A 144,179-nucleotide genomic window follows, 5' to 3' on the forward strand; every position below is an offset into this window, starting at 1 on the left:
TTTGTGGGCTTGCTAGTCACACCATTGATCAATTTGTCTAATCTTTTGCCAATAGCATTATAGTAAGTCTTAAAGTTGGATTGTTTATTTAGAAGTGTGCTTATTCGGGGATTTTTTGCTTACCTTTCTGTTATTAGTTTCTAGTTTAACCCCACTGCAGTCTGAACTCAGACACTGTACGATTTCTATTATTTTAAACATGTTAAGGTATATTTTAGGGTCCAAAATGCAGTATATCTTCATAAATGTTCTATGAACGCATGAGAAGAATGTGTATTCTGCTGTTGTTGAATGAAGTAGGCTACAGATGTTGATTATATCTAGTTTATTGATGGTGTTACTGAGTTCAACTATGTGCTTACTATTTTCTGCCTATTGGATTTACTCACTTCTGACAGAGTTGTGTTGAAATCTCCAACTATAGTAATGGTTTCATCTATTTCTCCTTTCATTTCTATCACTTTTTGCTTTATATAATTTTACGCTGTGTTGTGAGGTACAGTCACATTACGGATAATTGTCTTTCTGGAAAATTGACCCCTTTATCATTAAATAATAGCCTTCACTATCCATGATAATTTAACTTGCTTTGAAGTCTGCTTTGTCTGAAATTAAGATAGACACTCCTGCTTTCTTTTGATTAGAGTTAGCATAGTATATCTGTCTTTATATTTAAAGTGGGCTTCTTAAAGACAGCATATAGTTGGGTCTTGCTTTTTGATCCACTATGACATTGTTAGTCTTTTAATTGGTAAATTTAGATCATTGACATCCAAGGTGATTATTGATATATTTGGACTAATATCTACCATATTTGTTATTGTTTTCCATTTGTTTTCTTGTTATTTGCTCCTATTTTTGTCTTTCACTCTTTCTGCCTTTTATGGTGTTGAGCATGTTAATTTTGATTCCATATTCTCTCCTTTCTTAGCATATGTCATATATATATAATTTTTTTTTTTACTTTTTTAAGTGGTTGCCCTGGAGTTTGCAGTATACATTTGGCAACTTTAAAATAGTTTGCCACTTCACAGGTAATGGGAGTGCTTTATAATAACAAAATAATCCTAATTTCTGTTTCTTATCCCTTGTATCATCATTGTCATCCATTTCACTTATATATAAGCATATATAGTATATGCACATAAGACATGTATATAAGCATACACAACCAAGTACATTGCTGCTATTATTATTTGAACAAACTGTTATCTGTTAGATCAATTAATAAGAAACATACAAGTTTTTGTTTTATCTTCACTTTTTCCTTCTTTGATAATCTTCCTTTCTTTGTGAAGATCTGAGTTTCTGGCCTAAATTATATTATTGTCCTTCTCTCTGAAGAATTTCTTTTAACATTTCTTGCAAGGCAAGTATATTGGCAACGAATTTTCCCAACTTTTGTTTGAGAAAGGTTTTATTCCTCCTTCCCTTTTGAAGGAATATTTCACAGGGTACAGAATTCTAGCTTGTCATTTTTTCCTCCTAGCACCTTCAATATTCCACTCTACTCTCTTCTTGCTTGCATGATTTCTGAGGAGAAATCAGATGTAATTCTTTGTTCCTCTATAGGCAAAGTGTTTTTGAACTCTGGCTTATTTCAGGGTTTTTTCTTTACCTGTGATTTTCTATAGTTTGAAAAAATATGCCAGCGTAGGGTTTTGCTTTTTGTTTTGTTTTGGCATTTATCCTCGTTGGTGTTCTCTGAGTTTCCTGGATCTGTGATCTGGTATCTGATAATAATTTGGGGAAATCCTCAGTCATTATTGTTTCAAATGTTTTTTCTACTTCTTTTTATTTTCTTTTTGGTATCCCCCTTATCCATATTGGCACCATTTGTGGTTGTTCCACAGTTTTTGGATATTGTTTCCTATTTTTTACAATCTTTATTCTCTTTGCTTTTCAGTTTTGGAAATTTCTGTTGATAAATCTGTAAAAATCAAGGCAAGTGACTCTTTCCTCAGCTGTGTCCAGTCTCCTAAAGAGTCTATCAAAGGCATTCTTCATTTCTGTTATGGCATTTTTAATCTCTAGTATCTTTTTAATTCTTTCTTAGGATTTTCATCTCTCTGGATCCATTGCCATCTGTCTTACATGCTGTCTACTTTTCCTGTTAGAGCACTTACCATATTAATTATTGCTGTTTTAAATTCCTGGGCTTATAATTCCTATATCCCTGGCATGCCAGGTTCTGATGAGTGCTCTCTTTCTTCAAATTATTATTTGTTTGCTTTTTAGTATGTCTTGTAATTTTTTATTGATAGACATACATGATGTACTAGGTAAAAAGGAAATGCTGTAAATAGTTATTATTTAGTAATGTGGTGCTAAGGTGTCAAGGGAGGCAAAGTGTCCTATAATCCAAACATTAGGCCTCAGTTTTTCAGTGAGCCAGTGTCCCTGGAATGTAAAGTGTACAAGTGCTCCTCAGTTTCCCCTCACTCCTTAGGTGAGACAAGATAGCTAGAGTGGGCTGAAGTTGAGTATTTCCCTTCTCTAATGTGGAGTTGGGTATTTCCTTTGCTCCAAGTCAATTAGGCTTGTATAAAACACCTGCAGGTTAGGCTCTGGTTAAATAGCTTCTGCTGAGAGCAGACCTTGTTAAGAACAGAGTACTCTGGAGTATTTCAAAATGGTTGCTTTCTCCTTCTCCCTGCCGGAAGCACAAGGTAGTTTGTTTGTTTGTTTGTTTTCTGTGAGGACCTCGTCGAGTTCCTAGAGGTAAAATTCACAGAAGTTTGGGGTTCCCTTGGAGTTTTTAACCCTCAGACTTGTCTACATTGAACCTCCAGCAACTCATCAATCACAGTTCAGGTTTTCCTACGCTGGCACTGGTTTCTGCAGCAGCCTCTGCTCATGAGTCAGCTCTGGTAAGTCATGACGCTCCTTATTTGCCTGTCTGTCTCTCTAATATTGGAGACAACAGTGCAATGGCACTATCTCAGCTCACTGCAACCTCCGCCTCCCGGGTTCAGGCGATTCTCCTGCCTCAGCTTCCCGAGTAGCTGGGATTACAGGTGCCTGCTATCATGCCTGGCTAATTTTTGTATTTTTAGTAGAGACAAGGTTTCGCCATACTGGCCAGGCTGGTCTGGAACACCCAACCTCAGGAGATCCATCCGCCTCGGCCTCCCAAAGTGCTAGGTTTACAGGCATGAGCCACCGCTCCCGGCCCGAGTTGTTAATTTTTCAGTGTGTTCAGCTTTTTGGTGGGATGGAGTTGTGATGTCCAAACTCCCTACATGCAGAATCACAAACCAGAAGTCTTCCAATCAGTATTTTTACTTAGGATTTTTATAATTGGGATCATATTCAATTTATATTTGAGGAAAGAAAAGAACTTTTATCTGAGGAATGCTAGCCGTTTCAAATTATTGGGCCCAGAGAGACATTAAAATGAGACAGCAATCATGTCCTACTTCCCCATTTTGAGCAATTCATCTATTGAAACTACTTGCTATTGCCTATAAATTAAACTAATAATGCCACACTGGACACCATAACCCACACCCCATGGCTTAACAATGTATAGCCAATCACTAATCAATGTTATTTCTGTAAACCAATGAAAATTCCTGACAAATAACTTTGTATTAGCCCACTCCATGGCCCCCTTTTTTTGCCTTTAAAAATCCACTAGCAGCTGCTGCTAATTGGAGTGTGTATTCAGGGCCATTCAATCTATGCTCCCAGGTTGCAGTCCTCAGCCTTGGCTCAAATGCTCTGCTTATATTAATTTTGCCTCAGCTTCTTCCTTTTAGGTTAACATAAGTTAGTGAAAATTGACACTTTTCAATGCAATGTTCTAATTCATGAAATTGGCTCCATATTCATTCAATTTATGGATTATCTCTTTTCTTAATTGCTTTCCTCTGTAAGATACTATTTTTCCTCTGCTGCTCAGCTGCTGCTTTTCTTTCACTATTTTCTTTCTTCCTTGAGACCGCCTTCCACATCCTCTTTACTCTTTTGTCTCTTGTTCATGATACAATCCTGAATTACAAATAAATAATGTACTAATATGTATATATTTGAGTCCAACTTAACGATTTTATAATTGTTAATGTGATTATGTAATGTAATGCTTAATGCTATAAATTAATAGATTATTCAGTGTCAGGGATATCTGCATACATGTTACACTCTACCTTTAATGTTAAATTTATCCTAATTATTAAGGCTATGAAAATCTATTTTCTCAAGCAGATAACATTTATTAAATAATCATTCTTCCTTTAAAAAGTAGATTATAATTACAGCTTTAGTATGACATAATCTATTGAACTGTTTACATAACTTAAGAGAAAGAAGAGTAGTATTTTTATAAATGTAATGATTTAAAACTTTGTCTTGTACTAAAACCTCAATACCTGGATGCAAACTACAAATATTTCTATTGTGATTCGTTTGCAGAGGTATAGTAATGCTTATTTTGTTACCCCCCCAAGATCCCAAAGAAAATATTTCTCTAATCAGATTCTATTATATTGCCGTCCTCTCAAGTTAAGGTACTCAGGAATTACCAGCAAAATCTGGATTCGATGCTGTATTAGTTTCCTAGGGTTACAAACTGAGTGGCTAACATCAGAAATTTATTCTCCCTCACTTCTGGAGGCTAGAAGTCTGAAATCAAGGTGTTGACTGGACCATGCTCCCTCCAAAGCCTCTAAGAGAGGATACTTCCTTGACTCTTCCAGCTTCTTTTAGCCCCAGGAATTACTTGGTTTGTGATAGCATAACTCCAATTTCTGCCTCTATCTTCTCATGATTGTCTCCTTCTGTGTGTCTCTGTGTCTTTTTTTTTTTTTTTTTTTTTTTTTTTGAGATGGAGTCTGGCTCTGTCACCCAGGCTGGAGTGCAGTGGCCGGATCTCAGCTCACTGCAAGCTCCGCCTCCCAGGTTTACACCATTCTCCTGCCTCAGCCTCCGGAGTAGCTGGGATTACAGGCGCCCGCCACCTCGCCCGGCCAGTTTTTTGTACTTTTTAGTAGAGACGGGGTTTCACCGTGTTAGCCAGGATGGTCTTGATCTCCTGACCTCGTGATCCGCCCGTCTCGGCCTCCCAAAGTGCTGGGATTACAGGCTTGAGCCACCGCGCCCGGCCGTCTCTGTGTCTTTACACGGCATTTTTTCCTCTCTGTCTGTATTTCTCTTCTAAGGACACTAGTCATATTGGATTTGGGTCCATCCTAATGACCTCATCTTAACTTGATTACACCTGCAAGGACCCTATTTACAAATATCATTTTGAAGTACAAGGGGTTGGGAATTCAACATATCTTTTGGAATGATACAGCTCAATCTATAATAGGTGCCTTGGGTGGGATGCTGATCTCTCTCTCTGAATAACTTCCCTTAAAGTAACTTAATTTTTTTTGCCTCCCACACAAAGCAGAAACTAGCTATCTCCATTGTATCACCACTCTGATATAGGCACCAGCCCTTCCCTCTATCTTCTTCATGCTTACTGTGTAGAGGTGAAGCCGTAGGCCGAACAGCTATCTTGTGACTATGAGATAAAAAGTATGAGTGCAATGACCTGAGACAGAGAATTATGAAGCAGGAGTATAGAAAAAGCTTGAAATACTGTTGACATTACATTGATACTGAGCCTTCCCTGGGTTGCTCCTGTCTGCTTTTGGACTTCTTTTTATTTTGAGACATTACACCCAATAGTAATTAAGTTATTGTAGATGAGTTTTTGTGCAACTAATATATGTTCTCTCATGTTTGGTTTCTCCCTTGGAAAACAACTTTGAAACAGTGAAACTTGAAACAGCTTGTTTCTTTTCACACTGGTTCTTGTGTCTGCCATTGGGGAAACTGTAGGCAGACCTTCCCATTCTGGCCCCACCCATCTTTCCCCACTTCCAGACACTAAGCAGGGAGCTCAGACCACTGTGTACTCTGCCAATCAGCCTATTGCCTGAGGCAACAGAGTTTCTCCCGGTAAACAATGATCATGTATATACCTAGCTACATTGGCTGCAGCCAGCTCTTACCCATGAATGCTATCTACCGGCTTGTAGCTTAAACCACAAAGCCTAATATAAAACCTGCTGACAAAAGTGCATAGGCTGTAGAAGCAAAGCCATAACACCCTATCCAACATTCTCTACAGTCACACACCCTAGGGTGGAGGGGAAGGAAACGGGGAAAAAAAATTATAGGGAAAGAAACAAAAATAAATCATACTGCTTAAGCAAGCCTATGAAAGTCAATCGTGTTTGTTAGTGATTAAATATTGGCATATCTTAGAAGTGCAACAGAAGCAGATAACATCTTTTTAATAAGCAGTATATATTTTTGTCCTATTTTTCTTTGTTTTGTTTTAAATCAAAGTATGACTACATCTCCACACCTATTAATGAAGTTGTAAATTATGATTTCATCAGTGACAGATGTTTTCCTCACAAAAAGGACGATCAGTAGCAGCTTTCTTTTTCCCATGTGTGATTGTCTTTGCTGACTTTAATTTTAGATTTCAAATGATCTCAGACACTACCTATTGGTAAATTGCATGGTTGGTTTCTGATCTGGCTGAATGTTTCTTAATCCTTTCTCTCTCTCTGGTTCAGCTTTCCTAGCTCTGACCTTTACCTAAATTGTTAAGTCTCCTTGCAACTGGCAGTCCCAAGGGATCCTGTCTGAGTCTACCTATGTTGGGTTAATAAAATTAGTAACCCCTAGTAAGAGTGATCAAGAGAAAAACAGAAAAAAACAAAAATTACCAATATCAGGAATAAAACAAGGGACACCACTAGAAGTCCTAGAGAAATTTAAAGAATAAGAAGGTGAATAACTTTGTTAATAAATTCAACAATTTAGATGAAATGGACAAATTCTTGAATGAATTTCGAAAACAAACATGACAATAAAGAACAATTCTGAATAGCCTCATGTTAAGAATTGTAAAGGGTCTAAGATTTTATCCTAATTGCAAGCTAACAAGTTAGTAACACTTTCAAGGAAAGAAAATACAAGACCTCTGGGTCAGAGATAAACAACTGTATTTTACTCATAGCAATGGTAATGCATTACAACTTTTTAAAACATTATTTTCTTAAAATTTATTTTTATTTGAATATATGTATGTATAATTTTAAAAATTGAATAATTTTCTCAGTATGTTAAAAAAAAAAAAAAAAGCTGTCATTGGAGCCACTGATGACAGGACATTTTTTAAAAAGCTATTTTAGCAAAGAAACTGCAAAAAGAAAACAGGAAAAAAAATTGGCAATCAAAATGTTCAAAGGAAACAGCAAAACTGCTGTTGAAACCACCATTTCCTTTGAGTTGAGCAAGTTCAAAATAATGTTTCTCAGAAGTGTGAAATTAAGCTAAAAATGTATAGCTAGCTGAATAATATAAATATTAATTCAATGTTATCACACTATATGGCCTGCATTATCTCTTGGACTTTTTACATCATGTATTCCCCCCATAATATAAACACTCAGATGACTTACAAATTTAGATGCCTAACAAGTTTAACTCATGAATGACTAAATCTACCCATACATGCTATCTACTGGCTTGAAGTTTGAACCACAAAGTGTAATATAAAACCTACTGACAAAAGTGCGTAGGGTTGTAGAAGCAAAGTCAAAACACCCTATCCAACATTCTCTACAGTCACACCCCCTAGGTTGGAGGGGAAGGAAAAGGGGGGAAAAAAATCATAGGGAAAGAAAGAAAAATAAATCCTACCCACATGAAAAGAATTATGAAAATCAGAAGTGCCAGCATCTTTAGATGTGAAGGACCCAGTGCAAGAATTCTGGCATCAAGAAAAATCTGAATGGAGTGATACCACCAAAGCATCACACTAGCTCTCCTCTAGTGGTCTCTAATTAAAATGGAAACTCAGAAACTACAGATAAAGAATTCAAAGCATAGATTGCAAGGAAGTTCAAGATTGAAGGCAAGGTTAAAAATCACCACAGAAGAACTTTGAAAGCATTCCAGGAAATGAAGGAAGAGATAAGCATCTTTATATAGAAATCAGTCAGAGATTCCAGAATTGAAAAACAAACTAAAGGAATTTCAAAGTGAAATGGAAGCTTTTATCAATAGACAAGACCAAGCTGATAAAAGAATTTTAGAGCTTGAAGACCAGTCTTTCAAACTAATCAGACAAATAAAGAAAAAAGAATTTTTAAAAATGAATAAAGTCTTCAAGAAATATGGGATTATGTAAAGCTGCCAAACCTATGAATTATTAGCATTCCTGAGAAAGGAGAAAAATTAAACTGGAAAACATGCCTAAGAGAATAATTCAACAAAGCTTTCTTAATCTTGCTAGAGAGGCAGACATCCAGATACAAGAAATCCAGAGAACACCTGTGAGATACTATACAAAATGAACTTCACCAAGGTATATGTCACCATATTGTCCAAGGTCAATACTGAAGAAAAAAATCTCAAAGGCAGCTAGAGAAAAAGGTCAGATTATTTACAAAGCAAACCCCATCAAGCTAACATGCTTCTCAGACTTACAAGCCAGAAGAGATTTGGGAGCCTATTTTCAGCATTCTTAAAAGAAATTCCAATCAAGAATTTCATATCCCACCAAACTAAGCTTCATACACGAAGGAGAAATAAAATCTTTTCTCAACAAACAACAAGGGAATTTGTTACTAAACCAACCTTAGAAGAGATCTTTTTTTTTTTTTCTTTTTTTTTTTACTTCAAGTTCTGGGATACATGTGCAGAACATGCAGGCTTGTTACATAGCAATACATGTGCCATGGTGGTTTGCTGTACCTATCAACCTGTCATCTGGGTTTTAAGCCCCACATGCATTAGGTATTTGTCCTAATGCTCTCCCTCCCCTTGCCCTCTACCCCAGGACAGGCCCCAGTGTGTGGTGTTCCCCTCCCTGTGTCCATGTGTTCTCATTGTTCAACTCCCACTTATGAGTGAGAGCATGCGGTGTTTGGTTTTCTGTTCCTGTGTTAGTTTGCTGAGGAAGATGGCTTCCAGCTTCATCCATGTACCCGCCAAGGACATGAACTCATCCTTTTTTATGGCTGCATAGTGTTCCATGGTGTATATGTGCCACATTTTAGTCTATCATTGATGGGCATTTGGGTTGGTTCCAAGTCTTTGCTATTGTAAATAGTGCTGCAATAAACTTGTGTGTGCATGTGTCTTTATAGCAAAATGATTTATAATCATTTGGGTATATACACAGTAATGGGATTGCTGGGTCAAATGGTATTTCTGGTACTAGATCCTTGAGGAATACTACACTGTCTTCCACAATGGTTGAACTAATTTACACTCCCACCAATAGTGTAAAAGTGTTCCTATTTCTCCACACCCTCTCCAGCATCTATTTCCTGACTTTTTAATGATCTCCATTCTAACTGGCATGAAATGGTATCTCACTGTGGTTTTGATTTGCATTTCTCTAATGATCAGTGATGATGAGCTTTTTTTTTCATATGTTTGTTTGCCACATAAATATCTTCTTTTGAGAAGTGTCTGTTCATATCCTTTGCCCACTTTTTGATGAGTTTGCTTTTTTCTTGTAAATTTATTTGAGTTCCTTGTTAGACCTTTGTCAGATGGATAGATTGCAAACATTTTCTCCCATTCTGTAGGTTGCCTGTTCACTCTGATAGTTTCTTTTGCTGTGCAGAAGCTCTTAAATTTAATTAGATCCCATTTGTCAATTTTGGCTTTTGTTGCCATTGTTTTTGGTGTTTTAGTCATGAAGTCTTTGCCCATGTCTATATGCTGAATGGTATTGCCTCGGCCTTTTTCTAGGGCTTTTATAGTTTTGGGTTTTACATTTAAGTTTTTAATCCATATTGGGTTAATTTTTGTATAAAGTGTAAGGAAGGGGTCCAGTTTCTGTTTTCTGCATATGGATAACCAGTTTTCCCAACACCGTTTATTAAATAAGGAATCCTTTCCCCATTGCTTGTTTCTGTCAGGTTTGTTGAAGACTAGATGGTTGTAGATGTGTGATGTTATTTCTGAGGTTTCTTTTCTGTTCCATTGGTTCCATTGGTCTGTTGTGGTACCAGTACCATGCTGTTTTGGTTACTGTGGCCCTGTAGTATAGTTTGAAGTCAGGTAGAATGATTCCTCCAGCTTTGTTCTTTTTGCTTAGGATTGCCTTGGCTATATGGGCACTGTTTTTGTTCCATATGAAATTTAAGGTAGTTTTCTCTAATTCTGCGAAGAAAGTCAATTGTAGCTTGATGAGAATAGCATTGAATCTACAAATTACTCTGGGCAATATGGCCATTTTCAAAATATTGATTCTTCCTATCTGTGAGCATGGAATTGTTTTCCATTTGTTTGTGTCTTTCTTTAATTCCTTGAGCAGCTGTTTGTGGTTCTCCTTGAAGAGGTCCTTCTCATCCCTTGTAAGTTGTATTCCTAGATGTTTTATTCTCTTTGTAGCAATTGTGAATGGGAGATCACTCATGATTTGTCTCTATGCTTGTCTATTATTGGTGTATAGGAATGCTTGTGATTTTTGCATATTGATTTTGTATCCTGAGACAGCTGAAGTGGCTTATAAGCTTAAGGAGTTTTGGGGCTGACACAATGGGGTTTTCTAAATATACAATCATGTCATCTGCAAATGGAGACAAATTGACTTCCTCTCTTCCTATTCGAATATGCTTTATTTCTTTATATTACCTGACTGCCCTGGCCAGAACTTCCAATACTGTGTTGAATAGGAGTGGTGAGAGAGGGCATCCTTGTGTTGTGCCAGTTATCAAAGGGAATGCTTCCAGTTTTTGCTCATTCAGTATGGTATTGGCTTTGGGTTTGTCATAAATAGCCCTTACTGTTTTGAGATATGTTCCATCAATACCTAATTTATTGAGAGATTTTAGCATGAAGGGGTGTTGAATTTTTTCAAAGGCTTTTCTGCATCTATTGAGAAAATCATGTGGTTTTTGTCATTGGTTCTCTTTATGTGATGGATTACATTTATTGATTTGTATATGTTAAACCAGCCTTGCATCCCAGGGATGAAGCTGACTTGATCATGGTGGATAAGCTTATTGATGTGCTGCTGGGTTCAATTTTCCAGTATTTTATTGAGGATTTTCACATCAATGTTCATCAAGGATATTTGTCTGAAAGTTTCTTTTTTTGTTGTGTCCCCGCCAGGTTTTGGAATCAGGATGATGCTGGCCTCATAAAATAAGTTAGGGAGGATTCCCTCTTTTTCTATTGTTTGGAATACTTTCAAAAGGAATGTTACCAGCTAGTCTTTGTACCTCTCATAGAATTCAGCTGTGAATCTGTCTGATCCTGGGCTTCCCTACACCACCCCCCTGCCCCCCCCAACCATCGGTAAGCTATTAATTACTGCCTCAACTTCAGCACTTGAACTTGTTATTAGTCTATTCAGAAATTCGACTTCTTCCTGGTTTAGTCTTGGGAGGGTGTATGTGTCCAGGAGTTTATCAGTTTCTTCTAGATTTTCTAGTTTATTTGTGTTGAGGTCTTTATAGTGCACTCTGATGGTAGTTTGTATCTCTGTGGGATCAGTGGTGATATTTCCTTTATCATTTTTTATTGTGTCTATTTGATTCTTCTCTCTTACCTTCATTAGTCTAGCTAGTGGTCTATTTTGTTAATCTTTTCAAAAAAACAACTCCTGGATTTATTGATTTTTTTATGGGTTTTCATGTCTTTATCTCCTTCAGTTCTGCTCTGATCTTAGTTATTTCTTGTCTTCTGCTAGTTTTTGAATTTGTTTGCTCTTGCTTCTTTAGTTCTTTTGATTGTGATGTGAGGGTGTTGATTTCAGATCTTTTCAGCTTTCTGATGTGGACATTTAGTGCTATAAATTTCCCTCTTAACACTGCTTTAGCTGTGTCCCAGAGATTCTGGTATGTTGTCTCTTTTTTTTCATTGGTTTCAAATAACTTCTTTAGTTCTGCCTTAATTTCATTATTTACCAAGTAGTCATTCAGGAGCAGGTTGTTCAATTTCCATGTAGTTGTGCGATTTTTAGTGAGTTTATTAATCCTGAGTTCTAACTTGATTGCACTGTGGTCTGAGAGACTGTTATGATTTACATTCTTTTGCATTTGCTGAGGAGTGTTTTACCTCCAATTATGTGGTCAATTTCAGAGTAGGTACCATGTGGTGCTGAGAAGAATGTATATTCTGTTGTTTTGGGGTGGAGAGTTCTGCAGATATCTATCAGGTCCACTTGTTCCAGAACTGAGTTCAACTTCTGGGTATCTTTGTTAATTTTCTGTCTTGTTGATCTGTCTAATATTGATAGCAGGGTGTTAAGGTCTCCCACTATTATTGTGTGGGGGTCTAAGTCTTTTTGTAGGTCTCTAAGAACTTGTTTAATGAATCTGGGTGCTCCTGTGTTGGGTGCATATATATTTAGGATAGTTAGCTCTTCTTGTTGCATTGATCCCTTTACCATTATGTAATGCCCTTGTCTTTTTTTTTTTTTTTTTTGTCTTCATTGGTTTAAAGTCTGTTTTATCAGAGACTAGGATTGCAACCCTGCTTTTTTCTGTTTTTCATTTGCTTGGTAAATATTCGTCCATCTCTTTATTTTGAGCCTGTGTGTGTGTTTGCATGTGAGATAGGTCTCCTGAATACAGCACACTGACGGATCTTGACTCTTTATCCAATTTCCCAGTCTGTGTCTTTTAATTGGGGCATTTATCCCATATACATTTAAGGTTAATATTGTTACATGTGAATTTGATCCTGTTATTATGATGCCAGCTGGTTATTTTGCTGATTAGTTGATGCAGTTTCTTCATAGTGTTATCGATCCTTTATATTTTGGTGTGTTTTTGCAGTGTCTGGTACTGGTTTTTCCTTTCCATATTTAGTGCTTTCTTCAGTAGCTCTTGTATGGCAGGCCTGGTGGTGACAAAATCCCACAGCATTTTCCTTTCTGGAAAGGATTTTATTTCTCCTTCACTTATGAAGCTTAGTTTGGCTGGATATGAAAATTCTGGGTTGAAGATTCTTTTCTTTAAGAATGTTGAATATTGGCCCCACTCTCTTCTGGCTTGTAAGGTTTCTGCAGAGAAATCCACTGTTAGTCTGATAGGCTTCTCTTTGTAGGTGACCTGACCTTTCTCTCTGGCTGCCCTTAACATTTTTCTCTTCATTTTAACCTTGGAGAATCTGATGATTATGTGTCTTGGGGTTGCTCTTCTTGAGGAGTGTCTTAGTGGTGTGCTCTGTATTTCCTGAATTTGAGTGTTGGTCTGTCTTGCTAGGCTGAGGAAGTTCTCCTGGATAATATCCTGAAGTGTATTTTCCAACTTGCTTCCATGTTGCCCATCACTTTCCAGTACACCAATCAATTGTAGGTTTGATCTTTTCACATAGTCTCACATTTCTTGCAGGCTTTGTTCATTTCTTTTTATTCTTTTTTGTCTAATCTTGCCTTCATGCCTTATTTCAGTAAGGTGATCTTCAATTTCTAATAGCCTTTCTTCTGCTTGATCAATTCAGCTATTGATACTTGTGTATGCGTCATGAAGTTCTCATGCTGTGTTTTTCAGCTCCATCGGGTCATTTATGTTTCCCTCTAAACTGATAATTCTAGATAGCAGTTCCTGTAACCTTTTATCAAGGTTCTTAGCTTCCTTGCATTGGGTTAGAACATGCTTCTTTAGCTCAGAGGAGTTTGTTATTACCCACCTTCTGAAACCTAATTCTTTCAATTCATCAATCTCATTCTCCATCCAGTTTTGTGCCCTTGCTGGAGAGGAATTGTGATCATTTAGAGAAGAAGAGGCATTCTGGTTTTTGGAATTTTCAGCATTTTTTACTGGTTTTTCCTCATCTTCATGGATTTATCTACCTTTGATCTTTGAGGCTGATGATCTTTGGATGGGGTTTCTGTGTGGGGGTATTTTTTATTGATGTTGATGTTATTGCTTTCTGTTTATTAGCTTTTCTCCTAACAGGCCCCTCTTCTGCAGGTCTGCTGCAGTTTGCTGGAGGTCCACTCCAGACCCTGTTCGTCTGGGTATCACCAGTGGAGGCTGCAGAACAGCAAAGATTGCTGCCTGCTCTTTCATCTGGAAGCTTTGTCCCAGTGGGGTACCAGCCTGATGCCAGCCAGAGCTCTCCTGTAAGAAATGTCTATCAACCCTGTTGGGAGGTCTCTCCCAGTCAGGAGGCACAGGGGTCAGAGACTCGCTTGAGGAGGCAGTCTGTTTCTTAGCAGAACTGGTGCACTATGCTGGAAGAATCCCCCTTGTCAGAATCAGCTGCTCTCTTCAGAGCCAGCAGCAGGAAAGATTGAGTCTACTGAAGCTGCGCCCACAGCCGCCCCTCTGCACTGGTGCTCTGTCCCAGGGAGATGAGAGTTTCATTGGTAAGCCCATGAGTGGGGTTGCTGCCTTTCCTTCAGAGATGCCCTGCCTAGTGAGGAATAATCTAGAGAAGCAGTCTGGTCACAGCCACTTTGCTGCACTGTGGTGAATTCCACCCAGTCCACACCTCCCAGTCTCCTTCGCACTGTCAGGGGAAAACTGCTTACTAAAGCTTTGGTAATGGTGCATGCCCCTCTGCCCACCAAGTTCAATCCTCCCAATTCTACTCCATACTGCTGTGCTGGCAGTGAGAATTTCAAGCCAGTGGTTCTTAGCTTGCTGGACTCTGTGGGAGTGGGACCTGCTGAGCAAGACCACTTGGCTTCCTGACTTCAGCCCCATTTCCAGGGGAGCATATTGTTCTGTCTTGCTGGGGTTCCCAGGCACCATTAGGGTGCAAAAATAACTTCTGCAGCTAGCTCGGTGTCTGCCCAAAACAGCCGCCCAGTTTTGTGCTTGAAACCCAGGACCCTGGTGGTACAGGCATACGAGGGAATCTCCTGATCTGTAGATTGCAAAAAACGTGGGAAAAAGATACTACCAGGCTGGGTAGCACAGTCCCTCATGGCTTCCCTTGGCTGGGGGAGGGAAGGTCCTGGCTCCTTGCACTTCCCAGGTGAAGCAATGCCCCACCCTGCTTCTGCTTGCTCTCAGTAGGTTGCACTCACTGCCTAACTAGTCCCAGTGAGATAAACTGGTTACCTCAGTTGGATATACAGAAATCCACCCACCTTCTGCATTGGTCTCACTGGGAGCTGCAGACTGGAGCTGTTTCTATTCAGTCATCTTTGCCCCTCCCCCACAAGGGATCCTTAAGGGAGTTCTAAACATGAAAACAAAAAGAATGATATCTGCTACCACAAAAACACACTTAAGTCACTTAAGTATACAGCCCTCAGACCCTATAAAGCAACTACACAACAGAGACCACAAAGCAATCAGCTAACAACTTCACAATAGTTTCAAAGCCTTACATATCAATATTAACTTTGAATGTAAACCTTCTAAATGTTCTGCATAAAGGGCAAAGAGTGGCAAGTTGGATGAAAAAAACAAGACTCATCCAACCGGTGTCTTCAAGAGATCCATCTAACATGGAACAACACTCATAGGCTCAAAGCAAAGGGATATAGAGAAAGATTTATTATGCAAACAGAAAACAAAACAGAGGAGGGGTTGCTATTTTTATATGAACTAAAACAGACTTTAAATCAACAACAGTAAAAAAGGAGAAGGGCATTACATAATGATAAAGGGTTCAATTTGACAAGAAGATTTAATTATCCTAAATATATTCACACCCAAAATTAATTGGAGCACCCAGAATCATAAAACAAGTACTTCTGGACCTAAAAATAAGATTTTAATGGCTACACAATAACATCCCACTGACAGCATTAGACAAATCATGAAGGTGGAGAACTGACAAATTCTGGACTTAAATTCAACATTTAACCAATTAGACTGAATAGATACCTACTGAATCTTTCCCCCATCTGCCACAGAACATACATTCTTTTTATCTGCACACAGAACACACTCTGAGATTGACCACATGCTTGGCCATAAAGAAAAGTCTCAATAAATTCCAAAAAATCAAAATTATACCAATCATACTCTCAAATCACAGTAGAATAAAAATAATGATCAATACCAACAGGATCACTCAGTACCAAGAAGATCACTCAAAACTACACAATTACATGAAAATTAACTTGTTCCTAAATGACTTTTGGGTAAACCACAAAATTAAGGCAGAAATAAATTCTTTGAATAAAACAGAGACACAATATACCACAATCTCTGGGATGCAGCAAAAACACATTAAGGGGAAATTTTATAGCACTAAATGCCTACATCAAACAGCTAGAAAGATCTCAAATCAACAATTTGACATTGCACCTAGAGAAACTAAAAAAATAAGCGCTAACCCCAAAACTAGCAGAAGAAAAGAAGTAATGAAATTGAGACCCCAAAATCCATACAAAGAATCAGTGAAACCAAAAGTTGACTCTTTGAAAGAATAAAAAGTTTGATAGACTGCTAGCAAGATTAACAAAGCAAATATACTTTAAATGGGGACAAGAAATTCAAAATACAATGTGGGAGAAATTATTTTAAAAAATTGTTTTTAATAAAAATGGTTAGACACAGTGGCTCATGCCCATAATCCCAACACTTTGGGAGGCTGAGGTGGGAGGATTGCTGAAGCCTAGGAGTTCAAGACTAGCATGAACAACAGTGAGACATCTCTGCAAGAAATAAAATAAAAATTTAGAAACTGAGTTCATTTCTCTCTCGTATTTAACAAATTCTTAACTAACATTTGCAACTACGGATTAATTTTTAGAGAAAAAATGAGTGTTGATTGGGGATGTCAGCATTATTTTTAGCAAAATTATGTGATAACACAGAACAGCATTTTTCACTTCACATTTGATTTTCAAAATATCATTTAACATTTAAATTATTCTTTTTTTTTTTTTTTTTTTTCTGAGATGGAGTCTCGCTCTGTCGCCAGGCTGGAGTGCAAAGGTGCTATCTTGGCTCACTGCGACCTCCGCCTCCTGGGTTCAGCAATTCTCCTGCCTCAGTCTCTCCAGTAGCTGGGATTACAGGCATGCACCACCATGCCTGGCTAATTTTTTGTATTTTTAGTAGAGACAGGGTTTGACTGTGTTAGCCAGGATGGTCTCAATCTCCTGCCCTCGTGATCCACCCACCTCGGCCTCCCAAAGTGGTGGGATTACAGGTATGAGCCACCGTACCTGGCCTAAATTATTCTCTTTTTAAGGACTACTGGAGTTATTATTTTGTTTGCTCTCCTTCAAATGTTAATTGGTTTAATTCTAGTCAGCTGTTTGTCAACAGGTTTCGAATTTCTAAAATCCTGAATCTCTTGCAAGAATTGTGATGTCATTTTGCAATTGATTTATTATATCACATTTGCCTTGTATTATTGGACATTAACAGCACTGTATAATTAATAAGAAACCTACAAAGATGTTGACTCTTCCTACAAGGATTCATTGTAATTATATAGAAAGTAATTGTATAAGTTTGTTAGTAAATTTGTGTGTGTGTTATGACTACTTTTGGTGCCCTATGCTACCTTGTACAGGTGGTGACTTGAATGTGAATACTTGGAAAATGAGGATGCCTATATTTTAATTATTATAAAAGTATATATTAGTACAGAATTTTATAGAGTCTCCTGATAATGAGGCAAAGTGGCATTATCACCTACTTTTTTTCATTTTATATAAGTGTGGGATACATGTGCAGAACATGCAGTTTCGTTACATAGGTAATCATGTGCCATGGTGGTTTGCTGCACCTATCAACCCATCAAATTCTATGTTTTAATCCCCGCATGCATTAGGTATTTGTCCTAATGCTCTCCCTCCCCTTGCCTCCCACCCTCTGACAGGCCCCAGTGTGTGATGTTCCCCTCCCTGTGTCCATGTGTTCTCATTGTTCAACTCCCATTTATGAGTGAGAACATGCCGTGTTTGGTTTTCTGTTCCTGTATCACCTACTTTTTAGTTATAATCTCATATAGACAAGAAACTTAAATTTACCAGATAGTTTGAAGAATTATAAAAACAGAATATTCTTAATATAAATTTATACACCACTTTCCCAGTTAGAAATATTCCTAAGCTCTTTCAGCCTATACTTTTGTGTTAATCACTATAGCTATACTGAGCATTACGTACTTTTTATTTAAAACAGCATTGTATAATAGAAACATAAGCCACACATTTTATTTCACATTTTCTTTTAGCTACATTAAAAAGGTAAAAAGAAGTAAGTAAATTCTATTATTTAATGTATCCAAAATATTTCAATTTGTAATCAACATAAAAACTATTAAGGAGATATTTAACATTCTTTGTTTCATACCAAGTCTTTAAAATCTGAAGTATATTTTGCATCTAGAGCACATCTCAATTTAGACTAGCCACATTTCAAGTGCTCAGCAATCCCATGTGACTAGTAGCTCTAGCATGAGATATCTCAGATGTATTTATTTATTTAGGGACAAGGTCTTGCTGTGTCACCCAGGCTGGAGTGCAGTGATGTGATCTCAGCTCACTGCAATCTCTGCCTCTGGGGCTCAAGTGATCCTCCCGTCTCAGCCTTCCAAGTCGCTGAGACTACAGACACATGCCATCACGCCCAGCTAATTAAAAAAAAAAAATTTTTTTTTCTTTTGTGGAGATGGGTTCTCACTATATTGCCTAGGCTGGTCTTGAACTCCTGGGCTCAAGAGATTCTCTCACCTTGGCCTCCCAAAGTGCTAGGTTTACAAGAATGAGCCACCATACCCAGCCCTGTTAGCACAGATTTAAGGATTGAGCTCTTACAAGTGGCTCATCTCTAGAGCACATCTTATTCAAGTACTTTTCTTAATATGATTTGAGGTAGGGATTCTGTATTAGAGGGTGTTATGAACTCAATGTTTGTGTCTTTCTAAAAATTCCTACATTGAAACCCGAATCCCTAAGGTGAGGCCTTTGAGAGGAAATTAGGTTCAGATGAGGTCATGTGGGTAGAGCCTCTATACAGCATTAGTTTCCTTATAAGAAGAGGAAGAGACTAGAGCTCAGTCTGTCTACCTTGTGAGTACACAGCGAGAAGTTGATCATCTACAGGCCAGGAAGGGGGCCCCCATTAGGAACTGAATCGGCCATCACCCAGATGGTTGTATGGGACTTCCCAGCCTCCAAAATAGTCAGAAATAAATTCTGTTGTTTAAACCACCCAGTCTACTAATACAGAGGGAAAGGCAGTAGAAATGTAATATGATGACTACCACTGCCTCACAATTTGGTGGGAAAGAAAGACATGTGTGAAAAGGAAATAAGGGAACCAAGAGGAAAGGCGATTCTTATGGGAGTCAGAAAATACAACATAGAAAAGGTAACATATGAGTTGGGCCTTGAAGGAGAAGCAGGGGTTTGATAGAGAAATAAGTAATCAAATGGCATTCCAGTCAAAAGGAACAAAAACACTGGGTAACTGAGGAACCTGGCATTTTGTGTCTGATGAGAAGTTTAATAAACCTGAACTACAAGAGACAGGGTCTCCAGAGTGGGTAGGTGGCCTGAGGATTGCAAAGTGTTTGTATAAACCACTGCTCAAAATAAGAGGATCTGATTTAAAATATTACTGAGCAACAACAAACTGATGATGCCCACAGCATAGTTTTCCTATTTTCTGTAGTTTTACTTAAACTAAAACAACTATTTTTTAAATCAAGGATTGGCTAAGTTAACTCATAGGAAGATCCTAAGAGTACTGAAGATTTTTGTGTGAACATACTTGTGGTTTTTGATTATTGGCTTCCAGGCTAGATAAAGATATAAAGACAGCTTGGGACTGGGGATGCTGGGCTGAGAGAATAAGATAATGAGAAGTATGAAAGTCACTATAAATATGGAGAAAAGATTAAGCAGCAGGGACAGCGAAGAGCTTAAGAAGTAGAAGGGAGACTGTTGTGGCCAAAGGACAGGAATTAGGGGATAGAGCAATTCTACTTGGTAAGGCCCAGGGTATGTCTGTATGGACGACTTGTTAAAATTGGTGGAATAGAATTGGTTAAAGAATTTTGTGGGCAGAGTGTTAGACATTCAAATGCACTTAAAGACTATGGGCCAAGGCTCACGTCCTCAGGGGTTATAGAGGAAGTCTAAGGATGAAGATGGTACGAGCAAAATTGGTATAAATGAATGTCAGACATCTCAAATGTTACTGAGGGAAGGCTGTGTAGCAATGTCAGCATTAGAAAACTGGGAAATTTTTGGTCCCAACATCCCAAGATACGGTGAATGAGAGTGAATAAATGCCTTTCGACAAGTGCTTTACCAGGGATAGGATGTCAAAAGGGCAAAGAGAAGCAGCATGGCACAACTTAGTGGTTCTCAAACTTTGACTGTGTCCCAGAAACACTGTGGAGAGCTGACTAAAAGCACCAATTGGTTGTTACAGTGTGGACATTCAAATGCACACCAGGAGAGCCATTGTTATAAAGAAGAGAGACTGCCTGGGTTTAACTCACTTCTTTCACTTACTAACAGTGTAAACTTGAGCAAATTACTTAACTTTGACTCTCAGCTTCCTCATCAAACATGTAGCTATATAATACATACATTTCAGGATCATAACGAAGTAAACTTGAACTGAGAACATGCCAGACTATAGTGTGCCATGAAAAGTATCAGGTCAATGGTCATGGGACACAGTGAACTGGCAGAAGATAGCTACTCTCTGTAAGTGAAATAGTCTAGTATATAACTATTAGGCTTCCCCAATCTTGGGCAGGGTCGAAGCTAAAGGGCAGAAGATGAAGGCTCATTGCTGTATATCTATGCTAAAGAAAGTTTTAAAAAATATTTAAAGACAAGTATAACAGTGTTTAAGAGTTTAGAAATTCATATTACTCAATTCTCATCTTCACATTATCTTTAAATCCATATTTTTAAAAGTGACTTCTCTGTTTAAGTATGAGCAGTATAGGTCCCAGCAGTGCCTATAAATTTGGTGTGGTGGCTTGCTCTCTTTTTAAACCACATCAGTCAAAGAAAAAAGTAGAAGTTCCATGGCAGCTTCCTCTTTGGAGAAACTGCCTTAAGGGCAGCTAAAGTAAGGAAGTGATAAAGTAAAATCTAGCATGCAAAGGGAGAGAAAATAGGGAGTACTTAAATATATGAATTAACAACATGCCTTCTTTGACCAGACTTCAGTCAGGCTCCTCTAAGCCCTCTTGTCAACTGTGGCTTGATCTTGGCCCTCATCATTCCCGGACGTGCATAGCCTGGTTTTAGCAAGAATCCTGTTAAGTCAATTTAGAGGAAATATTTCCCATTCTTTTCTGATCATCCTGGCCTGACCGCAGCAAGAATCCCGTTAGATCAGTTTAACAAGAATCCCCTCATCCTTGATGTCTCTTGTTAGTGATTTTTCCATCCAGACTCTGCTGCTTGGCTATAAATCCCCCATGTCTTTATTGTACTCAGAATTGAGCCCAATTCTATACTAAGGTCTTTTTTTCCTTTTTGCAATTTTTAAAAATAAAATATATCTTTACCACTTTAGTGTCTGGCTCTGGTTCTCTTTAATAATATGTACAACCAGATACAAGTATACATATAGTTCCAATGTTTAATATATGGTCTCAATGCCCATATGCTGATGATGAAAGTATAAATTAGTACAAGTTCCAAGAGAGTAATTGGATATTCTATATTTGAAATCTTTAAAACACTCATATCCTATTCACTAATTCTAATTCTAGGAATCAATCTTACTAAATATAGAATATATAAAGATATCTAGGCCGGGCGCGGTGGCTCATGCCTGTAATCCTAGCACTTTGGGAGGCCGAGACCGGCGGATCACGAGGTCAGGAGATCGAGACCATCCTGGCTAACACGGTGAAACCCCGTCTCTACTAAAACACACAAAAAAATTAGCTGGGCGCGGTGGCGGGCGCCTGTAGTCCCAGCTACTCGGAGGCTAAGGCAGGACAATGACGTGAACCAGGGAGGCGAAGCTTGCAGTGAGCCGAGATTGCGCCACTGCACTCCAGCCTGAGAGACAGAGCGAGACTCTGACTCAAAAAAAAAAAAAAAAAAAAAAAGATATCCACAGCATTATTATAATAAAGAATAATTGCAACAGATCTGAAATTCAACAATGTGTTATGTAAATTATGCATTCATTTGCAAAAACATTGTATAGTCCTTAAAATGTTTATGAAAAATTGTAATAACCAAAAACATGCTTATGAAATAATACAGAAAACAAGATACAAAATTGCATGAAATTATGCCCTTGATTAACAAAATTTCTATATGTATATATATATTTTAAATATATATATGAGAATATGTATAAAAGATTGATAGAGGCCCATGAAATTGTTGACAGGGAGTCTTCTGAAATGTATTGATAATTTTTGTTTCCTTCATCCTCAAAAAGGCAGGATTCTTAGTTGCAAAGAAAAGAAGCCACTAAAGTGGAAATGGTATTTATTAAAAGAAATTAGGTAGCTGACAGAATGATTAAGGGGGCTGAGAACAGTCTCTAGGCTAAGCTTCCTAGGGCAATGCCCAAGTCTGCTGTAAAGAAAACCATCACTGTCACTGCTATTGAGTAATAAATGCCAGCAACAGAACTTTTCTAAAACTTCTGGCTACGCTGCTCTTCTAGAAAACTACCACCTCTTAAACTACAGCCCCCAAAAGCTGTACATGTCTGTTGCCAACTATCTGTCAAAAATAGAAGCTTCATGCAGAGGCTGTTTCTTCATGTTGCTCATCTCCAGATCAAAGTCTTAGAGAGCTCCGAGCAGAGGAGTGACATAGCTGACTTGTATTGTAAGAGGGTAATTCTGACTGCCAGAGGAGCATATATGTAAAGGGCAAGGAAGGAAGCAAGGACAGTACTTAGAAGCCACTGTAATAATCCAGGCAAAAAGTAAAGCCAGGTTGGTAGAAGGTGGAGTGATGAGAAATAGTCAAATTCTAGATACATTTCAAAGACAGACATAGTAGGATTTACTAATTGCCTACGTTTGAGGAGTGAGAGAAAGAAAATGCAGGAATAATCCCAAGATTTAGACTTGAGAATTTGGAAGATATTTGGGTGACAATATACTGAGATGAGGAAGATCTTGGGGCAGATGTGACAGGTAGCTGTTGAGTACATGAGGCGAGTTCAAGGCTGGAGATAGAAATATGGAAAATGCCTTGCATAATAGCTGGCAACTAGTAGGATAGTGGGCAGGGATTTCCTGTTGGGTACAATACTGGGCATATCTGGGCTTGCCTAATCAAAGTCCTATTTTCATGTAAATGAAGCAGCCTCCTAGGAAGAAAGTTGTGCTGAAATTGACCCAATAGAAAATTCTTTAGCCCTTAACAGAGAAGGAAGATTCTGAACAGCAGGGATACCATCACTTGAATTTATCTCCTAATCCAAATTCTGTAGATACGTAATCAGGGAAGATGTAAGTAAAAACTAAAGGGTATCTGAGCATGGAGCACTGATTTGGGGCTGACCCTATGGACTAACTTCTTGAGGCACCCCAATAGAAAACCACGGAACAGTGGCCACACAAGAGAAAAGACAAGTGTCTGGAAAAGTAGCATAAGCTCTTAGTGGAAATGGACTTCTTCACCAGCTAATGTAAAAGAAGCCCTCAGACAACCTTTTGTGGGTGATTTTACAAGGCGCTGAGGTCCTATGTTAGGCAGTTGTAGGCAAAATTAATAAAGTATGTATTACTGTCCTAATCTGACACAGTTGGCTCCATTTGGGGAAGAAAGATCTGGTTATAATATATATTATCACTAACGAAAGGGATTGAGAAAAGGAAAGTAGGAAGAGTACAAAAGAATAGATTATTTCTTAAGTCTGAAAACTTGAAAGGAAATATCACATAGCAGAATCCTTAGCAACCAGAAGAATTCAGTGTAGCTATAGTTATGCTTGAATATACAAATATAATTAACCTAGTCCTGAGAACTGCATATAACCCAAAATCATCCAAGCTAGGCAAAAGACGTCAAAGTAAAAAATTAATTTTACAAAGCCATATATTTTTAAAAGGCAATTATTTTTGAAAATGATCCTTTGTTGAGTAGAGAAAGGGAATACATAATAAAGCTAAAAATGTCCAAAAACACAACATAAAATTGTTGCAGTCTAATAACTAAAAAAGCCAATATTACTGTTTTGTACATTATTGTAGATGAAATTAGCATATTTAGCAGGAGCATTGTTCTGCTCCAGTGCCATTGTATAAGAATTACCTTTGAATAAGAAGTGGCATTTGCCCAACATTTTTCACCTGAATATCTGAAACTGTTTAAAAACATCATTATGAGTCATTCAATACATCTATTTCTAATATTAAAAAAAAAGTTATTTATTTAGACTATTCAAATGAATACCAAATGCAGTGTATAAAAGGTCACAAGGTAAAGAACCCATCAAGAAACAAATTTAACACCAGTGTGAGTAATTTGTATCAAAAATCCATTATTGATCTATAGCAATAATACAGTGTCAAGATATATTTTTTCCTAACTTGATTTTATTCTCTTATCAAAGTGTAATGCTATAAATATGAAAGTGTTCTAGGTTAAACATAGCCTCAACTGTATGTATGTGTATTAGTCCATTTTCATGCTGCTGATAAAGACATACCTGAGACTGGGTAATTTGTAAAGAAAAGGGCTGGGCACGGTGGCTCACGCCTGTAATCCCAGCACTTTCGGAGGCAGGTGGATCATGTGCTCAAGAGATGGAGACCATCCTGACCAACAGGGTGAAACCTCATCTCTACTAAAAATACAAAAAAAATTAGCTGGGCATGGTGGTGGGGGTGCCTATAGTCCCAGCTACTCAGGAGGCTGCGGCAGGAGAATCACTTGAACCCAAGATGTGGAGGTTGCAGTGAGCTGAGATCATGCCACTGCACTCGAACCTGGTGACACAGTGTGACTCCATCTCAAAAAAAAAAAAAAAAAAAAGGTTTAATGGACTCACAGTCCCACGTGGCTGGGGAGGCCTCACAATCATGGCAGAAAGTGAAAGGCACATCTTATGCAGTGGCAGGCAAGAGAATGAGAGCCAAGCGAAAGGGAAACCCCTAATAAAACCATCAGATCTCATGAGACTTATTTACTACCATGACTAAAGTATGGTAGTAAATAAGTTTAAATAAGTAGTAAATAAGTATGAAACTGCCCCCATGATTGAATTCTCTCCCACAGGGTCCCTCCCACAACATGTGGAAATTATGGGAACTAAAATTCAAGATGAGATTTGGGTGGGGACACAGCCAAACCATATCCATATGGAATGCACTTGTGCATACCTAGAGAAATAAAGGGAAAGGAAATAATAATAATAATAATAATAGCTGTTATATATAGTACTTACCCTGTGTCAGCTACTACCTAATCTGCTTTTACAAATAACTTCTTATTTAAATTTGTTTATCAATCCAATGAAGGAGATGATATTATTCCTATTTTACAGATAAGGAAACTAAAGGACAGAAAGACAAAATGCCCATTCATACACCTAGTACAGGGTATTTGATTTGAACCCAGACACTCTAATGAACTTGTGCTCTTAACTACAGACAAGATTTGCAGTGAGACCTTATGTTAACGTCTTACTAGTGTCATTCCCCTGGTCCAGTTATTCTCTTTATGTCTCAATATTTACATCTGTAAATAGGAATAATTATGTGTATATGCATGCATATACACTCACACATACATATGTCACAAGATTATTAAGAGAGCATAGTGAGATAATGAATTTTGAAAAGGCTTGGTGCTTGTCATCACTGCTGCCAACTGACCTAAGCTAACATGGCCTCAAATGTCAGGTTCTTTTGATAAATATTGAAGCCTCTTGCAGTTAGAGCTGAATTATGCAAAGACTATGTTCCCCTCCCTTACAAACACAATACCTGATAGTATGCTATTATGAAAGTAAGTCTTGGAAAAATTTTGCTAAATGTCTTAACATTCATTAGCAAACAATTACAAAAACATTCCTGCTCTCTACTCTTAGACACTCCAATGGTAAGCTCACTAAACAGACATTCTAAAGTTAAGACTAGCAGCCTTGGAGTCAGGGCAGAAAACAGGAACCTCTTGTGAGGTGGCAGTTCCCTTGAACACTACAACTGCAGTAATAGAGATCTGAGGACGTCTGCTTCTTTATACTTCATTCATGCAATAGCAGGAGGATGTGTTCAATCTCCCTACAAGCCACTCTGAAAATTACTTATTTTGCCAGTGAAAATGATTCTCTAACATGCCCTGTTCTAATGAACAAACTCTCAGGTATCAATTTTCATAAACATATCTGAAGTGTTAGCATCACCTTTGGAGTGTGGATTCCTGATGAGAGTACTTCAGCACTAATTAACTGCTTCTAGAATATGGACTATAGTTAACTTGTACCTTGTCACATATTTAAAACTAGTTTATACCAAATTAAAGTATCATCACACAACAATATAACAGTGATATGTTTGCTTAATAAATATCATAGTCCCTCCCTCTTTCTGAATCCTTTATCTTGGTCCATCCCCACACCCAACATATAGCCCCAATAGAATAGGTGGCTAGAGGTTTTGGAGCCTAAATGTTTATGAAATCTAATCAGAAAGTGTGAGATTATAGAAAATTCTGTATCATTTCTCCCCAAGAAATAAAAAAGCACATCATGTGTATAAATGGATATATTTAGAACGGTATAGCAAGGTTGGGATTTTTCTACATAATATAAATGATTATCTCTAGCTACACAAACTGTTGCTTTTTATAAGACACTTGAGTAAAACTTGCTGGGATAGAGAGAGACAGTCCATTATGCAGTATTACCCACAATACTGAAATTATGGATATTCCTTTAGTCTTTCATCTATGCATGGGTTTATCAAGATATGTATATGTATGAATTTGTGCATGATTTTAAAGATCCCATGACTCTCCAAAATAATTGCAGTTTATTTTATTACTATGAAAGATAGCATATTCTCACTGTAAAAAAATTAAACGATACAGAGAAGAATTAAAAAGAAAGTTAAAAATATTTTAAAATGCTACCATGCAGTGATGAGCACTAAAAACCAATCTTTCTCTCTCTTAACACACATGCATAATTATCAAAGAGATCACGGTGAAGACTTGGGTTAAGAAGTGGAAAAAGTCAGAGCAAAGTTCAAAGCCTTCTAAGAAGTGAAGGCTTACATTTGCTGCCAGGTGAAAGTTCCTGTTCTGTGGCAAACCACTTCTATGGGCTTTTGGAGCAAACATGTAGTATGAATGGAAACGTTTTAGAGTTGTAGCTCTAAGGAGCTAACCTGGTCTGCACAATAACACGAAAATCATCTCTGTGATGGCAGACTTTCCCTTTTGCTGATTGTTTTCAGGAAATTCCAGCAAAAAATATTAAATCATTTCAATACCAAGATCACATTGCTTATTCTTGGGAGTTGTATGTGTATAACAGGGATTATGCAAGCAACCACAAAACACCACTGATTTTGCTTGCTCATGGGGTCTCATTTTCCTTGTTGTTTTCAACACTCAGTCTAGCTCACAGAGACCCGGAAGATGAGAAGCAGGCCTTGGACATGGTTACCACTTCAAACTGGAGAAAGGTCTCTTTGTTTATTGTCACTACAATGATCAAAAAGTTGCCTATGAGACCTGGACAAGACACTGCTTATCTCAGATTTCTATAACATAAAGACATGGTAGTGGAAATCAGGCAGCCTGGACAAAATTTGAATGTATATATGAGTATTTTTAAGGTTATTTGTGTGTCTGTGGCAACAGTAATTCTGCCTTATGGTTCTGTAATGGTTTTTGTTTGTTTGGTTGGTTGGGCTTTTTTGAGATGGAGTTTCACTCTTGTTGCCTAGGCTAGAGTGCAGTGACACAATCTCAGCTTACTGCACCCTCCGCCTCCCGGGTTCAAGCAATTCTCCTGCCTCAGCCTCGCAAGTAGCTGGGATTACAGGCATGCGCCACCATGCCCAGCTAATTTTGGTATTCCTAGTAGAGACCATGTTGGTCAGGCTGGTCTTGCACTCCTGACCTCAGGTGATCCGCCCTCCTTGGCCTCCCAAAGTGCTGGGATTACAGGCGTGAGCCACCGCACCTGGACTGTATGTTTGTTTTTAATGATGGGGTTCTTGCTCTGTCACCCACACTGGATTGCAGTGACATGACTACAGCTCTTCACAGCCTCAAATTGTGGGGATCAAGCTATCCTCCCACCTCAGCTTTCTGAGTAGCTGGGGCTACAGGTGTGCCGGAAATGTTTCTTTACTTTTTGTTTGCATTAGAAATATTTCCCCCTTCATTTCATTTTCCATATCTCTTAATTGTCTAAAATACAGGTTTTTTTCTAAAACCAGGTCTAAACCCCACCTACAGCTAAAATCCTCCAATAACTTCCCATTACTTTGGTGATAAAATCAAAAATCATTAGCAGAATTGAGAAATCCTTCCTAATCTGACTCTTCTCTCCCTCAAGTGGCATGAAAGCATCATTTGGATTCTGAATTCCATGACACCAGGTATCAAGTTTCCTACCAGTCAGACTCAGTACTTATTTACAGACTATATTTACAGAGGGAAATAACATGGAGAGGTTCTTGCTCCATTCTTGCCATAACACCATGTCTTCAACTTCACAACTAGATATATAGTTCCTATCCCTCTAATTCCCTTCTCCTCTCCAGCCCTTTTTCACTTGATCAACACCTAGCTGATTCTAGCCTCAGCAAAGGCCTCACCTGTTGTATGTAGGAGGCCAGCTCTGCCCTTTCCAGAATGGGTTAAGTATGCTCTCTTGTGTGTCCATATCTTCTTGTGCTTTCCTATATCCAGATCTCCAATAGCCACTGTTGTAACCATCCTGGTCGTCACCATCTCACAGCTCTTACCACTGTGAGCTCCTTGGGGCCAGTGACTGTATTTTTCTTTCTGTATTACTAAGGTGAATATACAAGGCATGAATTTAATATTAGCTAGTTCATTTGATCCTGCTGAACCTCTATAATTAAGGAAGCAGAAAATGTCCCATAGCCTCATTCAGTAGGTGACTGAGGTTTTGAGAGTTTGGTATCCTGTCCAAGATCTTACAGCTAGTTAGAAACAGAAACTAAATTCTCAACTTGTGTCCTGTATTCTTTCTAGTATTATCTCTCTCAATCCCTCCCTGCCTCCCTCTCTCTCTCTCACGCACATACACACACACACACACACACGCTTATGTGTTTCTACCATCGTGAATGAATTCTAGGTCACGTTTATGATATTAACCAGATATTCCAACCACTATGTGTTGATATGACTCTAAAAAGAAAAAGATTTCTGAAAGCATTTTGCAAGGCATTTATAGAAGTGAGAGATATGTTTTCATTTTATCACCACAACCTCCATGAAAAATTAGAGACTATTATTCCTGGAGACTTCAGAATTTTCTTTGGAAATATCCCCCAATTCAAAAGGAAGTCTGACACAGCCTCATAAAAATCTATGTCGTAATAGGTGCTGTGTCACTGAAAACCACTGAAAAGACAGGGTAGGGTTAAGAACACAAAGTGAGCTGCACACCATATATGGAGAAACCCGTTTCTTAAAACTAGTGATGAACTCATGCTCTGTTCTGTTTTCTCAAAGCTGAAGTCGGCTAGCTTTGCAAAGCTGCGGGCTGAGCACTCAGGGAGGCAATCACTCTCTCAGAAACTGCAGCGGCACTGCACTGCAGCCTCCCAAGGCTCCATGCCAGACAAAGCATGCGTGTCACACTTGCTACAATAGCCTGGATGGTTTCTTTTGTCTCCAGTTATTCACACACAGAAAATATTTTGCCAGATATTGAAAATGAAGATTTCATCAAAGACTGCGTTCGAATCCATAACAAGTTCCGATCAGAGGTGAAACCAACAGCCGGTGATATGCTATACATGGTAAGGAAAATATCATTAATTGTGGCGTCAGTTCAGTCAGAAACAGCTAATGTGTATTGACTTTGGTGTTAATGCCTTCGTAATCCTGAATGATTTTTTTTCAGTGTGATTAATGTATGCAGTAAATTCACAATTTGTGATCAAAACACATCCAGTTTAGCTCTGTCTGCTCAACTGTTGTCGTAAGCAAGTGCCACAGCCCATTTTACTTCTCTTTTTGAACATTTCCTGTTTTCTGATTTTCAGTGGATTTTACTTCTCTTTTTGTTATTTTCTTCCATGTTAATTTTTGTGATTTTCTTTGTTTTTGTTTTTTTGCCTCTAAATTTACTTTTTTCGTTGCTGACAAAGTACTGAGTTGCTCAGGAAGGCAGAATGGCATCTGGGGAAAGGATGGGATTTTGGTTCAGTAAGGTTTGGGATTGAATTTCAGATCTGTGGCTTTAAGCTGGTTTTTAACCTTTCTGAACTTCTTAGGATATGGGCTATTGTGGTTATGGAATAATGTTGTGAAACACGGCACACACTATTTTGCCTATAATTAGCCTTCAGTGAAATGTCAGTTTTCCTCACCTAGATTCTAAATTCCATGAAACTAAATCATCACGTTTCCTACCAACCCTACTCCGTGCTTGAAGACCATATTTATAGAGGACTCATATGCAGTGGTATTTTCTCTCCTTATCTCACCTTGTTTTCCATTAAAATTCCCACTGTACTCACCCCAGTTACATTGTAGATGAGCCCCCTATTATTTAAAATTTGACCCCCCTATTGTTTAATGTTTATGTTTGCAGACTTGGGACCCAGCACTAGCCCAAATTGCAAAAGCATGGGCCAGAAATTGCCAGTTTTCACATAATACACGGCTGAAGCCACCCTACAAGCTGCACCCAAACTTCACTTCGCTGGGAGAAAACATCTGGACTGGGTCTGTGTCCCTCTTTTCTGTGTCTTCCGCCATCACAAACTGGTATGATGAAATCCAGGACTACGACTTCAAGAATCGGATATGCAAAAAAGTCTGTGGCCACTACACTCAGGTAAGTATCTGCCCTATATTTTCTTGAAACTGTCTTTTCAAGTGTGAGGAGAAAACTGTACTATGAGGTTGAGAAAATATATAGTATGCTAGTATACCTGTAAATATAAGGGAGTTACAGACTTACTTTAAAAATAATAAATAGAACAGACTCCAATAACAGAGAAAATAGTGCTTGAAAAGTTTAGTTGTGGGAACTAAACACATAATAAGTAATATATGAGGCCCACCCACCTGGACGGGCTTTGAACAATTCCTGTAACAGCGATTCTCCCATAGGACTTTATTCCATTTGTGAGAAATCAAAGAACCTTATGAGTGAAAGCATATTCAGGTTCCAGCTGGCATAAGTTTTAAGTGAAATTTGAGGCCGTTGTTTTGGGACTAAAAAATTGGAAGAAACAAGCCTCTCAGACAGAAACATCAATAAGAACTGATGCTTCCACAACCTCTCATTCTCTCAAACATCGACTGAAATACTGTGTGCCATGCACTATGCACCACACACGGTGCTACACAAGGAGGGAGAAAAAGTCAGTCCCAGGCCAACAGAGAGGCCAACGTGTAAACTTATATGAACCATTCTGTGGGTATTCTGCCCCCAGAATCCACATTGTTAGTCCCAATAGCTACATTCAGAGCCACCCATTGAGGTTTTTTGTTTTTTTATTTTTGTTTTTTTATTTTTACTCGAGCTGATTCTGGCTCCCTAACCCTACTTCACATTTGCAGCGTGATGGAAACAACTCCCTAGGGAGCATCTGTCGTAATCATCTTCAGACACTGCCTTCCTCTCCTGGCCACATTTTGTTTATTTACTGTCACTTCCTGGCCATCCTTGTCAAACCAATAACTTACGGTACTTAACCTATAATTGACTGTTTTGGGGCACAAAAAATCAGTTGAAATGAGGTATGAAGGCAAAAACGTTTCTATCAAGGCAGTTACATTGAAATATTAGGTAGTTTTAAGGAGCAACATGCTGTTAGAAAATCTCTCTCGCTCCAGCTCAGCCCTACAAAGCCTGTGATCTCATTCGTGCTGTTACAGAGGAACCAAGTTTGGTGCAGTTACAAAAATTTAGTATTATAAGAGTAAAATGAATTTCTTCTAAATTTCTCTCATAAACCAATTTTGGTTTACGTTTACAAACAAATTTAACCAGGAAATAAGTTTCCTTGGATTACAAGACCTAAGGGAGAAGAAAGCTAAATCTAGATTGCCTACAAGTGGTACTTGGTACTGTTATGCATTGCGGTATTTAAATACTCAGAAATAATTGTCAGTTTGAGGGTGCCTACTTTCATTTATTTATTAGTCAGTGTTTAAGCTTCTATCCTATAACAGGCACTAGTGATATGTCTTAGTGCAGATTCTTGGAAAACAGACCCTGAGACAATAGTTTATGAGCTAACATTTTATTGGGGTACACTCTTGGAGAAGTGGAAGTCAGGAGAAATAGGGAATGAGCCAGGGAAGGAGGACAAATACAGCTGGAAATGGTCCCTGACCCTCAGGAATTGACCTTTTGGGGGAGACTGATGTGTAAATGGATTATGACAGTGTTTGGCTAGTACAATCTAGAGAAGCTGACAAAGTGCCATGTGAGCAAGGAGGACAGCAACTTACCCAGCCAAAAGGAAGTGTAAAGCTTCACACAGCAGGAGACATGTGAGTTGGTACTTGAAAACTGAGTGGGAGTTTTTCAGATGAAAAGGAAAGGGAAGAGAATTCTCAGCAAGGTGTGGAAAGTATACATATGTGTATGAATGGGCCTGGTACTTTAGATCAATGGCAAGAAGCTCAGCATGCCAAATACATAGAGGTCAAAAGACTGTAAAATTGACAACAGACTCCTAAACCACACTCAATACACAAGTTAAGACACTCCGTGTTCACCATTCCAGGAAATTGAAAGAAGAGAAAACTTGAGTTTATGTCATAAATGCCCGAGATTTCACAGATGACCCTCCCGAAATTAACTGAGCTTACTTGTGAAATTTCCCCTTACATCTAAGGGAAAAAAGGAGGGCTAATATTTTGGTCATGAGAAGATTCATTTTCTAAAACCCAGTCCCATACTTACAGATATTAAAAGCCAAGCTCAGTGATCCTAACATAAGTGATCCTCTTTAAGAGACCACTACATTCTACCCCCACTTCAGAAGAGGGACACTTATCATGGGGAGAATGTCCAAGAACCCCCTGGACTGGGAAGATAGAGCAGCAGCAACCGCTTTTTAAATGGGCATAGTGTTTAGCTCTCTACATTGAAGATCTCAATCAATTATTACCACAGATCTATTAAGGAGATGTTAATGGTATTACCCACAGGTGAATAAACAGACTTAGAGAGGTTAATAAGTTGTTCCCCTGATGTCATTTAGCTAGTAAGAGGAAGAGTTGAGGTTCAGATATTAGATAAGTTGGAAGGCTTAAATAATAAAATATGTGCAAGTCATCTAATAAAATACTAGTATTTAGTAGGCATTGAACAAAGGGTAGATCCCTTACATGAACTGGTTTTCCAGCAATTATAATGGAAGAAGGATCCGATAGCTAGGTGAAAGACTATCTGTTTTCATCATGGCAAGAAATCTTCCTGGGGGACTCAAAACGACTCAATTGCTGTGTTAAATTCACGCTGGACAGTTACTTTAAGTGGCTATTACAACCTCCTACTTATCCTCATCTTCTCTTCAAAAATCAAGCTATTTGCAGATTTTGGCTGATGATGGGAGGTTGTACAGAATAAAGAACATAGATTCAGACCCATTATCTCCTCACAAAATGTATGATATTTCTTGATGTGTTCATTCAACACTTCAGCTTTATCTTCACTGGAGATAGACTGACATTGAGGAAAAATGTTGGTGTATAAAATGGAAGATGATTCAAATTCGACATTCTGTTGCTGACAGTTCAACTTTAAAAAGTTTAGAAATAGTTTAAGTATCTGGGCAGGGTAGCAGATTGCTTGGGTTTGATAGTGCCAGGATTGCCCACTAGATGGCACTACTGATCTTATTTTAGTTTTTCTCTTCTTGCCTCCTCCTACCCTCTTGATATCTATTTTTATATTCTCATAGAACCATGGAAATGTGACATGTTTCATAATTTCTGTAGTAGGTGTCATATATGTTACAGTGTTACCATACTCCTGATAATGAACCAGAAGAGCTCATATCAAGAACTGAAAGGGAAAGATGCTGGAAAGGGATTGTGGGCCTATAAGGGAGAAGACATCTTCCTCCCCTCTGGGTTCCCCAGGTGTAGTGCTTTTGTAAGAAAGGTTTAAAGAGTGGTTCCTGGTTCTGAAGAGCTTGCTAAAAGAGAAACCACTCTAAAAGCATCTTGCTGAGGGCATAGACTGTCCTCACATTATTTCATGGCCAGGCAGAATTAGGTTCCAATCTTTTACCTACAAAAGTAAGAGCAATAACACTTATTTATTGAGTTGTTATAAGGATTAAACATGATGTCACATGTAAAATGCTTAATGGTACACCTAAGTTCTCAAAAATGAGTAGCTCTTATAATTACGGGTTGTTTTTTTTTGCTTACTATAGTAAGAAAACATACAACAGAAACCTGCCTGATTAAAAAAAAAATTAAAGTGTTAAGAATTTTTAAGCATAAGAAACTTAGTGGTAAGGGAATAACACAAAAACATTTGCTGAGTGCTTGCTATGTTCCGGAAGCTCATTAAAAACTTCAAAATAGGCCTATGGAGTTGGTATTGTTATTATCCTCATTTAATAGATAAGGAACCTAAGACCAAGGTCACACTGTAAGTGGCAAAGCTTGAATATGAACTCAAGCCTTGTGGCTCCAAAGCCCACAAGTTTAACCAAAAACCAGAGTGCCCATGAAGCTTTTAAAAAGAGACCAACTTGGAAAGATAGATAGATAGATAGACTGTGCTACATCCATGTAATAAATATTACTCAGCAATAAAAAGCAGTGACTACAAATGAATACAGCAAATGCTTATACTAAGTGAAAGAAGCCAGATTCAAAAAGCTGTATTTAGACTGATTTCATTCGTATAACATTCTGGAAAAGGCAAAACTACAGAAACAGATTAATGATTACTGGGGTCTGGGAGTGGGGGTTGATCACAAAGGGGCTCAAGGGAATTTTCTGGGGCAATAAAAATATTCTATGTCTTGTCAAAATTCATAGAAATGTACACCTAAAAATCATAAATGTTATTGTATGTTTATTATACCCTAATAAACCTCACTTAAAAAAAAGAGGCCAACTAAAACACACAAAATGAATGGTAACTAACATTTGCACACTTCTGAGGAAAAAGTATTCAAATGGGGAAGGGATCCAAAGATTAAGAATACTTTTGATATAACAATGCTACAAAAGAAAGTGCTCAAAGACCAAAGGATAAAAATATAAAATGAGCCAAGGTGATAGTAAAGGAATAAAGACAACACTGAACACAGCATGCGTAGGAATCACCTCAGGAACTTGTTAAAATGCAGACTCCAAAAGCAACTCCAGTGACTGGCATTCAGTAGGTCTCAGAGGGGCCCAAGATCATTTTAAACAAGCACCCTAGGTAAAATCACTTTGAGATATATGAATAAAATTAAGAAATTTGAAAAATAAAACAAAACTGATTAGAAAGTAGAAGTTTAAGGATCAAACCTGAGGATTAACAGTCCTCATAAAGCTGGGCTTTCTCAGTGAGACAGAGGCCTTAAGCTGATTCATTGCCTGTTCAGGCTGGAGTTTCCTGCAGGGGGTTCCTGGGGATAAAGAAATGTTTCTAGGGAACACCCCTTTTAGATCATGGAGTAGGGAAGTACACTTTCCCTTGCCAAAGGAGGGTACCCTCTCCAGTTGCCAAACCAAGGAGAAGGCAGCCCACACTCTGCCCACTATGTCCCTAGTCATGTCCCTACCTCTACCACACCTTTAATCTTGGAGAAGTTGAGACTCCAACCTCAGCTCCCCTCTTGCCCTACTTCCTACTCTCCCTCCAGGCGTTAAGGGAAAAGGGGTCGGGATCCAAACCGCAAGAGAGGGTTCTTGAATCTCAGGCAAGAAAATTCAGCGTGAGTCCGTAAAGTGAAGGCAAGTTTATTAAAAAAGTAAAGGAATAAAAGAATGGCTACTCCATAGACAGAGCAGCCCTGAGGGCTGCTGGTTGCCCATTTTTATGGTTATTTCTTGATCCTATGCTAAACAAGGGGCAGATTATTCATGCCCTCCCTTTTTAGACCACAGGGTAACTTCCCAATGTTGCCACGGCATTTGTAAACTGTCATGGTGGGAGTGTAGCAGCGAGGACACCAGAGGTCACTCATCGCCCTCTTGGTTTTGGTAGGTTTTAGCTGGCTTCCTTACTGCAACCTGTTTTATCAGCAAGGTCTTTGATCTGTATCTTGTGCTGACTTCTTATCTCCTCTGTGACTTAGAAAGCCTAACCATCTGGGAACGCAGCCCTGTAGGTCTCAGCCTCATTTTACCCAGCCCCTATTCAAGACAGAGTTGTTAGGGCCGGGCGTGGTGGCTCACGCCTGTAATCCCAGCATTTTGGGAGGCCGAGACGGGCAGATCACCTGAGGTCAGGAGTTTGAGACCAGCCTGACCAACATGGTGAAACCCCATCTCTACTAAAAACAAAATTATCCAGGCATGGTGGCACATGCCTGTAATCCCAGCTACTTGGGAGCCTGAGGCAGGAGAATCGCTTGGACCTGGGAGGCGGAGGTTGTGGTGAGCCGAGATCGCACCATCGCACTCCAGTGTGGGCAACAAGAGCAAAACTCCGTCTCAAAAAAAACAAAAAACAAAACAAAACAAAAAAACCCCACCACTACCAAGATGGAGTTGCTCTAATTCCAACACCTGACACAGGGAGCGAATTTCATTTATTTTTAAAGTAAAATCTTCGTTTTCTGTAGCCACGCTGGCTTTGCTTTCAGTTTTGTCAATGGGTCAGCCCCACCCTAGGTTCACACAGGATGCTGCCCTCTGCTGGAGGACTCCAGACCAGCTCATCCCAGCTCTAGCTCCACCTCATTTCTTCAGAGACAGGCACCATGCCATATATGCCCTCAGCATCTTTCACTTCCTATTCACAGTGGTCAAACCCTCCCCTGATGAATTTCATGACTGCTTTTTTTCTAAGTTTTGTGAATGTACCCACTGGTTCTAGCTCATTCATTTCTGTGTCTGCTGTATTTAGCACAGTTCTTATGACAAAATTGCTCAAAAACTTGAGTATAAAATAGTTTAAAATGTAATTTGGTACTGCTGTAAAAAGGAGTGCATTTAATTGCTGGCTGTATCCACCTTTAAATACTTTCTTCTTTAGGCTTTTGTGACACCAACCACTCTTGGTCAAGATGGGCTTTATAATTTAATTTGTGGAGCCCATTGCAAAATGAAAATGTGGAATCTTTTGTTCAGAAAGCAAGGGGAAAGCACCACTAAAGGTGCTAAAATATGTGACAGCACTGACCTAAACCAAGCATGGAGCTCTTTTGAGTACTGGATCCCAGGTAACAGCACAGGTCTCTCTGTTCTTGGTTTCCCTCCTACATCACTGACCACTTCTTTTCAGTCTGTTTTGCAGGCTGGTTTTGTGTTTGCTTTCATTATCCCAGACTCTCATTTACTTGATCTATTATATTTGCCTGTGTGATCTAATCTTGCCCCATGTTTTCCAGATTTACATCTCTAGCCTTACCCTGTCCTCTGGACTGCAGCCACCAAGTCAATCTTCACTTGATGTCTATTAGGCATCTCAAAATCAGCAAGTTCTGAACAAAACCCCTGCTCATGCTCCCACCTACCCTCCTCCTTCCCTAGTTTTCTCCATCTCAGTAAATGTTTCTCAGGCCTCAAACCAAAACTTTCTCTTCCCCTTTTACCCTACACTCAAAACAAAAGCAAATCCTTTTAGCTTTACCTCTAAGCTGAGCCATGAACCTGATTCATTCTCAGGAACTCCACTGGCATCACCCATGTGTGAGTCACTATCTTTTCATTCTTGTACCGTTGAAACAGCTTCCAAAATTACCTCCTTCCTGTTTCCCTTGCTCTTCTCAGTCTGTTCACTTCGTAACCACCAAAGTGATCTAAAACATGAAAAAGAACATAGCACTCACAAGAATCTCTGCGATCGGTTTCTCTGCCTTTGACCTCACTGCTTACAACTCTCCCCAACTCATCAGATCTTGGCTTCACTTGCTTTCTTCGTGCCATTCTATAATGCCAAGCAAATTCCATCTCAGGGCCTTTCTCCCTGGTGTTCCATCTGCTTGGAATGCTCCTCCTCCATTGTTTAAGTTTCCCAAATGTGTGTCCTGAGTGCTGCATCCTCATCATCCAAGTCTCAGTTCAAATGCATCCTCTTCGGAGATGTCTTCCCTGAACAACCAAGTTAAATCAGCACCACCTCACCAGCAGTCACTCTCTATTGCATTACCTTGTTTTATTTCTTCATTGTACAGTCAAAAATTATCTTATCGTTTATTTCATACACTCCCTCCCCCGAATAATAGTAACTACAGGTCTATCCAGCTGATTTCTGAGCATCTAGACCTTCCTGGGTTTTAAGCACTCTAACTAGAGTGGATATACCTCACCATCACCATGTTTATGAAGACCTAGTCATACTCAGTGTTTATCTTATGGTTTCTCTCTGTTAAAAATCCCTATTTCCTTTCAGGTTGTTTGGGCAGATAGTTACAAAGTTGGCTGCGCAGTTCAATTTTGCTCTAAAGTTTCTGGCTTTGATGCTCTTTCCAATGGAGCACATTTTATATGCAACTACGGACCAGGGTAAGTGCCTGAATCAATCGGTTTATAGTAGACGCCCCCCAAAAAAACAAGAAAAAAATTATTTTAGCAGTATTCCTCTTCATTATAGAAAATCTGGATAATAAAGTATAAAGAAAAAATTAACATAACCCTTAATTCCTCTGCCCAGAGATATACTTCATTAACATTCTGGTACATTTTTCCTGGAGAGAGAGAGAGAGAGAGAGAGAGTGAGTGTGTGTGTGTGTACATCCTTTATATATACTATCTAAATACATACGCACATATTTTTAAGAGTGGTAAGACTAAAATGTTTGTCAGGGACATAAATTGCATATGGTAATAAAATACCACAAAGTGGAAGAACTGATGTTATATTTATTGGTTTATTAAAAACTTGGCAATTTTATACAATTTTCAAAACAAATTCCTCAACCTATTTCATTTACTTTTGACAGTTTTTTTTATTTTTAACTTTTTTTAATTTTTTATTATTTATTTTATTATTATACTTTAAGTTCTAGGGTACATGTGCATAACGTGCAGGTTTGTTACATATGTATACTTGTGCCATGTTGGTGTGCTGCACCCATCAACTCGTCATTTACATCAGGTATAACTCCCAGTGCAATCCCTCCCCACTCCCCTCTCCCCATAATAGGCCCCGGTGTGTGATGTTCCCCTTCCCGAGTCCAGGTGATCTCATTGTTCAGTTCCCACCTATGAGTGAGAACATGCGGTGTTTGGTTTTCTGTTCTTGCGATAGTTTGCTGAGAATGATGGTTTCCAGCTGCATCCATGTCCCTACAAAGGACACAAACTCATCCTTTTTTATGGCTGCATAGTATTCCATGGTGTATATGTGCCACATTTTCTTAATCCAGTCTGTCACTGATGGACATTTGGGTTGATTCCAAGTCTTTGCTATTGTGAATAGTGCCGCAATGAACATACGTGTGCATGTGTCTTTATAGCAGCATAATTTATAATCCTTTGGGTATATACCCAGTAAGGGATGGCTGGGTCATACGGTACTTCTAGTTCTAGATCCTTGAGGTATCGCCATACTGTTTTCCATAATGGTTGAACTAGTTTACAGTCCTTGACAGTTGTTTTTAAAACAGATACTTAGTTCCCACTTTGGGAAACAGGGAAAACACCTTCCTCCTGCTTTCTTTAAACTTGCATATGTGTGCTTGTGCCATACACATATTTAGAAAACTGATCATACTGAAAATATACATTTTCTATTTTTCACTTAAAATTATGCTGTGAAAATTTTCCCCTTATCAAAATTTTAAGTGATTTTAATCATAAAAATGTTAGATTGTTTATATAATGCTTACAATGCTCTCAGCACTGTTAAAGTGCTTCACATATATTCATCTTCACTAAAAGTTTATGAGATGGGTCCTATTATTACCCATTTGGCAAATGAGAACAGCAAGGCACACACGTGATAAGCAACCTGCCCAAAGTCCTACAGTTAGTGACTATCACTGATGGACATTGATCTGGCTGTCTGGCTCCAGAGTCCATGCTCTTGATGGTACCACAACAGTTTATCCTGTTGAAGAATTTAGATTGTTCACTATATTTTCTTTTAATATATGAACAACCTTGTACATTTATCTTCAGTCACTTCTATTTCCCTATAATTCCTTAAGATACTAGCATGTAAAGACTGTGACCATTTTTGTTTTAAGTACATATTGCCGAATTACATTCCACCATTCTATCAATTTGTATTCCATCATCAGTACTAGGTATTATAATTTTTTAATATTTTCTAATTTGATGGAAATGGCATTTCATTTGTTTTCTTTTGCATCTCTGTGATTACTAGTAATTATAAATTTCTTCACATAATTGTCTATTTATATTCCTTTTACTGTGAACCATGTGGGCTGACCATTTTTCTACTAGTTTTCCTTATTTATAAAAGTTGTTTATATTTTAAAGTTTTTTTAACCATTTGCAATATATATAAAATGATCTTTAATTTGTTGCCCTTGAATTTTTTTGATTCCTGGAGATTGGCTGAAAGAAAGCCATTTCCCTGAAGTAATGTGCAGAAGACATACTCAATATTCTGACTGAGTGCTGTAGGTATGAAGGAGACAAACCAAGCGTCATTCAGAAGATGACAGCTTTGACTGAATATCTCAGAGTTGGAAAATAAAGAAACCCCAGAAAAAAATAGACAATGCCAGTTAGACAAATTCAATTAGTGGTAACTTTTCATATGACTTTTTTTTTTTTTTTTTTTTTTGAGACCAGGGTCTCTCGCTCTGTCACCCAGGCTGTGGTACAGTGGCTCGCTAATGATTCACTGCAGCCTTAACCTCCCAGGCTCAAGCAATCCTCCCAACTCAGCCTTGCTAGTACCTGAGACTACAGGTACACGCCACCATGCCCAGCTAATTTTTTGTAGAGACAGAGTTTTGCCATATTGCCCAGGCTGGTCTCCAACTCCTGGGCTCAAGTGATTCACCTGCCTCAGCTTCCCAGAGTGCTGGGATTATATGCATGAGCCACCACACCTGGCCTCATATGACATTTTTAATGGTTAAGATACAGTTAATTTACTGTGTGACCCTGAACAAATTAACTCTGAATCTCATTTTAATCTCCAGTAGATCAGAATAACAGCACCTACCACTTAGAGTAGCTGTGAAAGTGACAAGAGAAGGCTTTGTAAAATACCAGCTATATATAATGCTTGGCAATGGTGAATGTTTTATAAGTATTCATGATTTTTATTCATTATGTCAAAGCGCAAATGTAAATTTTCCTGGTTTACACTCACTTATCTTCAAAGTTATAAACAATATTAAATTGTAAAACTTATAACCAAAGTTATAATGCTTCCACAAAGACTAACTTCAAATATTCATTTATTCAACAAATATTTGTTTACTGATTTCCAAAGGAGAATAAGGCAGTCTCTGCCTTTACAAGAGTAATATTTATGGGGCAAACAGATAATAAAAATACAAATAAAATAACTGCATCATTTTACAGGCAATTATAAATAATACTGTAATAGAAACTTTTAATAGGCAAGGCCCCTATTTAAAATAATCAGGGAAGGGCTTCCTGTGATATATTTAAGCTTAGGCATGAAGAATGAGAAGGAATCAGACATAAGAACTTCTGGAACAGCTGTCTAGTGGAGAAAAGAACAGCAAAACTCCCGTGAAGAAAAGTTTGGCAAGCTTAAATCACAGAAACCGGTGCCCTCGGTCTGCTAAACAGATGAAACGTGGGGGAGGAAGGCAGTGCAAATCTAGCGGGAACTTTTAGATCACGGCAAAGTTTACATAAGAAGCCATTCAAGTATATTAAGCAGGGGAGGGATGAGACTTTTAAATTTGGAGATCAGTCTGGATGGAAAATAGATTAGAGGAGCATAAAAGGTAAAACAGAGACCAGTTAGGAATGTCCTCATTTCCCTTCGCCCTCTGAGGTATTATTTTCCTATATACAAAGAAAAAGTTGTAGGCCCCCATTCCACATAATCTTAGGAAGTCCAGTATCCTCCTCAGTATTTCTGAGGATACCTCAGAATGGGGGCTGGGATGCTTAATCTTCCAGTTGCCTGTAACACTCTCCTCTTCATTTCCCCTGGGCACCATGAACAAGGGTATGGTGTATAACGGTTCTTTACTCAGAGTGGATTAGTGGAGGAGAGGATTATAGCACAGAAGAAGACATAACTTTGACCACAAGATAGTGAAGACAGTACCAGTGTGCTTATTAGGCCATCACTGCCTTAGGGACCCTTACCCATATTTATCTTTTTCTTTAAAGATCTGTCTTCTGTCTTCCCCTGGGTCCCAGAACCCCAACCCTCTTCTCTCTCAGGCTGCCAGGGAAAACACTGAAATATCCTGTTGCTTTATTGTGCTGAATACTTTAGGTCCCACAGTCTTAATGACTCCCATCTAGACAAATCCAGGCCTTTCCAGTAGCATGTTTCTCCCGAGGTGAATACTACCATTTCCATAGACCGCACCAACTGTCTTGGTTTTTAGCTTATTTTTAAGTAGGATTTTTTACCTTTTCCTTTACAGTTTGGAATGCACAACTAAGTATCATAAATGATTTTATTAAAACCATTCTAGAGCTTAAACCACTTAATAAATACTGTGCTTATTAACAATGAAAGACATTCCAATGATTAATGTCTATTCTGGACATCTTTTGAAATTGCTATCAGAATTGCTACTATATTACCTTTTTTCCATGGTGGAGAGTAAGCACAAGGCAAATTTAATTTCTGAAGCAACTTAAAATTTGGAGCAAAATGAGATAAGAACATATATTTGGGGTTGGAAATGAGGTGTCGTTATAAAGTTATGTGTCTAAGGTGGGAGTTCTCAACTTTGGAGGTAATTGTAGAGTATTGGGGAGAGGAGGGTCATAAACTTCAATTAGAAAAAAAATGTTTTATTTTTATTTTCACTAGCCTCTATTAAAAATAACATTTCCTTTCATTATGAATGAAGACAACACTCCACCGTCATATTAGCAATCAATGTGATTTGACTTAGCAGTATCATCTTTGTGAATATCATATTTTCATACCATATTTCAGTTGCTGCAGAGATCTCAAAATACAGTTTATGTTCATCACTACTTTGAAACTAATAGCCCCCTGGTAGATCTTAATAGAGAAGCACATATTACTTTATCACAAATCTTGTTTTAAATATTTTGATAACTATTTCAATTTAATTGGTTTCCATTATAATCCTATGTATTTTATGCATTTAACAACAAACTATGTTGAGAAAGAGCACATAGGCTTCACCAGACTGCCAAAGGGTACGATTACACAAAAAAGTTTAGAACTTTTTCCAAAAGCAGAGTTCCAAAAAAATTTATTGCATTGGCAGGTTCATTGAGATAAATGTGTAGCCTCTCACCATTACTACTATGAGGATATTTATAGGGATATAAAATGCTTGGATATTATTTCCCTTTCTAGTCTGTGACCTTGGTCAATTACTTAAACTCTGTAACTCAGCCTCTAGCTATATAATGGGGATAAATAGATAACAGTAACTTCCTCATAGGGTTTTTGTGAAGATTATTTCATTCAAGGTTGTTTAGAACAAAGACAAACACGTGATGAGTGCTCACTAATTAGTAGCTATTATTCATATCACATCTTGTATGTGAAAACAATTTGCACTTTAGAAATTCCCCGATACCATTATTTATTATTATTTTTTTTGGAAGGCACCAGCCAAATAGCTCCTATCCAGTGAAAATTATGGAGGGTTGACCAACTGAGAAGATTGAATGTGGGTCACCATAGCTTTTCTAAGATGGACAGTTTTTTGAATGGCAGTAATCATATAGGCCAGAGGGTAGGTAAAGAGAGGGAGCACAGCCCTGGAGTTAAATCTAGGTTTCCTCTGACTCTGAAATGTATAAATTGTGATTAAAGGCATCTTACATCTTTTGTCTCGTCTATAAAACAAACAATAACTTCCTCCCAGAGCTGTCACAATTAAATGGGGTACAGATTAAAACAGGTTCATAGACATAGGTACATAGAATGAACTCTGCAAATATTAGCAGCCTTCCATTTCTGCCTTCCTGTCTTCACTTCTATGACCAACTCTGAACCTTTGTACTTTACTATTCTTCTGGATTTATTTAAAGATTCATAGTAAATTCCAATTTTAAAAAACTGAAAAACTCCTAATGGACATCCTTCTTCTACTTTACAGAGGCAATTACCCAACTTGGCCATATAAGAGAGGAGCCACCTGCGGTGCCTGCCCCAATAACGACAAGTGTTTGGACAATCTCTGTGGTGAGTAAAAGGAACAGTCTACCAATAGAATAATGTAACAGTAACATGTAACTTTCTACAGAATTAACAGTGAAACCATGTTTTATCCTAACGGTTATCTTCAAGGAAACTGGCATCAAGTAGCAATTCAACCGATGGCTTACTGTTCTAGGAATACGTTTAAGATAAATTTAAATGTGAAAATCACATTCTTTTTATTTAGTTCTCATTGGTCAAAAAAAAAAAAAAAAAAAAAAAAAAAAAAAACTATCAGAAACTGTAGACCAAGATTCCTAAGATTTGTTAATTTCAATGAGATCAGAAATAAGTATAACAGGTCATCCAAACAAATAGAATTTTCTTTTTTTTTTTGAGACGGAGTCTTGCTCTGTCACCCAGGCTGGAGTGCAATGGTGCAATCTCAGCTCACTGCAACCTCCATCTCACGGGTTCAGGCGATCCTCCTGCCTCAGCCTCCCAAGTAGCGGGGATTACCATGCCACCATGCCCAGCCTGGCCAACATGGTAAAACCCCCCTCTACTAAAAATACAAAAACTAGCTGGGTGTGGTGGTGGGCCCCTGTAATCCCAGCTACTGAGGCAGGAGAATCACTTGAGCCCAGGAAGTGGAGGTTGCAGCGAGCAGAAATCGTGCCACTGCACTCCAGCCTGGGTGACACAGTGAGGGTCTATCTCCAAAAAATGAAAATAAAGCTGCAACATGGCACTTTTTATTAGCCAGACAGCATTTAATGAAGAAGTGTAGAACCTGCATGCAGGTAAATTTTCAAGGATGTTTTACTAAACATCCAAGCAAAATTTTGCTTTGTGATTTTGAAATATTAGTAATTGGCCAAGAGTTTATTTCTGGTTCTTGTTCTAGATACAAGTCCTTCCATCCCAGTATGTTTTTATTTTTACCATGGTGTGAAGGGGAAACTTCTATTAAGCTGTGCAAATCCTGTGGTACTTTTGTGTCCATATTTGTAACAAACTGAACTCAGAGCAGCCGGGCTAGAGTAGGTGCTTAGAATAGAGGAAGGACAGAGTGGGCCAAGTTTCACTGCATGACATTTAGTTTGGAAAAAAGTGTTCCATTGCTCACATGTTTTCTAAGGTCCCTTCCAGGCCTAAAATTATAAAATTTTACATATTAAACTGCTTGTTCTCCTCCTTCCCATTTAATGTTGAATACTTATCTTTACACACAACAGTACTTTTGCAAAGTTTTCTGAGCCATTTTTCTCCCAGTCCATTCTTTATTTCACTCATATCACTCTTGTGAAGAAAACTCAGTTAACATGTAGCCACAATGCAGCTAATATCAAGGTATCAACATATATTCACTGAATTCTTCCTTTCACATTGCTGTAGCCCTTCAAAACATATATATATTTCTTCCTTCCAAGTTAACCAGTATACATAAGGGCTAAAACTTTGGATTTTAGAACCAGTATGCCAAGTTTCGGTGCAATTTCCAGTTCGACCACTGTGACTTTGGGCAAGTTTCTGCTTCTATTTTTTCAATGAAACAATCCAATGAAAAAAATAAGTTTCCCTTTAAAAATCTAGGCAATTAGTAATACTACCACCACCACAATGACAAAAACACTTCTGGTTTTAGCTTTTGATCTTTGGTGATCTAACTTGAGATGATCTTTAATCTTGAGGAATAACATTTAGAAGATTAAAGCTGTAGTCCAATAATGAAAACCCTTGGACTCTTGAGAAAACACATGCTAACTTGTGTTTATAAGATGTGAAACTTGTTACTCATTTATTTCAGATAAGTGCTCTTACAGATTGATCTTGTCACTAATTTCCTATTCTCAAAGTTAGATTTATGTAATTTGTTTTCATGTAACTTGAAGCTTACTTGAAAGTATTCTACTCTTCGCACTAATACTGAATAAGTAAGATGTGACTGAAAAACTTAAGGATCACCCATTTAGAGGATAAAAGCTCTTATTTAACAGATGCCATCTCAGACAAATTATGGCTGGCACTGGAGCATAAATTTCTTCGTGGTCTCCTAGATACTGCTGGTAATTCAATAAATACCCTTGGAGGCCAAATCAGGACTGTTTTAAAAATGTGCTGGGCATACTAGTGGTACATAAGATGATTTTAGCTAGTTCACAGATGTACATTTGTTTCAATAGTTGAATACTGAACATTTAAAATATATATATAAGAAAAAATAACTAGAACATCACACTCTTGATTTCATGGACATAATTGCCAAGAAAAGTGAGGATAGCATCTTTACAGTAATTCACCACAGACAAAGCCCACTCACAGGTATGAAGACCAGGGATGCTCACAAGTGCCCAGAGGACCAGATGATTGATGGGTTCTACCACGAGCATCTATTAGCGACTGCTGCAGAACTGCTGTGGAAAAGGTTTCTATTTCATAAAAGAAAGTATCCAGAAGGCTAAAGGCAGTTGTGGAATTTATTTCTTCCCAGTGCTCTGAATGTCAAAATTTGAATAAAGCTCAGTGAAAGGAGGGGTTTAATTAATGACTTGATAGCCAAACATCGTAATGATGAGTTAGTGACATATTAGACTGGATGAAAGAGAGGTCACTGTCTTTTTATTATGGACTCATCATAAACAGTATCACTCTTCTCAGGAACTTATTTTTAGAAATATATTTTAATAAATTTCTCACATTATTTCTAATATTTTTTATTTTTTAAATTTTATTACCTGCTAGTTATATGTAAAGTGATTTTCCATTTACGGTAATGGTATAGTTTCCTTTCTATAAAAGGTTTATAAAGTTTATATAGAAAGTCAACTTAAAAATACCAAGTTAGTTCAGTCAGTTCAAAAAATTTTGAATAAACTTGGATAGTCACTGCAATAAAGCCAAAGCCAAAGCCAGTTAATGGTTACAATTAAAGATTTAGCTTTTTAAAACCCTCACCTGTATGTACCCTTTTAATTTTTTTTCTTTCTTCTCCCTAACTTTACAGTTAACCAACAGCGAGACCAAGTCAAACGTATGTACACCAATCTTAAATTGTTTCATTAAGAGCTATGTGAATTCTGTCAGTGCATTATGACGAACAATGTCTAAGAGGATATTCTATGTTTGTTTCACAGGTTACTACTCTGTTGTGTATCCAGGCTGGCCCATATATCCACGTAACAGATACACTTCTCTCTTTCTCATTGTTAATTCAGTAATTATGATACTGTCTGTTATAATTACCATTTTGGTACAGCACAAGTACCCTAATTTAGTTCTTTTGGACTAATACAATCCAGGAAAGAAAAAACCCAAAAATCAACCTTATTCAAATATGGCTTTTTTTTTTAACCAATAATAGTGAATAACAATTAGGTGTATTTCTATTTTAAAACATTTCAGAAAAGAAAATATGTTGCAGCCATACTCTTACTCAAAAGAAGAAACTTCCTAACTCTATCATATAAACTCATCTTTACTTCCCACTTTTCTATAAATAAGCATTGTTTGCAGGTTGCCACAGGTGGACTTTCAGTAAGTAACTTAACCCATGTTTCAGCTTCTAAATCTGCAAAATGAGCAAGGTACAGTAGCACTTTTTAAGATGATTCTTAGTAACTCCAGTTTTGCATGCTGCTTCGACTCTAAATATCTGGTTTTCCCTGTTCTCTTGCAACGTGATGTCTTTCTGGTTTACCACTTCCCCAGATTCAGAACAGAGGAATAACTAGGGGATCTGATTTTAGAGGCCTTAATTTTCTGTTCATGTGGACTGTTAAAAGTAAAACCAAATTTTCAAAAGGGATAAACCTAAATATTTGTTATCATTAAAGGCAGCATCAAATGCTGGGACATCATTATATCTGAAGACTAACCAATGGCATCAGACACTGGATTTAATGGATAATCACAATGGTCGTAATGTATACAAAGACATAGATACCACTTTCTAGTACAAAATTTTCAAAACACACAAAAATATAATAATTTATAAAGAACACTCTTCTATGAACAACCACCACCAAAACAAAACCCTCAGAAAATTTCTCACAAATAAGGCAACTAACGCCTGGTATCTCAAAATCCTTTACAAAAGGAGATAGTTCTAGTCAAGGAGTTTGGGGTATATTTTACTTTTTTTTCTTCTTTTTCTTTTCATCTGCCTCCATCTTCAGCGCAATTTCTTCAGCTGTAAGAGCTCCCAGTTTCTTATTCTTTGCTTTCTTAACCTTTTCCTTGATGCTGGCCACATCAATTTTAGTTTCAGTAGAAGCTAGACAAATTAAAAGCACAATACATGTAACACTTTAGATGTTACCAAGTAAAACAAAGAATATATTTTAAAGCAATAACTTCAGAGTCCTCTTATAATTGAAAAATCACAGTATAAAATATAAGAACACCTGCCTAAAGGAGTCAGAAATTTATTCAGACTAATAAAACAAATCATAAAATACTTTAATACATAAAAATGGCATGATTGATTGAACCAATTACTGGATTCAACTATATTAAGACTATTTCCTTAAATCCTACTTCAGACAATTATTTTACCTACATTCTTTTCCATATTTTGGAACTTTTGAGTCCTCATTATTTTCCATCTTGCACATTAAAATAATTTAAAATTACATGTATCCCTTCTCAGTAAGTTTAATCAGCTAACCATAAGCTAGAGGTCAAAATCTACTTCCTCTAATACCAAAACAAAAACTTACAAGTTTTCCAAATATTAATTCAATGAATGACTAATAGTATTCTATTTAACAAGAGTTTGCTGTATTTAACAACATTCTGGTAATAAAGACAATTTGGGCATATTTGGAAGTTCCCCTAACAGGACCCAACTAACTAATCAATGCCAAAAGTCGGAGCAAAACAGAGAAAGGAAGCAGTGAAAAAGAATGCAACTTTTTCTTACTATTCAAAGTACAGTATCACAGCATAAAAAGAATCATAAGATAAAACATCATAATGTACAAACTACCCAGCAACCTGAGAAGCACAGAGCGTTAAAGCCTCCACCGTGTGGAGAAACTACATTAGGTTAACTAGCTATTGAGTACCTTCAAAGCACTCAACTGACAGGTTGTACAAACTGGAAATTAAAATACTTACGACATTTTTACCTTTTATATAACCAATAATCTACCACAGAACATAGTATTTTTAAAACTATTAACAAGCAATATGTTAAATAATGTATTATATCTGTTTCTGACCAAGTCTGTACAATATTGCTGGGGGGCCCTCTCCCCTCAATGTCACTATTCACTTTGGAGGGTTACTTTAGGAAGAGGACAAGTGCTACCACAGGGGGGAAAAATGCAGAAGAGGAGAGGATGCATCAGAATGAGACTAGAAATGTTATGAGAATGTTTTCTCTTAGTGTCTTTTAAATATTAGGTTAGTGGGAAAGTGATTGTGGTTTTTGCCATTTAAAAACCACAATCACTTTCACACTAATAGCTCATGAATAAGACCTGTCAGTGTCCTTTAGTCCAAAGTGATGAGAAATCCATGTTACCAATATAGAAGCCAAAATCACATAAAGAGAAGAAAAAGTACAACTTCTGATAATTCCTCTTTGAGAGGCATGACAGCAGAGCTCAGGGATCGTCTTGCTTGCATTTCTACAGAAGACGTACTGGCTGCCCTGGGTTTGTATCTTTCACAACAAAGAGTCTTTCCTGAGCACAGACCAGAGGTCAGGAGAGGACTGTCAATCCAGTTTGCACTGAAATAGGCATTAGCTGCCTCTAAAGTCCTTAGGATCAGTAATTACTGAAATGCTAAGAGAACTGATGAAAATATACGATTATTTCTTAAAGAGATTCAGACAAATTCACTATGGGTTTACTTTTCATAATTAATAAAGACTTTTACATCACAGAAAGCATTACCTTGCTTAGGTTTCACAATTGGTTTTTCTTTAGGTGGAATAAATGCTTTGTTTCTTTCCTCTTGTTTCTTACTGATGGCTTCTGCTTGTTTAGCCTACGTTAATAAATAAATACATTAGTTAAATGTATTTATAATTAAATAATTCAAGTATCTATGAACTTTGCTATTAATCTTGTGAGCTAGACATAAAGTACCTTTATTGCTTCCATTTTCTGCCGCTTCTTCTGATTTGCTTTCAAGAAGTATTCACCACTAGCCAATTCTTTATCAATCTGTTGAAAACAGTATTTACAATTACATCAGAAATAATGTAGAGGAGAAGTCAGGTCCTAAGCAAGTCACAATATCCTTAGGGTAAAAACAATGGGGTCAAACTGATTTATTAATAAAAATGGTAGTGACATAAAGGAAGCAGAGTCTAAGCTGAGGGGAATACACACACAAAAGTGTGGAGGTAGGAAAGCACCTCCATGGAATACAACCCAGAGGAGTTCAGGGATACAGTATGGAAAGTGTGAGAAGAAACTGGAGAGTGAGTTTTGGGAAAATTTGAAGAAGCTTCAATGGCAGACAAACTAGGAGGGATAAGATTTAGAAATGACTGTGGGTTTCCGAGAAGACTGAAAAGACCAAAGCACAATGTTAATGGAGAGGAATGAGGAATAGATGAGAACCTGGAATAAACGTAGTGGCATGCAGAATAAAAGCCAGAACGATCAGGAATTGGTGACTAATTAGCAAAAGCAACAGCTTGTTCATTCAATATACAGCCAACATGTAAAATGTGTATAACCGACTTGTCTGCCACTTATACAGCATTATTATATCTAAGGCACTGTTCTAAGCTCTTTACAATTATTCATCTAATCCTCATTAACGATTCTTTAAGACAGGTATTATCATTACTCCCATTTTAGGTATGGGTAAACTTAAGTACGGATGGGATAAATAACTTGCCCAGTCACATAATGAATAAGTAAGAACAAGACAATCGAGACATCACTGTTTCAAGAAGCTTACACAGCTAAGGAAGAAAGATAAGTCAATTAACTCCAAGAAAGGGTCATAAGAAGTAAGGCTGCTGTTACGGAAGCATGGTTTAATGACTGCCTCACTCCCCTTTCCCTGCAACTACTATCAATTTCCTCCATGATCCAACACTTCCATTGTTTTTTCACTATGATCATCATTTTTCCCATCAATCATCAAATCTTTCCTGAAAGACTCCAAACATGGTTGTGGAAAAAAGAGACATAGAAATCAGTGAGTTCACACGCTGAGCAGAAGTAGAAAGGGAAGGCTTTAGGATATAGCCAAGGAAGGGAATAATGAAGCAAGAACCCCCAGGAGTAGGTGAAGATGGAATTCAAAGAACACACAGAAAAGGCTGATGCAGGTGGAAGAAAACACAGACATGAGAGAAGAGGAAACAGAAAGGGGTTCTTATCTGGTGGTCTCAAATATTTCAATAAAATGCAAAGTCATCTGCTAAACGTGGAAGGGCACTGAGAGAATGAAGAGGAAACATGAATTCTGAATGAATTTAATCCAAAGATAAAACTTTCTCTAACCTAATTTGGTAGCCACGTTATAGGGAAGACAAGTTTTTAGACTGATCCAAGTTTCAGAGTTTTGCTGAGGTGTGACAGAACTAAAAAGGGGCACGAATCAAAACAATGATGTGCAAGAACAAAATGGCAACTGGTCATGGTGGGAAAGGAAATGAAGCAGAAGATAGTTGACAAAATGGAAAGGAATCATAACTTAGAAAAACGGTGGGTGTTACAATTTAAGATTTCAGAACTAGATCACAGAGCATACAGTCACAAGAATGTTGCCAAAGCAGAGGAAAGAGTACTGCAGACTAAATTGTTCAACTTTTATCCATGGAACATTTACAGTGGCTACAGGGACACAAACCGCCTGAATGCAGTTTATAATCAATGTGAAGGCCCCACTGCACACCCCCATGCACGCAGCTCAAAATATACCTATTTATATTTACCCTCAGTTTCTTATAGTTCTGCACACACACATGCAATATATATATATACATATCCCACCTGAAATAACCTTCAATAAAGTTTCCGACCAAATATACTAAAATAGATTCCCCTTCATATAAAGTTCAACATTTAGTACTAACCTGACTTTCTGGCTGTGGTGGTGGGAATGGCGTATATTCTTTCTTAACAGTTTTTTTCTTTGGTTCCTTGCGTTTATTCACATTTTTATGTTTGAACTGCGGCAAAAATCTCTCCCAACTTTGTGATCGTAATTCAGAATCTTTTGCCAGCTCTCTCTTAATCATTAAGCTCTTCAGTCATGCAACAAAGTAAAAATTTTTACTTTCCAAAGTCACACATTTATCAAACTCAGACAAAAATACTGCTTCTATAAATAATAAAAGAAACAGTTTCTAGTTCTTTGGTGAAATTAAACCAACCACATAAGGAAAAAGATAAGTTATCACAAACATGTATAATTATTAGAAAACCATTAGTAATTTAATTACAAAATGCAGAATTGTTAAAATGAGATGAAAATAAAACTGACTTTTCAACTATTATTTCATTAAAACATTTAAAAGTCAACTTATAAAAGCCGGGAGGGTTCTTAATTAGCTGATATTCCCTGCAAACAGAAGTTTTCAGTAGCAATTGAAATATCATAGAAAAAGACAAAAGTAAACTTTCTCATGATTACAGAAAACCAATACTTTCACATTTCCCTATTCCATTTAAATTTTAGACCTTGGAACATCAGAGGATACAAACCAGGGATCAGACATATAGCTTTGTTTTTATCTGCAATATCCCAATGTAACTCAAAATCACTTTCCCCCTAATCTAACAGTGACTTCATAACTTAAGTTCATCAAATTTAAGTGGATTGCTCAACAAACCCATCATAAAATAGTTCTATATACCATGGTTACATTTCCAAGAATAATCAAACTTTGTGCACACTGGGATATAATGGATCTCTCTCAAAGGGGCTACAATTTGAGTGTTAAATTCAAAAAAAGGTTTTAATGCAACATGAGATATTCCAGATTTTAATAGAAAAAGGCAGAATTCTGAAAGATCGTATCTTTAAATATATGGGTGCATAATCTAAGAAAACTGCACTGATATGATCTACAACAAATTCTGTGAAGCTTATTTTCATTGATTAGAACTATATAACACATTACACACTATCCCCTTCAGTAGTTTCCACACTGTGCTCCATAGAGAGCTTCCAAGAAGTACCTACAAAACTGGGGTAGAGTTAAGTAGGCTGAATTCTACCCCTAATTTACCCAAAATAGCTCTGCTTTATCTGTTTGTGCATTAGAATTTCATAAAATATTTAATTTCAAGAAAGGATTCTGTAGCTAAAAGAAGTATGATAATCACTGGTACAGTTACATAGAATTACCACTCACTTTAATGTTATAAATTGGATGAATATTCTTCATAGTATCTAGGACTACTTTTCTAACCTGAAATTTGCAAAGAAAAATGAATTAGTCACAAGGATTTTAATGAGCTATGGAGGAGAGGATAAATACTGCAAAATATCTAATCAGGTAATGGGTATCAAATTAAATAATTTAATTAAATAATTAATCTAGATCTTTCATAGAGGCAGTCAAACCTCCCTTGAATACAATACAGTTTCTCAATTACTGCTAAAATGTAGCACAGAGAACTAGTACAACACTGTATAGCAACGTGATTTAGGAAGAAGAGGGCTGGAATACAAGGACTGCCACTGCATACAGGAAGGTCACTTTCCTGTTCCAGCTTTCTCATTTGTAATATAAAGATAAAATCATATACCTCAAGACTCTATTGTAAGAATTAAATATTTTAAAGACTTTATAAAACTAAAGTATTCAATATACTTAATTATTGCTCCATGAGAAAAGAGCAGACAATTTATGACAAAAACGGCCAACAGGATTACTATTAAAGGCCCTGGAAAGGAAGCACAACCTCACAAGCCAGATCCAGACAGTAATAGTACCAAAAGGAGTTAAAAGAAATAGCATTTGCTCCACAGATTTTCTCACATTTAATTTAAAAAGTTAAAGAAAATGTTCATGAAAAGTTATTAAACATTATACTAAAATTCAAACAAAAGAAAATACATCTTGAAGAAAAGTTTTCAGAGTGTGACCTCTACTGGCTGTATACACTACTGCAAATAACTGGATTTTTGCTCAATTTTCCCATCATTTGGGCATATGTGACTATTCCATGTTTTTCGTATATGCTACAGACTGAAGATCTTAAATGCTCATTTAAATGTTATAGTGGGAGGAGTAATAGTGTGCGGACCTTCTAATTCAGAAATGGATGTCTCCATAGTTGCCAAGGTTGGCCAAAACATGTTAGGGTCCAGAAATGATGATTCCCTTGAATTATATGACATAAAAAGTATTTACTAATGGGAAATCAAAGCACATTCTAAAAAAATAAAATTATAAAGCATTATCCAATAAACTATATTATAACCAACTTATTTGTTCTCTGCTGAAAATGAATTGAAGATAATACATAGTTCTCACCTCTTTTAAGCCACTAAAAGGTCCAATGGCTGAAACTGTGTTTCCCTGAACCATAATGTAACAGTTAGTTAAGAGTTCCAATGCCTGTATCAAGAGATCAGGTTAAAATTCATTACTCTGAAAAATTATTAAGGGAGACACTCAAGTTTTCCACTAATAAAAAAATACCTTCAATGTAGATCCTTTGGGACCAATAAGCCGTTGTCTTCGTTTTACAAATCTCTCTTTATTCCTTACTAAAGAACCTATTTTAATGATGTCACATGCAACATCATCCTGAAGAATTCGTACTGCCTTTTGCAAAAACAAAAAACAAAAAACAAAAAAAACCAGACATTATCAACATTTTTTACAATTACATTTATTTTCCAAGCTCATGCTATTGTTATCTAAGCACAAATGCGAAAACTTGATGGTGGAAGGAGGAAAAGATGGGATGTTATAGGTTAACACTGATGCAAACAAAGCAAAGTCTCTGTAATTTTAGATATACCTGTTCAAATGAAACACTCCTTGCTAACAGTTTTATCAGATCTCTTGCCCTAATGATGATATATGGATCAAAAGTCTTCTTTGTAGTACAGACAGTCATGCTGCCTTCGATCAGGTCCAGGGTTGCATTAACATGCTACAAAAGGAAAGAGCAAACAAGCAGTTGTCTAAAAATGAGTTTATTTTTAGATAAATGTAAAGCCTATCCTAACCAACCTATTAATTTCTGTCACCTCTCAATTCCTATCAATTACTTCCCTGAAGAAGCTAGGTAGTTAAGTATAAATAATGAATACTCAATTACTTTCACACTTTACAGACTATAAGAAACTGGAGCAATTGAAACCATTTACACTTGGTTTTAGAATACTTTGTACCCACTGGAATATAGATTGCCTCTAATTTTAAAATTATAAATGAAACAAATGGGGTCACACTTAAAATTTGACTAAGATAAAAATGTAAAGCTGTACAGCTTCTATTCTGGACCCAGCTCCAGTCTACCATCTGCTCCATTGGGTAAGAATTGACTTTCCCTTTCAAACATTTTTTCTAGCTAATTAGGGGACTAAATACTAAGTAAAAGCAAATTAACATAGTTTCAGAAAAAAGCAATGATTAGAAAACTTAAGCATTAACTTTCAACAGGAAAAAACAGATTTCAACAAAGCAAATTAAAATGCTATTTTCTCACTTGTGAGCATAATCTCAAGAATATTTCAACATAGTTAAGTGTTGAACAATTCAATATATGGTTGGGTCTCTATGAGTTTACAAAAAAAAAAAAAGCTCAATCCCAGACGCAGCTATAAAACACAACCTGCAGCTTGCTGAGCCACCTTCACCCACAATGGCACAACCAACTCCGGAGCAGTCCCACAGTGAGAAACACATTTTATATCACAACCTAATAAATGTACACACACACACACACACACACAAGCCAATATGAAAAAAACATACTTTTACCATGTGATATGTCATTTTCTAAAGGCTCCTTATAGCCATTAAATTGACTTCTCAATACACTAATGGGTTTCAATACCCAGTTTGGGGGAAAAAAAATGCAGTTATCTAGGGGCATAGCATCAGCAATAAACAAGGAAAAGTTGGATACATCCACATCTTCCGTTTAAGATGAAAAGTAATCCAATTAGAAACATGACTCAGCTCAGACTGGGACAGATACATGACAACTATCATGTCCTGGAGCAGGCATTCTGAAATTGAGACTTCACAGGTGAAAGACAGTTGTGAAGCTCCTAAAATATTAAAGGTAGGCAAATTTTTCAAAGTAATTTATTACTCATAAAATTAAAAACAAATGAACATTAGGTAAGAAGAAAATGTACCTAAATAGTTTAAAATACCAAAGGAACCAAAGTAACCAGCTATGTTAGCACCATTAAAAAAAAAAAATGCATCAGCATACATACACTTAAAGGCATAAGCAAGAGCAAAGTCTCAAATAAATGTATTATTATAAGATACACATACATGTTCATTCAAGGCTTTCTGCACCAATGGCCAACACTCTTTCAAGTAAGCTTCTCTGTATTTTGGGAACAAAGTTGAGAAACTGCTCTTCTCCAAAAGTCCTCTGGGATTGTCCTCTTTGGAAAAAGCTGGTTCCTTCCAGCCATCGGGAACAGTAAGGAGTTCTGATTCATCTACAGAAAGGAAAAAATTGACATATCACATTTTAACTGTCTTTTGGACACTTTATGAACATCCTATGCACATATTCATAAGTCTTCCAGTACTTCTTGCATTTCCTTTTCCCTGCTTTTTATATTATTCAAGAGTCGAAGAACATTCCTCTGTCATTATCAATTCACTGTATTAAAATTATCTGTACACACTTCAGTTGCCTCATAAGACAAAGTTCCTTAAGAGCAGAATCCCTCTTCATGCCAATTGGCATATGCCAGACAGACAGTGAGCACTCCAGAAACATGTGCTGCATTACACTACCATAAAACTGAAGATCTCAATGCCATTTTGTTTAGTATTTTAAATACAATTAACCTTTCTGACTTTCCTGGAGTGTATGGAACCTGGGTGTGTGTGTTTGTATACAACTTCTGAAAGAGGATTCTAGTTTATCTTTCAGTTAATAATCTCGGGTAATTCTAGATTTTCCTAAGCGTTTTGAGTGCCTTATTTCCACGTGCGTTTCATAACTATAAAAGGTAGAATCTGTATTATTCTCATTTTATAGAAGATAGTCTGAAAAGGCTAAGTGACTTGCCTAAGGGAACACAAAGCTGACTCAGTCTGGGACTCCTTTCACTACAAGAAAATGCCTAAGGGCCATAAATTATCTTCTGAATCATGTATTTAAAAAACTTGGTACTGAATTTTAAGAACTCCTTAAATTCAACAGCTATACTCTAATTCAGTTATACTAAAAGGTATGCTCCATAGACTTTCAGTATCAGTATAAACTGTTAAGTCTGTCAGAAATGCAATTATTGGGCCCCACTCCAGACCTACTGAATCAGAATCTCTTCGACAAGGGACAGAAGTCTGTGTTTTACCATGCTCAACAGGAGACTCTTAAGCACAGTAAAATTTGAAAAGCAGGGCATTACCCTATGTTATCAATCTCAGACAGGTAAACTTTCTGCTTATACTCACATCCACTTTTCTATTTCTATTTCTGGTTCAAATCACAGACAATTGGCTAGTCTTCATATAAAGGATTCTCCAATGTCCTTTAAAGAACACAAATTCCACAAAAGTGATTACTTATATATTATATACATTTTTTTTTTTTTTTTTTTTTTTTGAGACGGAGTCTCACTCTGTCGCCCAGACTGGAGTGCAGTGGCCAGATCTCAGCTCACTGCAAGCTCCGCCTCCCGGGTTCACGCCATTCTCCTGCCTCAGCCTCCCGAGTAGCTGGGACTACAGGCGTCCACCACCTCGCCCGGCTAGTTTTTTTTTGTATTTTTTAGTAGAGACGGGGTTTCACCGTGTTAGCCAGGATGGTCTCGATCTCCTGACCTCGTGATCCGCCCGTCTCGGCCTCCCAAAGTGCTGGGATTACAGGCTTGAGCCACCGCGCCCGGCCTATATACATTTTTTTTTTTTAAGACAGGGCCTCGCTCTGTCACCCAGGCTGGAGTGCAGTGGCTCCATCCCAGCTCACTGCAGCCTGGACCTCCTGGACTCAAGCGATCTATTCTCTTGCCTCAGCCTCGCAAGTAGCTGGTACTACAGGCGTGTGCCATAATGTCTGGCTAATTTTTATATTTTTTTTTGGGGGGGGGGTAGGGAAAGGGTTTTGCCATGTTGCCCAGGCTCATCTCCTGGGCTCAAGCAATCCCCCCTCCTCAGCTTGCCAAAGTGCTGGGATTACAGGCGTGAGTTACTGCAACTGGTTACTTACAATGCTTCCCTGACCAAGTCCCTATCCAATTTAAACACTTCAAAGGCCACGGATCAATTTTTTCAAAGTCCCCACTACAATCTTAGAAAAAAAAATTGACAAAAGAAATACACAGGAGTTTCACAATTAAGGAAGGCCCAAAACATGTGAAAATATACGCAACCTCATAGGTGATCAGAAAATGCAAATTAAAACTGCAACCAGATCCCATTTCATACCTACCAAAATGACAGAAATTCAAAATTCAGGTAACACCATGTATTCATATGAATGTAAGGCAATGAGAGCTTTCGTCCACTGCTAGTGGGAACAAAATTGACACCAGCACTTTGTAAAAAAAGTTAGCATTACTTACACACACCCTACACTTCAGTGATTCCAATCCTATGTTCACAACCTAAAGAAACCCTTGAACATGTTAACCAGAAGACATGTACAAAGATGTTTTAGCAGTACTGTTTATAATTGCAAGCAATAGGAACAATCCAAATGTCCACCGATTGTAAAATGAAAAAAAAAATTGGGGTATAGTCATACAAGGAAACACCACATAACAGTGAAAAGACTAAAACTACACCTACAAGTATCACCCTGTTTGAAAAACAAAGCTAAATCTAAGACACAGAAAAATGCATAAGGTCCACTTTCATGTATATAAAATTTAAAAAGAGGCAAAATTAAGCCACTTCGTGACTACAAGAAGAGGAACAGAATGCAACGCAATTCAGAGTGGTTACTTGTGACACAGGAAAAGAGAATATGATCTCAGAAGTGCACGTAAGGGTTTGAGGGGTATGGTAATGCTCTATTTAACAGTCTGAATGCTAGTTTCTTGCATGGTTTTATTAAACTATATATAAGTTGTATCCTCTGCTATGTACGTTACATAATCATTTAATGAGCAACAACGAAGAAACCTTGAAAACTTTCCCAATGCATCTAAATTGAGAGTTCAATGTTTTTAACACTTCCTATGAGCCTGGTTGAACAGATCCCCAGGCTATTTCTGACTTCTCTGTCATTCATACTGAAGAAAACGGGTAAAACCAGACTACAACGCAGGAGTTAACAATTAAAAGGTAGCACAACCTAAAGAGTAAGGGCTGTGTCGTCTAGTATTTTAGCAATTTGACAAACAGGAATTGATAAATCTTTCAAAATGTCTTTACTGACAAACTAGAGCTAAGGACATGTCAGATAGCTCCTTTCCCCATATCTCACGCCATTATCAGGGTTCACTCCTGTATATCAGAACTACCTGCTCCCACCTCACCCTGTTCCTCATTCCGTCAATGACTTTCAGTCCCCGCAAGCTACAGGGTTCCGCGGCGCCCTCGGCATTTTCTTAATACTCAATCTTTTACAGAAGACGTATTCAGCAACGGCTTCGCTTTGGGGACCCTTTAGCAAAAGCAATGAATTAGGAACACGTGGGTGGCACCATATCGGCCAGTCGTTCCTGTGGGCCCAGCCAACAATCTTATCAGCGATTATTGTGGTACTTAAATACACAGTACAGGCTCCAGGTGGTTTTATAAGTACACAAGCAATGAGGAAAAAAAAACATCGCAACTCAACGTCCACAAACCCCAGCCTTCGGTTCCCACATAACATCACCTTGGTTCTCCAGCTTTGGCTTCTGGTTACGAAATTCACTTTTTCCAGCCCCTTTTTCTCGCCGCTCTAACGAGGGAGACGCCATTTTCAAGCTGCTTCCGGTGACGCCGGAAATGAAACTGTTCTAAATCCTACCGGCTAAAACGCCTACACTCAAAATGAGTTCCGCGGAACTCAGACGAGGAGATCAGCGCAGTTTTCCGTGCGTACGTGCGTTAAAGCCCGCGCTTTTACACACACCGGAGCTTCTCCTACGTGGCCAATGAAGAGCTGGAGACTTTCTCCCAGTATGCATTGCAACCATGGAGTTTGCGTGCTGGGACTTGTAGTTTAGCAGGCGGTATAGACAAATTGGACACTGTCTTATCCGCAGTTTCCTCGTGGCCTCACGGGGTAAACTGGACCACCGGAGTGCGGCCAGCCTGTCACTGATGTCATTCATTCTTTCGATAAAAATTTAGATGTTGGCCAAATATGCGGTAGATGTTGGGAGGAAGTACAAATATGAGAATACAATGTATATTGGGCCTCCACTGTAAGAAGTGACAGGAATAGCTGCTATTTATTGTGAGAATGCTTTGTTGCAGTACTTTATTTACATTATTTATAATTTTAAAAACAATGACCAAATTAAACTTTCCAAAGTTGTTTCTGATGGTAATCTTCCCGAGTGCTGGTATTTCTCTTTCTAAGTCAGAGGGATGGTAATTGAACATTCTGACGTTTCTGAAGTATTTCAACTAGCCTAAGATTTCTCAAAATCTCTACTTGTTTTCTACCCCCAACATTGCATAGGGCTAAGGTGTGTAGAGAGGTTCATCACTGACTACAAATAACTACACTTTTAGAAGTATAAAAGTTCTTTGACATGCCAAAGACAAGATTTTTTAAAATTATTGATTTTATTGCTTGCATTTCTAAAATTTTCTGCAGCAAATAGGGAAAGTCTTTGATAGGTTAAATTCCTTGCATTAGTGAAATACACGTTTGTCTGATAAATCCACTCTCGTGTATCTTATACAAAAATTTAGGTTTTCATATATGAGATCCATGTATGAAACAGATTGTTGCATATGGACAGAAGAACCCAAACGACAGAGCAAAGGTTTTTTGCTTTTATCCTGTGCATTTTATAAATGACAGGGATTTTATCTTTGTTCTTTTAATTTCCTCAAAAAATAATGATAAATCCCTAAAATAGAACAAATAGCAACAGGTTAAAGTTGTAAAGTGAAGAGTACACCTCATGAAGCAGGTTTTTATCATCCTTATTTTAAGTAATTCAATCACTAATAAGTGGAAGGCCCGTCTTCAAGTCCAGGCAGTTTGACCTAGTAGCTTCAGGGGGCTACTATTCATTAGGAGCTTCAAAAGTGTTAGAAAGAGGACTGATAGGGTTGAAGGGGAGGGAATAGTCTAGAAGTAATATTTGTGTTAAAAGCCCTTTATTTTCTAGCAAAATTTTCTACATAGGCTTTTATTCCCATTTACATATATATTTTTAATCTTAGTATTGCTCTTATTTGAGAAATACTGAGGATATGATGGAGATGGGAAAATGAAAACCCGCCCATCCTTTTCTTGTCAATATTGAGTCTGTTTGTAAAACCCAACCTTTTAATTACCATACTATGCAGAGCTCAGGGTTCATCTTTCCCTTTTTGAAATTTTTACATTTTTTTTCCAAATCATTACTGAAAGGGGTGTAAAAACATAGATAATAATTGAGTTCTAAGATTCTCTAAGGTCTTCTAGACCTCCTATTATAGATGACACCACACTAAAACTGTCCTGTCTGCTTTCCAAAGGAAAAGATTCATCAGGCTCCTGCAATAAGTTATTTCAATATTAAATGATTCTTTCCCTTGCCTAATTCAAAAGCCCTCACATTGTCAACCAACTGAAAATACAATATAAAAACAATATATGATTGGAAGTTAAGTGAATTTTTTAAAAAAGTCTGTTATTTGCCTTCCAGAAGCCAATAATCTAATACAAGTTATATCACAGGAACAGGGAGTTATCTTACATATAGGATATAAAAACTTTTACTAAAAAATAAATCCAGCAACAAAAATCACTAATTTAAAAATATTGTAATTACTAATAATCATATACTGAAGAGTATATATAATTATACAGTACTTTTTCCTCTGTGATAATATGAGATAAAAATATAGCAAGATACTAATTTGATGCTAGTAGTTATAAGAAGTAATATATAAAAATTAAATGAATAGAAAAATAATTGCGTAAGACTGAGAGGCTGAAGCTTTTCCTTAATACACATACATTTATTTTCAGTTTTAAAACAGACTCTGATGCTTAAATACTGTTACTCATTAACTGAATTTTCATATTTTGGCTTGACAAGCAGGAATGGCACATATGTATACTTACTAAAAATTAAAATTGACAGTCAAATTGAATGAGGACAATGTTTCAACAATTTTGTTAGAATATGTTTTAAGCAGTTTTGAAGAAAAATTTTAAAATAAACATGGTATGGAATAAATCAATTCGGAAATTAATTCTACTAGTTATAAGAATTAAACATTATAACCACAATATTACATATGAATGGTTTAAACTTTTAAAACCTCTAAACAATAGTTTCCACATGTGGGAACTATTTGCTCTAGATTCCTTACTTTGGAAAAGAGCAGATCTAACTTCAACATCTTCCAAAAATTCATTAGAATTGAAAGAACAATTTAATTTTAAATAAATATTGAATAATAACTAAATACTGTAAATATTTATTGAATACATATTGAAACTAAATATTGAAAAATCTCCTAAAATCACCTTAAAAGACTATAAACTCAAAAGTGATTATCAAAATGATAGTGTCCAAATTTTCATCTCATTTTCAGTGATTCACTGATTATAAAGTATTCAAAATAATAATTTAAAATTTAAAATGATGAGAAATAGGATACGAAAAATAAAGGATATAAGAGAGATGGGGCAAAATATTCACAAAACATTTAATGGTTGATTACAATAATATTCAAGGTGATAAAAAGATGTAAGCAATTCCATTGAAAAATAAGGAAAGGCCGAGAGCGGTGGCTCATGCCTGTAATCCCAGCACTTTGGGAGGCCAAGGCAGGCGGATCACGAGGTCAGGAGATTGAGGCCATTCTGGCTAACGTGGTGAAACCCCATCTCCACTAAAAATACAAAAAATTAGCCGGGCATGGTGGCACATACCTGTAGTCCCAGCTACTAAGGAGGCAGAGGCAGGAGAATCGCTTGAATCCAAGAGGTAGAGGTTGCAGTGAGCCTCTACATTCCAGCCTGGGCGACAGAGCAAGACTCCATCTCAAAAAAAAGGGAAAAAAAAGAAAAACGGAAAATATATTAGTAGATATTTATGATGGTTAATTGTAAGTGTAAACTTGACTGGGTAATGTTGTCCCAATATTTGGTCCTACAATATTATGGATGTTTCTGTGAGAGTACTTTTAGATGGGATTAACATTTAAATCAGTGAACTTTGAATAAGGCAGATTGTCCTCTATACTGTGGGTGGTCCTCATCCAATCAGTTGAAGACCTGAATAGAGAAAACACGTTGACCTCTCCCGAGAAAGAAGAATTCTGCAGCAGAAGTCCCTTGGACTTGGATTGTAGTATTGTCTCGTCTTTGAGTCTCCAACCTGACAGCCTACCCTGCAGATTTTGGACTTGCCAGTCTCCATAAACATAAACATGCGAGCCAATTTTTTTAAATAAATAAAAATAAATTACATACACACACAGGTTTTGTTTCTCTGGGGAGCCCTAATACATTTTGTTTCTCTGGAGAGCCCTAATTAATACAACAGTTTATAGTAGAGCATATCCAAATGATTGACAAACATATGATGTTCAACCTCACTACTGTCAACAAGTATACAGACTTAACAATGAAATATCACTTCTCACCCACCAGATTGAAAAAAAAGAAAAGAAATAATAAACATACATTTTTAAAAATAATACTGCTGGAGGAAAAAATACTCTCATACACGGCTAGTGCAAATGTAAACTGTTACTGCCTTTTTGCAGAGCAATTTAGCAATATAAAATATACACATATGGTTCTGCAGTAATTCCACACCAGATAAACTATTGAATAGAAATAAAAGACCATTCATTAGAATGTTTGAACAATAGTGTTGCTTATTACCTTCTATAAAAGTAGTTTAGTGAAATATACTTTGGAGCCATACTGACTAGTTTGCCACGTATTGGCTATATAGCTTGCGGCAAGTTTCTTACATACTCCTGCTCAGTTTTTCAAAATGGGAAGAATAACCTAACCCCTCAAGAACTTAATACATGTAAAGTGCAAAAACAAAACAAAACAAAACAAAAAAATTAGCACATGGTAAACACTCAATAGGTGTTAGCTATTATTGTTTATACTGGCAAAAAGTAAAAGCATTTGAACTATCAATTAGGGATCTAGTTAAATAAATTGATGTTACTTTCATAACCATGGGCTATTATACAACCATTTATAAGAATTAATTAAATCTATATAAAAATACATAGAATATTGAGCAATAAAAGCCAGATACATAATATAAACATACATATACACAAACACACACATATATATAATATGATCTCAGTTTTCTAAGACAAACCATTCATTTATTCAACAAATATTTATTGAGCACCTATAACGTTCAAGACACTGTTCTAAATACTTGGTTATATTCTATGTGCTGAACATAATATATGAATATATGAGTTTGTATGTGATTGTACAATAAAAAAATTGGGATGGATACACATTAAGCTTTTAAGACTGGCTAACTTAGAGATTAAGGTGATTAGAAAAGAAGATGAAACTAGGCAAAAAGACAAAAGAAGATGTCCATGATAAAATGGCATGTATAATATAAACCTATTTACATACGACTGTCTGTGTGTGTGTTTCTGCATGAAAAGACGGTCATCTGTATGTTGACTATGTTACCTCTCAATATAGAGACATTTCAAAGTATGGCAATTAAATAGCAATACAGTTGTAAATCAATCACAATATACATCATTTTTCTTTAACATTCTTGGAAATCTGAACATAAATATGTAAATAAATAAATATAATATATACTTAAATGATACTAAAAGGAAAAAGAAAAATGGACGTCTCTAAAGGGTTTCTTGGCACTAATCTAGAATCTAGATTGGAAAGTCCTTGGGTCACAGCCACAGGCAGGCCCTTTTTTTTCCTTTTGGAGACAAAGTCTCACTCTGTTGCCAACACTGGAGGGCAGTGGTGCGATCTCAGCTCACTGCAAGCTCTGCCTCCCGGGTTCAGGCAATTCTCCTGCCTCACCCTCCCGAGAAGCTGGACTACAGGCGCCCGCCACCACACCTGGCTAATTTTTGCATTTTTAGTAGAGATGGGGTTTTGCCATGTTGGCCAGGCTGGTCTTGAACTCCTGAACCCAGATGATGCACCCACCTCAGCTTCCCAGAGTCCTGGGATTACAGGCAGGCCCTTTTTGATTGTGACTTCTCTCCCTTTTGGCTTCTTAGGCAATCTAGACCCACATGCAGCCACCATCATCTTCCTGTGGGAAATGTGGTCCACCTGTTCTTACCCAGCTTATTCATTTTCCCAGGGAAAGCACAAATTGGCCTCACAAGAACTCTCCTTTGGAATTAAAGACCTTAATTCTCACAGTAACCAGAGGATAGAGGGGAAAGAAAGAGTAAGGATGAGATTTAACAATGTCTTTGGAGAGTGCATTATCTCTTATTAAAGCAAACAGGAAAGTGGCAAATAAATGTGGTTTATTTTTATTTAACATTTCTACACTCATTTATCAGAGATAAAAATTAATTTTGCAGAGCAATCTACTTTCTTGCTAACTTTATTTTCTTTTTTAAATAATCTAGATAGGATTTCTCAAATACATAAGGTTGACACATTTTTCTTTTCTTTTTTTAAATCTTATTTTAGGTTTAGGGGTACATATGTCGGCTTGTTATATAGCTAAACTCGTGTCACAGGGGTTTTTTGTACAGATTATTTCATCACCCAGATACTAAACCTAGTACCCAATATAATTATTTTTTCTGCTTCTCTCCTCCAACTCTCCACCCTCAAGTAGGCCCCAGTGTCTGTTGTTCCCCTCTTTATATCTATGAGTTCTCATTATTTAGCTCCCACTTATAAGGGAGAAATGCGGTATTTGGTTTTCTGTTGCTTTGTTAGTTTGCTAATGCAGGAACAGAAAAATGGATGGAGCTGGAGGATGGAGCCTCCAGCTCCATCCATGTTCCCTCAAAAGTCATGATCTCATTCTTTTTTATGGCTGCATAGTCACATTTTTATTTTCTAGCATATATTAGCTGCTTTTCATTCCAGTCAACTTTATGGAAAAGTTTAAAAGTCTAAATCAATATATCTAGCAACGTCAATAACGGTAATAATACCTGTGGCTGTAAAAGTAAGCCTATTTCATGATGAAATAGGTATCTAATCAAGCACACACAAAAAAGTACTCTAGCTGTAAACTAATTATACATAATCAGTCATAAAATTTTTATATTATTAACCTATCTTTAGAAAAATAAAGTGTTGATAAAAGTGAATTGTTCTGCATGTAACCCAAGAACCCTGGGAATCTAGGAGAGAGACCAGATTTATGAAACATATTCAGTAAGTCTTGAAATGCTTTCTGCTTTGCAGCAGGATGTTTCATGTAGTTGGTGGTGCCTGGATGAAATATCTTTGCAGGATACCCACCCCTTTCTCCAAGGCCACACTTAGCAAATTCTGTGGAGAATAAGATATAATGTACTGTTTTGACTCTAACAGACATTTAATCTGAGATAAGGCTTAACCAACTGGTTTCTTTTATTGTAAAATGAGTGAGTTGGGTTAGATTACTGTTCCTCAAACTTTAACCAGCCTCAGAATCACTTGGAGGGGTGGTGCCACTCTCACTTTATAGTAGTGTAATAGGCCCTGAGAATTTGCAGCCCCCCAAAAGCAAAGAATTATTGAACCCAAAATATCAATAGTGCCAAGGATAAGACACTCTAGCCTAAAGGTGTTCTGAGTTGCTGTTATTCTACTTTAAAGGGCCAGTAAGTACCTAACCAAGCATGCCATGAAAGCAAAGTTATTTTCCACTTTTTTTTTTTTAATTTAACCTACCTAGGGCAGCATTAGCTTGGTACCACAGCCAAAGATTCCAGATAATTGTTCATTATTATGCTGGGCTCCTCAGTGGACAGTTCTCCATTTTCCTCAACCATATCATTGTGGAATTCTGTTGCCTCATGACCTGAAAAAACATTGGGATTTGTACATACAGTGGACCCTTTGAGTTGAAAGACACTCATTACTACTTGAATATTAGTCTCTTCAGGCCCCAAGCCAATAAAAGGTTCATATCTTCATTGGGAATCTAGCCTCTCCTATAATTTACGGGCAATCTTCCCTCTTTCTCTTTGTGATTGTTTTCATTGATAAGGACCAACTTTGATATAATTTTCAGTTAGAACATTCTTCCCCCTAAAGGAAAGCTGGAATACATTCCATGATATTAGGTTCCACCATAGCAACAGAAGGCTTTTTAATGCATGCATGAATATTCAGGATTTAATCAGTGGCATGTGAAATGGATTGATACTACTGAGAATTATTATTTAATGCTAATATAAAAAGCAAATGACAGTCTTGTATTTGTAAACATAACACTGAAAGAACATTTGAACTTTTCTGGAAAGCAAATCTTTAGTCATTTGTTGAAGCTACATGCCTTTCCCATCCTTTAGATGGCAGTAACTGCAGATGGCCCATAATAAAATGAACACTTTAAGTGAAATATTTTAAACATTTAATAGATTTATATTTTTAAAAGTGATTTCATGATGTTAATAAGATGGTGGCCTTGCTTCTTCTTTGTTTCAAATTCTCTAATTAAAAAGTCTAGCTACCTGACACTGGGAGGTGTAAATGCAAGCTTTAACATAAGACTTTTTATCATCCAACAGTGATTTTAACCTCTTTTTGTTTACCGTTCCCTTTACTATGTGATGAAATACAGACTCTTTTCCCAGAAGAGCACACGTTTGCATAGACATAATAGCACTCTTCCATAGAGTCCCTAGAGGATCAGGCTACCAGTTTAGGGGGCTTGTCGTAACGCAACATGAGAGGAGTGTCTCAGAAGCCTCAATCTGATCTTATAAGCACTAGAGTGTCCTGCTCTTAGAGTTGCCCAGGGGAGGCAGAGGGGATGGAAGAACTCTTCACTTTTAATAAATAAGCATATGCCTTCTTCTACAATTATGATTTCAGTATGATTAAATAGTTGCATAAAACTATACTTCTCAAGACTCCTTTGACAGCAAGTCATAGAAACTCAAAGTAACCTAAGTAAAAAAGAGGACGTATAGTCCTATCACCTGGAGGAACGCACCAGTGTCATCAAGACAGTCATGTCCTCTCTCAATCACTGGTGTGTTCTGTCTCTTTCTCTCTGTCCCCCTTCTGTGTCTATCAGCAGTTCTAGGAGGTACATTCTTAACAGAAGAAGAGCTTCTTTTTCTGAAGAGTTATATCAAAAGTCCCAGGTGACCACTTACATTTAGTTTGGTATTTATCATTTCCATGCATATTTTTGTTTTTATGGCTACTATACACACACATACACGCACACAATTTTTAAACAAGATAAAGTAGGCTTTACATATTCTATATAACATTGTACATAATACTTAATAAATATGTATATAATTATTATACAACTTTTATATTAGTTACATTCATATAATGTATATGTATATAATATATATAAAATTATATATATATTATGTGCATGTACTTATGAAACTTGCTTTTTATGTAGAATATATTGTTTTTAGATATATTCATCTTGAATCCTTGTAAGGCTAGTTCATTCATCCACAGTAAATAACTTTTGAAATTAGTTTATAAAAGACATTGTACTTCCATCTTTGTTGCATTCTCTCTCTAGCTCTTTCTCTCTCTCTGTCTCTCTGGGATCACTCATTCTGGGGAAAGCCAGCTGTCGTGTTGTGAGCAGCCCTGTGGAGAGGTCCCTGTGGTAAGGAACGGAAACCTGTCAACAGCCGCGTGAGAGAGCTTGGAGGCAGCTCATGAAGTTTAGTCAAGCTGTCTGATGACTGCAGCCCTACCTAATTGCAGCCTCCTGGGAGACCTTGAGCTGCAAGTTCCCAGCTGAGCTGCTTACAAATTCCTGACCCTCAGAAACTGTATAAATGTTTAAGTTGCTAATTTGGGGAATAATTTTTACACAGACAAACATAACTAACACAATATTGAAGCAAATCTAAGCGTTTATCAATGTATCAGGCTTTGGTGGGGATACAGACATGAAACTTTCTCGGTAGGAATAATTTTCCCTGGTTCTTGCCACTAGAGGGCAAATGGTCACAAATGATGGCTTTCTCTATTTCCATACAACTCAGATGTCGGATGCAAAAATTCTTAAGAGACTATCTGCTCTGTTGCCTTACAGATGAGTATATGAATGCCCACAGACATTAACTTACTTATTCACACAGGCTAGATCTTAATGTAAGAACTCAGCTGCAGTTAATAACAGTTTAAAAAATTTTTTGTGATATACACCTATACATCTATTTTTAATTTTTGTGGTATATACCTATACATCTATACATAGGTATATATATTTATGGGGTACATGAGATGTTTTGATACAGGAATGCAATATGAAATAAGCACATCATGGAGAATGGGCTATCCATTCCCTTGGGCATTTATCCTTTCAGTTCCAAACAATCCAATTAAACTATTTAAGTTGCTTTAAAGTGTACAATTCAATTATTATTGACTACAGTCACCCTATTGTGCCAATCAGTTAACTATTAATTAATGCTGCTATTTCTGAGTCACAAGGTACAAATAAAGAAGGCTTTATCTTTTTCATTTCAACTAGCATGTTAAAATTCCTAAGATCACAAAATTTATGATAACAACTATTGCTATTTATTGGGTACCTATTATGAACAACTTATTATACACATGTGCTACATGTCTTTTCACTTAACCTATATAATGAAGCTTTGAAACTTATGCCTATGAATGCATGAGGGTCAGGGTCTTGTCAAAGGACACATAGCTAGAAGAAGAAAAACAAATTCGATTCTGATAGAGGTTAAATCTCTTTGCAATATTTGTCTTAGGGGACAGCTCATAGCCTCTGATTATACCAGAAGTTTGTTGCTTCTGGAAACTTTTAGTTTGTTGAGACATTTAAATGATTGCCATGTAACGCTGAAGTGGAAAAGAAAAAAAAATTGATGACCTTCCTTCCTTTTTTCCCAGAAAAATTCTCTCTCTCTCTCTCTCTCTCTCTCTCTCACACACACACACACACACACACACACACACGACTCTCTCTCTCTCATACACACACTTATTGCCTCTTTTCTTCATTCCAGCGAACCAGCTTTGTGATATTGGTTAACCTTCCTAGAGCTTCATTTTGTTGCACCTTCTTCATTTCTAAAATAAGAACACACCTACCTCTTTCAAGCTCTCAGCAGGGATGCTGTGATGATTAATGAAAAAGTCTTCATAAATCTCATTTGATTTTGCAGAAGACAGAAGTTTAATAAAGCTAAAGAATCATTATAATGATAATTAGTCATATTTTAGGACAGATGGGCAAGTATCTGGCAGTGGTGGCTTAGCTGGAGCTGTTGCCACACCAAAGCAATAAAGTAATGTCAATATGTCAGCCACATCAAGTTAGGCGCCAGGAGGGTGCAATAGCAGCCTACTTCACACACTGCTTTGTTCATCGTCTCTGCTTGGCACACACTGGGACAGAGTTACAGCATTTCTAAGACAGACAGGCAGGCAGTTCGAGAAGAACCACCTCATTATTGTGGCATATAATCTCCAAAGATAGCCACCATTGATAGCTTCCTTCCTTGTTGATATGCATGTTACTCCTCACACCAAGAGAGTGAGTCTACCCCCTTGACTCTGGCCTGGCCCTGTGACTTGTTTAGATCAATAGAATACTGGACTATGACTCTGCTAATTCTAGGTCAAGCCTTTAGAAAGACTGGCAGCTTCTGCTTTCTCTATCTTGGAAGAATGATGCAGGATAAGAAGTTCAAATACCCTGAGCCCATCTCACTATGAGAAAGCCCAAGCTAGCCATATGGAAAGAGGGACAGAAACAGGCCTGACCAGCTCTTGGATATTCCAGTCATCCCAGCTGAGGTTCTGGACGTGAGTGAGTGAAGAAGCAATCTTAGACATTTCAGCTTCAGTAGATACCATGTGGAGCAAAAGAACTGTTCAGTCCGGATTGTTTTTAAGCCATTGTGTTCTGGCATGTTTCTTATACAGCAATAGATATTTGAAACAACTATCAACATTTAACATATGGATTATACACAGACAGTCTCCAACTTATGATGGTTAGACTCATAATTTTTTGACTTTCTGATGGTACTCGGAAAGTCAAAAAATTGCCAGTCTAACCTTTATAAATTGGAGAGCCATCCTGTTTTTCACTTTCAGTATAATATTCAATAAATTGCATGAGATATCAAACACTTTATTATAACATAGGCTTTGTGTTAGATTATTTTTCCCAGTTGCAGGCTTGTATAAGTGTCTGAGCACATTTGAGATAGGCTAGGCTAAGTTCTGATGTTCTATAGGTTAGGTATTTTAAGTACATTTCCAATTTAGATTATATTTTCTAACTTACGATGGGTTTATCAGGACACTATCCCATCATAAGTTAAGGAACGTCTGTAGGGCTAAATGAGATCGATAAGCTCCCTGATCTCATAGTGTTTATATCCTAATTGGGGAAGACAAATAACAACAACCAAAGCAAAAAGATAATTTCAGTTGGTGATAATGCAATTAATCTGGGAAGGATAATGTGATGGCATGATTATCAGAGTCTTTCTAAGGGTTCCCCACAATGCATCAGCAATAAACTAACAAACAGAAAAAAAGAAATTGTTCACTCTGAGATTGTAATACAGTTTAATTATCTGTAACCTAATTACCAGTTTCTGTTTATGAGTAAATACCACAATTCATGGTGTGGGCAGAGCTTTCCCATTTTGTACTTTGAGTCTTAGCTTTGTTAACACTGAAACTGATCTGGTGGGTTAGATGTTTTTCTCCTACCTTATTAGCTTTTGAGGGAAGTAAAAATGGAATGTGCTAGCACTGGTGGTACAGGTACTTTGCTGGTCCACATGCTGTCTATTAACACAGTCCCTAAGACAGAGCCATTGATGTACTCAAAGAAAATGAATTTGATGGGCACCTTGACTGATTCCATGCCTTCGCTATTGTGAATAGCGCTGTGATGAACATATGAGTGCACACGTCTTTTTGGTAGAACAATTTATTTTCCTTTGAGTAATGGAATTGCTGGGTCAAATGGCAGTTCTGTTTTAAGTTCTTTGAGAAATCTCCAAACTGCTTTCCAAAGTGACTGAACTAATTCACATTCACCAGCAGTGTATAAGTGTCCCCTTTTTTCCATAGCCTCACCAGCATCAGTTGTTTTTTTGACTTTTTAATAATAGCCAGTCTGAGGCCAGGCGTGATGGCTCATGCTTGTAACTCCAGGATTTTGGGAGGCTGAGGCAGGCGGATCACTTGAGGCCAGGGGCTAAGACCAGCCTGGCAAACATGGTGAAACCCCGTTTCTACTGAAAAAATACAAAAAAAAAAAAAAAATTAGCCAGGTGTGGTGGTGGGCACCTGTAATCCCAACTACTCGGGAGGCCGCGGCAGGAGAATCACTTGGACCTAGGAGAGAGAGGTTGCAGTGAGCGGAGATCACACCATTGCACTGCAGCCTGGGTGACAAGAGTGAAACTCCGTCTCAAAAAATAATAGTAATAATAATAATAGCCAGTCTGACTGGTGTGAGATAGTATCTCATTGTAGCCTTGATTTGTATTTCTCTGATGATTAGTAATGTTGAGCATTTTTTCATATGTTTGTTGGCCACTTGTATATCTGCTTTCGAGAAGTGTCTGTTCATATCTTTTGCCCACTTTTGAATGGGGTTACTTGTTTTTGTTTGTTGGATTGTTTAAGTTCCTCATAGATTCTGGATATTAGACCTTTGTGAATATTTTATCCCATTCTGTAGGTTGTGTGTTTGCTCTCTTGATAGTTTCTTTTGCTGTACAGAAGCTCTTTAGTTTAATTAGGTCTCACTTGTCAATTTTTGTTTTAGTTGCAAAGATAGATTGGATAATAAAATGTGGTACATACATGCCATGGAATACTATGCAGTCATAAAATAGAACAAAATTATGTCCTTGGCAACAACACAGATACAGCTGGAAGTCATTACCCCAAGCAAATTAATGAAGGAAAAGAAAACCCAATACCACATGTTCTCACTTACCAGTAGGATCTAAACACTGGGTACTAATGGACATAAAGATGGCAACAATGGACACTCCAGACTACTAGAAGGGAGAGGGCAAAAACGTTGAAAAACTAACTACTGGGTACTATTTTTAGTACCTAGGTGATGCGATTAATTATATCCCAAACCTCTGCATCACAAAATATACCCAGCTAACAAGCCTGTAGATGTAGCTCCTAAATCTAAAATAGAAGTTGAAACTATTTCTTCAGATGAAAATAAGTTTGAATCAAGAGAATCAAGGAACTAGATATTTTCCAGTCCTACATTTCTGGAAGGTTTCAGTCACATGTTTTCTTCTGAAGAAAGGACATTTTTCATAAAACAATTAGAAAAACCACTCTTCTTTCACATACATAGCATGGCTCTCTGTGATATCCCATGAATGTTCTGTTGAGACCCTTCCACATTATTTTGAAATTAGCAATGACTTCCTTGAAAGAGGAAATTCTGTCTTAATTTATTTGTTTATTTATCCTGTCACACCATATCCTGCCCATAGTACATGCTTAATAAATATTTGTTAAATGAGTGAATGTCGGATTAAGAGACCAGTTCTGGCCGGGCGCGGTGGCTCAAGCCTGTCATCCCAGCACTTTGGGAGGCCGAGACAGGCGGATCACGAGGTCAGGAGATCGAGACCATCCTGGCTAACACGGTGAAACCCCGTCTCTACTAAAATACAAAAAAAAATTAGCCGGGCGAGGTGGCGGGCGCCTGTAGTCCCAGCTACTCGGGAGGCTGAGGCAGGAGAATGGCGTGAACTCGGGAGGCGGGGCTTGCAGGGAGCTGAGATCCGGCCACTGCACTCCAGCCTGGGCGACAGAGCCAGACTCCGTCTCAAAAAAAAAAAAAAAAAAAAAAAAAAAGAGACCAGTTCTACATTTGAAACCCAGCTCTGCAACCTACTAGCAGTGTGATCTTGGTCAAGTTACTCTTAATTACTCTCAACCACTACATTGTTACTTTAAAATTAATATTAAGTTTCCAAAATGGTGACTCTTGATAAATTAGAATAGACACTTAGCCATTGACAGCTAATGCTGGCAATGCTGTGTGTGTGTATAATGTATACATGTATACATGTATATGTATATATTTGTATATGTGTTATATTTGTATTATATATTTTAATTATTTTCAATCATTTGTAGGCATACATATATGTGTGTACATATGTACATATATACACATATGTATATATGTATATGTACACATGTATGCATACATACACATGTATATATGTCTACAGATGTGTGTATATGTGTGTATATATATACACGTATATATACACACGTATATATATACACACATCTATATACACACACACACATATATGTGTATGTGTGCCTGTAAATGTAATCCTTCCCTCACAGAGGTTATTTGCCTTTAGATAAAATCTGGGAAAAGTGAAGATCGTTACTGTTAGAATTCGATTTGAATGTATTTTTACTTAAATACTGACTTTTTAAACTTTGCTTTCTTCTAAGACAAATTTCTTAGTTGGCCAACAATAACTGGCAATATCTAAGCATCTATGATATTTTATCAAGAGTCACCACTTTGAAAACTTAATAATATTAGTTTTAAAATAATTATGTGGTAGTTGAAGTCTATTGTGGGAAATGAGGCAGGAGGACAGAGGAAAGAAACAGCAAACTTGATGTATTTTACAACCTAAAGGTCTAATGCCAGAAGAGTTAATCTTAGAGTGCCTGTTCATGAAAACCTCATTGAAAAGTCCCATGATATTAATGAGATAAGTCAAATGTCCTTGCCTACAATGAATCCCAGTAGAAATTTTACAATAAATTGGTCTTCAATGAAAGGTAATAGGGTACAGAAAGAAAAAAAAAAATCACATAAATTAAGAGGTTTTGCCATTTTTTATGTTTGTCACATATTTGTGGACTAAGTAGATGAGGAATTACTGATACAGAATTCAACAAAATTCAATGAGATATTATTATAATTATAATTTTAGAGCATAGGATTATTTGGCAAAATGGGAACACATAGTGGTTGAGATGCACCAGTGTTTAAAAATGAATGATAGTGAGATAATATTTTGGTTAGGACAATCAGCTTAACATCCAGAGCCATTTGTTTATACTGTAATTTAACAGAGAATACAATGCTAATATTCAGTTTATATAATAATCCCTTTAAGTGGTAGAAATTATAACCTTTAAGATTCGAACTTCTTCTTTTTTAACTTCTAGGGAGAGCCTTATCTGCTCTCAAAAGGTCTTAAAATTACCATCTGATCTTTCAAAATCTGTATCAGTCCTAATTCTAGGGTGACTCATCCTTCAGCAAACATAAGAATTTATAAATAGACTTAGAAATAGCAACAAGTGATATCTCCTTCTAAACTGCATTCTTACCTTGGATAACAAATAACTGAAAGATTTCCAACTATTTGCACTCCTTTCTGACCAGGCAATCTGAGGGCATTCTGTAGCCTCCAGCCATCCAAATAGCAACTCTATTTGGAATAAAATTAGCTAGAAAATTATCACTGTAACCTTACAAACACTGAGACTATCTCACAGAAGTAAGCTGGTAAAAACATAAGATAAACAGCAGATCCTAAAGATATGCCAAAAATTTTAAACAGTGTTTTTATATCATTGAACTCCAGCCGGATATAGGGTACAGGGTGGAGAATATGAAAACTGGTTACACATTCCATACCACTCTAAACAGCTCAATGAAGATTCCTTGGGATTTATTATGACAGATACTGTTACACTTCCTTTAGTGCTCACTTAAAAGCATATGTTTGGTTCAATCCCCACCAAGAATTACTGGGTTTATATCACTCTCAGGTAACCAATGTCTTCCCAGATAGTGGAACATGTTACTGAAAATATCTTTATTTGCCTTCACTCACAGATTCACACACAGTGGGGGCTTAAATGATCCTTAGTCCTGGGAAAGTGGGTGATGAGGGGTTCAGGAATGGCACAGGTAGAAATATGTTCTCTTAGTGGAATGTAGTATTGGCTGTTCACCCAATTTCTGCAGATGACCTAAATAACAATCGCCTTAGAGATGCTGGTAATTTGAAATAAAAATTATAACTTCTATCTGATGTTGGCTCGCATTTCTTGAACCATCTAGTCTTTTGTTTATTCTACAAAAATATATCAAGTGCCTTCTCTGTTCCCCAAAGTGTACTGGGCCCTACAAATACTGCATTTAATGAGACAGACATTGTTCCTAACCTGCCTATGAACTTGCAGGGTAGAGGTGAAGGGAGACACTAAACTACAGTAAACTAAAAAGCAGAGCTAAACACATATTTGCAGTCAAGTGTTACATATGGCAAGCACATAGTGCTATGGAAACCTGTTATAGGAATGTCCTTCCTTCTTCCAACTGGTAGAAAAGGACACCAAAGTGATCCTCATCTGGGTATCCAAGTGCAAATGACTTAATTTCCTGGGTTATGGTTTCCTTGGATAAAAGTAAGAGGAATTGGAATAAATGATTTCTAAAGTCCCTTTCAGTGATAAGGTGCTGGAATCCTTTTCAAATCTTCTCAGTCCCAAAACCATATTCCCATGGCATATTCTCTGCAAGAATAACTTGAGGACTTATTAATGACTAAGTACAGACAATAGTTATGTCTCTGACCATCCCTAGAGTGCCAGCAGTGAAGCTCGATTTCGGAATCCTGGGATGCTCACTCACCTCTACTGGAAATGCCCTAGGAAGAGAGTCCTTATGGAATCCCGTAGGGTCTTACTGTCTGTTTCCCAAATGCCCCTCTTCTGTGTGTGTACCAAGCTGGGTAGGGGTACTACTCTCTTCTGATTCATAGTGAGCTGTCGCGTGCCCTAAAGGTGCTGTCTCAGAGGGTTGCAGCCTCTCATTTTTCTCCCTTAAGTAATCAAGTAGATAAAGAAGAACCCCAAATTATTCTTGTTAGCCTTTCATTACCAAAATAAGGGGAAGAGTCACATAAACAGAGGAATAGAAACCTGCCTATGTTTTCTATGGTTTCTGAAGTAAAGATGCAAATGACTTCTGTAGTAGATGCTGTAGTATGGCTCTTTCAATACGTTTTCCAACCCTTCTCTTGTTTTCCTCTACTACTGAGGCCAGAAAATGGAAATGCTTAACTCTCAGCCTCTTACATGTCACGGTAGCTCAATTCTGGCCTATTAGATGTAGTGGAAGTCCCTAGAAACCAAAAGGGCTTCCTATTGCTTTGTTTTTCTCATTCTTCCTGTTTGGAACAGGTATGTGATGGCTGGAAATACAGCAGCCATCATGAAACTGTGAGGATGAAAGTAATTGGTGAAGTTGATGGAACAGAAAGAAAATGAACTTGGTTTTTTTGATGACATATTACAGAAGCTGCCTCAGCCTTGAACAATCTTCATTAAACTTGATATTTAAGTGTTTACTGGGTTTTTGTTTGTCACAATGAATATAATTCTAACTGATCAACTTCTAAAAATAATACTGATTGTATACATAAAGCTCATATATAGAAACTTCAGGGTGGCCTTGGTGTACTTGGAAGTAGCCTAAAATTGATCAGAAAATCTTCATACTTGTTTAGGTTGTATAAAATCATCCTTGTTATTTCACAGTATTTATCTTCTAGATATAAGATTTTGATCAATAAATATTAGAATATTCAAACTAAATGGAAACAAAGCTGCCAGTCCCTACCTTTACTGACAAGAAGATTAAAATACTTTTACTTTTGAGAAGCTCAGCATTGTGACCACTCTGAATTCAACAGTGAGGTGCTGTTCCCCATTCAGAGGGAGAGAGTCTAAGACTAAAATATTTGTTTTAAAAAATGCAAGATTGTCTCAAGCTACATACCATGGGGCATATTAAATAAAAGTTCCCGTAAACATCCCTCAGGTATTTAAATGTTTTGGGAATGGGAGAGTTTCTTCATGTCTTTTTAAACAAAAAGTTTTGAAAATATCACCACTCTAGGCTCTAGAGTCATACTACATGGCTAAAATCCTTTTTAAACCCTTACTGGCAGTACAATTTTGACAAGTTATGGAACTTCAGTAATGTTCAGTTTCTTCAGTTGTCAAAAGGAGTTATAACAATTACCTCCTAAAACTGCATCTACTGGATAACAGTTACATTTCCAGTAAATGTTATCAATTACAATTATTGTGACAGAATCTTTACCTTAAAGGTTTGTTTATGTTTCATTTTTGGTTGATATTACATTTCTTTACCTGTGTTTAAGTTATGTAGGTCTTTATGGATAAAAAGTCATCAGTAGTGTTTTTAAGTAGATGCTATATAAGCCCACTAGACTCCTTGGAGTCCTTGAAGCACCTTGAAGGCAAGAAACATTTTTGCCCAGTGTGGAGCACAGTATTTGGCACATAGTAGGTGCTTAACAAACATTTGTTAAATAAACAAGTGAGTGAGTGCTAGGAAAGGAGATAAAGAAAATCCCTTGGGCAACTCTTTGTTACTTTACATTTATGAGGGGCCAATATGAGAGCTATATTTAGAGCACAAAGTACTCAATGTCTCTGTATACTAACTTCTGAACTCCTAGAACTTGTTTTTATCTACAGTGTTACTAGCATTTTGAAAAGACCTCAATTGCCTGGGTTCTCTTTGTTATTTATTAGTTTTGTTTGTTCTGTTCAAGTCGTATAGCAATGGTATGGGAATTAAATTGAAACCGTATGAACTATGTATTAAAATCTAACATGTTCAAGCAGGGGAAAGCAGAACCAGACAAGAAACAAATTTCAAGTCTCAAGAAGCCAATTTTGTATTTCTGCAGACCCCACACATAGAATCTAGGCACTATATTAATAATAGATTAATGTTTTTGTCTTCTAAAGAGTGATTTGCCCAACAATAGGCCTTCCTCAGCAGTTTTATGCTGTAGTTGACTGGCATGTATTGTCCTGAAACACAAAAATATTACTATAAATAAAAATGTAAACTGATCAGAGAAGGGAACTCAACATATGTCCCTGATTTCCCTTAGGCGTGCTTGGGGATACCCAAACTCTTGCAAAGAGAGACAATAAAACAATGATTTCAGGTTCTGTCACTACAGAACAGGTAGAATCAAGAAATTCCTGAAGACACTGAACTGCAATTTTCTAAACTTCAGGTTAGATAAAAAGTTGATGTCTGCTACCTTGTTAATATTTGACACATTCTTAGGTACTATATCTGTTATGAATTCCATTAGTTTGTTAGGTTACAAATAACAAAACAAACTTAAAAAGCTGCAGCTTAAACTACCTAGAAGATTATTTTCTTTCATGTAAAGTATCCAGAGATAAGCAGTCCTAGATTGGTATAAACATATCAAATATTCTTAAATGTTTTTTCCAACCAACTCATGCATTTTAACTAGAAATTTGGCAGACTTAAGCGATTCCATGGGATGGTGTTGCTGTTTTGATTAAAATGAACTCTTACCTAATTCCAAAATTTATATTTCCACTTAATAACAAAGCACTGTCACAATTTATAATTTTTTTTTTCTTTTGAGATAGAGTTTCGCTCTTGTTCCCAGGCTAGAGTGCAATGGCACAATCTCAGTTCACCACAACCTCCGCTTCCTGGGTTCAAGTGATTCTCCTGTCTCAGTATCCTGAGTAGCTGGGATTACAGGCATGTGCCACCATTCCTGGCTAATTCTGTATTTTTAGTAAAGACGAGGTTTCCCCATGTTGGTCAGGATGGTCTCAAACTCCTGACCTCAGGTGATCCGCCCCCCTCGGCCTCCCCAAGTGCTGGGCTTATGGGCGTGAGCCACCATGCCTGGCCTAGAATATTTTTTAAAAGCAATATAGAATTCTACATTGATTTACGGACAAATATAACAGAAACATCAATATATTTAAAAAACAGTTTAAAAATGTGTTCACACGTGTATGTGTGCGTGTGTGTGTGCACATACGCACATCCCAGGCTCACTAAATTGGAATTGACGAAGACATTTTAGTATGTAATCCTGTTAGAGTAAGTAGTTAGACAGACATGAGCAGGGCAGAAGAGGGTCCCCCTACCACCCAGGAATGTCAGGTGACCATCAGGTGATGGTCAGGTGGTTGTTAAACTGTCTCTCCCTGATGCCAGGGAAAGGCAGTCTCCCAATAGATAAAAAACACCCGAAGCTGGTGGTGAGCAGCTTCCTAATAAGATCTCAGGAGTTGGGCAAGTGGGTCCAAGCATGCACACTAAGAGGCAAAATGGTGGAATTTAACTCATATATAACCTTTCTCTAGGAACACTCGACTGGCAAGGAAAGAAATGCCTCAAGAGAGCATGCGTACAACTTCAGTAAACACACTGTGCATGAGGCCCCTCAAAAATGCTGGCAGGCCACTGCACATGTGGAATGCCAACGTATAAAAGCCCAAGTCAAAGGTAAAACTGGGCACTTGAATCCCTCCAGTTGCCCGCTTGACCCTCCTCCAAGTGTACTTTACTTCCTTTCATTCCTGCCCTAAAACTTTTTAACAAACTTTCACTCCTGCTTTAAAACTTGCCTCGGTCTCTCCCTCTGCCTCATGCCCCTTGGTTGAATTATTTCTTCTGATGGGGCAAGAAGTGAGGTTGCTGCAGACCTGTATGGATTCACTGCTGCCAACAATCCCATAATTTCTTTGTTAGAGTATCCAAATAGTATCCATGCAGCAGATATATTTTCCCACAAACATTTGTGAAAGGAAAATAAAAACTCAGGACCCCAATTCACTATGCCAAAAGGAAAAAATTAAACTGAAAGCAGAGTCATACAAGAAGCTGCCTTTCCTTTTGTTCCTAAGCAAATAGCTACAAATAAAAGGTTGTATTCACCTTATCTTATGTAAAGTGCTGGCAGATGAATACATAATTGAGTATTCCCCTACCTGATCCTATTTTCTTGCAACATGTGGGTTACCGTAACCACCCTTCTTTCCCTCCGGCCCACTTTTTCCCCTTTAAATATTGAAGCCCTCAAATTCATCCTTGGAGAAAGGCATAGACCACAGATTATTTCTGTGATTCCATGTTTTCTTCTTCCAGGTGTGTCCTTAACTTTGGCAAAGTAGACTTCTAAATTGATTGAGACCTGTCTCAGATACCATTGTAGGTCTACAATGTGCAAATTACCTGCATATTGTCTGAGACATAGTTCTTGCCCTAAAGGAGCCCCAAATCCATAAATACAGAACTCCAAAGACACATGCTATGTTACAGGTGGTAGGTACTATCACAGAAGTAAACCTGAGAAGAGAGGAAGGAGTGAGGAAAAGCAGGGTGGCTTGAAACTTTCTTTGCCAGGTGGTGTGAGAGAGACAAGGGCCACACAGAAGGGGATCTGCAGGGCCTGAGAATCTGTACTACACGTCAGAGAACAATGTCAGCCCCGTCAGCACCCCTGCGGCAGTTCTGCCACCCCCATAAACAGAAGCTCCTAAACCTGGCTTAGGCCAGTAACTAGGAAAAGCCATCAGTGCTTAGTAGGCGGGCTCTTTAACATGCATTCACATTGCTGGTCTGAATGTCAAACAAGGGACAGCAAGGTGTGACCCTGAGAGACAAAAATCACTGCACTGACCCTGTTTAGGTCCTCTTCTGCATTCTCATTAAAATGAAAAATGTAAACTGAAATCTATCCAAGCATAAATTTCACTCAGTCATCCACAATCCTAGGCTTTACGCCGAATTTGCTGATATCAATCAATTATATCTGTATCCTTCAACATTTTCAGTAATTCAATTTATTAGGAGACCAGATTTACCCACCGCCGATTTTCCGTTCTATCCAGTTCATCTTTGGTACCCAAATCATTTCAGAGAGAGCACTACCTGAAGATGCAGGTGGGCGCAAGGGCTGAAAACACAATTTGTTTCATCCTGCTAGGGATCGAAGTTATTTGCCAAGTATAGCCTTAACATTTGGGTGTCCAGATTAAGGTATATAAGACTTTTCTTAGAAATAATTTTTCCATTGCTTCTCTAAAAAAAAAAATCCAATATGATTTTGACTAGAAGGTATCGTGCAATTTTTTACATATCCTCCAATTAATCAAATATATACACACGTGTATATGTATTTATTTTGAATTGAATGCCTATTTAGATTTTGTTTAGTTATGAAATATTTTAAGCATATGAAAACTACAGAAACAAAAGTCACTTAGTACCCGGTATCTACAAAAACACTTTGTCATTTTTTTTTTTTCAGAATTCCTAACCTTTCAGGCCCAATTACTATCACTATCTTGAAGGTGGAGAGTCTTTCCCATGCATACTTTTATACTTTTATTACATGTGCATGCCCCGTAAAATCATACAGTATTGTTTTATGTTCATTTTAATTGATAAACATGGTATACTGAACATATTTTGCAACATGCTTTGTACACTATATTATTGAGATTTATACATCATAGTACACACAGCTCTCATTCATTTCCTTTAACTTCTAACATGATATATACTCTTATTTTTGTATTGTTTATAGATACTTTTAATTATTGTTTTTGCTACTATAATGAAAGCAATGAACCTTTCTGTACATGTATTCTGCAATGTGTAAGAATTTCTCTAGAAAATACACTTAGAAATTAAGCAACTGGGTCATAGTTGAATATTCATCTTTCATAAATAGTGCCAATTTTTGCTGTAAATAAGTATTCTCTTTTCTCCATATCCTCACCAACATTCAGTTTTTAGCCTTCAAATTGTATCAGTCTGATAATCATAGAATGGTATCACATTGTCTTGCAAACAACTTCATCTAGTATGTAGTTTTTCTTTTTATTTTTTATGGCTTTCTTTGATGAATAGACATTAAAAATTTTCATAACTCTAATTTGTAAATATCTTTTTTATGATTTGAGGTTTATGTATCTTGTTCAAATTTTTTTCTCTTCACAAACTACTATCATAAAATATTCTCATTCTTTCCTAAGGCTATCAAGATTTTATTTTTTCATTTTTGTCTTAATTCACTTGAAATTGATTTTTGTGCATAGTGTAAAGTGGGAATCAAACTGTATTATTTCCAAATAAAAAAACCAATCGTCTCAGGACTATTGATTAAGTAGTCCTTCCCTAGGGTTTTGCAATGCGTCCTCAGTCATAGATTAAGCTTCCATATATGGGCTTTCTAGTCTGTTTCACTGGTTTACTTACTTATTCCCATACTAACACTATCCTTTTTAAAAATCATACATACTGAAATCTAGTAGTGAGATTTTCTACATCTCGTCTTTTTAAAAAATTGCATAAGAAATTCTTGCCCTTTGCTTTTTAATTAAATATTTAAAATCAGTTCTGAAGTTACACACATACATACACGTCTTTGGGATGTTGGGATTGAGATATGGTGTTGGGATTTGACTATGTGATCACAGTGAATTTAACATTAATTTGGCAAGAATTGACATGATACTGAGTTTTTCTATCCATAAACATGGTGTCGTCTTTCCACTTATTTAGCCTTCTTAAATATCTTTCCATTAAGTTTCATATACTTCTGCCCAATTTTATTAATAGATGTATTCCTAGGCACCTAACAACTTTGTTCTTATATTAAATGATGTCTCATACAATTCCATTTTCTGTTATCGTGGACAATTAGGAATGTAATTGTTTGACTTTTATATATCAATATTATATGTAGCAAGCATTCAGGACACTCATTAATTCTATTAATTTGTCTATAGATTTTCATGAGATTTTTACATAATTACAGAGTCTCTGTATCACGATAGTTTTTTCTTTCAAGTCCTTAACCTTTTATTACTTTTTCTTGTCATACTGCCCCAAACACTCAATATAATGTTGAATAGAAATATCAAACATTGTTTTTAAATATCCACAAATTAAAAAAAAACACACATACATACATATTTGTTTATTTTTATGTCAGAGCCTATTTAGTCCTAATTACATGTTTATATATTTCTTTGCTCACTACTGCCATTCTTCCTCTATGGATCCAATTCCTTTCCTCCTGAAATATATCTGTTTCTATTTTATTCTCACTCAAAGAAATTTCTTTGTGTACAGAATTCTAGGTTCACATTCTTTTTCAGAATGTTCTGGATACTATTCACTTGTCTTCCTGCCTTTATTGTTGCTGATTACAGCATGGTTATAGATCTAATAATTCTTTCTCTGTAGGTAATCTTTGATTTTTCCTCTTGCCGCTTTTAAAATGTTCTCTTTGTCTTTAACATTTTGTAGTTTTACCACAATGTGTCTATATGTGGATTCTATTTGCCTTATTCTACTTAGCACCCATGTGTTTTCAGTCTGTAACCTCATGTATTTTCATTACTACTAAAAATCTTCATCTGTTGTCACCTTACATATTATCTCTTCCCCACTCTTTCTTTTCTCTCTTTGAAATTCTCATTAGAGTCTTGTTTATCTTAGTCTGTACTCCACTTCTCTTAACCACGTTTCGATATTGTATTTATGCTTCATTCTAAGCCATTTCCTTAGAGGTTTCTTTTAATTCACTATTTCCCTTTTTAGCTGTATCATTTCTGTAAGTTTTATTTGATTCTTTTTCATATTTGTCTGCTCTATTTTCAGTATCCTATTCTTGGTTTCTAGTTCTTTTACCTCTTAAATACATTGAACATATTTATTTTATAGTCTTTTTCAGATTGTTATATTAGCCAAGCTCTTATAGAGTATTTATCCTCCAAATGGTTATCTCCACTAACTTTACCTAATAAATGTTCTTTGTGTAGTTAGTAACTTTTTTTAAATTGTGAGCTAACTTTTAGTTGAAGATTATTTTTCTAGTGTGGGATTCCCAAGCATCCTACTTTTTGAACTATTGGTACAAAGCATTTTTATATTTGCTTCTGCTGGTTACCTAAAGGTACTTATTGTTTAACAATGTCCAGAACCATGCTGTTGATCATTTTTCAATTCAGGAATTCTACACAAAACTAGTGATGTAAATTTGGATTCCATATCTGTATATAGATTTTCCAGTGGAATTTTTTTTCACTCAGCTTTAGGCCAAGATAAGCTTTCTTGTGACTCATCTCGTAGCCTTAACAATGCTCCATATGTCTGTATGGGCATCTCAGTTACAGTATTTCAGTTCACAACCAAAAACCAAATTTGCTGTCCTAACATGGGTATTACCCAATCCTAACTGCCAGTGAAGGAGCCAATGAGATATCAGATTACAAGACAGTTACACTGAATGTAAAGTTTTCTTTTCTGATGATGATTTAAGATTTCCTTTCTAAATCTTTATTTAATCAGCTATCTATATGTGAGGGGTAGGTGTGGGGAGGGGTGTGCACACACACAGACATGTCTGTTTATTAGGTTATATTGTATATAGCGTTTCCATCTATTTGTGATAAGAGGGGTTCCACAGTAGGTTAGTCCACATGATTGACAGAACGAAGAGGTTTCATTAATTCATGAATACAGAAAAGCTTAGATTACACGGGACCTTCCTTTCTGTGAAGCTTTTTGTATTTTTCCTATAGTGGTCAGTCAACTTATATAATCAAACAGATTTTCAGCCATGTGTTTTTTACTGGCTGCATCCAGATCCTTGGATTCATCTCTAGTTTCTGGTTTCTCATCTAAGAAAGGCTCAAATAAAACTTCTTCGTAAAGAAATGTGTTTTGAAGGTTATTTAATTGTAACAATAAATATATTGATGACACATCATAATAGCTATGCATCTTATGAAGATATCTAAAGCATAAGTCTTAGGTCATTGGAGGGAAATTAAATCAATAAGGAGTAATTCCAACATGTCATTATTTTACAGAAGAATAAATGATTTTGGCTGAATATCATTTTTAAATAAAAGATAAAATCTTCTCCCACATTCATTAACAAAGTGTCCATCTTATTAAAATAAAACTAATGGGTGCTTTTTAAAATTCTCATTTCCACAATTAATACAGTTAAGACCCCCAAGAATACTGATCTGATTTTATCATTCAAAATTCTTTGTTTTTTGTATTGTGATTCATCTGTCCACATGCCAGTTACCACAAGAATAGTCCTTGATCAAAGAATTGTGCAGTCATACAAGATATAAACATGTAAACAGAGTATTATATTTTGACATGTTTGAGCTACATTTCCAAAGGATGATGTGTGACAAACTACCACAATGCAGTACCATTCAGCCTTAACTACAAAGTAGGGAGTGGCAGAAGAAGTAGTGTGAGGCCAGGGCCTTATATTCCATGCTAACAATTTCAAACTTTATTTGGAAGACGATTGAAAGCCATTGAACAGTTTTAAGCAAGGAAGTGACTATATAGTCATATTTCATTTTAGGTGGATGATAAATTTGAAGGGCTAAATCGAGGGATAGGGATACCAGTTAGGAGGCTATTTCAATATTCTAAGGAAGAATCAGTACAGATAATGGGTTGTCACAATAGAAATGGAGGTGTAGGAAATAGAACTGAGAAATAATTTGGAAGTAAATCATTAGGGCTTAGAGACTATGAGATTTATCAAAGAATATGAGGGGAAAAAAGAAGTTTCAGGTGACTCCAAGACTTCTGGCTTCAGTGATGTAGTGCATAGTGGTGCCATTAAATGAGATGAGGAAGACAGAAAAAGAAGCAGACATGAGGAAATTTATAAGTTTTTAAGTGCCTTCAGGAACAAGATATGCAAGCACAGTGCTTAGGTGAGCAGGCAGGGCTACAGAATGAGATTTTTTTTTTCATCATTAATATATAGATCATGGTTAACTAAACTCTAGATAGCATCCATGTTTGAGGAGCAAATGGATGATGAGATTAAAGTGAACTGTCAAGAGTGGGAGGAGAGTCCTATAAGCCAAAAGGGCAGAATTTCAGTATGAAAAAGTATGGAGTTGTGTTTGTGTGTATGTGTTTTATTGCTAATGGTGGTTCCATTTAGATGCTTCTAAGGTAATTCTATTCACTCTCTTCACTCTTTATAAGAATTCACCATCCATAGCAGAAACTTTTATATGAAAATGCAAGTATTAAAAGTAAACAAAACTGAAATTCCAAAATGTAACAGTTAAGGGAGTAGGGGGGAGCTAAAGAGTGTATCAAGGATGACTTTGATACAATATTTCTGGTGTTTCTTAAGAGACAGCATATTTTTCAAGATACTAGCCATCTTGCCCATGAATGCAAAACACCACTGAGTAAATATAATTCTAGACAAGAATGAGAGTTTCACAGTTCATTTTTCTATCGGCCAGCAGGGTGCTACCACTGTTGTTAACAGTCATTGTTAATGGAAGAACTAAAAAGCTCTTTTTGAAGAGAGAGACATCCCTTTATGCCAAAGTAACTAACTAAAAATCCCTGCTATTACGCAAATTAAAAACCAGGGGACAAATTTTAATTAAAAATATTTATAGCAAGTGGAATAACAGCTGCCAGTTTCTCTCACCACTCGTGAATGTGTTTTGCAGCTGGCTATAATTCTCTCTTGTTTCAATCAGCTTAACCAATAATAACAGCTGTTCACTAGACAGGGGACATTTTATTAGTACCCATTTGATATGTAGTAACTGCTTAAGAAATCTTTAATATGAACGATTTTTAAGAGAATCACACCGTGACTTGATGAATCACTGTCTAAAGAACTTTTTTGTTTCTCTAAATGAGTAAAATATTCCTTTGACCTCTAAAGCATCCCCATCTTCCATAAAGCTCAAACAAGTCTATGAATTTCTTAGTCTAGTCATATAAAAGTCTAAGAACATTTTAGATCACATTAAGCAAAACTAGGGAAAAAAATGTAACAGGAAAGGGAATTGGGAGGAGCTAAGGAGTGTATACAAGGATGACTGATGCAGAATTTTTAAGAGAGCATATTCCTCAAGATACTAGCAATCTTGTTCATGAATGCAAAACACCACTCAGTCAGGGCCTAATCACAGCTTTTGTTTGTTTATTTGGTTTGCTGTTTGCTAAGTTCTCGATGTTTGTCTAGGAAGACATTCTGTTCTAGTTCATGAAAAACAGAAACATCAGACAAGAAGTCAATGAAATGAACTGAAGTTGCTTAAACCAATGACACACATGATGACAAAACATTTAGAAAATCTATGACGTATGTTAAGAGAGCAAACTGATGACTCATTTGAAGGGGATTCACAGTAGACTCTGAGACTCAGAACTTATTGAATGAAGGAAACATTGCCATTACATACTCAGGTGGAGTAAAACAGATCTGATTAGCATAGCTTAATAATGGAAGGAAAAAAATGTTTTCTTAAGAAAAAATATAAGATAGGTTATTAGAGCAAATCTTAACAGAATTCATAATCTTGCTACTAGAGGAGACAGCAAGAAAAAGTGCAATTGAAATGTCATCCTTATACACAGATCCAAGGTACCATATATGGGACATGCTCATGATTTTCACTGTTTTCAGGATTCCTTTGGAATATGCCTTTCTAAAGATATTCCCAGCTTCCACATATTAGAGAGTTATATGGAATTAAACTAGATACCAAAGGTCGACTGGATCCCTAGTTTTATTACCTAAATGTTGTATGCATTAAATTTTTTACTGGAAGCATTTATTGAGTCATTTAAAAAAAGATGACATTAAAAAGAAGTAATTTTTGGCTGGGCACAGTGGTTCATAGCTGTAATCCCAGTACTTTGGGAGGCCAAAGTGGGTGGATCGCCTGAGCTCAGGAGTTCAAGACCAGTCTGGACAACATGGTGAAACTCCGTCTCTACTAAAAATACAACAAAAAATTAGTCAGGAGAGGTGGCACATGCTTGTTGTCCCAGCTACTCGGAAGGCTGAGGTGGGAGGATCATTTGAGCCTGGGCAGTAGAGGTTGCAGTGAGCCAAGATCACACCACTGCACTCCAACTCTTCGTATTTAAGTATGATGCTGCTGAGCAATCCTTTTTAAAACAACATGAAACAGACTGAAATTGTACATGAAGATTAGAGAGAGCCAACCAGAAGCAGGAGCAGGAGACTGGATACTGGACCTGGAAACCTGAGTTTCATAGCACACATTTCTTCTGACTGCCCATAGCAGCCCAAGTTTTGAAATACTTAATTGCAAAAAATCAGATTAAATTTATAATTAAAGGTCCTTCTCTTTACCAGACTGTTTTGAGTCAAGAAGGAAAGAAATGGCTTTTTTGTTTGTTTGTTTCTTTTGAGACGGAGTTTTGCTCTTGTTGCCCAGGCTGGAGTACAATGGCAGCATCTCAGCTCACTGCAACCTCCGCCTCCAGTGTTCAAGCGATTTTCCTGCCTCAGCCTCCCGAGTAGCTGGGATTACAGGCATGCACCACCACGTCTGGCTAATTTTGTATTTTTAGTAGAGACGGAGTTTCTCCATGTTGGTCAGGCTGGTCTCGAACTCCCGACCTCAGGTATCCGCCCACCTCAGCCTCCCAAGTGCTGGGATTACAGGCATAAGCCACTGTGCCCAGTCCATTTTTATATTTACATTAAAGTGAAGAAGCTCTACACAACTTTAAGGGCTTTTCCTGATCTGATTTTGTTCTAAAACTTTGAGTGCCTCCATCTGAGTTGCTGCACTGCATTTATATGGAAGGCATAAAAATAGACAGGAAGCCAAATTTACATTTTCTATAGGCCAGAGAACTTCATTTTAAAATAGAAGAGAATTGTCAGGACATAGGAATGAAGTCAGAGAAATCATAAAGGAGAGAAGCATCTGATGTGTGTGTGTATGGGAGGTGAAGGTAGAAAGACAAAATTAAAGGGAATTAGACAGAGTGAGAATTTGTAACAATGGGATGCTTTTGTTACAATCTTTCTCTTTTATGCTTCAAACAACTGACTTATTTGAAGCAATTTGAGTTTATCTATTTTAGTGCAAAGCAAAAAAATACAAATATGGGGACTTTGAAATGGCAACTTAAGCAGAAATGATAGCAAAATCTTTCATTCTTTCTACTCCTTTTCACTGGACATCCCCATTGAGACTACTTACTGGCTGCTGTGTAATCCTCATGTTTATAAAAGGACACACTTATGAGTTTCTAATCAGTTCAGAATAGAATAATGTCTGCAAAGCACAAGTGGTTATCCCTGCTCTAATTCCATAAGCACCAGGTATTATCAATTAAAGGTGTTCCTCTCAATCTGCTGTGAAAAAAATTTACATGTTGGAAGCTGGCTCAATTTTGATTTATACCGGATTTACAGTTTTTTACATTTTCTTTCACAACCTGCTTTTCATGCTTGGATAAATTTTTATGAACATGATTTGCATCTTGATTCTTGAAGTTATGAACAAATCCTAGGACATGAATAAAAAGGGATATGGTAAGGCTATACATCTTCTGTTATCACACTAAAGTTGTATGACATGTTACCGTTGCATGTCTCTTTACCAGTTTATTTTCTTTTAAACCACTTTGGACCTGCATGACTTTGTGTTTTCTTTTAATTCTACTGCATTTATCCTTTAAATGCATTTAGAAAATGCAGCCATACTTTTATTAAAAGAGTACTTGTAGCCGTTCTGTAAAAATTAATGGCTCAGAGAGAAAGAAATAAGAAAAAAGTGATCAGTTAGAGAGAAAGTTGCAAAGCATTCCTTTGTTTTCCTTACTTACTTCTAACTCATCCTTGTGGTACTTTCTGGATTGGTGGGGAGGGGTGGGTTGTAAGGATAAAGGATCTCAAGGAGCCTAAACAGAAAAGAACCTGTGGAACCGGAAAGGTAAGTCAGCTAGAAAGGAAGAGAATAGATGTAACCAAATATAACTTGATGAATGTTAATTAGCTCTCTTACTTACACCCCAGTACTCTAATTTATTATAAAGCATTGAGTAGAAAAAACCCTGAAATTTCTATTTTTCCCCTGTTTAGTAGAGATACATTCTTTTACTTATTCAAACTAAAATTGAGACAAGCCTCAACTTCAAAAGTTTCTGAGTAAATTAGATATATTCAGTTGTTTATAAAGAAAGCCTATTGAATAGATATAAAATCACAAACTGGCTTATCAATCTTGGTCTTAGATTTGTTCTTTATGAATCTTTGTATAAGCAAAAAGAATCTTTTACTCTCTGGTAGGAAGCATATCTTGCTTCACATACTTTTATGACACATTTGGAACCTTATATTATTTTTATTTGGTGATTGGCCAGAGGTTCAATTATCAATTTTGTTTCAAATATAGCTTATTTAATTGTATGTTTCTTTTATCTTTTTAAATATTGGCAGTATTTAACAACCAGATCTCCAATTGAAAATAAATGTAACAATTGCCTTCACAAGGCAGCACGAAGTGACTTCAGCATAACCCAGGGAGACCAGGAAAAAGAAAACAGGCATAAAAAGCCATGAGAATATTTAGACAAGGCAAACACAAAAACTCCTATGCTATGTGAGTCATGTATATAGTGGACCAATTTTATGTTCATTAATATTTATTGAGAACTTATTAATGCCAGGAAGCTCTTTGTGTAATTTCTTATTTCTTCTTCATAATAATCTTATGAAGTTGAATCACTAGTAACCCTTTTTAATAGACAAAGAACCAGGCATAGAGAAGGAAAACAATTTTTCCAGTGAGGGGGCAAGGATTAATTCCAGTTTTATTTGACTCAAGAGCCCATGCTCTTAACAAAGGTATATATCAATTCCCCTCATGCCCTGATGAGAGACTTCACAGACCCTCAAAGTCACTCACAGCCCTGACTTAAAAGAGCAGTGGATTTGCTCCTCCAACAGGAAGGTCTAAATTAGCAAACATCATGTGGAATAAGGAAATTACAAAGATTGAAACAAATGTCTTCATTTTGACCCTCTTCCATCTAAAGTTTAAGAAAGTGTGTACATACTCCTCGGATGACTACATCGTTTACTTTCATGTACTTATTTTCATCTGCACTTTCCAATTTTTGAATAAATAAATACAATTTAGTAAGATTAAATGCTTTTTTTTTTTCCATTTCCTAGGTTTCCAACAATTGTTCTGGGAAGAGTGGGCTCAGTTCTCCCTCTGCTTGTCAGAATGATTAATTAGATTTAATTTCATGCTGTCTCCTCTGCTGTCTTTTCCCTCTCCCCAGTGACTAATAACTCTTTCACAAAGTCCAAACAAATGGCCTCTGTATCTAGTTTTTATTTTTGGAAGTTTTCCCCAGCCAAAATGCATAGAACCTCTTCACAGACAGCAGCTTAGAAATTCCTGGCTAGGATTCCTGCCCTTAACAGCCGCACTTGATACGGCTAGATGGCCCGTTGACTGATATCTTGGGTGGCATCATGCCAGCTCAAAAGTTGTCAAGCCATTTGAATCAAGAATCAGCACTAGGCAGTGATAAATATGGATGGGCAGCCTGCGGAGCAACTCTGCGAGGGGCCATATCTTCTCCAGGAAGTACACTTGTGCCAGCACTAAAGCATTAACACCACGTGGCTTTTTCTACACTTGACATCTGTGGACACTTAGAGTGTGTGACAAAAGAAGGAAGAGAAAGAGGATGGAAAAGACAAGAGAGTTGGTAGGTGTGGCTAGCAAACCATAGAGAGGGAATCTGGTGGGGCCCCAGGAGTCCATTAGGAACCCCGCCTTACTGACTATCACGTGATGTGAGCACTAACAGGTGCCTCATTTCAAGGCCAGGGCTTAAGCACAATTGAAGGAAGAGGTGGGAAATGAGCAAGTCAAATCTCTGTTTCTAGCCATGCTACATACCTTCAAAAAGGGGAAACGAATCCATTACTCATTATGCCACGTGACTACCAGATGAAACCTTAGGGTGGGAAACAGCCCCTTTCCAAGACATAGACACAAAGAAATGAGTTTAAACATATCATAAAGCCAGATCACTGGCATCCTGAGTAGGTGAGAAGACACAGCTGTTTGGACAGTCCCAGGCATCCAGACGAATTTGACATAGCTTTAATAAATTCATCAGTAAAATGAAGATATCTGGTAGTCTAAATATGTGTATAAGCATGGAAGGACTTCAGATTCAGGCTTTGTGGGACTGAAACACTGCCTTGTGGCTAATTTAAGGCTCACAAAGTTTAACAACTGGCCCAGTATCATTTTTCAGCTAATCCTCAATTTCCTCAACTGTAAACTGAGAATAAAACTAAAACATACCTCACAGTGTTGTGATTAGGCTCAAATGAGATGATTTGTACAAAGCACTTATTAAATGGTAAAGTCCATACAAATGTATCATTGAGCATTTTGGAGTAGCTCACTCCTTTGTAAACATGACTTATGATATTAATCTCTATCACTGATAATTTTTCAAAATCATATACAAAACACACCTTATAAATTATGACTCTAGTATTGGTACTACAATTGTTTTTAAATTGGTAATGTTTCAAAAGCAGTCATCTTGGGATACCATGTTTTCCATTTTTTTTTTTTTTCTAAACAAGATTTCACTCTGTTGCCCAGGCTGGAGTGCAGTGGTGCAATTACGGCTCCCTGTAGCCTTGACATCCTGGACTCAGGTGATCTTCCCACCTCAGTCTCACAAGTAGCTAAAACTACAGTCTTACACCACCGTGCCTGGCTAATTTTTATTTTGGGTAGAAACAGGGTCTCCCTATGTTGTCCAGCCTGGTCTCAAACTCCTGGGCTCAAGTAATCCTCTTGCCTCGGTCTCCCAAAGTGTTGGGATTACAGGCATGAGCCACCATGCCCAGCTGGGATACCATGTCTTCGGACTAACAAGAAAGTCCTTTCACTTCTTAAAAGTCATCCTGTTGAGTTACCTTTGGAATCTATTTACAAATTGACGACAAAAATCAATGCTCATTTATGACCCCAAATAGCATCCACCCTATTTACCTGACAATACTTTGTATGCCTTTTGGCTCAGATCCAAAATCAAGTTTATACTCAAAGGAAGATATTTATATTATGCTTCATGGTTACAATTTCACATAACCTTACCATTTGTATCTACTTGCAATTCTTTAGACTAGGCTGGGTAGGTACAACAAAGCCTGGCTTATAAAGAACCTGAGGGAGACAGAGAAAAAGAGAGAGAGAGAGAGAGAGAGAGAGAGAATGAGCTTATACGCTCTGATGCAAACTCTGATTTTTCTGTCTCCAAGGGGATTTCTTATCCCACAGAAGAATTTTCCCCATTCCTTGGGTTGTTCTCCTATTCTATCAAATCCTCAAATCATTAAGTCAGTTCTAAAGTATGGTTGCAAAAAAATGCTTTGAACAATGGTAACACCATTAGCATGTGAATAGAGTCTCCCAGAAGAGCCATATTCAAATTTCTGACATTTTCACAAGTGGAAGTTCTGATGTATTCATTTAAAAGTCTGTTCGAATTTGTATCTTAAAACAACCTTGTGTGTTATTTCTAAATATCTTATTTTCAAAAGAAACAGGCTCAGAAGGTTTAGGGACTAGAAATATTCATTGACATTGGTTCAATTGCCAAATCAGTATTACAGTAAGTCAGTATCAAATCATGAAGAATACATGACGAACTCAGAAGCATGGTGAAAAAAAAAAAAATCCTATGTATATGGCATTATCAATGTAAGGTTATTTTCACATTTTGGACATATTTTTCAATCTTGAAAATTCATTCCATATTGATTATGTTTTTTCTTAACATGCTAGAATGAAATCCTAAAAACTCAATGTTACTTCTTCAGAGAAGCCTTTATTCTCTCTGTCCCTCGAGACTATAAATGGTTTCTTTCCACTAACACTTGGCTTATAACTTTTTTTTTTTTAACATTGGCACATTACTTTCTAGTTTTTTATTTGTATCAATCTCCAATTTATATACTACGAGTTCCTTGAGGGCAGGGGCCCCTACTGGTTCCTCTTTTCTAGCCCACAGCATGGTGCCCAGTACATAACAATATGTTCAATAAATGTTTGATGATTGAATACAGCAGAAAATTTAAATTATGAGACAGTGTAAAAAAATAAAAAGGAAAAGGAGTTTATAACATATAAACACATAGCCAGCCCAATCCAATGATTATCTATCTATTGTCTTCTCTTTATCTCTCAGAAAAGGGTCAGGCATTTTGATTCAGAAATTCTAAACAGCATGCAGCCATAGCCACCTCAGAAGGACCTGAGCTGAGGACACTGCCTGAGGATTATGGTTGTTAATAGAATTATTTTTAGTCCCTCTATTTAGTTGAATGCATTCCTTTGTGGGGAATTTAAAGTGCTTCATTCACATATCCGCTTAATTGTCACAATCCTGTGGCTGTGTAGGGACACGATTAGCACTGCATTTCATGAATGAGGAAGCTGGAGAAGGTTGATTCACTCAAGGCCACTCAGGTAGCTCTTAGGAAAGAGAAGATTGGAAATGCTTTTCTTGATGTTTCTGTTGTGTGGAACTGCCACTGATTTTAGCCTCAGAGTAATCAAAGCTTGACTGCCACTGAGAGATCCAAACATGCACAAACCTGAGAGTCTTGGTGGCTATACAATTCAAAACTGCCACAACCAAGAACATACTGAGTCAGATTCTTTTTACCTCCTAATATGTCAGGCCTGAAACTCAGTTTCTGTGAATTCCTTCCTTGGAACCAGCTACATAATTTTCGGGGCTCTGTGCAAAGTAAAACTGCATGCTCTTTGTTCAAAAAGTGTTAAGAATTTTAGGAAGGATTCTGCAGAGCATTCAATGAAGAGTGCAGGGCATTTCTGAGGTTCCTCATTCAGGCAAGTAGCTTTTTTCTTGCTATTCTACCATCGCCCAGATCTTCATCAAGTTTTACTTAACTATTACTCCTAATACCTTCTATCTTCTGTACTTGTTTTCAGTAACATTATTCAATGAACCCTCTATGCTGGCATTTGGGTGAAATTCCTAAAATAAAAATCTGTTGAGGTCATTGCCTTGTTAAAAATTTTTCGAAGATTGTTTCTTATCTCCTAGGTAAAGTAGAACTTGTTATGCTTCTCTTTCGGTTATTTATTGCCATATAAAAAAACACCCAAAACTCAGTAGCTTAAAACAGTCACTACGTATTTGCTCACAATTCTGGGTTTGGCAGTTGAAGAAGAGATCAGTTGAGATACCTTGTCCCTGCTGCCTGGGGTATTGCTGGGCTCACTTATGTATTTTGTGGTCAGGTGGCAGTTCACCTAGTTACTAGCTGGTCCCAGATGGCAGTTGACTAGGGCTTTCAGCTAGTGTGCCTCAGTTCCCCTCCACATGGGCTTTCCAGCAAGCTGGCTGGGATCTTCTCGTAAGGCAGCTGGATTTTAAGATGGTAAAACTGAAAGCTCTTGTGCATGTATCATGGCATTTTATGTTCCAATTTCCCTATGATGCAAGTAAATGGATATTTTATCCCCATTTTAGAGATGAGAAAACTGAGACATTCAGGAGCTTACTAGGTCTCACAACAAAAAAGAACCTAAACTGGGATTCAAACTCAGGTATGCATGATTCTGACATTCATTAACATTGTACCATGCCACAGAGCTATACCAAAGTGTTACCCTTACTTAATGTGTACTCACATGCCTTTGTGACATTGACATACTATTCCTTTCACCTGAAAAAGCCTATATCTGTCTCTTTCCTCGTCTTCCTTTTCTGTTTCATCTCCTTCTCCACACACAACAGAAAAGCACATACACAACTCTTTTTGAAAACGTTTCTGACTCCCCCAGGCAGAGTTAGTTGTTCCACTATGTGCAGATCTGCTTATCTGTTTCTTCTTGAGCATTTACCTTTTGACATAGAAATATTATCTTATTTTTATTTATTTTTTTTTGAGGCTGGAGTGCAGTGCTGTGATCTCAGCTCACTGCAACCTCCACCTCCCGGGTTCAAGTGATTATCCTGCCTCAGCCTCCTGAGTAACTGGGATTACAGTTGCGTGCCACTACACCCAGCTAATTTTTGTATTTTTAGTAGACACAGGGTTTCACCATGTTTCACCAGTCAGGCTGGTCTCGAACTCCTGACCTTGTGATCCACCCACCTCGGTCTCCCAAAGTGTTCGGATTATAGGCGTGAGCCACTGCGCACAGCCTAAATATTATCTTATTTTTCTATACAACTCTCAGGATTAGTACAGTATTTACCTTATAGTCATTGTTTAATAAATGACTATTGAATGGAACTTTTTAAAGCATGCTAACTTTGATAATAATTACGATTATATTCAAGCTTGTTGATAATTTTTACTGAAATCAGCAATTGAAGTATTAGAAATAGCCAAAACAATTGTCCATCAAGAGTTAAAGACAATCTTTTGCCTGTGCCAGTTGTATTAGGCCATTCCTTCATTTATTTAATTATTCAGGCTTTTACAGGACATTGTGTACTTTGACAAAGCATTCATGCATTCAGTCACTCATTAAGAAAATTAACAGATGTAAAAATGAATCAGCTTTTGTTTAAATGACATTGGATTTTCTATTTTGCTTTGTTTTGTTTTTATAATCAATATAAACTACACTCCAGATTAGCTAACTTAACACCCATTCCCAACCCTGTTCTTTTCTTGATTACCTTCACTATGGAGGCTATAAATACCATATACTCACTTTCTCAGCCTTGCTTGCAGATGTGGGTAGTCATGTGCTACAGTCTTGTCAATGACGCATAATTTGAAATATGTTAGAAATTTTTTTGTGAAAATTTTATTTCCCTCTTTAAATAAAGACTAGACACTCATTTCCCTTTCTCCTTGCTGTGAGTACAGACATAGTGCCAGGAGTTATAGCAACTATCCTATAACTATGACAAACAACCAGCATGCTATGCATGGCAAAGTATTAAGACAGAAAAAAACTAAATCCCCCATGACACAGTTGAGCTGCTGTATAAGCCTCCTGACGCTCTGCATACAGACTTTATGCCAAGTGAAAAGGGAGAGCCCTGTTTGTTTAAACCACGATTGGTCAAATTTTTTTCTTACTTGTAGCCAAATGGATCCCCACCTAAGGCACATACAGTTTGGCAATACAGTGTGGAAATTACCTAAAAGTTTGTGTGTGTTTGAGGGGAGGGGATTATTTTATTTAAACAACGACAGTGTAACATGAGTCTATAAGGGCGAAGATACTTTTTTTTTTCTTTAAATTCACTGTAATATCTCCACAACTTAGAGTAGTAACTGCCACATAGTAAGCATTCAATAAATACTTGCTGGCTGAGTGAATAGTGTAAATGTATGAGGAGTTGCCTCTTGAATTGTGTATCCTAGCTTCACTTCTGCAAGATGCATTTTTAGCTGTACACCTTAAATGGCTCTCTGAAACCTAATGGCAACAAAAGTTTCAAGCAGCCTCAGAAGTCAACCACCACAAGAAGAAGCTTCAGGCATCCTCAGAAGAAGTCAACAACTATAAGAGCTTCTAAATTTGGTGAAATTCTATTCCCATTTTATTATAATATCACAAAGGTCAATTTAAGAGGATATCGGCGAAGGGATCTGAAATCACAACTATAAATAGTGATGCTACATTTGACCTGGATTCACCTGCCGCATGACTCGGTGTGCACAAATCCCTCATGCTGTCTCTCAGACAGGATGTGATCTGGTAAGGAGGCTTCGGAAATGTAGTCATAACATTTGCAGTTTATTGCCTTCTCTCTATATTTTTCATCAGAGAGATGACAGAGGTTCATGAGGCAGAGAAGTGTTACTTGTTGAACTTCGGGCTTTATGTATGTACACGCAGGTATCTTACTACCTTTCGCATCCAACAACCCTCAGTAGATCAGAAGCACCAGGTGACATTTGAGTGAGTTCTATACTTAAATAATTCATCATCATTTTCAGCACGTAATACGTCTTTGAGAAAATACTTGTCACGTGCACAATTAAATTATAAGCTGTCAGTGTAAAGAAAACTATACCAATGTTAATTTAAATAACTAGGATGAAGTTCACTATCCTGTCAACAACTCATTTGTCACCTTCTGAAAAAAATATTGTCAGAATCAATATTATTCCTCCTTATTAGAGATTTCTAATAAAAGGTTCATGATGATTCTTTAAATCTAGTCCTTTGCCCATCTTCATAACTACTTTTGCTCTATGGAAAACAATACTAGTTATGTGATTCAAAGCAGATTTTTCCTCTAGAATAGTCCTGCCTATAATGTCCAAGGAAGAGCAGTTACTCTCTCGAAAACCATCTGAACTAGTCCAACAATTTGCTTGAGGAAAGCTTGAAGTGTTAACCTGTTCTCACTTTGTTTTTTAAAAATAAAAACACATGTGGTAGTAAGAGTTTAGTTTCCACGAATGTACTGCATGCTGGTCAGAAGACATGAAGTCCTTAGTTTTTTTAATAAGAATTAATACAACATCAGGAAGGCCTTTTAGTTCTCCATTTACCTTGGGAGCTCACTAGCTCTAATAAGTGCAATAGTAAACTTTGACATTTCCCTAAATTGCGCCAGGATATTAGTTATGAGAAACATGTTCGGAGGTTATTTGCCTCATTTTCTCTTTCCTTTTGCTTTCCACTCAGTTATCCCCACCTTGCACATAGGTCTGTTTACCTAACTTTGGAGAATTTGTGCTTGGTTTGCTTCAGCAAAGAAGTAATTGGATTCCTCTGTTGATTTTTGACCCCCATTCTAACCTCAACCATCACCCTTCTCTAGCCGAAGGGAGACCTGAGCTTTGTTTTTAAGGGAAAGGACAATGAAAAGTCAACTCACAGGTCAGGGACAGGCAGTAATGAAACACCGGGACCAGGTGGCAGCAGCTTCAGCTCCTTTCACAGGACACCGAGCAAGAACGAAGACTCAAGGACACCATTCAGAGAAAAGCAGATGGTTTGTATCAAGGGCTTGGCTATGCTGAATCTCCCGTCAGCCACTGTAGTCTTGCAGAAACATTTCCAGCTACACAACTGGCCTCTTTCATGGAAGGACAGAACAGTTTATGGTAGAGATGCTCTGTAAACTATTTTTATAACCTTGAAGGACATTAGATATAATCTGTGAAGCAATGAAAGGTATGAGTGTTTTGCAGATTATCCCCCAACCTTAGCTTCCCAGGAGTACCCCTTTTACAAGTCTGTGGTTTATGCTCCTTTGGGCACGGAGGTCGGGTCACTATTTTGGGAACTGACAACAATAACAGTCAACTTGACTGTGTTCATACTCTTGAGTGTATATAAGCAGCCACAAAATTTGGCTTCTTAATGTGAAATGACACCTGATATGAAACTGTCCCCTAAGGAGGTGTCAAACACAAAAATTCAGTGGAAGCTAGGAAGCACGGGTCCAGCTGAACATGCACACTGAGCAAAGGCTTTTTCAAGTGCAGTAAAAGGAACTCATACAAGTGAACTCTGTAATGAATGGAAATAGTCTACTGTATGTTTTATTAGAAGAATGTCATTTGGGGCTTGAATGGTGGATAGAAAGTTTTCTAGAGGCCATGTCAAAAAAAATGCAAAAATATATAAAATAATTTCTAATGTTTATTTGGTGTTTGTGAAGATCCAGACACTATGTTAAATATTTTTCAAGCCTCATGAGTTCATAAAATAAATTATTTAAGGAAAGAAAGCACTATTATGATCTCCATTTTACCGTAAAGGAAACTGAAGCTTAGAAAGGCCAACTAACCAATGAATGCTTAACCCAGGTCTATCTGAATCTAGTTGCCTAAAATCTTACCCAACAGACATTGTTGAATATTTACCTATGATTTCAAAGCCAGGTATCATACTAAATGAAATTAAGAGATAATAACCTGGAAAATGTGGATAGCCAGAACCATTCCATTAAACAGCCAGTCAGAGTTGAGTTATACAAGGATTCAAAGAAATGTGTATGTGTGCTTCACACAGAAATTAATTTCAGAATAGCCAGTTTGTCAAAAATGATAGCACTTTTTTTTTTTTTTTTTATGCTAGAGTCTTACTCTGTGGCCCAGTCTGGAGTGCAGTGGCATGATCTCCGCTCACTGCAACCTCTGCCTCCTGGGTTCAAGCAATTCTCCTGCCTCAGCCTCTCAAGTAGTTGGGATTACAGGTGCCCGACACCATGCCAGGCTAATTTTTGTGTATTTTTAGTACAGATGGGGTTTCACCATGTTGGCCGGGCTGGTTCTCAAACTCCTGGCCTCAGATGATCCACCCACCTTAGCCTCCCACAGTGCTGGGATTATAGGCATGAGCCACCATGCCTGACCAGTACTCTTTTTGAAATACTAATTTTTAAAAATAGATGAACTGTGCCCTCACCTCCCCCTTTTTTTTCTGCATTTTATCACAAGCTGATGGATCTATGCTGCACTACAAGCCCATTTCTTTCATCTATTCAGTGGTTTCTGATGACCTAACACTGTTAGGTAAAGGTGCATGTGTTGCCAGTAATTTTCCCACTAAGAATTACTTTAACTCATGTGGTTAGGAGTCAATACCTTCCCAGGAAAAGCACTGAGTGTGCTGGTGGAAGGCACGCACTTATCAAGCAGCAGTTCTTGAGCAGCAATGCTTGCTGTAAAAGTGCTAATATTTATTTTCCACACTAGAGGACAGTGCTTGAAAGAGTAACAGTCCTTACCTCCAAGGTTAGGCAGCACCAAGACTGGAACAATCAGCCCATTGTTAGCTCCCCTAACCCACGTGCAGAGCACATAAAGATTTTATTTCTTTGGCAGAAAAAAAGAGAAATAAGTATGTTTGCTGTAACATGTGGCAGAAATCAATGATGATGCTGTATTAACTTGCTGAGCACAGCAAAAGAGAAATGCCAGTAAAATTTACTAATCAGAATTGCCAAAAAATAAATGAAAGAAGACATCTTTATAAATGCAGGTGAAATCCTTTTACAATAAGCTCTTAAAGAAAGAATTTTTGTTGAAGCTGTGACCAAATGCTCAGAAAAATAATCTGTTGTTTTGGTTTGATTATCATTAGAATTCAGTGATTAAAAACTTATTTACATAAACATTTTGTTTTCTTTCATCAGTATAATAGTCATACATGTTGTAGGGTACAAAACACAAGGCCCAAAACATATACGTGATGTTATTTGATGGTTAAGTTTTGCCCTTGGAAGCAGGAGATGAGTATTGGAGAGGGAGTGGTTAGTGGTGTTTGAAGATGGATTTAAATACTATAGAAACCCCTTTTGCTTTTACCTGCATGAATCTTCAAGCAAGAGTATCACTAACCACATAGAGTGTCAAAGGGAGGCATTGTTTCCTTAAGCCATAATTAAAGACAGTCCCTGGCCTTGACCTTTACTTGAACAAGAACTATCGGGACCCTGAAGGATTAACTCAGCATTCATGCTTTTCAAAAGGCGCTGGTGCCAGTAAGGAAGAGGAGGAATACGATTTCACCGAAGGGCACCAAATCCAAGACTTCTCATTGTTTCTGGAGCTAGCCCAGGTGATTCACCAATCAGCCAGTGGAAGGGGCTCTGTTTTACTGAACTGAGGTGGGTGTAGTACCCTCTACTTCCCTATTCTCATATCTGACCCCTTTCTACTTCCACTGTTACCCTCATCTCCTGTTTATATTGATTGCCTACAGTGTCACAGAATTGAAAAATACTGGGGAGCCCAGTACAGTCCTGGGTACTACAGCAGATTACACCAATTTTAAATCTTTTCCCTGCCCTGAAGGATATATGGATACACTCGGTAATATAAAAGCTTACAGTCTAGTGGAGAAGATGCCCCATACCCAATCAACCATCCCTGTGCGAGAACAGCCGTGTTTGAGCAGTGTTAGGTATTCACTCCTATTCACTTCCTACTCCTGAGCTGAGGACACAGTCCTGGGAACCGTGACCCCAAGGTTTCTTTTTTTTTCTTTTCTTTTCTTTTTTTTGAGACGGAGTCTCGCTCTGTCGCCCAGGCTGGAGTGCAGTGGCGCGATCTCGGCTCACTGCAAGCTCCGCCTTCCGGGTTCACGTCATTCTCCTGCCTCAGCCTCCGGAGTAGCTGGGACTACAGGCGCCCACCACCCCACTATTTTTTTTTATTTGTATTTTTAGTGGAGACGTGGTTTCACTATGTTGGCCAGACTGGTCTCAAACTCCTGACCTCGTGATTCACCCACCTCGGCCTCCCAAAGTGACCCCAAGATTTCTAATAAAAATCACCACAGTCTGGAATATTGAGAATTGTGTTCAGCCCTCTGTGGCTGCGTGACCCTCTCCGGCCCTGCCCGAGACAACTAACCACTCTGTATAACACAGTTTTCCTCTCTGCAGAATGAAATTACAGATGTAACCACATCACGGGATTAGCGTGTGGGTGGACAGGAAACAAGGGTGGGAACAACCCTGATGCCCATCACAGAGCTCTTTCTGTTATGGATCCTTCATGAGCTCATAAACGTCACTAATTTCAAAGGAATAGGCTTTATTCAGCCTTCATTTGGGATGTACAAAATTTCGGCCCCAGAGAGAGACCTGATTATTCACATTCCAAAGGATCTTCAACTTTAAAAGCCTAACGCAGGATTTTTTTTTTTTTTTTTTTTTTTTTTTTTTTTTGTTTGTTTGTTTGTTTAAATGAATTAGCTGGAGTCGTAGAATACTAGCTCTGGTTTAGATATTAGAGCTCTTTTAGGTAGTCTCCTGGTGCTCCACCTCCACATATAAATAAGGAAATAGCAATTGGGATGTTTTCCTTGGGCTAAGATCAATTTTTTGGAAGAGCTGGTCTTAAAACCAAATCTTCTGATTCTCAGCCCAGTTGGTTGGTCAGCTGATAACTGCAAACACAAGATTAGAATCAGATATACATAATGATAAAGTGGCCTAAAACCATCACATTATTCAGTGAGATTTGTTTATTAAAGAAATCTACATTACACACCCATTCACAAATATATTTATAAGAAATACTGAAGTACAAACAGCAAGAGTAACCAAAAATGTGTGCACAAATGCAACCAACATCAATATGCCATCACCAGCCAACCAGGTTATTTCTAGTCTTATCAAAATCAACACAGCAATAAAATGTCTCCTTGTTCTTTCAACCTCCTTATTAAAATGCATTAAATTTGTTTTTTTCATATATAGAAAGATAAGGTTATTAATTACAGGAACTGCTTATCAGCAAAATGTAAAATAGCAGGAAAGTCATTTGATGGTTTAGCTGAGAAGAAAAAGGGATAATGGGAAGAAAGAAATTCAGATGAAAGAAGTTGAAGGAAATGAATATTAAATTTATATTCATAAAGGATTTAATTTTTTAAATTGAAACATTTCCTACAAAGAATTCACATTTTAAAAGAAAGTTGATTATGAAGTACACAAGTATGTATGTACATAAATTGCCATTAAAATTAAAAGAATAAACTGTTGTATACTTTACTAGATCTTTTACAAATAAAAAGGATCACCTGACCTCCAGAATGGTCCTGGCAAGATTGCAGGTAGCTGGGGTCAGCAAAGGTGTGAGGGAGAGGAGATCTCAGCATCTACTCCAAATGCCTGGCTTGGATTCCTATATAACCTTGTTGATAACTGGAGTTTTGGGGAATCTCAGGTTTTAAGAACTTCATTTCACAGGTACTTAAAATTAATATCCTGTAAATAGAAGGTAGAGGATTATCTTCTCACCAGAAAGCAGAAAAATGCAGCAGTCAATTCTATCAACATAGCCTGTATTTGGAGCACAGCTTTTAAACAGGCAGCCAGCTCTCTGCTGTTGTGTTGTCTTGCCTGTCAATCAAAGTGCTTGGGAAATGGATTCTCAACGTTATGTGTCAGTCAATAACCTCAGTCTTGAAACAGAAGAACATAACAAGACTGGATTTATTTGCATTTAATTTCAATGAATTTACATGTCATGGTCACAGGTTTTAATTTCCTTCACAAAATAAATTAATGGAAGTCACTTGTACAGTACTGATATGAACAAAGGTTTTCAGCCTAATTTATCTGAAATAAACATATAAATTTAGTAAATTTAAGCACAACCCCTAATTTAGAGGAACAGATAGACACTAGGTATTTGGGAGTCATTATTCTTTTTTATTTTAGTAGGAAGTAATTTTTTTTTTTTTTTTTTTTTGAAATGGAGTCTTGGCTGTTGCCTAGGTTGGAGTGGTGGAGTGGTGTGATCTCTGCTCACTGCAACTTCCCAGATTCAAGCAATTCTCATGCCTCATGGGTAGCTGTGATTACAAGCATCTGCCACCACGCCCAGCTCATTTGTATATTTTTAGTAGAGACAGGGTTTCAACATGTTGGCCAGGCTGGTCTCAAACTCCTGACCTCAAGTGATCCGCCCACCCCGGCCTCCCAAAGCGCTGGGATTACAGGTGTGAGCCACTGCACCAGGCCAGTACGAAGTAGTATCTTTAATATTTGGTGTTGATGAAGGAGGAGTTTAAATTCAAAAAGCCTTATGGGGAAGCAACAGCTTTTGTAGAATATAATATTCTGTTTATACAATCTATCAATCCACCTATCTATCTTCTATTGATTGAGTAGTTTTCCAAAACCTTTTCAGCTATAGAACACTTAAAAAAAAAAAAAAAAAAAAAAAAAAAACTCGTCTGAAAAGGTCAGATTAAAAACAAAGTGTTCTGGCTGTGTTTGGGGTGAAGCCTGTGCCCAGGCCCACTCTACTGCATCCTCACTTGTGGGTTGAAAGGAGAGACGTGTGTCTGGGAAAGGGACAGTACTGGCTGAAGGAATTGCTGTGACCCCCCTAGCAGCTGCCCTTGGCAATCTCAGGAGGAAATGCCTGCAAACCAGGCTGTGTAACAATAGCCAAACAGACTGCTTCAGCCTTTGCCAACACCAGAAATAAAGAATTCATTATGACTAATTAATTAATAAAATATGCAATGCTTCCTTTAAGGCTGTCCTGACTGGAAACACTGTAACAAAATTGGAAAACACACTAAACCATGAGTCCCATGTGTTAAACATCCCCCAAATCATATCTGATAAATAAAAAAGAATACCTTCTAAGCCAGTGAAGGGTTGAATATTTCAGGAAGGATCCATTGTTAACCAGTTGAAAAGAAGATACCTCAATTATATTCCATACTGCAGTGGGAAGCATTTTAATTTGAAATTATTAAAAAAAAAAAACCTATTTTGGCTGTGGTTCAATACTTGTATAGTTGGCCAAGTGCTGTTTAATCATGCATTTGAGTCAGTTGGTTGGGGACTGTAAGCTCTCAGAGGACGGGACTCAGCTGCTTAACTTCAGTCTTCTGCCAACTGCTCTATGTTGTCAGGTGCCTAGGGATGGCCTTGCAGCCAGAACTTTTTCTGTGACTTCCTTTTCCTCTTCATTCTCTCTCTGGTCCCCATTCAGACTTTTTAATAAGAGCAAACCACTTCCCTCTGTAGAAAGATTCCATCTGCAGAACTTTCCCATTGAGCATCTGTCACGCATAACCAAAAATTTTATAAACTGCAGAGGATGTTTGACTTTGGCCAAAACCATTCTAAGAGACTTTGAAGTTATGGAGGCTCCACTAGTTGTACTCCACTAGAAAAGTCTGGTTTCTTTTTTAATGACACATTGAACCCTAAAACTAGCTCATCAGATCATTCAAATAGCCTGGCCAATTAGATGTTACAGTCCCAGTGACAACATTTTATAGTAAATGTCAGAAAAGATAGGTGGATAGATAAGTTATGATTCTCTATGACAAATGGAACGAGGTTGAGTATCTTCTTAAACATGGGCTCAACTTTCCTCTGAAACCTTTGCAAATGACATTTGGTTGCCATCTAAATTAGAAACAATGATGTTACCAAATATCCATTCTTTAATTGCTGCTTCATGCTAGGGAGTCCTTGTGCTTTCAAAAATCCCTTCCAGTTTCCAGGGAAAAGGATCATTCTTTGAACTTTACATGTCTCTTAGTAAATTTGAATCACTGCTTTGGTCCTAGACATTATCGCAGTTTTCAATTCTTTGTCAATCAAATCAACCCTAAATAAATTTCTCTTCTTACATGTATGTATTGGGAAGGATGGAGTAACAGATGGGGGAAGGCTACTGAAATAGAATGTCGCTTAATCTCAGATATCAGCGTCCTTAAAGCTTCAAATGAGCACTTACTTGGAATAATTGGTAATCCATTGACTCATTCACTAATTCATTCCATAGACGTTCATTGTGTGCTTGAGATCTACCAGGCACTGGACCAGGTTTTGCTAATAATGAACACAACGCACCTCCTTTCCTCAAGGTTAGTGCTACAGACACAGAAATAAACAATAAGGACTGATCATGTGCAGACGACAAGGCACAGGATCCTGAGGGGAAACACAGAAGGGAGATCCTGAGGGGAAGCACAGAAGGGAGGCAGTCTTAGAGAGGAGGGCGGCATTGAGATGAGCCAGCTTGGGGAAGGTGGGTGTGAGAGAATAGCAAAAGGTGAGAAGGGAGAGAGAATCACGTACCGGGTTTTGAAGGGCTTTATGCATCAAAGTAATTTATCTGATCTTAATCTGTTTTTGCCTTTCTCAGACTTTGATATCCTGGTGTCCATATTGCAAAACCACAGGATAAACAAGAAATATCTTCCTGGAGCATTGTTTTTGCTAAGTGGTGAGTAATTTAAAATATTTATTACTAAAGAAGTAGAGTGCAAAATCCGCATACATTTGTAAGATAAATTATAAAACTCCTAAGATACTTTGTACTTGTGACAGGTAACTTCAGATCCCAGGCCTGCTCTCTCCTTTGCCGTTGGGGAAATGTTTGTGGAAAAGTTTGCAAAGTGGATTGTAATGGGGAGCTACTTAAGAGTTTTAAGGAGACCAATGACAGGAGCCACTTTGCAGTTTAGAAAGACTTCAGACTGCCAGGCAGATAACAATCTAGAGAAGGTGAGAGTGGAAGCAAGAAGAGCTGCTCAGAGGCTATTGCAGTCACAGATACGAGAAATATACTGGCTTTAACTAGGATGGCAGCAACAGGGATTTTAAAAAGTGATTTGCAAGACATTAAAGCAATAGCATCAATGTGACAGTTTTTGATTCATTCATGCAGTTAATAAACTTTTGCAGGGTTTATAGGTAACAATGCCTATGTTCTAGGCATTGTTCTAGGTTCACAGTAGGGAATAACACAGAAAAGAACCCTACCTTCTTGAGGCTTATATTCTAGAGAAAAGAGACAGATGACACAAAGTAAACCAGCAATTAACCCAATAGTATAAATCAGTGATAAATGTCCCAGTGGAAATGAATTGAGCAATGTGATGATTCCATGGGAAGCAGATAAGGTGGTCAGAAATGGGATTTGGAGAGTGAAAAGCGAAGAAAGCAAACATGATGAGTGAATGACAGTGTGCTATACGGAGACATGGAACATAAGAAGAAAGGAATATTTGAGAGGGAATAAATGATACTGAGTTCAGTTTGGGAGATCCAGGAGAATATGTCCATAAGAGAATTGCCTTGGAATCTGTGCTTAAAATATAAAGAGATAGATACATAGATAGATATATATATAGATAGATATAAAATACATGCTCACATACAAACACACAAGTACTACATGGAGTCATTTCAGAGATGGGGAAGTACTGAATCTAAAGATATGAAAACAGCAGCAATAGGAAATGAGGGCACAGCCCCAGAGACCTCTTGAGCAGGTGTGGGGTTGAGATGAACGATAATGTGCTTTCATTAGCTAATGAGCATCATCTTAGCTAATACATGCTATGTATGCAATAAATAGCACGTTCTCTGACATTCAGTAGATATAATCAATGGTTTGATGGTTTGATTTGGTACATGTTCTATTCTGCTTTTATTAGTGGAAATAACTCCAAGAGTGTGCATGGGGAAGTCAGTGGAGCAGTTTGGGCTCTTTTTTGGAGTGTGCTCTACGCATGACTTCCACCCTGCCCACCTGAACTGAAAAAAAGGCACCTGCACAGTCCCTAAAGAGACTCCAAGTTATAATGAGGCCCATGCCCAGCAGCAGAGGGAAGCCATTAAGATAATGAGAGACTCTGGTGTTCTTCCTTGCAAGAGCCACAGTTAGAGAATTTAAAACCCCAAATTTCAAGGATGTGTTACCACTGAAAAATTCCATTATTTTTCTTTCTAGACAATGTGAGACAATAAAACCCCAGTGTGAAAAAGGAGGAAGTTCAAGAAACCTTTTCTGGGAAGAAGTGGAGGAACAGTACATAAACAACCTTTTTTCTTTTTCACCCTGCAAGAGTCCTTCCACCACAGCTGAATGTCTTTCTTCAACTGCTATTGCTTAATAATCTTAGTATTTACATTGACCTTTCAGTTGGTCGTTTGGCTGGAGACAGTTTTCTGTGGGGCAGATTTAGCTAAGATCTGCCTACTCGTTTATACTAAAATCCTGCATAATTATAAAAGCCACAGACCTCACTTTTGGAGTCTTCCAACATCAACATTGAAGAACACTCCATCTTCCAAAAAAAAAACCAAACATGTTTCTGCATGAAAGGCCACTTTGAGCAAACGAAAGTATCTGACATGCAGCTCTAAATAGGTCTTTTCACGGGTTATCCCATTACAGTAAATGGAAATGAGTTATTCTTTCCTAGGCATGGGGTGATATGTTAAGAGTGGGTTTAAAAACCATAGTGTGCTGGCCAAAGCCTGAAAGACAGGTGTCTTAGGAGGATGTTGATCTGTTAATTGGCTACTCAGAGAACAGAGCTAGAAAACAGGGTCTATTAAAAGACCATATTTAAAATAGATGACAGGCTTACTCAAAAGCCATATACCCGAATTGAATGTGGGAATGTGATTATCTTTGTGTTTTTGTATTTTTGTTATATGTTCACAGTGTTGCAGTGTCAGGAGATTCCTGGCACATGCCCCAACTCTGAGGCTGTTTCTATACTTGTCTAGGCTGCAGTGCCACAGACAGCAAAAACCTCCTAATTTTCTAAGTCTAGACAGGAGCGAATATCCAGTGACCAATATGTGTGATTATTTGTAGTTTCTTTCTAGGAACAAAAAAAACCGAGTTTATAAATACAATTTTATAATCGTACCTTTCCAAAACAGAGAACTGGATATAACTGTCAACTTTTTTCAGCAGCTCACACCTGTAATCCCAGCACTTTGGGAGGCCAAGGTGGGTGGATCACTGGAGGCCAGGAGTTTGAGACCAGCCTGTCCAACATGGTGAAACCCTGTCTCTACTAAAAACACACAAATTAGCCAGGTGTGATGATGTGTGCCTGTAATCCCAGCTGCTCACAAGGCTGAGACAGGCAAATCACTTGAACCTGGGAGGCCAAGTTTGCAGTAAGCCGAGATTGCGTCACTGCGCTCCAGCCTGGGCCACAGAGATGCCATCTCCAAAAAAGAAAGGAAGAATGAATGAAATGAAAGCCAAGCAGATGAATAATTGAGGGTTACTCCATGTCAGTCTCACATTAGGCTGACATTTTAAAAACAGTTTTAATTTGATATTCAAAACAAGCAAAAAGATAGGTAGCATTTCAAGTTTAAAGAGATGAGGAAATTGAAAAAAAAGGTCATTTGTCTAATGTCATTTGACAGAGGCAGGAAGAATATTCCAACTTGGGATCCTTGAATTCTAAAGACTTTATGTTGTGTTTAGTTTTTGTATGTGTGTATGTATGACTCCTATTATGCCTCTCTATGCCCTTACAGAAGCCAGTGAAAGAATAAAATAAATAAATTCAAAGAAGACCTACAGTAAGAGAGACAGTGCTGTGTGCGTGGAGACAGCTGACCCTTCTCAGGGCAGAGAGATGCCTACTGGTTGACTTTTTCTTGGTGAATTCATCAGTGTTTAGTTCCTTGTTCTCAATCTTGCAAGCTTAAAAATTTAAACTGGTCTATATTCCAAAGTTGGTCCGGTTAGATTATATTCTTCTCTTTCTCTCAAACATCACAAAGATGTATATAAAAGCAGAAAAATCTTTAAATTTATACAATGAGAATTACAACACCCAAGATGAATGGGCCATCACATTAACCTGACTAGCACATTCTCTTACCATCCATGTAAAGATAAGATTCACGGGATGCCAAGTTGTGATCAGAACATATGAGATTTTGTGTGTTATTTAAAAAAAACACATACCTTATGAGACTCCAGTAGCCACCTACACAATTGGGAATTGATTACTAAGCTGACTATACCAAGATCTGAGTCAGTCTTGAATACCAAGATCTAAATTACCAATGTTTGCCTCTGGCGCTCCATTTCCGACGATGCTTCTCTAGCTAAATAATCTCTCTTTAATTTACTATGTTAGTAGAATTAATCAGGCTATTGACAATCCTTGAGGCCAGAAACCACTTTTGATATTTTTTAGGTTTCTTGAAATATATTTATGTTTAGCCATTACATGTTCACAGCTCAACCTTCAGAGAATAGCCTAAAGTTAGAATTAACTTTATTCATATCTAGCCCCTCTGACCCCACCTGGGGAGAAAAAAAAAAAAACATTAGAGGACTTCAGCTATACCTGGAACAAAAATATCCGATTTTCTTTGGGTTGACATAATCAATTGGATAATAAACAAAAACTGAAATAATAGTAATTCTACATGCAAATGATACAATTTACTTGGCACAACTGTCCTTTAATCTGATGCCTAATTGAGAAAAATATCAGGCAGCTCATTTAGAGCATAAAACTATCATTCTGGAGAAAATTTTTCTCATGAGTAATTAAACAAAATTTAAATAAAAATGCTGCCACCAAGTAAATTTGTTAAATTGTGCTTTTACTGTATCAGGGCCTCAATTTAATTGTCATCTGTCTGTAAATACTAGAGAAGAATTTGCCATCAGTTTAAGAACATAATGACTGGCTGTTTTCCAGATGTAATTACTCCAAAACAGGACAGCATTGTGTAGACTGCAAACACTTGCACAAAGGATATGGTTTATGTATGAGGTAACGTAAGGGCATGAAAGAGGAAAGACTACTTTTAAACCCATTACGAATATCAGGAAAAGATTGGGAAAAGACAGCGCCATTGAGTTAACGAAGGGTACATTCCAACATACAATTACAATCCCATTTACAAATAAAAGCATCCTTCAGTTGCAGACATCAAAGAAACCCATCAAATTCCAATCAGGCTTACATTATAAATATTGGAGAGGAAAGATGGATGAGGGATAATTACTCACAGCAGGTCACTACTTTTCTAGTGATGAAATAAGAATGTTAATAGAACCAAATATGCCTGTTTTTCAGTTCAGATAAAATGGAAGCAGTACATATTTACAGTGAATGAAATGGTGACTCAAGAACTGATCTTTCAGGTGGCATAGGCATCGGGCGGTGCAATTCAGGAGCAGGAAGAAGTTTCTCCCCCAAAACAATCCAGCCTTTATTCTCTGCCAGGGAAATTCCACCATGAAATTTCTCTATGACAGCTCTATTTCTATTCAAACTCAAAATACCATTGGGAATGAAGGAACATTAAGCTGCTGCCAATTATTTACTTCTTACTAGGAAATAATTTCAACAACATTTATTTGACAAAAGTTTATTTATGTACCAGGCCCTCTAAAAGCTATTGGGAATATAATATGGAACTAACATAGACATGATTTCTTACCTCATGGATCTTAGATTCCAGTTGGGGAGACAGCCATTAGTCAAATAACCCCTAAATGGGTGTTTAATTACAGACTGAGAGAAGAGCTATGTAGAAGAGAAAGCTGGGCCTTAAAAAGTCTATGACTTCATATAGGCCGGGGTCTCAGAAAGTACAATGAGGAAGTAATCTTTGAGCTGACTGTTGAAGGATGAACAAGAGACAGCTAGGTGAGGAGAAGGATGGAAACTCATTCTGAGCGAATTAACAGTATGCTCAATATCCGTAAAATGGAATGCTATTTAGTCATAAAAAGAAATGAAGTACCGATAAATGCTACAACATGAACATCACAAACACTGTGTTAAGTGAAAGAGAAGCCAGGCACAAAAAGCCATGTATTGTATAAATCCATTTATACGAAATGTCCATAGAGATAGAGATAGAAAATCCATAGAGACAGAAGTCAGATGAATGGTTGCCAGGCCTGGGAGTAGGAGGGAATGACTAGTGACTGTTTAGTAGGTATGGATTTCCTTTGGGGATGATGAAATGCTCTGGAGCTTGATTGTGGTGATAGTTATACAACATTGTGAATGTACTTAAGTGCCATTGAGTTGTCCACATTAAAATGGTTAAAAAGGTGAATTGTAGGTAATGTGTATTGTAACACAAATTATTTTTTAAAGCAGTATATTAAAAGACCCTTCTCTTGGTAGGAGAGAGCATGGCTTATTCTAGAAACTGAAAGATGCAGTGTGGATGGATGGCAGAGACAATGAGGAGAGAGACAGTAGGCTGGGACAAGAGCACGCAGAGGCATGGAGGCCTTGCTAGGATTCAGTCTTTATCTTAAGAGGAATGGAAGCCACTGAAAGTTAAATGTGCATCTGTGCATATGTGTCTGTGTGTGTGCATGCATGTGTATATGTGTATGTGTATAGAGGGGAAGCATTACCATCCACACAGACACACACACATTTGAAAAAGCTAACTATATATTCTGTGCATGTGTGTGCATCTCTGTGTGTGTATAGAGGAGCATTACCATAAACACACACACGTACACACACACACATATTTGAAAAGTATAACCATATAGTCAAGAAAGAGTGTGTTTTTATAGCTTGAAAGGAGAGTGTGGTGGAAGATAAGATGGGAAGAGGTAAATGTGCACAAGGCAAAGGATACCTCCTTCCTAGTTTTTGTAGGGCTAATTCTGTCTCAGTCCTCCCAGGTATACTTGTATAGAAGTCTTGAGATTAGCAAAACACAAGAAGATGTTTCAGAGTGAGGTAAATCAGAAACTGATGCTTGAGTGTGTAGTAAGTTATTTTAATATGGGAAAGCCAAAGAATGCATTAGATATTTAATGGGATTTTAAGATGGGGGGTGCAGGTTGGTGCTCAATATAGGGTTTAAACTCGAGAGTAAGATAGTGAAGAGCAGTCCTCAGGTGCAGTTGGAACCGTCAGCGATGGCAATAACATGATTTTGGTTTTCTTTGGTTAGAGAATTCTTCTGAGAACGGACCAGAACTTCTGGACTCCTGGTAATTTGTGGGATCCTACAGACTTGCCACAGGGAGCTAGTTGCATTGCATCTCTCAGTATCAACAGTGTGTGCCACATTGGGTTAGAAATGAGGTTATGCCTCAGTTTAGGGGAGGTACTTTAGGAATAAATACATGAATTGATGTTAGAAATTAGAGAGCATCATAAATTTGTTTATTCATTTGTTCCATCCTTTCTCATGCAGCAAGTGTTTATTGAGTATTGTCTATTTTAGGGCACTACGCTATGCCTAAGTCCAGAAGACCAATAATTAAAATGAGGTCATTTTCCACGAAAATTAAGACATTTCAAATGCAATTTTACAGATAAGATACATGAATGAAACATTCTGTTTAGATTATAAGGCCAGAACCTAAGAAGTCTTGTTTACTTTCTAACTAAATATCTATAGGAATTATTTTTTTAATGGACATAATTTTTGAATGAATATAGTTTTAAAAATCTAAAATCAGTCTTTGCCCTGATACCATATTTCCATCAACTGCTATTTTTTGCTTCCATGATATAATACCAGAAAGTATCTCAGGTACATATTGGACAATGAGTAAAAAGAAAAAGACTTTTCTTTTTATCGATGCTTATGTAAACTTGTATAATCACATTCATTACAAGATGTAAGATTTTGAGAACTACCTGAAAATGGGAAGATGTTTATTGAAACCCTTTGAAGCAATTTTTTTGTGAAAACAGTTTTCAGAAAAGAGAGTTGTCAAAGTTCCCAAAGCAATAAAGTAGCACTGCATAAAACTCCCAATATCTCAGCTGTTATTATCTAGCACTAGATAGCATTTAGTAATAGAAAGGCTTTTCGTTGTGTCAGTAAGCAGATGGGCAGGGGCTACCTACTTTCTATGAAGTTGAAGATTGGTCAAAAGATCAAGAGCCAATCTAACTGAAAGGTTTTCTATTAACTCAAAAGATTCATAAGGGCAAAACTGAAAAGCTAGAGTAAGAATAAAGGAGGATCCAGTACTCAATAAGTTTAAAAATTCAAAATAAATGGCAATAACTTTAACACAATTCCATGGCTTAAAATCACCTGATACATTTGATTTCAAAGAAAAAACCACTCATTTATTTTATTTAATTATGACTAAAGTCAGTGACATATACATTTTTAATAATACATGCATTTGCTCGAAAAATTAGGAAATAAAACTTACATTTAAAAAAGGCATTGTAAAGAATGTGACTCCTTAGTACTGACAGACTGACTCCTTAGTACTGAGAAGACTGACAGGCTCTCAAGTAAAGAGAAAATTAGAAAGGTAACTAAAATAGAAATTTTTCCAGCTATTAAAACTCATTGACACAGATAAGCCTAAATTCAGAAGGTGGCGTTTTCTTAATTGAGTCATTGATGCCATTCCTATTATCATGAACACTAGAAGAGAGATTTTTAATAACCCCAAGGCTCATAAACCCCTAGGCTATCTCTCAGTGGGTTTTAGAGCATCTGTGAACCCCCCATCCCTCACCAAATCTTATGATAAATAGTGTGTGATAGATGTCTATTGTATCAACTTGGCTTAGAACTATGTCTTCCGTATGTCTCTTCTGCAGATTTCTTGGACAGTGTGGTCCTCAAGAGACATTTTGCATAAGATGTAGAAAGTGGAAGTAAAGCAGTAGCCATCTAGTTTTTTAAGGCTTGGAAGACAGATGCAGGGCTCCAGGCACTGTTGGACCTCATGCATGTTGTCACTTATCGGTAAGCTCACCTTGTTGGTGAGGGGCAGCAGCTGGACTCCTGCCAGATCCTCCTGCTGGATCAACTTCCCTGAATCCTCGACCAGATGCATATTTAGCTCCATGACGGAAGGCACCAGTTTGTCCTTCATTCAACTTGTCTTTGCTTCCTCTGCTTCCCATCCATCTTCTTTGCCCAACTGTCTGTGGACTTCAGGTGCCAGCACCAGGCCAGAAACTACAGCTTTATATCCAAACTCAGACCTCCTCACCAGTTTTCACAGCACTGTAAGAAGAAATCACTACAATTAAGAAATATATATTTCTTAACTATAAATTAATAAATTGAAAATTGAAAAATATATTTCTTAATTATATAAATATATATAGGTAATTATATAAATTAATTATATAAATATATATAGGTAAATATATATTTATATATAATATGTAAGTAAATATATAAATATATATTTACATACATTATATATAAATATATGCATATTATGTGTGATATATACACTTATATTTATGTATATATTAAATATACTAAAAATATACTATAAATATATATTTTAATAACTGTATAAACTAATAAGTGTATATGGTTTTGCTTAAACCCTGATACATTGTATGTTAAAGTATAAAGTTATAAGTGTATGACCAGGTGCTGTGGCTCATACCTGTAATCCTTGCACTTTGGCAGGCTGAGGCGGGTGGATTACTTGAGGTCAGGAGTTCAAGACCAGCCTGCCCAACATGGTAAAACTCTGTCTCTACTAAAAATACAAAAAATTAACTGGGCATGGTGGTGTGCTCCTGTAATCGCAGTTACCCGGGAGACTGAGGCAGGAGAATAGCTTGAACCCAGGAGGCGGAGGTTACAGTGAGCTGAGATCACGCCACTGCACTCCAGCTTGGGCAACATAGCAAGACTCCCTCTCAAACAACAATAAAGGTGGGCAGATTATGAGGCCAGAAGATCAAGACCATCCTGGCCAATATGGTGAAACCCTGTCTCTACTAAAAATACCAAAATTAGTTGGGCATGGTGGCATGCACCTGTAATCCCAGTTACTCAGGAGACTGAGGCAAGAGAATCACTTGAACCAGGGAGCCGGAGATTGCAGTGAGCCAAGATTGCGCCACTGCACTCCAGCTTGGCAACAGAACGAGACTCCATCTCAAAAAAAAAAAAAAAAAAAAAAAAAAAAAGTTACAACTGTAACTCTCATAGAAATTCATAGTAAGCATAGTATGGCAAAGATTTACTTAAGTTATTAATGAGGATCCAGCGGGATGTCAAAAATAGTTCAAAGAAGGATAAAAGAGACTAATGAAAGTGTAAGAATGAATGCGGGAATATGATTGCTAAATTAGATTCAAAACTGGTTAATGTACTACATGACAATCAAAACATAAATTTTAGTATTATCTCCCTTTTAGAGAGAAATCATTGGCATCTCATTTGGACAAAAATCATTGTCATCTGATGAAATGTCTACAAGTTAAGTTGGAATTTTATAATTTGAACTCTAATCAATAGTAAACAGTAATCAGGCAAAGCTATATTTCAAGAATCAGATGAACCTTCATCAGGCTTACTGGACACTGCTCAAGCAAAACTTGGGAATGCCATAGTTGTCATTTTGCTTTATTTCCAAATTTTGGAAATTTTTTTTTAGTATATTTATATGTATTTTTCTGCAGAGAACAGCCAAAATCTAAAGGGATTTTCAATTTTTAAAGAGAGAGAGAGTAAAACCAACCAAATTTAAAAAATAAAATAGAACTGATCCCATTTGAATTTTTTAATAATTGCAAAAAGTAAGAAACACTAGTTTAATTCTGGAAGTTCTTGTTTAACTGAATTTTTTCTTCATTGCTAGTATAAAAATAAAAATGCTCAAATATCTCATGGCTTTAAAATAACATAGCCATAAAAATCAGTTCATTTGTTATTGTAAGCTACCATATTATCGTTTTATTTTACTTTAAATGAATGGCCAGCATTTACTAGGTCTTACTATGTAGCAGGAGATTTGACATACATTGTCTCACAACAACCCAGTGATGCAGTTACTGTCACTGGCCTTGTGGTCTAGAGGAAGAAGTCAGCTCAGAGAAGTCAGTCAGTTGCCTAAAGCTCCACTATGAATATTTGGACCTAGGTCTTTCTCACTTTAATTTATTATTACTATTTTTTTAGAGACAGGGTCTTGCTTTGTCACCTGGGCTAGAGTGTAGTGGCATCATCATAGCTCACTGCAGCCTCAAACACCTGAGCTTAAGTGATTCTCCCACCTAAGCTTCCCAAGGCCTGCAGGTGAATGCCACCATGCCAGGCTAACTTTTTTTAATTCTTATTATTATTTGTAGAGACGGGGGAATCCTTATGTTGCCCAGGCTGGCAAATTCCTCGGCTCAAGCGACCCTCCTGCCTCAGCCTCCTAAAATGCTAGATTACGGATGTGAGCCATTACATCCAGCTTCTCTTACTTTAGAGACCACAGATTTGCCCCCTACTATCTTCTCTCACCTCTCCTGGAAAGCTCCTTGAAAAATAAACATGTTTATTACATATTCATTGCCTACCTCTTGTGCAATCAATGCATAGTGTATGCAAACTGCTTTGCTAGCTTGGGGCCTGGCACATAATACAAGTTAGTTTCTTCCATCTCTGTCCCCCCCCCTCCCATCCCTTACAGAAGTAACAGGTTGCTAAGGTTCTGTTTTACCTCTTTTTCTTGGCACTATAACAGCTTTAAATACAAAAGCTATAAAAATGACTCCAAAATCTACTTCAAATTCCAAATATTGCCTCCATATATCCACTGGCTTGTTGGGTTTCCCCATAAGGTGTCCCTCTAGCATTTCAAATTGTGTCTCAAATTGGAATATACCTGGCATAGTGATGTCACTATGAATTTAAGCTTTGTTCTAATATGTTTCTCCCCTAATAACGATGGGCATATGTGAGCCCAGGATGTAGGAACATCAGTTTTACTCAGTGGTAAGTAAAGTGTAAAATACTCACCTAAAATACTCACATGGCTCATTCCCTTCTGTCTTTGAAATTTTTGATAAAATGGTTCCTCCCTAAAGAGACTACTTGGCCATCTCATCTATCACATACCTCTTGGCCCTCCCAGTCCTCCTGTCTTGTTCTATTTTTTTCTAGCACTGATCACCTACTAAGACCCTATGTAATTTACTTATTTGTCATGTCTATTGTTATTGTCAATCTCACTTTACAAGAATGTCGGTTCCGCAGGGCAAAGATTTTGTTTGTTTTGTTTACCAGATTGTCAATGCTGCCTAGAGCAGGACACACAGTTGGTACTCTATAAGTATTTGTTCAGTGAATGAATCAATCAATGATAGCAAAACAAGCACAGCTATGTTATAGTATGCACAGAAAACATGTATGAATTGAAAATATCACACATCAATGGAAATAGTTAAATTTTTTCTATAACTTGATACATATTTTTCACTTAAAAAATTTAAAGAAAACTTCCAACACTACAAAAATGAAAATCACCATCACTTGTTTTAAATAGAAGCCAACCTTACTAAAAATTATGTAATTACTGACACAAATATTACATGTGTACTCTTTAAAATAACCATTTCACTGGGATCACGCACCTCATACTTTGGGAAATATTAGTCTAAGAAATTTAAGGAGATTCTATATTAGAGATTACTAACTCCTAAGCCTGGAAGAAGTTAAAGGAACTATCTCATTTTAGAAATAAAGAAATGGAAGGTGAGAGGGTTTAAGTGTCTTGTTCCAAGTTAGACAGTGATGTTTAGGGGTCTGTACCACCTAATTATTCTGCTCTTCCATGACACATGTTTGCTTGTCTCTAGCAGTGTTGTGCCATTCACAATTAAGCAGATCCTCTCCGGCATTTACCTGCTTCTGAGCCTTTCTTTAACAGGAACATTTTCTTTTGCTTTCTGAGTCCTTTACCCTTGCAGACCAGATTCATCCTACACTTTGTGTTTCTTTTGTAGCATTTGTTTGCGCTCTTTTGTATTACATTGTTTTTTTTTTTTTGTACTTGTGTTATATTTCCTACTTTTCTTGAGCCTCAGTATAGTGACAGTTTTATTTTTAAACTGTCCCTCTGTGATATCTAACATTATAGCTAATAGTGAGTTTGTGTTTCGTAAGATTTTTACAAGAACTGAATTGAATCTTACTACTATTTGGGAACAAAGCACTAGAAAATGAGATGCCGGTGGTCTTTATATACTATGGGGCCCATCTGTTTGCTATTACCTGTTTCCCACCTGCTGTCATTACTAGCATAAAACTCCATCTGCTACTTCCTCTTCTCTTCCAAGCCTGACTTGGCAGTAAATCTGTCAGACTCTCCATTAGAGTTGACTAGTCAGCATTACTTTTCCTTAATGATTTTAATAATTACTACATCTTATTTTATTTTATTTGGTTCTCAAGAGTATCCTTAAGATGTGAGTCAGGTAACTAGTACTAAAATCAGGACAAATCTGTCAAAACTGTTCTTAAAAAGCATTAATCAAGCATTCGGGTTTGAAATTGAAGTAGAGGTTACAGATGGGAGAGTGTGACCTTGGGAAATCACTCAACGCTTCTGGTTCTCAGCATTCTCTCCTTTATGATGAGAGAATTAAGTGCGGTGTCTCTGAGATCCCTTCCAAATGTAACATCCCTGATAGCAAAGATTCATCCCTGAGGACATCCTCGATGGCATCCCCTTCATAAGTCTTTCCTGACCCCTATCCTGATCCAAATGAATCCCATCTTTCAACTTCTAAATGCTTAATTCTCACCTATGTTCCTGTCTCACTTTATCTTGTACTGCCATCAAGCTAGCTGTGCCTTACTCCATCACACTGCCTTCTCCCTCAAGTCGTGGGTTGCCGAAAGCAGTAATAATCTTTGTAACTCCCTCAAAGGTCTAGTAGAGTGTGTTACAGCTAGCACAGGCAGTACACACTGGATAAATTAATCAATGACTGAAAAAGTATAATATCATAACAATTCTGTCCTGGAAGAAATAAAAACCGAAAATGCTGCTGAACAAATCAGATAATTATAGAAATTTGAACTGAGCATGGTGGCTCACACCTGTAATCTCAACACTTTGGGAGGCTGAGGCAGGCAGATCACTTGAGGTTTGGAATTAGAGACCAGCCTGGCCAATATGGGAAAATCCCGTGTCTACTAAAAATACAAAAATTAGCCAGGCCTGGTGGCTCATGCCTATAATCCCAGCTATTTAGGTTGCTGAGGCATGAGGATCACTTGAACCTGTGAGGCGGAGGTTGCAGTAAGCTGAGATGGTACCACTGTACTCCAGCCTGGGCAACAGAGTGAGACTCTATCTGGGAAAAAAAAAAAAGAAAAAGAAAAAGAAAAAAGGAGAAATTTGAGCCATAGCCACCATTATGAATTTTAGTCACCACGGAAAGTGACTGCAGAAAATAAATGTAATATGCAATTTAAACATAATAGCAACATATGGTGTGTTTAATATGTAAATACAGAAGCCTATATAGAAGAAGAGGCCATGTTACAGAGTGATCAGGAGTGTAGACTATAGAGGTTCTACTTGATGCCTGGCTTTCATCATGACTGATACTTTGTATGAGCTAGGGGAAGTTATGTGACTTTCTATCTCAAATTTATCATCTGTAACATGGAAGTATCTAGTTCTTAGAGTTACTATGTGAAAAAAATGAATGTCTGGCACATATTGAGTATCTGGCACATATTAAGTGCTTAATAGATGTTTGCCATTATTTTATAATTGGTACTAAAGTATTTTAATATGCCTGTTCTTTAGCACATAAAATTGTAGTAATAACAGAAGTTTCCTCCTAGAACCACTGTGAGATTTTTCAGCACTTATGGCTATTGAATATATTCTTGTTATATTATTGAATTCATACAAAAATATCTTAACTTAAAAATAGCTAAAAAGCGCTGAGGCATTTTAAAGATGACCTGGATTCTCATTCATCTCAAGCCACTTAATTTTCCCAGGTTGAGAATAATGCAGTATTGGCTTTTTTAAAAACTGGCAAAATATATATTTATTTTCTAGCTAATGGATGTACATCAGGCAGAAAGTTAATGAGCGTTGTCTTAGTCTGTTTGGGCTGCTATAACAAAAAATGTCATAGACCAGGTGGCTTAAACAACAGACACTTATTTTTCACAGTTCAGGAGGCTGGAAAGTTCAAGATCAAGGCACGGGCAGACTGGGTGTCTGGTGAGGGCCTGCTTCCTGGTTTGTAGACACAGCTGTCTTTTTGCTGTGTCCTCACATGGTGGAAGGGGTGAAGAAACTCTTTGAAGTCTCTTTTATAATGACATTGATCCCATTCAATGAGGCTCCCCACCATGAACTCCCAAAGGCCTCGCCCACAAATGCCATTAAGTTGCAACATATAATGTTGCAACATATAAATTTGGGGGAAACACATGCATTCAGTTTATAGCAAGTATGAATACTTTCTGAAAGTTTCTGAAATAAAATTCTACAATATTCTTACTTCAGCAACATTTTCACTTTTGAGCCAACCAAATCATTTTCCAAACTCTGTCATTTAATGTTAATTCTGTGAGGTTGAAGTTAGTGATTAGGGCATGAGCTTTGTGATCAGACAGAACAGAGGTCACATCCTGGCTCCACCACTTTCTAGGCACATGAAATTGAACATGTTACTTCACCTTTCTAATCTCAGCTTTTCCATCTATGATACAAGCATAATAACAGTTCCTTACTCACAGGTTGTCGTAAGGATTAAGAAAGATCACATAGATGGCATGATTGTGTGGCAGAGAATAAACGATCAATACATGGTATAGCTATTATTATTTCTGATGAAATACACTTGCCATTATGTCTGCAAAATGGTCAATTTTAAGTCCATTTCAGAATACTGCATTTCACAATGAAGTTCCAGGTTTCCACAATACCAACTGATTGAACAATCAGAGGACTTTTTTTGTGAAAGGCAAAATTTTGCTTGAGCAGTAAGTAGTCTTTTTCACAAGGTTTTACATATGCCGGAATAGTAATATTACCACAATGAATCTCAATATTATCTCTCTTGTTGATGAAAGACTGACAGTTCACATAATTGTTGCCTTAAATATAGACTTATACTTTCAGGGTAACAGGGAAAAGAATGTGCTATTCTGGCAAGGATATGAGGGTGTTCTTGAAGCAAGTGTATCTTCGACATCTTGTCCAGCTGAAGGAATATAAACTTTGACAGCATCTTCACCTGACAGCATCTAGAATTGAAGCGGCTGCTTCAGGGTTGGTACAGGTATTTACATCACCCTCTTCTGCACCCCAGCCCCTTGCCTCTTTTTTGGCTTCTCATTCCACTGACCACTGCAGGATCAAGCCTGGGAAAGCACATGAAAAATTCACCAATGCAGAACAATCCAATCATACAACAAGGTGACATTTTAGGTAACTTAAACTATAAGAATTGCCTCCCAAGAAACAGGAAATTATATCTGAAGTAGTTTAAGGAAAAAAATAGTTTCAGGTTGGAGTGCAGTGGTGTAATTTCAGCTCACTGTAACCTCCACCTCCTGGATTCAAGCGATTCTCCTGCCTCAGCCTCCCCAGTAGCTGGGATTACAGGAAAAAATAGTTTTATAAGATTTTTTTGGAGGTAGCTTGATGTTTTAATATAATGAAGTGCCACAGTAAAAAAAAAAATTGCAGATTTAGTAATGAGCATAGAAACAGCTTCTTGAGTGATGCTCTAATTCACGATATGCCACTGACAACTCACTGAGCTGTGTATGCACATCTTTTCATTTCTGCACGGAAGTTATGCTAAGGAGCTCAAAAGCTGTTTTAAAATGCCAGGCTTCCAGGTGCTGTTCTCCTAAGACATGGCAGACCTATAATTTCTTCATATATTTACATAAATGGCTCCTGTGAATGGGGGAAGTCTTTATGAGGCTAACGTTATCATAAACTTCTATTATGAAACAACTCATTACCCATTATCAGCCCCTGTCACCCGGTCTGTGTATAGAGAAGGAGAGGAGAGAGAAAAGTCATTAAAGAAAAATGAAATTGCTGAAAAAAATGGAGCAGGAGACATTTGCCTAACTCTATAAATCAAAGGTAGTGGAGTATAACTTTATCTCATTCATATTAGGTCATTAAGCCAGAAAAAGCTGAGGAGCACTAAGAACCTTGGTACTTAAAATGCTATAACCATTTAGTGCTCTCTCTCGCTCTCTCTCTCTCTCTCTCTCTCTGTCTCTCTCTCAGGAAGCAGGCTTTGTGATTTCTCTCCCTCCCTCCCTCCCTCCATCTTTCTCTGTCTTCCTCTGTTCCTCATGTGAAAACTCTATTATTCAAAGGACAAAAGGAAACCTGTTTGAGGAAAAAAAATTATTTCTCTTTCTAACCCATTATTCTTTTACAGTTATGAAAGCTATCATATGATCGTTGTATTACATAGTAACATCGAGTAGTATAAGGACTCTAACAGAGCCTGGGCAACATGGTGAAACTCTGTCTCTACCAAAAACACAAAAATTAGCTGGGTATGGTGGCACGTGCCTGTAGTCCCCGCTACCTGAGAGACTGAGGTGGCAGGACTGCTTGAGCCTGGGAAGTAGAGGCTGCAGTGAGCTGTGATTGTGCCACTGCACTCCAGCCTGGGCAACAGAGTGAGATCCTGTCTCAAACAAAACAAAACACAACAAAACCAACACTCTAATAGATATCTCATCGAGCAGTTTATTTGATTATAAGTATCTTCTAGACTGGATAATTAGATTTTCTTTATTGAAAAGCTCTTTCTATGCATCACTGTACATCGAGGTGTATAAAAATGAATTGATTTGAAACTGTGTTTGTAAACTGAGTTTATTTGAGAATTCTGAGAAATTAGATTTTGGAGGACAGCTTGCAGAACTCTTTCATCAAAGGACAAGGAATCTTGGAGAAAAAGCACATTTTAAGAGGAGAGGCTGGGTCCATAAAGTGACCTGTAGGAAAATGGGCTACCGCACCAGGGTGGAAATGATTTTCAGACAAGATGGTACTTGATTCTCAGGTTATCATTTTCCCAGCACCCATGGACTCACTTCCTGAGAGCAGCCTCCTCGAGTCCACAATTTAATCAGTGCTTTCTCTATTATTCTTTCATATAGCATCCGCAGTCTTCCTTCCTAGTAAAATACACATTTGTTGATATGTTTACCAGCTAATGGTTGTTTCTTCTACTTGACTATAGGCTCTGTTAAGTTCAGCCTAAAGCTGCCTCCTTACATATTTTAAGTTCAACCTAAGGGTTTCTTTGTACATCATGAACTATAATAAGTGGAAGTATAAACAGACTGTAGCCCGCACTTGTGCCAATCACTGAGTTTTGGCCAATCAAATGTAGCCAACTGTTCAAACCGTGTTCAAATGAGGCAAACGCTGAGCTGCAACCAATCCAGCTGTTTCTGTACCTCCCTTCTGTTCTCTATATGCCACTTTCCATTTTTTGCCATAAATCTTCTTCCACACATGGCTGCGCTGGAGTCCCTGAGCCTACTCTGGCTGGGAAGGCCACCCAATTCACGAATTGTTCATTGCTCAATTAAACCCTTTCAATTTAATTCAGCTGAAGTTTTTCTTTTATCAGTTCCAAGAGGCCAGGCACCATGTCTGTCTTGCTGTCTACTTTTTTCCTAATACCTCGTTCATATATTTGTTGAATGAATGAGCAGATGAATGCATAAGTACTAGGGAAAGGGAAGCTTCAATAGAAAGAATAAAGGACAAAAAATCAGGTACCTTAAGAGTGAAAAAACAACTCCTCTGTTAGTTTCAAAGACATTAATAAGAGGAGGACATGGCATTTAGTGCAGATATATATACACTAGTCCCCACTGATTCAAGTTTAGCTTTTGGTGCTTTCTACTATTCATGGTCAAAAACAGTCTAAAAATGTTAAATGGAAAAATTCCAAAAATAAGCAACTCATAAATTTTAAACTGTGTGCTGTTCTCCATCCTGCTTGGGATGTGAATCATCTCTTTTTCCAGTGTTTTCATGCTATACATGCCACCAGCCCATTAGTCACTTAGTAACCATCTCAGTTATTAGATCAACCATTGCATTATCACAGTGCTGGTGTTCAAGCAACCCTTATTTTACTTAATAATGGCCCCAAAGTGCAAGAGTTGTGATGCTAGCAATTCAGATAGGCCAACGAGAAGCTGTAAAGTGCTTCCTTTAAGTGGAAAGGTGAAAGTTCTCGACTTAATGAGGAAAGAAACAAAATCAAATGCAGAGGTTGCTAAGATTTCCAGTAAGAAAAAATCTTCTATACAGGAAATTGTAAAGAAGGAAAAAGAAATTTGTACTAGTTTTGCTGATGTACCTCAAACTGCAAACATTTATCACAGTGTATGATAAGGGCTTAGTTAAGATGAAAAAGGCATTAAATTTGTAGGTGGAAGCCATGAACAGAAATGTGTTCCAGTGGATGGCAATTGGGTTCTGTCCTATCCAAGATTTCAGGCATCCACTGGGGGGTCTTGGAATGTATCCTCTGTAGATAAGGGGTGGCCACTATATCTTGGGCACTAAGCATCAGGAACATTTTTCCAGACATCAGATGCCACCACCAGCAGCAAAGATCCTGTTGCTGGAAAAGGGGAGGAGAGGAAGACATAGCCACACTTGGGCTGTTAATAGGAATAGGATATAGCAATGAAGGAGACAAAGGAAAACAGCAGAGAAGATTGTTTTTAGAGTTCATATGAGATGCCCCGAGAAACTCTCAGAACCATCTGGAAAATTTTTGAGAAAAGCTCAAATTTAACACTTATAAATTTATTTTGAAATTTTACAATCAGCCTGAAAAACATTAACTGACATATTGCTAAGAGAGAAAAGCAGCTTATAGATGAGCACATATACATTAATGGTTCCATGTGTATGTTCATGTTGGAAAAGACATAAGTTTTTTTTTTTTTCTTGTTTCCTTGAAAGAAAGACTTCAGGACAGAAATTCCTTACAAATACTCATAGTATTAAATAGTTATTTTTGAGAAGTGAGATTATAAGTGATTTTAAGATACATGTATATCTTTATCTGTATTTTTTTTTTATTTTCCCTTCATTGCACAAGGAGTCCTTATAAACATTTCAAGAGTTTTAAAGATGTGCTTTCTTTTGAAAACAGGTAAGAAAGGAAAAACAAATCATGCTTACTTCAGTTGATTTACTTGAGGAATGGAGAAGAAAAAGTAAAAGAGCCCAGAGTCACTTACAAAAGCAGGGACATGATGGCCAAGCAAGACAACCCCACAGCATAGTTCCTGCTTCCGGCATTCTTTCCTGCATGTGAGCAGTTCCACTCTCAGCTCAGCTGTGAGACGTGAGGCCAGTCTAGATTTGGGTTTGTTGGCTCTTGGTGTGGTCTCTGCTCCATTTCACAGAGGGAATAAATAGGAATATCAGCAATTCACTGAGGAGCCATTGCCCCCATTTTTGCGTTTTCTCTTTCCCTATAAGACCTTTCTTCCATTGACACCATTGAGGGCAATTTTGAGAGATATTGGGATCCCTGGCATAGAACCTTTGGCAGTGTGCCCTGATAGACTCTCTTTGGTCAGAATTTTGTTGCAAGTTTCATAGAATAGTCTAATTTATATGCACTAAAACACCTACAAACATTCAAGAGAAAATAATAATAATAATTTAAAAACCACACCGAAACACCTGAAATATTGTTGCATGTTGCCATTCACCCTCATCCTGATACTATTTTGTCCGATTTATCTGCCTTAGTTGCTGCCTTCCTCTCTCGTCTCCTATTTAGGCAGAAAATAAAGGGTTTCTGGGGAAATAAAAGTAAATATGGTAAATGGAAAATGGAATTGGATAATGAATGATAATATGTAGCCTTCTAACTAGGTCAGGTGGGAATGGTTCCTTTAAAACATCATCTTCCATGTGGGACCTGCAGGCACTTCTTTGCCTTTGTTTACAGCAGCCCTTCTGCCTGTAATGTGCTCCTGTGGTTGGCCTGGTTGCTCTTTCTCATCTATCCAAAGAGGAGCAGACATCTGCCAGCTTTCGATTATGCCCTGAGGAATCTGTTGCAACAAAGGAGTAACAATTTGAAGGACTGAAAAGTAAAGATAATGACCTAACAGTTCTCAGGACAGGAAAAGCTGAAGATTAATGGCTTTCTTCTATTACCCCTTCTAATTTTGGCTTTCTATTCAGTTATCTTAGTCTTAGTGTCATAATTAAACAACAGCCACCATAGCAAACAAGGATTGCCAACTCCCCAAAACAAAGAGTAAACCTTTCTTGAGTACCCATTCTTTACTATGCTTGGTTCTGGACTAGAGATGAATGATTTCAGATCTTTGATGGCAAGGCTTTGGGCCTTTTAAAATACAAACTGATGAGTCACAGAAATAAATGAAGTTGGCTTTACTGAAAGTAGTTTTTACATCAGATGCTCTGTTTCTCACCATGCCCTGTGGCCTTCTTCTGAATATTTCCTCTGCCTACAAAGTGGCTTAACATCCATATGCATGACAGTGTGTCCTCTGTTGATAAGTTATGTAGTAATGTTTGCCCCCGTGCTGTAATAGTTGAAGACCTAAAAAGCAAACAACAAAAACTATCAGTTACTGTGGAGAAGAAGATGGGGAAAATTAAAAATGTATTCAGAGAATGGTGAGGCATATATAGACCACATCTGTAATAGTCCATTTTCAAGCTGCTGATAAAGATACACCTGAGAATGGGTAATTTATAACGAAAAAGAGGTTTCATTGACTCCCAGTTCCACATGGCTCAGGAGGCCTCACAATCATGGTGGAAGACAAAGGAAGAGCAACAGGACATCTTACATGGTGGCCGGCAAAGAGAAACAATGAAAGTCAAGCGAAAAGGGAAACCCCTTGTAAAATCATCAGATCTTGTAAGACTTATTCATTACCACGAGAACAGTATGGAGGGAACCACCACCATGATTCAATTATGTCTCACCGGGTCCCTCCCACAACACGTGGGAATTATGGGAGCTACAATTCAAGATGAGATTTGGGTGGGGACACAGTCAAGCCATATCGACACATGCAGAGGGATTCTGGGGTAACTTTAAGTAGACTGCATAAATCCTTCCTCTCCCTAGTCCACTCAAAATAATCCCAGGCAGAAATAAGCATTCCAATTTTGTTAATCCTATAGTACTTCGGTCTTGTGCCAGAAACATGACTGTAAACAATAATACTCAGTTTTAGAGTTAGATGTGCTCTTGCTAATGACTTCAGGTTCAGCGCAAGCTCCTCCACTAGGAAATTTCTCATTCATCTTGCTGTTCACAACTCCTTGCCTAGTTTCTGGTACTTACAAAGCTTTAATAAACAATCATGAATGACAGTGAGCAAAAAAAAAAAAAAAAAAAAAAAGTAACTTTTACTGTCACATTGTTAACTAATGTTAGAATTAAGACTAGAACTACGTCTCTGATCCTTCCACACATAATCTCACAGATAAGTGTCATCTTCTGAAAGTGCAACTTTCATCATGTCATTTTCCACTTTAATGTCAAACAAACAAAACCTAAATGGCTCCCAATCACCCAGAGAACTCTGGACTCCCATCAAATCTGCTCAACCCCAGTCTCCTCCTGCTTCCTCCCATTTCATTAACCAAAAATTCAGGAGTCTTTCTTAATTCCTCTCTTTCCCTTCTAACCTTCATGAACAAGTCCTATCAGATCTGCCTTCAAAATATATCCAAAATCTGTTTCTTTGCTCCACTTCCTATCTTCCTTGTCCAACGTACCAGCACCTCTCATTTAGCTATGAAAATATCCTTTTTGTTAATTACAAAAAACTAGTCTTCCTGCTTCTAGCCTTGCCCACCTCAAATCTATTTTTCACATACAGCAGTAGAATGAACTTTAAAACAAAATCTGTCGATCATATCCTATCACATCCCTGATTAAAACCTTCCATTGCATTTAGGGAAACACACAAACTCATTACCATGGCCTAAGAGACCTTCTGTAAACTGATCCGCTGTCTACCTCACTTGACCTCATCATTCCAACTGTCCTTCCCCCTTGATCATTATTCTCCAGTCATACAACCACTTCCCACTTTACAGCCTGTTTCCTCTCCCTGGAACTCCTTATGGATGCTTGCTTCTTGTCATCAGAGTCTCAGTCTAAATGTCACTCAGAGAGGTCTTCCCTGACCACATATGAGCCCCATGAATCCTGTGATCTCAATCACTGTCCACTGTTTTATCTTCATAGCTCTTACCACCACCTGATATTTTCTTGTTGATTTTTTCTCTCCACCCCTTTGTCTTGTTTAATGCTGAGTTTTCATTGCTCCAAACAGCTCCTGACACATAATGAATCCTTAATAAGTATTCACTGAATGAAAAAATGAATGAGGTCCAAATAACTTGACTGGCCAGTCAGAGCCTTCTGTTAAGATACCAAATTATTTCTCTGGCTACTACTCCCCTTTCACAACCATGTGTTTCCAGCCAAATTTCACAGTTTGTTTCCTCTACACTCAGTATTTCTGAGAACAGCTCAATGATTGAAGGGTAGGCAGAATGAATTCAGGGCAAACTCAACTAAAATGTGAAGTAGGTCACATTGGCCTTTAAGTTCTCTATTTAAATCTCTCTTCACTCTCCATGCCCACCATGAGATGTCACCTTTTTGGGGGACTTTGTAAATTTATTTATTCCCTAGATGCTCATGACTATAAACAACATAGATAGCCAGGTCGTTGACACACAATTTTATTTACATTTCACTTCGGTTGGGCAAGTGCCTTATAATGATCTGGAGATTTGGTATTTCTACCCAGGAAAAAAAAGTTAATAAAATTTCACTTTTCTAATTAAAGCAAATTATGTTATTTTCACTATCTGACATGCCTTAGGGACAGACATTTTTAAAGGAGAAGGCTGTCTTACTTACTCTCTATGCCAGCCCCACATTTCTAGACCAATTTGCTGTTTGGATGTTAGTCTTACTGGCATCTCAGTAAGGATGTCTCTGTACAGAGTAGCTAGATAAGACATGGTTCCCCACTCATGTTACTGTGGTTCAGCAGCCAGGTGGGACAGAACTGCATGGTTAAGCTGAATATTTCTCTTTTACCAACACATAATTCAGAACAGTATTGTCTTTCCAATATTCATAAAATATAAGACAAATGGGTAACTTTATCAAAAAGATTTAGTATCTTTAGTGTCAAAATTCTCATTTAATTCATCACCTTTGTTTCTTTGCATAATCTTTCTGACTATATAAATAGGTACCATGTTGAGGTGTCATATCTAGAACCTAGAACAGTATCTGGCACATTACAGTGCATAGATGTCTACTTAAGAAAAAGATTTGTTGAATAAATAATTTCCTTTGAAAATATTTTGAGAAAAGAAATTGATACTAAGGTTTTCATTCTAAAAAGCAGATCTACTTAGCAGTTCAATAATCTAAAGCATTTACTTCTGAACTGCTGAATGTATACATACAGCCTTCAAATAAACAACATGCTCTCCTACTGAAAATTCATTTGTCATGTTCTGATTTTGGCTAATTCTAAGAAATCTGGTGAATCACTACTCTTGGTAAGACAGAAAATATAGCAGCTCTTCGCACTGTAAAATCTTAGTTCAAATTTAATCAAACAGTGTCTCTATACTTACATATATGAATAAACTTTCAAAAAATCCAAATCCAAATCTGGGTGTTAGATATTTGTTCCCTTGGAAAAGATGTTCCCTATACTTGAGGTAAGAGCACATCTTGATAATTTATCACTTATCCTAAGTTTTCTCCCTTTCAGCCCAGATACCACCTCTCCAAATGTGGTAAAATCAATTGCATATTGTTTGAATTTCAGGGCACTCCTGACGTAGAGGGGATTGACTGCATCCCGAGTAGCCCACCTCTCTATGAATGCAGCAGATTTAGTTCCGAGTCAGTAAGAAAGAAAATTTGATAATTTTTAAAAATGTACCTACTTGGGAAAAAAAGAAAAAACATTTTAGGTTGATAAGTGTTATATAATTGATTGCCAACTGTAAAATGTAATGTTGATAATTGTCAAGGTTCCAATATTGTGTACATGCCTTTCTACACATTTTTATTTTATGTCCAGAGCCTTCATTGAGACCATCTGGCAACACTCACTTCCTTTGCCTTTTTTCCGTCAGTAATAAATTGTGCTGCTTCTCGTTTCCTCAGCCATGTGCCCCTTAATGAAGTAATTGAAGCTCTCAGAGCTTAACGTGATGCTGCTTTTAGATTACATTTGTGTTTTCACAGTTGCCTTCAGGGATGCAACCTCAAAGATTAACTAGAAGTGGGAATTCCCAGCCCTACAATGATATCATTGGGTGGGAGGGTAGGGGGATGTTTCCTGGAGCCTCTCAAATCCCCAAGATAGATAAAGGGAGTTAGAAGAGGTTTTGTTTTTGAAACTGTATGTGTGTGAAAAAAACCAGAAGGGAAATGTAGAATTCTATGGAGTTTAGACACCATCCAAAACAGTTATAACCCTGACGGTCTAACTGAATTTAATAAAATAAAGATAGGAGATACAAACTAAACTTTTCTGAGTTACTGAAGGTAATTTCAAGAAAAGAAAATCCCTGAATATGTCTTTCAACACACACACACACCCTTTAGCACAGACTGCCTAAAAGATTTCAGAGGCTAGTGGCACCAGATGGTAGTAAGATGTAAGAGCTTTCCAATAGAACTATTAGGAAAGCAGTTAAAAGTTGAAGTCAGGTTGGCCTTCTGGTTAACAGATGTACAGTTCAAATGACTGTTGCGCTGTTAAAAATAAGAAGAACAGAAAAGAAAAGGAAGAAAACAATGCGTAGTTACTCAATGGTAAATTCAACAGATTGAGTTCTTGTGAATCCTTTGAAGTCATAAGATAGTCATGAGATGACACAAAGTGAATTTCAAAATTTAAAAAGAAAGGAGCTGAACTGAGCTTCGGGCAGAGTAGGATTAGTCTCTCACTCCTATTACATCTAAATACCATTAACGATACACGTTTAACAAATTCTCACACATTTTCCAAAATATATATAGGTTTTCTTCATGTTTCTCACTGAACTAATATATCACTCACATTCTAAATTCATACTGATATAGACAGTTGGGTAACAGATCCAGTGAAATGTTTTTGGCACAAAAGGAAATACAGAAAAAGCCAATGGAAATTGCCCTCGAGTTGCTTAAAGATTGGCAGGAAAGATACGATGTGTGAATAAGTACCTGTGTGTAGGTAGAGCTAGCTGCCACACATGCTTGGGTAAGTTGTGCAGTGCACAACCTGCATGGCCATCTGAGACAGTCTCTAAGTAAACCAATAAACAACAAGGGTTCAAAGGAGAAAGAAGTTTCTTATGTCTGAAAGATCAGGAATGGTTTCCTGCAAGAAGTGATATGTAGGTTGTGCATTGATTGAGAGGATTTATACACACAAGGGTTGGAATCATGGTAGAAGGAACTCAACTGGAGGAAACAGGCTGTGTCTGACACCTGGAGTCCAGGATCAGTGAACTGATCCTGGTTCTGTGTGTGTGATGTGGTCAGCATGTGCTGGTCCAGGTTGACCTCTTCATGTGATTCCTTTTTACACCTGCTGATTCCCTTGTATGATCCCTCCTGCTTGCAGCTAACTCACCAGGAGATCTCAGCTTAGGCCTGCCTGCCTATCACCCACCTTCCATTCCAGCCTGGGGTAAGCACCACTCTTGTATGTTCCCATGGCACTCTGAATTGATCTGTCATATCAATTATCACATGTGTTTTGAACAGTTTCCTTATCTGGATCCTTCACAAAATTTTTAGCACCCTGAGGGCAAAGACAGTTTTACCTTATTCACAATGATTTCTCCAGCAACAGACATAGTGCATGATACTCAGTATATGCTCAGAAAACAATTTTTATATTACTTACATGAAGATATTTTATTGCATCAAATTAAAGTATGTTCGCGAGAAAGGGACCAGTGTCATATACTACGTTTTCTGTACAGTTCAACTTCTTTCAAAAGTTCCTTGATAGTACCTTGACATTAATAAAACAGAATTAAATTTATAGATGATAAGATATTCCTTTAATTTTTAAAACTCTTCCTTTAGAAATTGTGGATTATTGTCCAACTAAATAAATAGTCCATCCTCCTCCCCCACCCACTAATCTCCACATGGCAAGAATATAAACACACAGGAATTTCAGCGATTCTGAAAGTATAAAGAGTATATAAAAGGCTAAGAAGTTGGGGCTTCATCCACTGCCTCATTTATCCAAAATATATTCACTTTATGCTAGGTCTGTTTGAGGCATTGGGGATACAGTTGGAGAAAGGATTGGGTACAGGACTGGGGGATTTAAACATATAAACAATAATCAAATAAATCTGGGAGGGTCAGTGCTATTGAGAAAATAAAATGGGATTTGTGAGAGATAGGAACATGAGAGACCACTTTAGGTGGTCAGAGAGGCCATCTCTGAAGAAAGGGTATTTGAGCTGAGACAAAGATGACAGGAAGGAAGAGGACTTGAGAAGAATTTGGGGAAGAATGCACGGGGTGGGGGAAAGGGCATAACACAACATTTTAAAAGACAAAGTTCAAATATTTTACTTTAAGGAAATGTAAATCCACTGAATGCCAGATAAGTATTATCTAGGCTTCTGTCATTTCCCTCTCCATTGCTTTTCCCCTCCTCACCCCAGGATCACTAGCTTGAAAACAACACCTCATGGTCAGAGCGGCAATCCCCTGATATGGGAGAGGTGAGATAGTTGTTCACATTTTATTTCAAATTCCAACACCATGTATAACTCAGAAGAGTTATCTGATCTTCCCCTTCCAGTTCTGAAGCGATCGGCCCTCTTGCTTGCAAGCCACTGAAGCTGATCCTAACTAATTTAAGATGAAAATAAGTTATTGGAAAAATAGGAGAATTTTACTGATATAATAAAAATGCTGGAGAATCAATCTCTAAAAATTGAATGGAAATGGGGGCCTACCCAGCAGAGAACATGGACAAGGCCCTGACAGGAATATCTGCTTAGGACACAAAGCCGCACCCTACTGCTATGTGATACACATCACTCCCACCGCCATAGTGGCTGTTAGTTGCTGAAGCACTGGATTCTCAACTCACCTCACTGCCACTGCTTCCAAGGATAATAGGTAGGTTTTTTTATCCTCTCCCTCCTCCCTTCCTCCACCTTCAAGTAGTATCTATTTCTCCCTTCTTCTTACTTATAAGTGAGAACATGCAGTATTTGATTTTCTGTTCCTGCATCAGTGTGCTTAGGACAATGGCCTCCAGCTCCATCCATGTTGCTGCAAAGGACACGATCTCCTTCTTTTTTATGACTGTGTAGTATTCCATGGTGGGTGTGTGTGTGTGTGTGTGTGTGTGTGTGTGTGTATGTGTATATATATATCACATTATATATATATATCACACACATATATATATCACATTTTCTTTTTTCTTTTTTTTTTTTTTTTGAGATGGAGTCTTGCTCTGTCGCCCAGGCTGGAGTGCAGTGGTCCGATCTCAGCTCACTGCAAGCTCTGCCTCCCGTGTTTACGCCATTCTCCTACCTCAGCCTCCGGAGTAGCTGGGACTACAGGCGCCACCTCGCCCGGCTAGTTTTTTTTTTTTTTTTTTTTTTTTTTAGTAGAGACGGGGTTTCACCATGTTAGCCAAGATGGTCTCGATCTCCTGACCTCGTGATCCGCCCATCTCGGCCTCCCAAAGTGCTGGGATTACAGGCTTGAGCCACCGCACCCGGCCCACATTTTCTTTATCCAGTCTACTGTTGATGAGTATTTATATGTCTTTGCTATTGTGATTAGTGCTGCAACGAACATATGTGTGCATGTATCTTTACGGTAGAATGATTTATATTCCTCTGGATACATACCCAGTAATGGGATTGCTGGGTCAAATGCTAGTTCTGATTTAAGTTCTTTGAGAAATTGCCACACTGCTTTCCACAATGGTTAAACTAATTTACATTCCCACAAGCGGTGTATACGTGTTCTCTTTTCTCTAACACCTTGGCAGCAACTGTTATTTTTTGACTTTTTAGTAATAGCCATTCTGGTTGGTATGAGATGGTATCCCATTGTGGTTTTGATTTGCACTTCTCTAATTATTAGAGATGTTAAGCTTTTTTTATATATATGTTTGTTAGCCACATATATGTCTTCTTTTGAAAAGTGCCACTTATACACCGTTAGTGGGAGTGTAAATTAATTCAACCATTATGGAAAGCAGTATGGTGATTTCTCAAAGAGCTAAAAACAGAACTACCATTTGGTCCAGCAATCTCATTACTGGGTATATACCCAGAGGAATGTAACTCGTTTTGCCATAAACATACATGTACACCCATGTTAAGTGCAGCACTATTCACAATAGCAGAGGCACAGAATCCACCTAAATGCCCATCAGTGATAGACTGGATAAAGAAAATGTGGTACATATATACCACAAAACCCTGTGTAGCCATAAAAAAGAACAAGATCATGTGTTTTTTGGGAACATGGATGGAGGTGGAGGGCATTACCTTTAGCAAACTAATGCAGAAACAGAAAACCAAATACCACATGTTCTCACGTGCAAGTGGGAGCTAAATGATGAGAATTCATGAAAACAAAGAAAGGAACAACAGACATTGGGGCCTATTTGAGGGTGGAGAAAGAGAGGAAGGAGACTAGCAGACAAATAAACTATAGGGTACTAGGCTTAGTACCTGGATGATGAAGTAATCTGTACAACAAACTCCTGTGACATGAGTTTACCTACATAACAAACCTGCACATGCACTCTCAAATCTAAAATAAAAGTTAAAAAAAATGTTTAAACACCACCACAAAGGAAAAGTGTCTGTTCATGTCTTTTGCTCATTTTTTAATGGAGTTGGTTTTTGTTTGTTTATTTGTTTAAGTTCCTTATAGATTCTGGATATTAGACGTTTGTTGGATGCATAGTTTGCAAATATATTCTCCCAATCTGTAGGTTGTCTGTTTACCCTGTTGATAGTTTCTTTTGCTGTGGAGAAGCTCTTTAGTTTAATTAGGTCCCACTTGTCAATTTTTGTTTTTGTTGCAATTGCTTTTGGCGTTTTTGTCAAAAAATCTTTGCAGAGCCTATGTTCAGAATGGCATTTCCTAGGTTATCTTTCAGAGTTTTTACAGTTTTAGGTTTTACACTTAGGTCTTTATCTTGAATTGATTTTCGCATATGATTTAAGGAAGGGGTTCAGTTTCAATACCTTAGTTTTCTCATTTTGAAAACAGGCACATTGGTATCCATCCAATAGTGATATTGTCAGGATTAAATTAAGTAATATAGAATATGACAGTAGCTGTTATTCACGTTGTTGTTTCATTTCTATTTTGAGCCCTTAGTGTACACGTTATTCTATATAAGCAAAGCAGCTACTTATGTCTTTATTGTAATTTTTGCTGTTTCTATCATGGCTTTCCATCCTCTCTCTTTTTGACATTTCATCATTTTGTTGTTGTTGTTGTCTCATCTGTCTCCTGCTGAATTTTCTTTGATGAATCTCCGTTTTCAAACTGACATGTTGCCCTTTTGTGAATATCACTGGCCAATCTGAGACTTTTTCAGTTTATGAGACAAAAGAATGTTTTAGGCATAATGGTCAGGACTTTGGTTCTTCTCTACTGTATTCTTCTAACTGATGGCTTTGTTCTGTTGTTGAAAGAAAACAGACATTGTACTCTTGGGCTTCTTTTCTATTTCTTTGTCCAGAATCACCCTGAAAATCTGGTGGTTACAGAAGGTTATTCTCAAGAATAGAGATTTTCAACCTTGACACCACTGACATTTTGGACCAGGTAATTCTTTGTTGTTGGGGCTTCTTTTGTGCATTGAAAGATGTTTAGCAGCATTTCTGGCTACCAGTATCTCCTCTCTCCTTCACACCAGTGTGACAACCAAAAATGTCTTCTGAGGTGTAAAATCATCCTGGTTGAGAGCATTTTACCCATACTTACTCTGCCAAGCAGTTGCCTGAGTGATTACATTTATCCTACTCTGTTCTCACTGAAGTTTTTTCCTAAGCAATGTTTAAAAATTTGGCAAAACTTAGGTGACTTTGACCACATCCTCAAACAAATGAACTGTTTTCCCAGTTCCTAACCACAGGCTGCACCTTGGACCTCATGCTATTGTTGACTAGGGTGGCTTAGTTTAGAGCATGTATATGGGTCATAGCCATATCAGTCATCCTTCTTTTTTAAGACTTGTAAGCTCACTATTGTTAAAATATTACAGTTCTTTAATTGCAAAATACCCTTCATTGATGGTAAGATTCACAACAATAGCTTTTTTTTTTTACTTAAAATATATATTAAATGTTCAAAAGTATTCTTTTTAGCTTAATAAACCATAAATGGTACATATATTTGCATTCCACTTTATTTTTCGGGACTACTCACAGGAGTTTAAGGATGACAGCCTTCAAATGTTAAAATGCACATTCCTGCCTCCTATCTTCCATATTATGACCTTGAGGAGGAGAAGGAGACCCCAGGGATGCAATCAATTCTAAACAAGCATCTCAGCTAGTTCTAATGTAGCCCACCAACATACATTGAGAAAGATTGGCCTAAGCCTTCTTAACATTTAGGATGTAAAGATTGTTGTAAGTCTCTGCTGGCCCTTGGCAGTCATGTGCAACATCAAGTGGCATTCCACTCCACTATTCACAGGCTTACTCACAACCATGAGACATCCTAAATAGTACCAGGGATTCATTTGAACTGTCAACTTAGCCAAATTTGTAGTTTTACTTCTGGTAATTAAATGATATACCACTGGGAGGTAGTTTGTCTTATAAGCCAGCTGTGACCTTTCAACAAATAGACATTTGATGCTGTGGGTGCCTTTTATAAGGCTTACATTGGCTGTATCAACCTCTGCTATCTTAGGAAATTCTCCACCTATTCTCCCAAATTTTCTGCAGCCTTTCAATATGTCACCTGAACTAAAACAGATAGCCTTCCTAATATAAAATAACTTTAAGACTGCAACATAATATTTATTTTAGAAACAGTTTTAAGTGACAGGGATATGCAGTTCATTAAAACTTTACCAGAATGTGATGTTATTCATGTAGGCTCTTAATTGAGGTGACAATTGGATGATCAATAGCCTGTACATCTGTTAAATTTGTATGTGTTTAGTCATTGACAACTACTTATCAACTTACCTTCTCCCTGGTGGTGGCAAATTTCATTTGACATTGATTGTAAGATACATTCAGATTTTTCAAATAATCAAATATAGGGAAGGTTATTTTACGAGGGGGGATAATGAGTAATTAGTGGATATGATGTATATTATCTGGGTGATGGATACCCTAAAGCTTTGAATTAACCACTACACAACCTATACATGTAACAGAACTGCATTTGTACTTCAGTCATTTATACAAATTTTTTTTAAAAGTTATTTTACAATGGAAAAGATAAATTCTCCTAGTTTAGATTTTAAGCCTAAGCTTTACTTTGCTAATCAGTGTGCTTTTCAAAAATGTTAAAATGATTAGTTATATTCATCTGGCCAGGGGAAACAGGGTCTTAAATAGAATTTTGAAAAAACAATAAATTTTACTATTGCATGAAAGAAATAGTAAAACTTCTGAATTAATGGAGCTGCTATTTACATCTCACATGGTAGTACCCATAATTAGCATGTTCTTAGTAAATGTGTCTGTTTCCTAAATAAAAACGTATAAGCTAATTCAATAATTAAGGCTTAACTTCCTTTTCCTCGACAAACCATAGAATTAGAAAATAGAGAAGGAGGTTTATCAGACAGAAAGCTATAGGATTAAGTGTGTAAACCAAATTAATACCAGAAATTGTTTAGCTCTGTTTAATTTCAGAAGGGCATGTTCCACAGTGATAACTTTAGAACATATTCAATAAGTGATTGTTTCTATTAATAAGATGTGCCAATGCCTGTTTTATTTGGTAGGTTAAGAACCATCTGATGAGTTATTCTTATCCAATACAGATAGTACAAAGAATAGAAGAAGGGAATGCAAAGCTTTCTTTATTATTCATCTTATAACTAATCTCATAAATAATGAGTATTTCTTATATATTTTATATATATATATATATACACACACACACACACACACACGTATTTTTTGAAACAGTGTCTCACTCTTTTGCCCAGGCTAGAGTACAGTGGTACAATCTCAACTCACTGGAACCTCCACCTCCCGGGTTCAAGTGATTCTCCTGCCTCAGCCTCCTGAGTAACTGCAATTACAGGTGTGTGTCACCACACCTAGCTAATTTTTGTATTTTTAGTAGTGACGGGGTTTCACCATGTTGACCAGGCTGGTCTTGAACTCCTGACCTGAAGTGATCCGCCTGCCTTGGTCTCCCAAAGTGCTGGGATTACAGGAGTGACCTACGTGCCCAGCCATATATATTTAATAATATGTTATTTATTATAAGTAATAAATATAAATATTATAGTACTTATTAATAATCTTATAAATAATCTTACAGTAATTTGTTCATCTTACAAATAATCATTACCTACCTACCAAAGCTCTCCAATAAGTGTTATTTGAAGACTTCAGTAGATAGAAAAGCAAAAAGTAATGGACTATCTCTAAAGACTATTAAGTAACTTGTGTCTTCATCCCATTAGAACCACCCCCTATCCACTGAAAAACATTTAGTCTGATTTATGGTCAAGTTGCAAGAAGGCAGCAAAGCCTCCGCCTTGCAGAAGGCCAGCAACATCAAGAAGTTCTCTCTATTGTTTTCTCCCATTGAATCTGGCCTCCAAAGTGTTATGCTAAAGTAAGCATGGGATTTAGTCAAGGGAAAATCTCCAATCATTTCTTGAACTTGGAAAGTCTTTATAGTGCATCTGCTTTATAGTGGCTGGGTTATGGAGCAGTGCCATGGTAACCAAGGTACAACTGCAGCTTCAGCCTCGCTGGCAGCAGTGAACAGTCATGAAACATAGGGACATCCCCTAACAATTGCCATAGTCTAAATGTAATGTTATGAAGGCCACATAATGGTGGCAAAAAACTGGAATAAACAGGAATAAACAAATGGGGACAAAATTACAAAGAAAGACTAACCAGAACTAGGAGAAGAGAAAGAGAAGGCAAAATCAAAAGCTATTTCCCTTTTGAAACCTATGAGACTGTGAATATAGCATTGCCATTAATAGTAATAGGAAAGACATAAAGATAAATGCTTTGGGGCTCAAAGATACGTGAGGTTTGCAGTTTTTTAAATTTGAATGGCCAATCCAGTTGGAAGTGTCAAGGTGGCTGGTCAGAGAATAGAAGAAAAATACTTATGGGATGATTTGGGAATTGGCACAAAGATGTCACCGACACTGAAGAAGTAGATGTGTTCTTCGTGGGAGAAAGTACAGAGATTAAGCTTCTATAAATGGCTAAGGATAAAAGTTTCAAAAATATTTCTATTTAGCAGGTGGGGGAGGAAAAAGAGGCATCTAAAGAGACAAAACTCTAGCAGCTGGTATATCCTTCACTTGCTTGTGAGCCGTGAGCCCTCTGCACTTTGCCCACTCCAGTTCTACTCTGTCTGATGCTCCCACCATGGCCCAAGCTGGCATAACACTGATTGGACTGGCTGTCATGGGCCAGACCTTAATTTTGTGCATGAATGACCATGGCTTTGTGGCTTGTGCTTTTAATAGTACAGTCTCCAAAGTTGATGATTCCTTGGCAACAAGGCAAAGGGGACCAAAGATGTTGGTGCTCAGTCCTTGAAGAAGATGGTCTCCAAGCTGAAAAAGCCACAGGCATATCATCTTTCTTGTGAAGGCTGGTCAAGCTGTTGATGATTTTGTGAAAAAATTAGTATCATTGTTGCACTGGTGACATTATCATTGATGGAGGAAATTCCGAATATAGGGATGCCACAAAACGATGTAGAGACCACAAGGCCAAGGAAATTTTATCTGTGGAGAGCAAAGTTACTGCTGGAGGAAAAGGATCCCAATATGGCCTATAACTCATGCCAAGAGGGAACAAAGAAGTTGGCTCCTATCAAGACAATCTTCTAAGCTATCACTGCAAAAGAAAACTGAAGAACTTTTCTCTGACTGGGTGGGAGAGGAGAGAGCAGGCCACTTTGTAAAGATGGTGTACAATAGGATAGAGTATGGGGCTATGCAGCTGATCAGTGGGGCTTACCACTTGATGAAACAGGTGCTGGGCATGGAGCAAAACAAGATGGCATAGGATTCTGAGGATTGGAATAAGATAGAGCTCAACTCATTCTTGATTGAAATCAAAACAAGATGACAGAGGTCTTTGAGGACTAGAATAAGACAGAGTTCCATTCATTCTTGATTGAAATCACAGCCAATATTCTAAGATACTGATGGCAAATACCTGCTGCCAAAGATCAGGGACAGCGCGGGACAGAAGGGCACCAGGAAGTGGATCACCATCTCCACCCTGGAAGATGGCATTCCTGTCACCCTCAATGGAAAAGCTGACTTTGTTCAGTGCTTATCCTCTCTGAAAGATGAAAGAATTCAAGTTAGCAAAAAGCTGAAGGGTCCCCAAAAGAATTAGTTTGATGGTGATAAGAAATCATTCCTGGAAGACATTTGGAATGACCTCCATGCTTCCAAGATCATCTCTTATGCTCAAGGCTTTAAACTGCTAAGACAGGCAACCAGTGAATTTGGCTGGACCCTCAATTATGGTCATATTGTCCTGATGTGGAGGAGGGAGGCTGCATCATCAGAAGTGTATTTCTAGGAAAGATAAAGGATGCATTTCATCAACACCCAGAACTTAAGAACCTATTATTAGACGACTTCTTTAAGTTGGTTGCTGAAAACTGCCAGGACCGCTGGTAGCAGGTGGTCAGCACCAGGGTCTGAGCCAGCATTCCCATGCCCTGTTTCACCACTGCTGTCTCCTTCTGTGACGGATACAGACACAAGATGCTCCCAGCCAACCTCATCCAGACTAAGCGGGATTACGTCGGGGCTCACGCCTATGAATGTTTAGAAAAACAGGGACCGTTTACTAACACCATTTGGACAGGCCATGGTGGCAGTGTGTCATGCTCTTCACATAATGCCTAATCATGCTGTTTCTGTTACCCATCACAATTCCATAGACCAGGCCATTTCATGTATCACACAACCACACAACACCACTTAATGGTCCTCTGTTCTATTTTCTGCTCAGATCTTTTAAAATAAAAGAATGTAAGAGACTCCTGGAAAAGTCACATAGAGTTTATTTATAAAGTAGCTCTGTGAGAACCATCATGCCCTCCGCCCTTGCCTCTTGGGACTGACCAGGAGCTGATAATGTGCGCGAGAGTGAGAACCAACCCATTGAAGCAGTCGTTCCCAAGTGCTCCCTGTGGACTAGTGAGGCTC

General features: G+C 37.5%; 2 protein-coding genes, 1 long non-coding RNA gene and 1 pseudogene across 6 annotated transcripts in view; 2 read left to right on the forward strand and 2 right to left on the reverse strand.

Annotated features, from left to right (window-relative positions):
• Nucleotides 1-29,587: 29,587 nt before the first annotated feature.
• GLIPR1 (GLI pathogenesis related 1) lies at nucleotides 29,588-47,819 on the forward strand. Its single transcript, XM_008004058.3, has 6 exons — nucleotides 29,588-29,871; nucleotides 30,669-30,914; nucleotides 38,613-38,725; nucleotides 44,449-44,534; nucleotides 47,497-47,523; nucleotides 47,627-47,819. Exons 1-6 carry the CDS (start codon nucleotides 29,698-29,700, stop codon nucleotides 47,779-47,781), a joined length of 801 nt encoding a protein of 266 aa, XP_008002249.2. The 5' UTR covers nucleotides 29,588-29,697; the 3' UTR covers nucleotides 47,782-47,819.
• Nucleotides 47,820-48,031: 212 nt separating this feature from the next.
• Nucleotides 48,032-60,695, reverse strand: KRR1 (KRR1 small subunit processome component homolog). Its single transcript, XM_008004057.3, has 10 exons — nucleotides 60,458-60,695; nucleotides 56,944-57,116; nucleotides 55,448-55,582; nucleotides 55,123-55,248; nucleotides 54,955-55,038; nucleotides 53,827-53,883; nucleotides 52,543-52,713; nucleotides 50,591-50,668; nucleotides 50,396-50,489; nucleotides 48,032-48,765 (listed from the first exon to the last, which is right to left on the reverse strand). Exons 1-10 carry the CDS (start codon nucleotides 60,540-60,542, stop codon nucleotides 48,623-48,625), a joined length of 1,146 nt encoding a protein of 381 aa, XP_008002248.1. The 5' UTR covers nucleotides 60,543-60,695; the 3' UTR covers nucleotides 48,032-48,622.
• Nucleotides 60,696-105,050: 44,355 nt separating this feature from the next.
• Nucleotides 105,051-144,179, reverse strand: part of LOC119623861 (uncharacterized) — a 380,205-nt gene continuing 341,076 nt past the window's right edge. For 3 of the 4 annotated variants that reach the window (XR_012094672.1, XR_005239924.2, XR_012094673.1), the window contains exon 5: nucleotides 115,774-116,927. This is a non-coding gene — a long non-coding RNA (uncharacterized lncRNA). Of the gene's footprint in view, nucleotides 105,402-115,773; nucleotides 116,928-144,179 lie in introns of those variants that run through there. The other variant, XR_012094674.1, reaches the window with a different exon arrangement.
• On the forward strand, nucleotides 142,369-143,876 carry LOC103239509 (6-phosphogluconate dehydrogenase, decarboxylating pseudogene; annotated as a pseudogene).

Source organism: Chlorocebus sabaeus, chromosome 11 (assembly GCF_047675955.1).
Source record: "Chlorocebus sabaeus isolate Y175 chromosome 11, mChlSab1.0.hap1, whole genome shotgun sequence".
NCBI classification, from domain to species: Eukaryota; Metazoa; Chordata; class Mammalia; order Primates; family Cercopithecidae; genus Chlorocebus; species Chlorocebus sabaeus.

Bases quoted from the DNA above. Each gene is read 5' to 3' on its own strand.
- GLIPR1 (XM_008004058.3), top strand. From the start codon at position 29,698: ATGCGTGTCACACTTGCTACAATAGCCTGGATGGTTTCTTTTGTCTCC. The intron at 30,915-38,612 runs GTAAGTATCTGC...ATTTCCTTTCAG, and splicing joins TCTGTGGCCACTACACTCAG to GTTGTTTGGGCAGATAGTTA. The intron at 44,535-47,496 runs GTGAGTAAAAGG...CTAACTTTACAG, and splicing joins GTGTTTGGACAATCTCTGTG to TTAACCAACAGCGAGACCAA.
- KRR1 (XM_008004057.3), bottom strand. From the start codon at position 60,542: ATGGCGTCTCCCTCGTTAGAGCGGCGAGAAAAAGGGGCTGGAAAAAGT. The intron at 53,884-54,954 runs GTGAGAACTATG...TGCAAATTTCAG, and splicing joins CTTTTAGTGGCTTAAAAGAG to GTTAGAAAAGTAGTCCTAGA. The intron at 50,490-50,590 runs GTACTTTATGTC...TTATTAACGTAG, and splicing joins AGAAAATGGAAGCAATAAAG to GCTAAACAAGCAGAAGCCAT.